We start from the raw sequence: 144,179 nt of genomic DNA, 5'->3' as shown, positions 1-144,179 counted from the left end.
TCATTCTTCCTGGTAAGGTACAGGTTATTAAGAATTTATATTAGTGTTAGGACCCTTGAGACGTGGTCTGCCTTGGAGGGGCTCAAGGTCTTACAACACTTTGGCCAAAGAGTTAAACTAAAAGACCATTTTATTCAAAAGATATCTATCTATCAATCTATCTATCTATCTATCTATATATATATACAGTATATATATACGAAAAGAAAGAAGCGCCAGCTCCATAGCATATAGCATAATACTGTAGAAATAGGAGGATTCTTTAATAAAACAGAGAATGGTCACCAGGACCTATACTCACAATGTGGGTAAAAACACAATCAATTGAGACAATCTTGGCCCTGGCTGTGCTCAAAGCTGTGACCATGCAGCAAGCTTGAGCCTATAGGGAACCATGTTAAAAATGGTTATTGAGGCAAAAAGTGACACTGTGTGCTCATTTGCATGTCATTTCCCAGAATCCCTTGCTGCAGTGGAAGTGCTGTATGCTGGGTGATGGTGGGGAGGGGCGAGGTTGCAGACCTGCCTAAGACATGCAGATGAGCATACAGTTATATTTGCATATTTGCTTTCCTGTGGAGGGTTTTTGTCACTTTTTTTATTCACCATAACTTAACTCAGTATTATGGTTATATATATATATATATATATATATATATATATATATATATATATATATATATATATATATATATATATTGTGACAAACGGCTTACTCCGGGGCTCCGCCGTCTGTCTGGGACTGTTAGAACACGGTCTTTTAGGGTAGGTTAAATGATGAGACGTCACGTACTGTTCCTTTAAACAGGCTATGCCTGGTTTATTCAGTCCCAGGCACTGAGACTGCCACAGTTTAAACAGAAAACAAAGCCAAACAAAAAGCTGCTCGTCTGAGCGATAACTTAAACTTAGATGTCCCTGACTCAGAGTTGGAAGTGGCTTGTCCACTTCCACCAACAAAATAAGTACCTTTGCAGTCTTTAGACAAACTAACAGAATGAATGAAGCGATTTGGGAAAGAGGCTTTCTCACCCCTCTGCAGTTCAGCAGCCTTCCAGGCTCTTGGGCGGGGCTCAGAGGAAACAGGAAACAGGTCTTATATACCTGAACTCTAATCAGCATGACAGGTGACAGAAAACAGGCAGCAGACAAACTGTGGAATGGAGTGCCTGTACCACGAGGCTGCCCTGTTCAGCTTAGACAGGACAGAAACTGTTCAGTATCCTGGGAGCCCTGTATATGGAGTTTATTACCAACCCCTGGTTTCTGTCACATATCCTCCCCCCCAGCTCAGACCTCGAGGGGTGAGCGACCATGGATATTAGGGAGTGCATCCTTGACAACCCGTCGGCATTGCCATGTTTGTGCCCCGACCTGTGTTCCACAGAAAATTTAAAGGGCTGTAGGCTTAGGAACCACCTGGTCACCCTAGCGTTCTTCTCCCTATTTTGACACATCCAGGTAAGGGGTGCATGATCTGTGACCAATCGGAACTTTCTCCCCAACAGATAATACTTGAGTGTCTCTACAGCCCACTTTATTGCGAGACACTCTTTCTCGACTATGGAGTAATTTTTCTCCTGGGGATTTAGTTTCCTACTTAAATAAAGGATGGGGTGCTCCTCCCCTTGAGACTCCTGGGAGAGTACCGCCCCCAGCCCTACCTCAGATGCGTCGGTTTGGACTACGAACTCTTTGGAGAAGTCAGGTGTGACCAACACTGGTTGGGCACAGAGAGCTTCTTTCAGGCTTCTAAAGGCCTGTTCGGCTTCGGGGGACCACTTTACCATTAGCGGTCCTCTTGCTTTTGTGAGGTCGGTTAGTGGGGTTGCCTTAGTTGCAAAATTGGGAATAAACTTCCTATAGTAGCCAATTAACCCCAAAAAGGTCCTTACTTGTTTTTTTGTGACTGGCCTTGGCCAATTTTGTATCGCCTCTACTTTGAGTGTTTGTGGTTTGAGTAACCCTCTACCAATAGAATACCCCAGATACTTGGCCTCCTCCAGACCAATAGTGCATTTAGCGGGGTTAGCAGTTAGTCCAGCAGACCGAACTGCGTCGAGCACAGCTTGGACCTTTGGAAGGTGGGACTGCCAATCTTCACTATGGATTACCACATCATCCAGGTAGGCGGCAGCGTACCGAACATGTGGTTTTAAAATTTTATCCATCATTCTTTGGAATGTGGCGGGAGCTCCATGTAAGCCAAAAGGCAGCACCTTATATTGAAAGAGGCCGTCTGGGGTTGAGAAGGCTGTTTTTTCTTTTGCCCTTTCTGTGAGGGGAACCTGCCAGTACCCTTTTGTTAGGTCTAGGGTTGTGAGATATCGGGCTTTGCCCAGTCTCTCTACAAGTTCATCCACCCTGGGCATAGGATAAGTATCAAATTTTGACACCGCGTTTAGTTTCCGGTAGTCATTACAAAACCTTGTTGTACCGTCTGGCTTTGGGACTAAAACTATAGGGCTGTTCCACCCACTTTGGGATTCCTCAATTACGCCTAGTTTTAGCATTTTTTTAACCTCTAAACTTATAGCCTCTCTCTTGGCCTCTGGGATTCGGTACGGTTTAAGGTTAACTCGGACCCCCGGTTCAGAGACTATGTCATGTTTAATTACGTTAGTTTTACCTGGCTGTGTAGAGAAGATTTCTTTGTTCCTTCTCACTAAACTCTGGACCTCTCGTTTCTGATGCACGGACAGTGTTTCAGCTATGCTAACCTCTGGGTCAGTTTCTTGATTCTCTGACGGACCTGGGGGTACTAGGGTTAACAAGACCTCTCTATCTTTCCAGGGCTTGAGTAGGTTTATATGGTAAATTTGCTCAGGTTTCCTCCTACCTGGCTGCCTTACCCTATAATTTACTTCTCCCACTCTTTCCAAGACCTCATATGGCCCATGCCATTTAGCAAGGAATTTACTCTCCACGGTGGGAACCAGAACTAGTACCCTATCACCTGGAAAAAAAATTCTGACCCTAGCACCCTTATTATACGTATTCCTTTGTGCTTCTTGAGCTTTCTCCATGTGTTCCCTCACTATGGGTAGGACTGCAGCAATGCGGTCCTGCATTTGGGCAACATGCTCTATTACACTTCTGTAAGGGGTAACCTCGTGTTCCCAAGTTTCTTTGGCTATATCCAGTAAGCCCCTTGGATGTCGGCCATACAATAGTTCGAACGGGGAGAAGCCTGTGGATGACTGGGGAACTTCCCTAATGGCAAATAACAGGTATGGTAACAAACAGTCCCAGTTTTTCCCATCCTTATCGACCGCCCGGCGTAACATGCTCTTTAAGGTTTTATTGAACCTTTCCACTAAACCATCTGTTTGTGGATGATAGACTGAGGTTCTGAGATGCTTGATTTTTAGGAGTTTACATAGCTCTTTTGTTACTTGGGACATAAATGGTGTTCCCTGGTCAGATAAGATCTCTTTAGGAATTCCGACCCGGGAAAACAGAAGTACTAACTCTTTTGCTATGTTTTTAGCAGAGGTGCTACGTAGGGGAACTGCCTCCGGATATCGGGTAGCATAATCTAATATTACCAATATATGCTGATGTCCCCTAGCAGACTTTATTAGGGGTCCTACTAGATCCATAGCAATCCGGTCAAATGGTACCTCTATTATGGGAAGGGGTACCAATGGGCTGCGGTATGCTTTGAACGGGGCGGTGATCTGACATTCTGGGCATGAGGAACAATAGTTTGTAATTTCTGCCAGAACCCCAGGCCAATAAAAGCTTCGGAGAACCTTTTCTTTTGTCTTTTCCACCCCTAGGTGTCCCCCCAATGGATGACTATGTGCGAGGTGTAATACTACGTTACGGAATGTCCGTGGTACCAACAATTGTTTAGTTGTAACTGATTTTCTTTTATCAACCCGATATACTAGGTCGTTCTCTACCTCGAAGTAGGGGTAAGCAAGTGACCTATCTGGTTGGCCATGAGTACTATTCTGGTCCCGTATATTTCCCCTTGCTACCGCTAATGTGGTGTCCTCCCACTGGGCCTTCTTAAAACTCCCAGGACTGACCTCTAGGTCAGCGAGGGTCTTATCCTGTACTGGGGTGGTAAGTGCCTGATCAACATCTTGATTTGGGGTATTCCCTACCAAAGTAGTGATGGGGAAGGGAATTTCACAGCACTCCTCCTTTTCCCCCTTCTTATTTGGGCCCTCGTCAACCTCCATTTCTGAAAAAGGGAAAGGATTTGTTTCTTCTAACACTTCGTTATGGTCTGCTATTGAACTCTGGGCGCTATTCTGAGCTGGGGACCACATTTTTAGAAAATGGGGAAAGTCGGTCCCTATTAACACATCATGTGCCAGTTTGGGTACAACACCCACCTTGAAATCTAAAGAACCAAATTCTGTTTCAAAAAAAACATCAACAGTGGAATATTCATGATTATCCCCATGTATACAACAAATTGCCACTCTTTGTGTACTGTTTACCTGTTTCTTCTTAATGGGCAATAGGTATTCGGACACTAGTGTGACCATACTCCCAGAGTCAAGAAGTGCCCGAACCCTCTTACCATTAACCTTTACAAATGCCCACAGATGGTTATTCAAGGGGTCCTCTGGGCTAGGGCCCATACATTGGGACAACAGCGAATAAGGTTCCACGCTGTTGCATTGCATGGGCTCATCATTTAGTGGGCAGATTTTTGCTGTGTGGCCCCTCTCATGACAATTTACACATTTAGGTACATAGTCTGTGTCCCACTTAGAGCCTTTTCCCGGCTCCCCATGTTGGCTATTGCCCTTAGTGTGCGAACCACTGTTGCTGGAGCGGCGTGAAGGTGGTCGCCGCTCTTCAGCGCCCCTTAACCCCGGTACCCTTTTACCGTCTCTGGAAGAGTCCTGGAACCTCGGATAGTGGGGTTGCTCCACGACTGTGGGTTGCGGGTGCTCTTCTGCTGCACTGTACCTTTCTACAAGGGCCACAAGCTCATCCGCATTGTGGGGGTCACTCCGACTGACCCAACGGCGTAAGGCAGAGGGAAGTTTCCTCAAGAACTGGTCCATGACCAACCGTTCCACGATGTGGCTTGCTGAGTTGATCTCGGGTTGTAGCCACTTCCGGGCGAGGTGGATGAGGTCATACATCTGGCTTCGGGTGGCTTTATCCATCGTGAAGGACCATGCGTGAAACCTTTGGGCACGAACAGCCGTGGTTACGCCGAGGCGGGCGAGGATCTCGAACTTCAATTTTGCATAGACGTTAGCTTCGGCTGGCTCTAGATCAAAGTAAGCCTTCTGGGGTTCGCCGCTTAGGAAGGGTGCGATTAGACCAGCCCACTCAGCTTCTGGCCATCCCTCTCTCTGTGCCGTGCGTTCAAACGTGAGAAGATAGGCTTCCACATCATCCGAGGGTCCCATCTTCTGAAGGTAGTGGCTTGCCCTGGTCATTTTCGGAACTGGGGCTGCCTCTGCCAGTGGAAGGTTACTGATAGTCCCCCTCAGGATCTCGAGTTCCTGCTGTAAGCCCTGAGCGAACCGCTTTTGCTCCTCTCTCAGCAGGCGGTTTGTCTCTTGCTGGTTTGCATTAGTCTCTTGCTGGGCTATTAACAGCTGTCGCTGGGTTTCACTCGCCTGTTGCTGGGCTTCATTCGCGTCTTTCTGGACAGCGACATTGCGTACCAGCGCACTCACCACGTCTTCCATCTTGTTTGGAGAGAGAGAAAAAAAAACCTTTTTTTTTTTTTTTTTTTAAAGTTCTTTAACCCCCAGACCTTTCAGTGTTCTGCCCGCATTCTCCACCATATGTGACAAACGGCTTACTCCGGGGCTCCGCCGTCTGTCCGGGACTGTTAGAACACGGTCTTTTAGGGTAGGTTAAATGATGAGACGTCACGTACTGTTCCTTTAAACAGGCTATGCCTGGTTTATTCAGTCCCAGGCACTGAGACTGCCACAGTTTAAACAGAAAACAAAGCCAAACAAAAAGCTGCTCGTCTGAGCGATAACTTAAACTTAGATGTCCCTGACTCAGAGTTGGAAGTGGCTTGTCCACTTCCACCAACAAAATAAGTACCTTTGCAGTCTTTAGACAAACTAACAGAATGAATGAAGCGATTTGGGAAAGAGGCTTTCTCACCCCTCTGCAGTTCAGCAGCCTTCCAGGCTCTTGGGCGGGGCTCAGAGGAAACAGGAAACAGGTCTTATATACCTGAACTCTAATCAGCATGACAGGTGACAGAAAACAGGCAGCAGACAAACTGTGGAATGGAGTGCCTGTACCACGAGGCTGCCCTGTTCAGCTTAGACAGGACAGAAACTGTTCAGTATCCTGGGAGCCCTGTATATGGAGTTTATTACCAACCCCTGGTTTCTGTCACAATATATATATATATATATATATATGCACTGTACTGTGTATTTGTGTCATTGGATGTAGCACTGGGCTCTGTCTGTGTTCCATGTTCTGTCTCTGGTTTTAAATACCCACTGTCACTTGGTCATTACAGGAGATAGCATTACTTGTATCCATCCACTAACTGGCCTCGCTGCTCTCAGCTTTCTCCCTTGCAGTCTGGTATATGCTGCTGCTACAGTGGTATCACTATATCCTTCCTCAGTCGGTGCCTCAACCATTAGCTTCACAATGAATACGGCATCAAATACACAACGCTCCTCCCCTGAAAAGCTCTTCATTCTTATGTCCCATCTTGTATTACATCTGTATTCTTACTATAGTCGTGCTCACCTCTTGTTCTTAGCTCAAATATGTCTTTTTTTTTATTTTGCCTGCATTTTTTTTCTCTCTCTGAAACGCAGCATATTTATTAAGCATTTTAATAAGTTCTACTGTTATAGAATTTGGAGCATGCTACTCCAGTGTTCTGTGCTAAAGAGACAACAACACTTACTCCACCTTTTAAGGTGATGGAGAAAAAGAATGCAGAAAAAAAAGTCAAGAAAAGTTACGCAGGCTGCATATTTCTTTATACATAGACCTGTGCTAATATGCAAATATAACTCTGGCCTAATTTTTCCCACTTCATCTATAAATCCCTCATCTCATCGCAGACATACCCAAAAATTATGCAACTAAGATTACTATATAGACACAGACTGGCACAGGTATTTTTCAGAGTGATTTACATTTAAATATAGATTTTGCGCTTATATCTTTTCTTTTATACAGTCTATGTGTTTAGATGGCTCTTTCACTTACTAACTCCTATCAGGGACTGTGACGGCAGGGGCAGGCTGGCTCAGTATATTAAAGGTTAAGACTGCTGCCTGTTAAGATGGCGGCCCATGTATAGGTTCACCGTGGGTATCTCAGTGCAGACAAAATGGCTGCCATCGCTGTTTCTGTGTGTACACCAGTCAGTTAGGAGGTATGAAGCTGAAACCAGGGAGCGGTGCATGAGTCCTAGCCCTATCGCCTCATTCCCTATTGGCTAGTTCATATTTCCCTCTCCCTGAGGCCCCACCCGTTGAGGCCATCCTACAGCACTGTACCAGCTCCAATCCTGATTGGTCGATCTCGGTGAGCCCGGTTTTCAATGCTTTCAGATGGAGGCTGAGGTTCTAAGTAAGCCGATGCCGATCAGAGTTCCACCAAGAGTGGTCTTGGTGTTAAGAGACCAGCTGGAAATACGAATTAGGACTCAAGAGATGGTGAACCTGAGCAACTGAGATATCCTGAGATGGATGGATCGTGGCGGCAACCTCGGTAAGCTGCTCAGGCAGGGCCAAGCACCTAGTAAGCTTGTGCATCCCCCTAGTGGGTTTACTATAGTTTAGATAAGGGAGTAAGGGGTTAAAGTATAGGAAAGGCCCAATTAAAATGTAGCTTATTCTAAGTAACTTATTTCAGGTAACCAGTGTATGTTGCCAGAGTAGTTCCTGTCAGGTGACTGGCCCCTCCTTAGTTCCAGAACTTACTGGAACTGTCCCCTGACATAGGTAGTATTCTGGAACCAAAGGGAATACGCTGGGTAATGTATGGTCAGACAGCTTAACTAGTTTCCTTTTACAAGCACCACACGTTCTTATCTTTTCTTCACTTTATTAAAAGGCAGCAGATAAAGTTACTTGTAGATGGTGTAGTGAGAGAGAGCTTCTACAATAATAGTGCTTGATAGTAGGGACAAAAAGTAAAAACGATACTCTTACCAAGAGCTGTGGCAAAATGAAGGGTGTCTCACAGGAACAGAGCCTGCGCTAAGGAAACTGTGAATACAGGCAGGGGGTAATGGGACAGTCCACTATGCCAGGGGAATAACAGGGGTTGTCATAGCAACCACTTGCAGGAGGCTAGGAGATAGAGAAGAAACTAATGTATCTTTTTCACCTGCACTGGGAATAATACTGCAGGGAAAGTGCTACTACTTAAAGGGCCAGCAGGCATAGCTGCAAAAAGGGGAAATAGGAACAGAACTATGATTCTTGTTCCATGACAGGTAGATTCTGATTGGTCAAGGATGACTGTATCATGCCCAGTTACAAGGACAGGGTAGTGACATCACAAAGGGGTATAAAAGGAGCTGTAGAAGCTTCCAGACCCCAGGTTTCTGGATGACACCAAGGAGTCTCAATGTCTTAAATGTATGGTGTTACTAGTGTGCAGGGGCATAGCTATAGCACGGGCAGCACGGGAATATCAGCATTTTTTTTATTTCAGGTCAGATTGGCATGGTGAATGTCTGTGGAAAATTGGAGCACAAATAGTGTGAGCACAATCTATAATCTCATTTATCCACCCCACTGTTTCCGCTTTCTGTGCAAAATCAGATACAAGGGCATGAACAGCTGACCCACACTGCTTGAACGCAGAGGCAGAGACGTCAACATCTGTGGGCTCCATCGCAGCCTAAACAGCTGATCTACACCACTACAACACCAAAGCAAAGATAGCGGCATCTGTGGCTTCCATCACTGCTTACAGTTGATTTACACCGCTTCAAAACCGTGACAGATACACCGTTTCCTTTGGTTTTATTTTCATCACAGGCAACAGCTGATTCATCTCAGCATCAAGACGTTGACATCCGTGTCTTCCATTTCAGCTCTTGTATTTTTATCCAACATGACTATAACTTCTGCTACATTGCGAGTAGCATTTCACCATTGCGTGACACTAATAACCAACATTACTTCACTAAAGTGGTCTCTTTCCTTTATTTCAGAAGTCCATCAAGATTGCCAACATATTTCACATTAATATACTGGGACTATCTATTTGTTATATCGTCTAGTTTTGCGCCCAATGTTATCTTTTCTCTGTATGCAATTGTGGATTTATGTGTAAACCCTATACATAGTGGCAGCATATACCAGACATAACTATACATTAACTGTTTATTGCGCATCCTATTACTTTTTTCTGATATATATATATATATATATACAGTGTTCGACAAATCACCCAAAAATCTACTCGCCCAACCAAAAAATCTACTCGCCACCTAGCCCCACCCCAACCCCGCCCCCAGTCCCGCCCCCAACCCTAGTCCCGCCCCCAACCCCACTTTAAAATAAAATATATTAATAAAATACATTTAATAAATTCCTAGTCAGAACATTCGTTTTTGACATAAATGTATTTATTGTATTACATTATACTACAATTAGTCCTTGTTACGTGTGTGTGTAAATGTCGGATCTAGAAATAAAAGCCAAGTGTGAATGACTAGTTTCCTGAACCCCTTAACCAGTGTCTGGACGTCCCCGCTTCACAATATCTAAAGCAGCAATCCCGCCTGGGATCTTACCTGATCCGCAGTCCCTCAATGTCCAGGTACCCTCATTCCCGCAATGTTATACATTGGAGGGGATGTGTTCCCTACCTGTCTTCTGGGTTACGGAGGATTCCTATGTCTTCCGTGTGAAGCTTGAGTCAGATCTGGAAGAAAGCAGTATAGGTTATTTCGGTGTAGTATAGGGCCGTTAAGATATATTGGGTAAATAAGATATCCAGATCGAGAGTGTGAGAGAGAGTGTGTAAGGATGTGCTCACCACAAACGAGACGGGACCGCGGTGCTGAGGTGGGAAAGGTTAGAACGCCACCCACAGCCACGTGGGCACGTCTTGAGAGTAGATTGGTCTGGGGTTCCGGATCGGGGTAGGAGAGGTACGGTTGGTAGGAAGGCCGTTTGCCAAGTCCGGGGTTGGAGAGAGGGACGTTGTAGTTTACCGTAAGCCAGGATCGGGAAGCCAGAGGTGCGGAGAGTCGTGTAGCCGTATGCCGAGTTCAGGTTGCCAGAGGTACAGGAAGACGTAGCGGAAGCCGGTTCGGTTCACGAGGAAGTCTGCAAAGAGAACTAGGGAGGCAGAGAATGGTGAGAACAACTGGTTCTATGCTCAGCCAACGAGTCAGTGATTCTGCCAGGTATATATAGGAGAGAGGGTCCAATAGCAGTGCAGCAAGGTGGAGGTGTGTAGAAGGGCCAGGATACCGCAGGGATAGGTCCAGAATGAGTCCCATGGGAGGAGCCATAAAGCCCAGTAGTCTGAGTGCATTTGATTGCAGCAATGTTTTGATGCGCTGTACCTTTAAGGGGTTGAGGCGACGCCGTGTGGCCATGCCTCCGTATAGCGGGGTTTGCGTGCGCGTGACTGGGTGAAGCCGCCAGCCCGAGATTAGAAGTGCAGTCCTGGCGTGCGCGCGCGCGCCCACGTGAAGCAGTGACCGGCGCTCCGGTGAGGGAATGAGAGTGTGCTGCGGGGATCTCCGTCGGAGCTGTAGGTGAGTGAGGAGCACGCCGAGGGCGGCGTGACTCCCAAACCCTCACAGTACCCCCCCCTTCAGGGGCGACCTCCGGGCGTCCATGACATGGCTTGGAGGGATGCTTGCGATGGAAAGCCTGAACAAGGCGAGGCGCGTGGAGATCCCGGTGGGGAATCCAGGAACGTTCCTCAGGTCCAAAGCCCTTCCAGTGAACCAAATATTGTAACCCTCCTCTGGAGATCCTAGAATCCAGGATAAACTGAACCTCGTACTCCTCTTGACCTTGGACCAGAAGAGGAAGTGGAGATACCGTGGACTTAGAAAAGCGAGAACTCCGGAATGCAGGTTTAAGTAAGGAAACATGAAAGACTGAAGGAATCTTCAACGAGGGTGGAAGACGCAAACGATAAGCCACAGGATTAATCCTCTTGACCACAGGAAAAGGACCGAGAAACTTAGGTGCTAACTTCATGGTAGGAACCTTTAAACGAATGTTCCTGGAGGAAAGCCAAACACTGTCTCCTGGGACGAATTCTGGAACCGGGCGTCGAAGACGATCTGCCTGAAGTTTCTGTCTCCCAGTAGCCACCCTTAAGTTCTCCTGAGTCTTTGTCCATAAGTCCTTTAAGCGGGAGATGCGTTTATCAACTGCTGGTACTCCTGAGGTTATAGGAGAGAAGGGTAGGCGGGAAGGGTGAAAGCCACAATTTATGAAGAAGGGCGATTCTTGAGTGGAGTCATTGCGAAGGGAGTTAAGAGCAAACTCAGCCCAAGGAAGTAGATCTACCCAATCATCCTGAGTCTCGGCTATGAAACACCGAAGGTATTGTTCCAGGTTTTGGTTGGCCCTCTCCGTCTGCCCATTGGTCTGTGGGTGGTAACCCGAGGAAAAATGAAGTGAAATACCCATCCTCCGAGAAAAGGCTCTCCAAAATCTTGACACAAACTGGGGCCCACGATCAGAGACGATGGTTGCAGGTACTCCGTGAAGACGAAAAATCTCCTGGATAAAAATGTCCGCCAGCCTGGAGGAATTTGGAAGACCCCTTAAGGGAACAAGGTGAGTTTGTTTGGAAAAACGATCAATTACCACAAGGATGGTATTCTTTCCTTTGGAGTCTGGGAGCTCCACAATGAAATCCATAGAGATATGGTTCCAAGGACGGTCTGGAATAGGTAAGGGAAGAAGAAGGCCTGCAGGTCTAACCCGGGGTACTTTATTGCGAGCACAAGTACCACATGCTTTGACGAACTCCTCCACATCCTTAGCCCTCTCAGGCCACCAGAAGGTACGTTGAACAAGGTCGTTGGTTTTCCGTATCCCTGGATGTCCTGCAGACTTAGAGGAATGGCACCACTCGAGAACCCTTTTGCGGTGTTGAGGCGCCGTGTAGAGTCTTCCCTCCGGAACCTTGAGCCCCATAGGAATCTGTGATTGCTCGGATTGAATCTTGCCCATAATATCAAACGAGTTGGCGAACAGGATACATCTAGAGGGAATAATTGTCTCTAGCTGCTCTTCAGACTTGTCTTCAGCAAGGAATTGTCGAGACAGAGCATCCGCCTTTAGATTCTTGGAGCCAGGGATGAAGGAGATGAGAAAATTAAATCGAGAAAAAAATAATGCCCAGCGGGCTTGTCGAGAGTTCAAACGACGTGCCCCTTCTAAGTAAAGAAGGTTCTTATGGTCTGTAAGAATGGTTATGGGTGTCTCAGTACCTTCTAAGAAGTGTCTCCACTCTTCTAGTGCCAATTTGATCGCCAAAAGCTCCCGGTTCCCGACATCGTAATTCCGTTCTGCGGCCGAAAATTTCTTCGAAAAGAAGGCACATGGATGCAGTTTAGCTAAGGGAGATGTCCTCTGTGACAAGACGGCTCCAGCCCCGATGTCCGATGCATCTACCTCCAAGGTAAATGGAAGTTTAGGATCCGGGTGGTTGAGGATGGGAGCTGACACAAAAGCCTTTTTTAGCAGATCAAATGCCCGTATGGCGGTTTCAGACCATGATGAAGGATCTACACCTTTCTTAGTGAGAGCCGTTATGGGAGATACTGTAGAGGAAAAATTGCGGATGAAACGTCGGTAATAGTTTGCAAAACCCAGAAAGCGTTGCACGGCTTTGAGAGTGGTAGGACGAGGCCAGTCCAAAATAGCCTTAAGTTTCTCTGGATCCATGTTGAAACCGGAGTCAGAGATAACGTATCCCAAAAACGCCACCGATTTGAGGTGGAACTGACATTTCTCCAATTTCGCAAAGAGATGGTTCTCCCGAAGGCGTAACAGCACTTGTTGAACATGGTTGATGTGTTCTTCAACGGATCTAGAAAAGATGAGGATGTCATCTAAGTAAACAATAAGAAATGTATTAAGGATGTCCCGAAAGATCTCGTTGACAAAATCCTGGAAAACTGTTGGTGCGTTGCACAAACCGAATGGCATAACCAGGTACTCGTAGTGGCCGTCATGGGTGTTAAAAGCAGTCTTCCACTCGTCCCCCTCTCGTATCCTTACTAAATTGTAAGCACCTCTCAGGTCCAGTTTAGAAAAGATAGTTGCTCCCTGGAGACGGTCGAAGAGTTCCGGAATCAAAGGCAGAGGGTAACGATTTTTGCGTGTGATATTATTCAAACCCCGGTAGTCGATGCATGGACGGAGAGAACCGTCCTTCTTCTTGACGAAGAAGAATCCTGCTCCGACCGGGGAGGAAGATTTTCTGATGAAACCCCTTTCTAAGTTCTCGGCAATATAAATGTTCATGGCTTTTGTCTCTGGAAGAGAGAGAGGGTAGGATCTTCCCCTGGGAAGAGGTGCTCCAGGAAGTAGGTCAATGGGACAATCAAAAGACCGGTGCGGCGGTAGTACCTCGGAACGTGCTTTATCGAATACGTCACGGAATTCCCAGTACACAGAAGGTAAGGAGTTAATCTTCTCAGATATGGTAGATACTCCACCGATCTTCTGGAAAACCCTGGTACATGTCTTGGCACAAGAAGGAGACCACTGCACAGGTTCCCGATCCGTCCAGTCGATGCGAGGATTATGAAGTTGGAGCCAAGGAAGACCCAAAATCAACTCAGCAGAGGGAGTGTGGATTACATCGAGAGTAATGATCTCCGTATGGACGTCGACGAACTGCAGTAGAAGAGGTACCGTCTGTAGTGTGATAAATGCCGGATTTAGAGGTCGACCGTCAATGGCCTCCAGACCTACAGGTGTCCTCCTGTTGATAAATGGAATATTGTTCTGTCTAGCAAAAGTCTCATCAATGAAATTACCTGCAGAACCGGAATCAATGAACGCCCGTGCCCGGGTGTGAAACCCCTCTCCAGACAGTATTATAGGCAAGACTATCCTGGTAGGAAGGATGTTTTGGACGATGGGAGAAAGGGTCAGTATTCCCAACGAAACTCTCCGGGATCTCATTGAGAGCTGGCGTTTTCCTGGTCTGTGGGGACACTGGGGTAAAACGTGAGTGGAATTGCCACAATACATACAAAGTCCGGCCGTGCGCCGACGTTGCTTCTCAGCAGAAGACAGCCTGTTGCCCCCCAACTGCATTGGTTCAGGAATGTCCCCGGAAGAAGGTGACGGAGCCACGAAGGTGGGAGCAAGACCTCTTGGAACCCGTTGACGGTAATGAGAACGTTCGTATCTCCGCTCCAGTAGGCGCTGATCCACACGGATAGCCAGAGCGATTAACTCCTCCAGGTTAGTAGGGCGATCTCGTGCGGCGAGCTCATCCTTTAGAGTTTCAGCCAGACCTTGCCAGAACGCAGAAGATAGAGCCTCGTTGTTCCAACCCGTCTCAGCAGCAAGAGTGCGGAACTCCACAGCATACAGGGCAACCGAACGATCTCCTTGAGTTATGTGGTGTAGAGCAGAAGCTGCCGTTAACTTCCGTGCTGGAGTATCGAAAACTCTTCGGAATTCCTCGACGAAAAGATCGATGTCCTGTGTGAGAGACCCCTGTTGTTCCCAGATGGGAGAGGCCCATGCCAGTGCCTGGTCGGTGAGAAGGGAGTAGATGTAGCCAACCCTGGAGACAGAAGACACAAAGCGAGAGGGGGAGAGACGAAATTGAACGAGACATTGGTTAATGAAACCCCGGCATCCTTGGGGATCCCCCGCGTAGTGTTTGGGAGGAGGAATACGTGGTTCTGGATTGAACGGAGGTATCGGGAAAGGATTCGCCGGTGCCACGGGTGGAGATTGGCGCGTGAGGACTCGAACTTGAAGAGTAAGGGCGTGGACGCTTTGCTGTAAAACATCCATTCGTTTATCAGATTGGTCCAGATAAGACTCTAATCTTGTAAAAAGAGCAGTATGGGCATTTAAAGTCCGCTCCACCTCAGCGGGGTCCATTTTTGGTGGGCTGAGCATAATGTAAGGATGTGCTCACCACAAACGAGACGGGACCGCGGTGCTGAGGTGGGAAAGGTTAGAACGCCACCCACAGCCACGTGGGCACGTCTTGAGAGTAGATTGGTCTGGGGTTCCGGATCGGGGTAGGAGAGGTACGGTTGGTAGGAAGGCCGTTTGCCAAGTCCGGGGTTGGAGAGAGGGACGTTGTAGTTTACCGTAAGCCAGGATCGGGAAGCCAGAGGTGCGGAGAGTCGTGTAGCCGTATGCCGAGTTCAGGTTGCCAGAGGTACAGGAAGACGTAGCGGAAGCCGGTTCGGTTCACGAGGAAGTCTGCAAAGAGAACTAGGGAGGCAGAGAATGGTGAGAACAACTGGTTCTATGCTCAGCCAACGAGTCAGTGATTCTGCCAGGTATATATAGGAGAGAGGGTCCAATAGCAGTGCAGCAAGGTGGAGGTGTGTAGAAGGGCCAGGATACCGCAGGGATAGGTCCAGAATGAGTCCCATGGAAGGAGCCATAAAGCCCAGTAGTCTGAGTGCATTTGATTGCAGCAATGTTTTGATGCGCTGTACCTTTAAGGGGTTGAGGCGACGCCGTGTGGCCATGCCTCCGTATAGCGGGGTTTGCATGCGCGTGACCGGGTGAAGCCGCCAGCCCGAGATTAGAAGTGCAGTCCTGGCGTGCGCGCGCGCGCCCACGTGAAGCAGTGACCGGCGCTCCGGTGAGGGAATGAGAGTGTGCTGCGGGGATCTCCGTCGGAGCTGTAGGTGAGTGAGGAGCACGCCGAGGGCGGCGTGACTCCCAAACCCTCACAGAGTGTGGAAGAGAGAGAGAGTGTGGGAGAGAGAGAGAGTGTGTGGGAGAGAGAGAGAGAGTATGGGAGAGAGAGAGAGTGTGTGGGGGAGAGAGTGTGGGGGAGAGAGAGAGAGAGTGTGGGAGAGAGAGAGAGAGTGTGGGAGAGAGAGAGTGGGAGAAAGAGTGTGGGAGAGAGAGAGTGTGGGAGAGAGAGAGAGAGTGGGAGAGAGAGAGTGTGGGAGAGAGAGAGTGTGGGAGAGAGAGAGAGTGTGGGAGAGAGAGAGAGAGTGGGAGAGAGAGGGAGTGTGGGAGAGAGAGAGGGGAGAGACAGAGGGGAGAGACACAGAGGGGAGAGACACAGAGGGGAGAGACACAGAGGGGAGAGAGGGTGGGTGACACACACACACAGAGGGTGGGTGATACACAGAGAGAGAGAGAGGGTGGGTGACTGACTGGGTGGGTGACTGACTGACAGGGTGCCTGGGTGGGTTGACTGACTGGGTGGGTGACTGACTGACTGGGTGGGTGACTGACTGACTGGGTGGGTGACTGACTGGGTGGGTGACAGGTTGAGTGAGTGACTGACTGGGTTACTGACTGACTGGGTGAGTGGGTTACTGAGTGACTGGGTGTGTGAGTGACTGGGTGACTGGCTGACTGGGTGAGTGACTGACAGGGTGAGTGGGTGACTGACTGGGTTACTGACTGACTGGGTTACTGACTGAGTGAGTGACTGACTGGGTGGGTGACTGACTAGGTGACTGACTGGGTGAGTGAGTGACTGGGTGACTGACTGAGTGACAGGGTCGGTGAGTGACTGACTGGGTTACTGACTGACTGGGTGAGTGACTGACTGACTGACTGACTGGGTGAGTGACTGACTGACTGAGTGACTGACTGGGTGAGTGACTGACTGGGTGAGTGACTGACTGGGTGAGTGACAGGGTGAGTGGGTGACTGACTGGGTTACTGACTGACTGGGTTACTGACTGAGTGAGTGACTGACTGGGTGGGTGACTGACTAGGTGACTGACTGGGTGAGTGAATGACTGGGTGACTGACTGAGTGACAGGGTGAGTGACTGACTGGGTGAGTGACTGACTGGGTTACTGACTGACTGGGTGAGTGACTGACTGGGTTACTGACTGACTGACTGGGTGAGTGGCTGACTGACTGACTGACTGAGTGACTGACTGGGTGAGTGAGTGACTGACTGGGTGAGTGACTGACTGGGTGAGTGACAGGGTGAGTGAGTGACTGGCTGGGTTACTGACTGACTGGGTGAGTGGGTTACTGAGAAACTGGGTGTGTGAGTGACTGGCTGACTGGGTGAGTGACTGACTGGGTGAGTGACAGGGTGAGTGGGTGACTGACTGGGTGAGTGACTGACTGAGTGGGTGAGAGACTGACTGGGTGAGTGGGTGACTGACTGGGTTACTGAGTGACTGACGGGGTGGGTGACTAACTGGGGTGGGTGACTGACTGGGGTGGGTGACTGACTGGGGTGGGTGACTGACTGGGTGTAGAATGGGACAAATACATTAGGAATAACTGTAGACAGCATAATTTTTTTTTACAATCAACCAAACAAAGTTTTATTTAACAGTGTATGCGGCCGGGAGCACCACCCCTTTGGCACCTCCCGTCCGGCGGGCCCCCCTTCCTCGCGCCACCCCCCCACCCCCAAAAGACCCTCTTTATATTTTTAATTATAACCTGCCTTTTTATTTTTTATTCCTTGGGATTAAAAAAAAGGGGGGGGGGGGAAGAATTCAAGGACAAAGCAATGAGGTTCTCTTATAAGTCACCCCCCCCTCTTATCCTAATAAATTATTGGGGAATGGATGGGCTAAAATCCTAACTGAGAAAGGCTGGGAAGGCCGGCATTCCCCCCTCCCCCCCCCCCCCCCACCACCATACCTCACTCGGGCGTATTGGAAGCTTTGGGGAGGTGGCAGGGTGGGTGGGAGGCACGTGGCGAGGTGTCCCCCAGCGGGCGCCCCAGGGGACAGTCAGCCCCGCCGTGGCCGCCACTGACCTGCTCCCCTCGCCGGCATGTCCCGCACGGCATGAAGCTAGTGGTCGGGCGGGCAGACCGGCATCCCCCCCCCCCCCACACCTCATGCGATGGCTGCGCCGTCATGAAGATTGCTGGGCTTAGTGTAATCTTTGGGGAGGCGGCAGGGTGGGGAGGCGGCAGGGTGGGGGGGAGGCACACTCTCCCATGCACACACACCCATGCACACACACACACACACACCCATGCACACACACACACACACACCCATGCATACACATACACACACACCCATGCATACACACACACACCCATGCATACACACACACACACACCAATGCATACACATACACACACACCCATGCACACCCATGCACACACACACACACACACACACCCATGCACACACACACACCCATGCACACACACACACACACACACCCATGCACACACGCACACACACACACACCCATGCACACACACACCCATACACACACACACACACACACACCCATGCATACACACACACACCCATGCATACACATACACACCCATGAAAACACATACATACACATGCATACACATACACACACGCATACACACACATACACACACATACACACACACACACACCCATGCATACACACACACCCATGCATACACATACACACAACAGGGGGAAGAAGAGGAATGGCCGCGCGACCGAGCACCACCACTGCTCCGCTCGCCCCCCCCCCCCCCCCCGTGACCATCTCCAGTCCCGGGCGGGGATCGGCGGGAAGCCGGGGTAAGCGGGGACAGGGAGAGAAGGGGGGAACACCCCCACTACCATCTCCTGCCCGGCGCAGGGATCGGCGGGGACAGGGAGAGAAGGGGGGAACACCCCCACTACCATCTCCTGCCCCGCGCGGGGATCGGCGGGAGCCGGGGCAGGGAGAGAAGGGGGGAACACCCCCACTACCATCTCCTGCCCTGTGCGGGAAGCCGGGACAGGGAGAGAAGGGGGGAACACCCCCACTACCATCTCCTGCCCCGCGCGGGGATCGGCGGGAGCCGGGGCAGGGAGAGAAGGGGGGAACACCCCCACTACCATCTCCTGCCCCGTGCGGGAAGCCGGGACAGGGAGAGAAGGGGGGAACACCCCCACTACCATCTCCTGCCCCGCGCGGGAAGCGGGGAGTAAGGGGGCTTGCAGGGAAGGAGCAGAGGGGCCGCAAGACGGAGGATTGGAGAGTACTTACGGTCGTTTCGGTCCTCGTTGGCCGCCCTGTGTTCACAATACACATTTTTTGGACTACTATTGCGGTGTGCTGTCTTCTGTTATCAGGATTTCCCTGGTTACTACATGTCTATATATATATATATATATATATATATATATATATATATATATGTAGCAGGGTTCCCCCGGTACCCCTTTACCTCCACTACACTGTTGAGGGGAGCCCCGCGCTGTGCCAGGAAGCTGCAGGGGCGAGTGCATCACCGGGGGTTCCCGGTGGCGATGGAGGCAGAGTGCCGCCATCTTCGTTGTGTCCGAGCAGGCTCAGTGGAGAGTAGCGGCGGCCATTACACATCGCGCACGTGGCCCCAATGCTAAAGAGGCTCCAAGTGGACTACAATTCCCAGCAGCCTCTGGGGACTGCATTTTCACCCAGGTCACATGCAGCCAGATAGCCAATAGGGCTTACAGCTCCTCATGCTCCAATTGGATACATTGTTGTGTGCTGAGTCAGGAAGCTGACAGTGGAGCACGAGTCAGTTGTGCTGGGATAAGGTAGAGGGAGGTAGTGTGTGCAGGGAGCAATAGCTCCTGCCACTAGGCCAGGATACCCCCTAGGCCCCAGCTAGGCCCAACTCACCTTCAGTTTGTGCTGCAGTAGGGAAGGCCTCTTGGGTAGCAGTTAGCTTAGTTCAGGGACACAGCTGCAGTGCTGCGAACTCCTGACAAGTGTGGTCTGGAATCAGACCTGCAATACTCAAGATAGAGACTATCTGTGTGGGTGAGACTATCCGGATTGGAAGCGGACGCCATTGGTGCGGATTCAGCGCTGGACGCAGACGGGTCCTTTCCTATTGTTTACTGTACCCGGGTGCAGGAGCCCCGGGCAGGTATAGTCACCAAGTGCACCAACTTTAACCATTCTAGCGGTTCTTTTCAGGCGCTGATCACACCTAGTGGGTGGGTTGCTGGACTCTTGGGACACTTGGGTACATGCTGTGGAGTTGAGGTCCAGTGAGGCCAGGTTAAAGTGTGACACAGCTGTGTTGCTGTTGTTGATGTGATGTGATTATTCTGCATATAGTAAACAGTTTATATATATATACTTCAGTGTATGTGTTTCCTATTTGTGGGTCATGTGTCAGGGGTCATTCTATATGCCTGTAATCCCTGCACAGGTGGAGGTGCTGTAAGCATATGTTCCAGAATACACCCCAGGCTCCCAGTAGCGGAGGTTCAGGCCTCCTGTGAGCCTATCAGGTATTGCACCATACTGGTAACACAGGTATATTTCCACACCTGCACCCTATCTGCGATTGGGGGGGTGGGGGGGGAGGTGATATATGTGATATATTATTTAGCTGTTGACACATCTGACATCTGAAAAGGGGACTTGTGATAACCTTAAAACTCACATACAGACTACGCAGATGAGGAAATGTTATGTTGTGGTCCCAAAAACACCAGGAGCATCTGCAATGCATTGAAAAGCATAGGATTAGAGGTCCAGTATCACAAATTGCCTTCACTTTTCATTTATTTCACTTGTGCTGAAAAACTGTGTAATATGACAGGCATAAGCATATAGGGGTCCATGTTAAAATGGATAAAAAGTAAAGAGTGACACGCTGCTCATTTGTATGTCATTACCCAGAATCCTTGGCTGCAGTGGAAGCTCTGTTTGCTAAGCAATAACTGGGAAATACATGGTTACAGACCTATCTGAGACATGGAAATACACCTCAAGTGGTATTTTTATTTACTTTAAGGTGGAGAGTTTTTGTCACTTCATTTACCCACCATAACTTTTTTTAATGTCTGCTTACTTTACTTGGAAACTATCATATGATTTCCTATTTTGGCAGCCACTGTGCATTTTCTGCTTCATAAATGAAATAAGAAACATTAAACACGGTAATTAATCTATTACGCATTTGAGAACTCCAAAAGGTTATAAAATGGCTCTAGACTGTTAACATCTTTAAATACATGTTCTCTCTTCCTAGTGTCATTAGGAGAGAGTGATTGCACAATAAAAATGGTAAATATTAACTTGTTGGCACTACTTTAACTTTAGCATTATATGAATAAGGACTTTGAACAATTCAGAAGCTTATTCCTTACATCACTCAAATGTCGCACTGTTTCTTAAGGTGTGTATACATTGTGCAGAGGCAGGGCCGCCAACAGGGTGGGTCTGCCGGGGTTTTGGCGTCCCAGGCCCGGTTAGTCAGAAAAAAAAAATGCCGGCGATCCCTGTGCTCATACGCCGAGCAGAGGTTTCGGCACGCATGCGCAAGGAAGCAGGGTGTCCGGCCTTCTGCCTGTGGGCCCGCTCCCAACGTGGGATGGAGGGGAAGCGCCGTGGCAAGCCGGCAACCACCAACCCAGCTCCCCCCATGCCCACCAACCCAGCTCCCCCCATGCCAGCATCCTGCCCTGGGCAGCAGCCACAGGGGCCAGGGGGGGAAATGCTCCTGCGGGAATTCGCCAGCCAGTCTCACCCCCCTCATCCTACCTCCCGTGCCCCCCCCCCCTGTGCCTACCTCCCATGCCTACCTCGCACCCTGGGTAGCAGCCGCGGGATCGGGGGCACGGGGAAGCGAGGCAAAAACATTGGACGAAGCTCACCCACTCACTCACCCACTCACTCCCCCACCCACACACCCACCCAGTCAGTCACTCACCCACCCACCCAGGCAGTCATTCAGTCACCCACCCAGGCAGTCACTCCGTCACCCACCCAGGCAGTCACTCAGTCTGTCACCCACCCAGGAAGTCATCCACCAAGGCAGTAACCCACCCAGCCAGTCACCTACCCACCCACACAGTCAGTCACCTACCCACCCAGTCATCCACCCAGTCAAGTCACCCAGTCAGTCAGTCACCAACCCAGGCAGTTAGTCAACCCAGGCAGTCAGTCATCCAGTCACCCAAGGGCAGCCAGTCAGTCACCCACCCACCCAGTCAGTCACCCACCAAGGCAGTCAGTCACCCACCCACCAGGTCCCATGACGACATGAGTGACGCACCGCAGACCAGGGAAGTGACATTACATGGAAGAAGGTCCCATCCTGAGGACCGGAACGTTGTTTGGTTGCGGTGCCTATGTTTTAATACATACTACTTTTCTTATATTCAGTGTGCTATCTCTTTTTGCCAGATATTTTCTGGTGAATATGGAATATATATATATATATATATTATCACGTGTTGCACCAGGGTTATCCTTCTCTATTGAGGCGTCAAGGGTCTATTCGCTCAAGGTTCCTTCTACTCACAATATTTCTTCTGTGTTCCACTCCTCCCGTTGTAATGGTCAACGCTCTTGGCATAAGGCCACATGGGCACTACTCTAAATACTCCAGCTAGTTGGTAAACTTCCCTCAAACTGCTCCTAATTAACTTAACATAGACACTGCTTTTATAGTCAAGTGTAAGGTACAATTTACTAAGAACTCCTGCTGGGCGGGACTATTCCCAAGAACTGTGGAGTTAATCCATTCCTATCTGAATGGCTGGTTACCTATATATGTTTGTGTGCGTTCCACCCGCCCTTTAGCCACTAGATTTGTAGCACATAAGAGGAACATCCTTAATGGTGTTACTTAGCATAGTGTGCCCAAACACTGTTCTCGCTACCATAATAAAAATACAGCTGGCCTATCAGTTATGGGATTAGAATATATACCATCATCCCTTTTAGGTTGTGATAGATTTAGATCTCTCTGCAGCGGAGAGACATATTGGATTTTCAAATTGAATAGTTTAACACCTATTGGGTTAAATACATGCATTGATACCAGCACCGTTCCTTAATTCTCCTTGTGTTTCCTCCATGAGTTGGTTTAATTTTAATTGATTTTTAATTGAGTCGTTTTTTTACTCTTTTTACTATTTATAATTTTAATAGACATAGGAATATTATGGAGCTTTCTCCCTGTTTTTTGCTTTACTGTATTCTCTGTTTTATTTTTGGTAACTGTTGTCATTATATTATGATATTATTATTTCTATGTTTCTATGTTTCTAGAGTGTAACATTTCAATTGTAATTATTCTGTCCATTTGTAACCTAGTTACCTGTATGTCTAAATAGTCTCTTTGCTACTGATTCTTCACACAGTACCCCTGATGAAGTTAGGTTCAGCGGAACGAAACGCGTTTGGTCACGTGGTTTGCATGTCACTAGAGACTTTGCTACCAGCGTTCAGGACACTTTGGATCTGCATCTATCAGCTGGTGGGAGGTTTGTATTTCTCTGTGCCATGAGACGGACGGTTGGACAGCATATTGCTGATTTTTGAGGACAGTAGCTGACTTTACTTCTCCTATGGATGGTTCCAATTGCGGTGAGATGATTTTAATTAACTACTAGTCCCCTGGAAGCAACTACAGACCGTTAAACCTGTCCCGTCTACCCACTAAAGCACCACTGGCAATCAGCTGTCTGAGAGGTATTGGATTTCCTGGGCCTCCTGTCCTGCATCAGCTGGAGCCTTGTTATCCTTCTGACACACATATCTACTGTTAGTTTTGATCGTACTTGTCGTTAGTGAGCATTTGTCTGCACCTATTTGTTATGATATTTTGTAACAGTATTATGCTATGGAGCATGCACTTCTCTTTTTTTGTTGTTATAGAAATTCATCACTGATGCGGTAGATCATGGGTGAGCCAACTGGGGCGGGAGATTTTCTGGAGGTGCGTGGCCCTGCGCCTTAGAGGCCCTGCGCCTTATAGAGGCCCTGCGCTCTTCTCCAAAGCATTTAAATGAAATGCCAGTAATCGCGTGCAAGGCCTCTGTAAGTTCCCTTGCCTTGTCTCCGGCGGGTTCAAGCGACGCATCGCCATGGCAACGTGACGGCACATGACGTCGTGACGTCAGGATGATTGGAGGTCAGGAGGACTGGAGTTAAGCACCCCTGTCCTACGTCCATCAGCACCTTCCCCACCAAGCCCTTTACCTGTGACATTAGCTAAGACTAGAAGAAAGACAACGGGAGAGGGTAAGGGAATAGTTACTATTACACAGCCTGAGGAAGATGACCCCCTGTTAAAAGCCCAGCATGCAAAATTGCATGAAAAAGGCCATCTGAAGTAAAAAAAATTGTTCTGTTTCATAAAAGCCAAGCATTCATGTTGCAGCTTATTAGTGTCACGTACATACTGTAAAAGGCTGTCTTACGCTTTAAGTAAATATGGCATATGACACGGCATGTATTAAGTTAAAAGAAAGTATGTTTTTTGTTTATAGTAAGCGGAAAGATGTGTAATTCATGGTGCGTAGTACGTATTAGTGTGTATATGTTTTGTAAGCAATGTATAACACAACATAGAGATAACTGCTGGGTGTGAATCCCAGATCCCCAAAGATAGTGACAGGAAAAGGAAAAAGGTAACATTAGATGTTTGTGTTTTATAGTGATAACCGAGCGGCTGAGGTGCCACTCTTAAATAGTGCATTTCACTGACTAAACAGAGTTAAAAGTATTTAGTATTATTTAATATTGAGACTTTTTTCATTACTGTTAAATACATTGCAGGGTTCTGTTATATAACTAGATAGTACCCTTAAATATTTCAGTAGTATGGCATATTGTTAAATGCCTCAATATTTCAATATTATGCTACTGTATATTGTTAAATGCCTCAATATTGCAATATTATGCTACTGTATATTGTTAAATGCCTCAATATTGCAGTAGTATGCTATATTGTTAAATGCCTCAATATTGCAGTAGTATGCTACTGTATATTGTTAAATGCCTCAATATTGCAGTAGTATGCTACTGTATATTGTTAAATACCTCAGTATATTGCAATATTATGCTACTGTATATTGTTAAATGCCTCAATATTGCAATATTACGCTATATTGTTAAATGCCTCAATATTGCAGTAGTATGCTACTGTATATTGTTAAATGCCTCAATATTGCAGTAGTATGCTACTGTATATTGTTAAATGCCTCAGTATATTTCAATATTATGCTATATTGTTAAATGCCTCAGTATATTTCAATATTATGCTATATTGTTAAATGCCTCAGTATATTGCAATATTATGCTATATTGTTAAATGCCTCAATATTGCAGTAGTATGCTATATTGTTAAATGCCTCAGTATTGCAGTAGTATGCTATATTGTTAAATGCCTCAATGTTGCAATATTATGCCTGATAGTTAAATGCTGACATGAGAAAAGCATAGAGATAACGGCTGAATATAACTTAAACACTTACAAAGTTCAATGGAAATATTATAACAGATATGCTTATTTTTGTCTCTAAATTCAAGGCAGTATTTAATTGGTTTTACATTCTAAAGAGATATAATAATAATGGCAGTAATAAATAATAATAATAATTATTATTATTATTAAAATTATAATAATTATAATACTAATAGCAGTAGTATTGCAATAGATTTCTAAATATTCTGTAAATACTATTTTGGAAGGAAATCTACAATATAATTGGTTTACAACAGTATTTTTATGTGGGCAGAACTGTCATGGGGTTAGTAAATGACAAAGGAGAAAGGTATTTACATACGGTGATAATTTGTTTATAGATCTGCAAGTACTTTATTGCTATATTTTCTACGCCAGGACTGTAACATGTCATAATGAAACGTTATAGTTTGTATTTTAGGTTACCTGAAAACACTGCATGTCATAAGTTGTTATTTATGATCAAAAGGATATCACTGTTTTAAGATTGTGATGATCACATTGAATTGGTTGAATTTCTATAGCCTACAAATTTTGAGACCAAGGAAAATAGTTTTTTTTTTAAAAACACGTTCTATTCCAGCATGACCTCATTAACATAATTACAAAGTATTTGCAAACAATTAAATAATATCTGAATGATCAAAATGGTATCCGTGCATATTAAAAAATTACTTATTTGGGTTTTCATTTAAAAAAAATGTTGTTCTGTGTTTACCTTTTAATTTTCTTTTTTTGGATTTTCTTAAATCATATCCCAGGAATAAATGGCTGAAAGTAATTAGTGTTACTATTTAGCAGAGTGGTGCTGCAGGGGCAAGTCACCCCTCCTTTCTCTTCCTGTCTTTATCTTGTCTCACAAGAAGTTTAACATTTCAGTGTTATCAGGAGGGACTGGGCTCGGGTTGCAAGCACAAATACTCCCAGATATATGCAAAGGGTTGGGGGGGGGGGGGGATAGTGCAAATAGTGCAAATAGTGCAAATTGTATTGTATGTCTTTATTTATATAGCGCCAAAAGTGTACGCAGCGCTGCAAATAGTGCAACACAGATAGTACTCAAAAATGGAAGAGAAAAACACACACATTCTTCCACTCACATGATGGGAAGTAATGCAGGCAGTATGAGGTTGAACCTCCTCATTCCAAATAGTGTCAGAATCCCCAATGGTGTAGGTACCAGGAAAAAGGGACTACGATCAAAAATCAGGATTGAGAAGAAACAGACCATAGAACAGATATGCAGTGCACTTAAAGCTGCAGTTCAAGCAATATCCTACATGTGTTTAAAAAAAAACAAAAAAACAGTTCTGTACTATGAGAAAATACTTGTAGCATTAAAAAAAATTATACATTTTTAATGTATTCTAATGTGACAAGCATTTTTGTTTCTATAGCAATCATTTACAAAATCACACCCCCTTCCCCTTCTGAAACAGCATCACCTTTTTGAGCCCCGCCTTCTCTCTAGCAGTGAACCAATTGAATCTAGTGCCTGCCTGGTCACACGATCTTCCTCACAGAACTTTGGCTGTCAGTGCAGCAGAACAGGACCCAGGATGCATTTAATGAACCCCGAGCCGAATCTTTGCCGATCGATCACATGAGAACGGATCGATCAGCAACTTAGCTATTCACTTGTCAGTGTGTAGATTGTATTAATGCACATATTGAATTTTTTTTTTTTTTTTTAAACGACAGCTTGAAGTGCAGTTTTAAGAACACATAACAAAAAAACACAATGCACTTTCAAAGGGTGCTATATCTCAAGCATTGAGACCACCCTGGCTCCAGGAGCCAGCATGAAATATGCACAACCACAGTTGTGACTGAGCTCTTATCAACAGCGGATAATAAAGCTCCTGTTTAGTATGAATCAAAGTTCCTGGTGCCCATCACCGCATTACTAACGCCCAGCCTGCACAAATCCAACACTCTGACAAGGTAATAGAGACCAAATATGCTCATTAATGAAACACTTGATATAAACTCCTTAGGATGCCTGGCAAGGAGGGTCACATATATAAATCTTAGAATAACTGAAATCCGTTTCCCCTCCATTGGGGAAAAACAGTTCCTTACTTAAAACCTTAATTTGATTTTCTGTGAATTCTTTGCACGACAAGTTAAAGATCCCAGTATTTATTTGTATTTTTATTTTTATAATTTATTTAGATAATTAGATCACTTTACATTTTTGCCACCTCCTATTGTACCTTCTCCCATAGGAAAACATATTTTTACCCCCTGTAGAAAAACTGTTTTTCTTTTTCTTTTTGTGAACATTGTCCTCCGTCTGCTAGATCCATTCAGGTTTGCCTTCTCATGAGACTTGTGATAAACCTTCTTATTTTTTCCCCCCTGTATGTGCATTACTTACATTCTTAATTTCCCCATTTCAATATACTACACTGTGAGCTGCTTTGCGCTTCTCCGGTTTTGTTTGATTCTAATTAGGTATTTTTTAAGAACCTGCTGCCTTTAATTTTTGCAACAAAAGACAGAGAAGCCCAATGCTACATCCAATTTGACAAGATATATAGTAATTCGTATATAGTTAAATACTTCAATAATAATATTCTCATAAGCAAGGGTCATTTGGTGAAATCCTCTGGCCAAAGCGTTATAAGCCTGCAAGCCAACATCAAGGCATAACAAAACTTTGCAGGTCCTAACACTAACCTGTTGAAACTTCTCTTTTACCTCTGTGGAGGGAGAATGACTACAGTGAGTCTATCCTTACTGCAAAATGAAAGAACCTTCCTTGCTTTGCAAGTGAGTACTTTGGGGTTGAAATTCCCACAGCTTGAAATTTGGGAGTTTCAAGCCCCAAAGCACTCACGGATGCGTTATCCAGCCTCAGATGGAAACCCAGAGGTGACATCACGTGAGACTGTATGTGACGTGCCCGAGCTCACAGAGATACGGGTGAGGAAGTCTGCAGCCGGGAGAAGCTCCGTCGACCATCAGCATCACTAAAGGGACGGAGGCGGTGAGGTTAACACCTACCTACAAATGTCCATATTGCTGTGAGATGCTTGTATTTATCCTCTGACTCAGCGCCGCTCAGCCTCTCCTGCCGACGTCACTTCCGGATGCTTCCAGCTACAGGGTCCTTGCTGTGCCACAAACCCATAGGTTTATGCCTCAGGAACATGCTAGCCACAGCATCAGGCTAGCCTCCGGAACAGGGAAGCCACAGGGATAGGCAAGCTACGGGGACAGACAAGCCACAGGGAAGGCTCAGGAACAGGGAAGGCTCAGGAACAAGGAAGGCTCAGCAACTAGAACCCAAGGTGGCCAGGAACATAGGGAAACATATACAATGCTCAGGCAGGGGCTGGAAGTCACTGGCTGCTATTCAAGCCCTGGGACAGGTGCAGCCAATAACCAAGTTCACAGCAGCCAAGTAAGGACAGGTTCCAGCCAAAGCCTGGACTCTAATCCTTACAGAGAACGGAAATCTCACGGTACCCTTTTGACCCTCTCACGGAACTCCAGGGTGCTGTGAAACCCCGGTTGGGAAAAACTTCTCTGAGCACTAGGTGGAGAGCCCTGGGGTAGGCAATCCAGGGGTCGAGAGTCAGTGTCAACAGCGTCCATCACACTTGACAAATGACCTACTAGCCTCTCCTCTTCATACTCTAACCACTGTCAGACTCATCACTTTTGTTACTCTCACAGGTAACAGTTGGATGATTATTTTTATCCGGTCTCTTATTTAGTTGTCCACTCCACCATGTGGTAGGAGATATAGTAGGGGCTTGTTGGGCACTTTACTAAATACCCAATAGGCAACAAATGGTTCCACTAGAATGGTCTGATAGGCCCAGTCCCCTTCACAGGCTTCACCTTGTATATGAGTATTCCACTCATTTTTCTACTACTAGGTAGGGCTCTGTCTTCGCTGGTCAGAAATGTTGTGCTTACTCAGTATCCACAGATTTCTTGCAAGGATCCTGTCTCCAATACTTAGTTCCTGTTTATTGATACGCGTATCATAGCGATCTTTATTTCCCCTATTTGTGGACATAGATGCTTCCATGGAAAGTTTGTATGCTTCACTTAACTGTTCTTTATGCCGTTGAACATACTGCAAATATATATTAGACGACGTTCCATCTTGTGAAACACATTCAGAAGTCCACCTTGCTCTAAATGGTTCCGACATCTTTAAAAAGTCTTGTTAATTATTACTCTTGCTCGCCTCACACCCACGAGATGGAGTGTATCTTTTTGTGAGTTGGGTGAGTGGCGGAACTATTGTTGAGAAGTTGTTCACAAATCTTCTATAGTATGACACAATTGCTTAAAGAAGCATATGAATAGCACTGTGGATATTCTGAACACATGATACATAAAGCTTGGCCCCCTGCAGAACTCCCTCCTACTGTCTCTGTACGTTCTCCCTACCCACCAATTAGACTGTAAGCTCCTCGGAGCAGGGACTCCTCTTCCTTAATGTTACTTTTATGTCTGAAGCACTTATTCCCATGATCTGTTATTTATATTATCTGTTATTTATTTGATTACCACATGTATTACTACTGTGAAGCGCTATGTACATTAATGGCGCTATATAAATAAAGACATACAATACATACAATACAATAGTATGCACAAACACCCAGGAATTAATTTAGTTCAGATTATTGCCTTGGCTTTGGCCAAGATGCGATAGCTTCCAACTTTGAGGGGTCTGTGGCAATTCCTTTGTCAGAGATAATATGTCCCACGTAGGTAACAGAGGTTCTGCAGAACTGGCATTTATCAAGGAGCAGCTTCATTCCACATTCACTCAATCGTTCCAATATCTTCATCTGCCGGGTCTCATGTTCTTCTAAACATTTTCCGAAGATTATAATGTCATCTACATACACTAGTACCTCCAGCAGGTTCGTGTCTCTGACTACTTGTTCCATCAGACTCTGGAAAGTAGCCGTCTCTCCCAATACTCCCTGGGTCATGTGTTCGAACTGATTGAACCCCAATGGACAGGTTAAAGCAGTTTTCTGCTTATCCTGGCTGTTCATGGGGATTTAATAGTACCCACTCCTAAGGTCAAGGACTGAAAACGACTTGATTCCTTTGAGGCAGTCCAATGCCTCTTTAATTCAGGATATAGTGTACTGATCGGTTGTCGTCCTTATATTCAGGGTACGGTAATCAATAAACATCAGTACTGTGCCACTTTATTTTCCTGGCCACCATAATCGGGGATGCGTAAAGACCCTTGACGCCGAGATTATACCTACAGTCAGCAATTCTGGAAGAAAACGTCCTACGTCTTCAATGTTGGTCTGTGCAAATCTTGTCGACCTTTCTCTAAACAGCGGAGAATTGTGTAGTTGTATTTTGTGATCCACTCCATAGGCATACCCCACGTCCCACTCGTGGTAGAGAACACTTCAGGCCTTCTGGCCATTCTTTCACTCAGATGTTGTTTCCACTTTTCAGGAGCAGGGATATCTCCAAACTGAAACATATCAGGGGTCAATTCTTTTAGTCTTGTCCCCCAAATGAGCCCGGTATGTAACTTCAGTACTGTATAGGTTAGCTACCACTGTACCTTTTATTATCAGCACATTATGGGTTGTCTCGTTCCACACTTCAACGGTCACTCTATTGAATTTTGTAGTGGGTACTGCTAAAACTCCACTTTTCAATAATAATCCACCTGGGAATCCTCCTTGAGGGTGTCTGTCTATCATCACTAACAGACCTTCTACCTTTTAACAGAGCATCACATTCCCTTCTATTTGACGGATACTATTAGGAGACCATTTGGCACCATTTGGCTAGACTGTTGAAGATATTGGCGTTTGTGCCAATTATGGCTCCTGTCTCATCCTTCCTCAGAACTTCAGGGCATATTAGTGCTACTACTGTCAATGCCCTGACACTCCTGTGACTTCCTTAGGGATTTATAGTTCCACTACCACATACCGTAGGTAAGGGTAGCTGGCATCAGTTAGTCTCCACATGAGAAGCCCATCCAAAGATTGCAGTGGTAGATGTTATAGGTGTTTGTCATAACATGGCTTGAATATGATAAACACCTGTGACCCGCTATCCAAAAGAACATTGCATATCTTCCCTTCAATATAGGCCTTTACTCTTGCAAAGAGACCCAGGAGAGCATCTGGCAATTGGGACTGGTTCAGCTGTCTGGCATGGATGGTGTTGGAAGAGCCTTCTTTTGCTCTTTTGTTCGACTGCGTGCTCCTTCACTGAGTCCCTTTTGTCATTTCCCTGGTTAGGCTTATTGCAAAGTAATTTCCTAACCATTAGTCGCAAATGTTCTTTCCGGTCACAATCCTGGGAATAATATCCTTCTTCCCCACATCTTTAGCAGAATTCAGGGCTGTTGTTCCTCCTACCAGGGGCCCCCCTTGCAGTCATCATCTCTGTGGGAAAAATTCACCTGGCATCTCATCTGGGTCTCCACTGTTGCTCAAACCAAAGATCTCCCCTCAGTGTCTCCTCTACTTGTATCAAAGCAATGTAGTTTTCCACTCCTTCTAGTGGCTCCCCTCTGAATTTCGAGGCCAACTCGGGTCCCACTTTCCCATCCTAGTATTTCTGGTCGATGGGACTAGTCTTCAACAGGCCTTACTTCAGCACTGTTTACTGTCGGTACCCATTTACCTCCCGTCGGTGTACTGTTTGTAGGCTTCATACATTGAGGTCATAGTGCAACTTGTTCCTCCTCATCCCATATGTCTTTGAAGTTCCAAAAATTGGGGGGGCTTCTTTTTGCTCTTGCAACCATAGATACAGTGTCATCATGTCATTCAATAGGACCCCTTGAATTAGCTGCTCTATTCGTGCCTTGTCGACGTTTTCCGCCAAAACTCCACCTTAGCACATAATCCTATGTATGGTTACTTCCAGCCACCATATATATTCAGATAATCTCTCTGCCGGAAGTAAAAATCTTCCCTGCTCTCTGCAGCCCAAACTGTATACTCTAGGGCCTTCAGATAATTGTCAGGGTGACAGTCTTTCCCCTCCTCTCAAACTGCTTTTATAATAGCCAGTGCTGCTCCCTTGTTACACCGATGCTCGCCACAAACCGGGGCCGGACCGCGGGGCTGAGGTGGGGTTATATAATCACCGACCTTAGTCCACGCAGACTGATCTGGAGTGCACAGTTCGTAGTCGTACATCGCAGGGTCAGGATTGGAGAAGGCAGCATCGTCGTTAATGAAGCAGGAGTTCGGCAACAGGAAGTCAGGAGTTCCCCGCTTCAGCTTAGGAGCGTGAGCGCGGGGGTGGCTTCTGCGCGAGGAGCGGCCTCGGCCCATGACGCCGATCTCAGCAGGAGGAGACAGCAGGCTGGCCGAAGTTCACCGCAGGGCAGCGTCGGGAAGAACCAACGCTTCAGCGCAGAAGTCCAAGGCAGGCCACTGCAAGAGGACAGCAGCAGGCCGCAGGCAAAGAAGGTAACCACTGCCAGGAGGGAATGCAGCAGGTACCAGTGCTGGCAAAAACGCTTCAGCACAGACGTTCAGGACAGGCCACTGCAGGCGGATAGCAGCAGGCCGCAGGAACAGAAAGGGTAGCCACTGCTAGGAGGGAATGCAGCAGGTACCAGTGCTGGCAACAAAGCTTCAGCACGGGCGTCCAGGAACAGGCCTCTGGATACTCAGGAACTTGGAAGGCAAGTACGCTAGGAGAGAGGCCTGGGGTGATTTGTGGCAGAGACAGTAACATAGAGGTAGGAATGGTTATGCTCGGCGCTGGTTCAGTGCCAACGCCTAGAATATAAAGGGCGGAGATCCAATCACAGGAGGAGGGTGTGTGTGTATTCCTCCAATGATGTAGCACAGGGCAGAAGCTGCAATGAGAGGCAGCACATGTGCCTTTGATTGCCAGGGAAAGCTTGCAACTGCATGATTCTGCAAGGCTATAGTCAAAGCCAGTAGTGGATTCCTTACATCCCTTAAGGCTCTTGGTGACGCAGACCTTTTCATCTTGATCAGATCCCCCCATTCTTGTATTATTTGGGTGGCCTGGTCCATCCAGCTCTCGGAGTAATTTTCTCCAATTGGGGTGGGCACTATCCCTGAGAAAATCCATAATCATCTATTAAAGGTATCTCCTCTGCAGGACTGCATAGACTTTTCTACTAACTGTTCCATGGCCATCATAATAGTTTCAGGGGTTGTGAGGGGCATTTCTACTGGAGATATGGGAGCCACAGAACATAGTTAGTTTTGAAATTCTTCAAGGGTTTTCGCTTCTTTTGCTAGGAATTCCTTTCCCCTATCTACTAGCGGAGCGTGATCGAGAACACTAGAGCAAATAGGAGAGCTATGTTGAGTGATGACACTCCATCTCCCATTTTCTCTTGGGCCAAGTATATCTTTGGGTACCCGTGCAGGATCAATAACTTCAGAACACACAAAATACTTATACATCTTTTACTTCATATTGCATCATCTTTCCTTTTATCTGTACTCTTCCCCACATTTCCACTGTAGCCAACAACCCCTTGATCGCTGTATCATCTACTCCTTCTGTGATTCCTGTTATTAAAAACACGTTATCTTTATCTAGGCCTTTCTGGGTACACCAATCTTGCAAAATGGCCGCACTCATCTGGATTACAATTCTACCCATAGCCACCAGGGGGTGCTGTTGGATATTTGTCTCCACGTGGCTTATCAAGTGCCTTCTCTAATACAAAAGGGTGGCATGGAATAATGCCAAAATTATGTCTTGTGGTCTGGTCATTTACTAAGAAGTTAAGGGAGAGTTAGCGTTTTATCATAAATATGAAAAAACATCCCACCGTTGCCTCCATTGTACCTACCAGACATCAAACACCAGACAAGTTTTGCATATATACTGTCACGGCCCCTTTTATTCTCCAACATCTCCGATTTTGTTTGGGTATTTTTTTCGAATGCCACACACTTCACCGCGTTCATGCCGCATTCATGCCGAGATAGCGCTAATACAATGCACGCGGCCGCGGCTTTAAATACCGGAACATGCCGCATCAAACACTGCATCTGCCCGCGGTTTTCAGAGTTGCTCTGAAAGGCGGCCGCCACTGTATATATATATATATTTATATATATATATATATATATGCAGTCGCCCGGTCGCCACGCATATTACCCCCTGGCGATGTATTTCGGCGGGATGCTGTGCTGCGGCGGCATTTTCCTCCTTCTCCGACTACATTAATAATGGCTGTGCGGGAATTGACCCAAAATGGTCGCTGGAGTGAGATGGCCGCCCGAATCATAGCCGGGAGGTGTAGCTGGAGGCGGGCTTGGGTCTGCAAGGCTACACGGAGTCACGCTTGTGTGTAATCCGGGTCATGTGAGCCCCGAGGAGGCGCGCCGACTGGCGGGACCTGATCCAGAGGAGGGGGAGGCTATTGGAGAGCGCTGCTGGTGCACCCGAAGGAAAGTAAGTGCAGCCATTCTCATAAAGGAGCCATCTGACCCCCGTGCACCCCCTCTCCCTCTCGGGGAGCTGTAAGGCAGCAGACGCATACCTCTCACTCCCCCGAATTCCCCCACCCAGTCACCCACCCACCCAGTCAAGTCACCCACCGTCAAGTTACCCACCCAGTCAAGTCACCCACCCAAGTCACCCACTCAGTCACCCACCCAGTCACCCACCCAGTCAGTCACCCATCCACCCAGTCACCCACCCAGTCAGTCACCCATCCACCCAGTCACCCACCAGTCAGTCAGTCACCCACCCACCCAGTCATTCAGCCACCCAGTCAGTCAAGGTCACTCACCCAGTCACCCACCCAGTCACCCACCCACTCACTCACCCACTCACCCAGTCAGACAAACAATTCGTATTAGGAATTTGTTAAATTTTTAAGAGGGGCGAGGCTATGTGGCAAGGGGCAGGGCTATGTGGCGAGGGGCGGGGCTATGTGGCGAGTAGATTTTTTGGTTCGGCGAGTAGATTTTTGAGTGATTTGTCGACCACTGTGTATATACATATATATATATATATATATATATATATATATATATATATATATATATATATATATATATATATATATAACATACACAGAAAACGAATACCGCATACACTACCAATAAATATTGCAATGTCAAAACCTACCTAAATCAGAAAAATATATCTGAAAAAGTTGTAACAGAAAAAATAAAAACTGTAGGTGGTGCTAGAGGAAAAAATGAATATGGAAACACAAAAAAAGAAAACCTCTAAAGGAGCACTCAGACAAATGTTTGCAAAAATAGAAAAGGTACTTTAATTAAATTTTAAAAAAAATAACAGACATACAAACAACTAACTGAAGAGCCTGCCTGACTAAAAATAAGATAAATAAGTGGACAAAAAAACAAAGAAATATACTAAGACACAATATAATAGACCCAAAAATATGGAAGATGATATCCTCAAAATACTAGCTCACTGAGGGAACCAAAATTCCCGCAATGAAGCAAAACAGACCGGCCTATTATACATATGGTGACCGGCCGGTCTGTTTTGCTTCATTGCGGGAATTTTGGTTCCCTCAGTGAGCTAGTATTTTGAGGATATCATCTTCCATATTTTTGGGTCTATTATATTGTGTCTTAGTATATTTCTTTGTTTTTTTGTCCACTTATTTATCTTATTTTTAGTCAGGCAGGCTCTTCAGTTAGTTGTTTGTATGTCTGTTATTTTTTTTTGATTTAATTAAAGTACCTTTTCTATTTTTGCAAACATTTGTCTGAGTGCTCCTTTAGAGGTTTTCTTTTTTTGTGTTTCCATATATATATATATATATATATATGCAAATACAACTGTATGCTCATCTGCATGTCTTAGGCAGGTCTGCAACCCCGCCATTCCCCATCATCACCCAGCATACAGCACTTCCACTGCAGCAAGGGATTCTGGGAAATGACATGCAAATGAGCACACAGTGTCACTTTTTGCCTCAAAAACCATTTTTAACATGGTTCCCTATAGGCTTAAGCTTGCTGCATGGTCACAGCTTTGAGCACAGCCAGGGTTAAGGAGCATACCCAGAAAACCACCCACAGACAGCTGTTTCGACCTTGATGGGTCTCATCAGTGTGGGGTTGATTTTAACTGGGTATGCATGAGAGGCTATGGGATAGGCTATACCATAATACTGAGTTAAGTTATGGTGAGTAAAAAAAGTGACAAAAACCCTCCACAGGAAAGCAAATATGCAAATACAACTGTATGCTCATCTGCATGTCTTAGGCAGGTCTGCAACCCCGCCTTTCCCCATCATCACCCAGCATACAGCACCCAGCATACAGCAAGGGATTCTGGGAAATGACATGCAAATGAGCACACATTGTCACTTTTTGCCTCAAAAACCATTTTTAACATGGTTCCCTATAGGCTTAAGCTTGCTTACTAACACAAACAAAGAGTAGCGCTAATAAGTGTCACTTTTTGCCACAAAAACCATTTTTAACATGGTTCCCTATAGGCTTAAGCTTGCTTACTAACACAAACAAAGAGTAGCGCTAATAAGGGTGAGTATAAGTGTGATGTGACTGATAGGTGATGTGAGTGCAGTGCAGACACAACAAATATAATGTAAAACCAATCACGTGGATAAAACTGATGGAAAGTCCAGTTCAGAGAACAGTCTGTATGGAGGAGGACAAGCTTCTTTCTGTGATCTAGCCTGATCCCGAACACCTCCAAAAAACAAAAGAAGGGAAGCGCCAGCTCCATAGCATAATACTGCAAAATAAAAATCTTTATTTAAACATGGAGTAGTCAACAGGACCTATACTCACATGGTGGGTAAAAAATACATTCAGTTGAGACAATCTGTGACAGCAGATGGACGCTGGTATATGGACAGTCAGGCAAGTAGCCGGGAACATGGGGGTCACATCCACCAGATGAAAATGATGGTAACTGATGAATGGTAGGTCTCACACAATCCCCAGAGTAATCTTGCAATGGAAATAGTCCAAGCTGCACCACAACACTGATCCCACGGGCTATGAATAACACAAAGTGCTGTGCCCCTAAAAAACAAAGTTACCTCCTCACAAATGTGCCACAGAACGTCCAGGTGACGAGAACAATGTTCACCTGGCCGCGAGTGATGGCGGCGCCACGAGGAGTGGAGAGGAGTAGAAAGGGGTAGCCGGGATGTGTGGTGCTTCCTGGAGTGTGTTCCAAGCCTCAGTCCTGAGCGAAAGCCCCGCCTGTCGTCTGTGCGTCACTGCGTGACGACGTCACACGTCCTACGCGTTTCGTCACTGTTAGTGACTTTCTCAAGGCATACATATATATATATCCTACTTTGGTGTTGCGCTAGTAAAGCAGGGTCAGGCGCGTGGTTGTCTGTGGCAGCGGTGACTGACATGTCACTCAGCTCTGCAAAACACACGCCACGGACAGAATTTTAGGTGCCAGGGAAATATATATACACACACACACACAAATATATATACACACACAAAATTATGAAAATTGTGCCAGTGTCCAATTATTTCCAGACCTATCTGTATATATATATATACAGATAGGTCTGGAAATAATTGGACACTGGCACAATTTTCATAATTTTGGCTTTGTACGGCACCACAATGGATTTGAAATGAAACAACCAAGATGCAATAGAAGTGCAGACTTTCAGCTTTAATTCAAGGGGTTGAACAAAAATATTGTATGAAACATTTAGGAATTGCAGCCATTGTCATACACAGTCCCCTTATTTCAGGGGCTCAAATGTAATTGGACAAATTAACACAATCATAAATAAAATGTTCATTTTTAATACTTTGTCGAGAATCCTTTGCAGGCAATGACTGCTTGAAGTCTGGAACGCATGGACATCACCAAACGCTGGGTTTCCTCCTTTGTGATGCTTTGCCAGGCCTTTACTGCAGCTGTCTTCAGTTGTTGTTTGTTCGTGGGTCTTTCTGCCTTAAGTTTTGTCTTCAGCAAGTGAAATGCATGCTCGATAGGGTTGAGATCAGGTGATTGACTTGGCCATTGCAGAATATTCCACTTCTTTGCCTTAAAAAACTCCTGGGTTGCTTTCTCAGTATGTTTTGGGTCATAGTCCATCTGTAAAGTGACACGCCGTCCAATCAACTTCGTTGAATCTGAGCAGACAATATATCCCTATACACTTCAGAATTCATCCGGCTGCTTCTGTCTTCTGTCACAACATCAATAAACACTGGTGACCCAGTGCCATTGTAAGCCATGCATGCCCATGCCATTACACTGCCTCCACGTGTTTTACAGATGATGTGGTATGCTTCGGATCATGAGCCGTTCCAAGCCTTTTCCATACTTTTTTCTTCCCATCATTCTGGTACAGGTTGATCTTAGTTCCATCTGTCCAAAGAATGCTGTTCCAGAACTGGCCTGGCTTTTTTAGATATTGTTTGGCAAAGTCTAATCTGGCCTTTCTATTCTTGAGGCTTATGAATGGTTTGCACCTTGTGGTGAACCCTCTGTATTTGCTCTCGTGAAGTCTTCTCTTTATGGTAGACTTGGATAATGATATGCCTACCTCCTGGAGAGTGTTCTTCTCTTGGCTGGGTGGTGTGAAGGGGTTTTTCTTTACCATGGAAAGGATCCTACGATCATCAACCACTGTTGTCTTCCATGGACGTCCAGGCCTTTTTGTGGTGCAGAGCTCACCAGTGAGTTCTTTTTTTCTCAGAATATACCAAATTGTTGATTTGGTCACTCCTAATGTTCCTGCTATCTCTCTGATGGATTTTCATTCTTTTTTTTAGAAGCCTAAGGATGCCCTGTTTCACTTGCATTGAGAGCTCCTTTGACCGCATGTTGTGGCTTCACAGCAACAGCTTCCAAATGCGAATGCCGCACCTGGAATCAACTCCAGACCTTTTATCTGCTTAATTGATGATGAAATAACAAAGGAATAGCCCACACCTGTCCATGAAACAGCTTTTGAGTCAATTGTCCAATTACTTTTGGTCCCTTGAAAAAGAGGGGGCTACATATTAAAGAGATGTAATTCCTAAACTCTTCCTCCAATTTGGATGTGAATACCCTCAAATTAAAGCTGATAGACTGCACTTTAAGCCCATATTCATTATTTAACTGTAACTTTAATTTATTTTGGTACACAGCCGAAATAACAAAACTTGTATCAGTGTCCAATTATTTCCAGACCTAACGGTATATCACTTTTATCTTAGTTACGATCATGCTGTTTTGTTTCCTCGGTATGAGGCCCTGCCCCTATATATGCAGATTCAGGGGACAGAATGATGCTGAAATTCCAGACAGCAGAGACCTCCATGAATGCCTTTGAAGTACAGCTGTAAAATGTCCTATAAAGCTGATCTATAAATATTATCAAGGCTGTCAGACTAAGCAAACATGCAGCATAGTAATCAGTTATGTAAAGCTTAGTGTTTATTGGATGTTTATATTTTTTGCAATCCTATGCAAAAATGGTGAAACAAAGTAGATATATAATGACATAGGTAAGCAACATAAGAGATTCATTACTGCAATAGGGGTGTGACTGTCATATGAGAGATTGGGATAAAAGAGAAGCATGAAGCCGGGATATACAGTAAAAATAGTGCTACAGGAGCAAATTAGGCAGTGTCAGAGGAGAGTAGCCTAAATCAGTGATTCCCAAAAAAACAGTTCAGGAACCCTTACGGATTCGTGAGGTGTCTCCATGTGTTCTGTGCATTTAGTAAAGCCCCAAACTGGTCATTCTTCTGTAGTTTGTTTCTAGTTATTCCCCAGTTTTGATAACCCTTATATTTAGCAATGAAGAAAATTCCCCTGGAAAGAGTAGGATTAAGTATTTGTGTAACGAGTGCTCACCACAAACAGGACGGACCGCAAGGCTGAGGTGGGGATGTTAGTAGCCACCGACCTACAACTGCGTAACTGCGTCCGGAGTGCAGAGTAATGGTCGTGTGGCCGGGTCAGGGTAGAAGAGGTCTGGATGGTAGTATTTACTCGCCATGGTCAGGGATTGGAGCGAGTAGAGTCGTCGTTATCCGTAGCCGTGGTCAAGGAGGAGTGGAAGTCCAGAAGTGAGTTGAGGTCAAGGTGTCAGAGAAGGCAGAGGTCCAGGTACGAGCTGTGGTCAAAACGGGTAGCAAAACAAGACAGGGCAAGACAGTAGGCTGCTTGAGGCAAGCATACGAAATACAAACCTAAGTTTATGCTCAGCCAGTTTGCAGGAGGGCTGGCTGAGCATTTAAAGGGCAGCCAGCGAATGGAAAGGCAGCACACAGGTGCAAGTTAACGTATGCAGGACAGCCCACAGCTGCAGGATAATGAGTAGTTAGACGTATGCTGTCCGCTGATAGGCCAGGGCAGAATGCACTACAGGTGTGGAGCAGCTGATGAGTGTTAACCCCTTGTTTGCCTGTGTCCTCGTGGCGCCTGTGTGTAGGTAGCATGCGACGTGCTGTGTGTCGTCACAGGACACATCACGGGGGCGGAGCCTGGGACCGGTCCTTGGTGCATTTTCTTTCCAAGTGGTGCGGTGGTGCAAGGAAAGTAAGCGCAAACCTTAACAATATATATAATATTAAAAAAACTAAATTAATATCACCAAGAGGAGATGCAGCTGGTGTGAGTGATTTCACAATCACCCAAAGTAACGTCTGGGGGAGGACACAAAGCGCAATATTCCTCTCCAAGGTGGAAAGTCACTGGGAATCTCAATTCGAAATTAGCAGCATATGTAAAGAAAAAAGAAAACATATAGTGCAACACAATTTAATTAATAAAAACACTCGAGCAAGGAGTGTATAAATCCTCCCGAAGGGGGTATAGACGCCGCACAGCCGCAATAAATCAATGAAGGCTGATTTGTGGCAGTAGAAAAAGCTTTATTTGCACAAGGTGCAAGCGGATCCTCTGACGCGTTTCAGCCTGTCAGGCCTTTGTCAAAGAGTGATCCGCTTGCATAAAAGACATCTAGTTATAGCGTGTGTAAATTACCACACCTGTTCGTGTTGCCCAATAGAATGAGCAACAGGTGTATATTATCACACATCCCCAACATGAACATCAAATAAAATAAGACGCAATGTAGTAAAAGAAATGACCAAATTATCATCGCCCACAACATATACATATCATTGTGTCTAAACAATGCACATAATAAGAAAATAAAACGATGTATTAATAATTGGGTCATAGTTAAAAACAAGAAGCTATTGAAGAATATACGTATATGCACACAACATGCCTTTTTAAAGCAATAAATCCATAATATTGGTATAATCATGTACCTAACTATATGGATTAGGTTTGTTTCAAGAGACAGTGAGATATATTATAAATCAATGATACCCTAAAGGGGTTTGAAAACTTGTGACAGTTTGAAACACAATGAATCACAATGTTGCAATCAACAATAACAATTCCACATAATGAATACATCAGGAAAGAGTTAATATGTACAAAATAAAGAAAACCTGAAATAGATAAAGGGGAGAAAGAAAAAGAGAGAGGGGGGGGGGAGGGAGGGAAGGGGGGAAAGAGGGGAAAAGGGGGGGAGGGGGGGATGGGAGGGGGGGGGGAAGACCACCTAGGTCTCAATGTATGAATCAGAGTAGTATATAATATTAACAAAAAAACAAAGAGATCTTAACTGAACAATTAATAAACACAAATAAATTAATCATGAAGAAAGTGTTTCAGTTCCCATCCCACATTTAAACCATAAGGTTGCAAGGTGTTAAGAGAAAAAATCCATGACATTTCTTTTTTGTTTAAACGATTAATCCTATCACCTCCTCGTGCATGAACGGAAATGTGTTCAGCGCCAAAAAATGTAAAATTCTTTAATCCACCGAGCGGACATTGAGAAAAATGTTTAGCTACCGGGTGGAATAAATCATGTTTGTTGATTAATCTGATATGCTCAGAGATTCTAACATATAATGATCTGACAGTTCTACCAACATATCTATATTTACATCCACATATAATCACATAAATAACATGAGTAGTTTGACAATTGATGAACGTGTTAATCCTGTATTTGCTGTTAGGGAACAATGTGCGTATTCTCTTAGTAGGAGATGCGTATTTACAATACTTGCAGAAGCCACATCTATAGAATCCCTTCGGTATATTTCCTATACCTGATTGTTTTGATTGAAACATACTCCTAGATATGGACGTAGCTAATGTGTTGGCCTTTCTGAATGCAAACTTAGGACTTGATCTAGTATACAATTCCAAATCTGTATCCAATTTGAGTGTATTCCAGTGTTTTGAAATTATTTGTCTAATTTGTGATGCCTGCTTGCTGTATTTCGTAATGAATAGTGGACTATCATTAAACACTGCTCTTTTGAGTCTGTCACTTTTTTGTGTGTTAACAATTTAGCTCGATCCATAGAGTCAGCATTCATAAAAGCCATATCCACATTCTCTTGAGTGTATCCTCTGGACAAAAACTTGGAGCCCAATATTTTGGAGTATTGTAAAAATGTTTCTTGGTTTGAACAGAGACGCTTATATCTCATAAATTGCCCTTTAGGTATTCCACGGATCAGTGCTTTTGGGTGACTACTATCTGCATGTAGATATGAATTCCTGGCATGTGGTTTTGTAAAAATATCTGTTTGTATACCAGTTATTGGATCACCATGGATAGTCACATCAAGATAGTTGATTTTCTAAGTGTTAGTTTCAAATGTAAAATGAAGATTCAGATTATTAGACTTAATATTGTGAATAAAAGAGTGAATACTATCAAGATCACCATCCCATATGAAAATCAAATCATCAATGAAACGTTTGTAATAAATGATATTAGAACGAAACTTGTTAGTGCTACCATAAATGTGAACAGATTCCCATAAACCCATAAAAAGATTAGCATATGAGGGTGCAAAAGAAGTCCCCATAGCTGTGCCTTGTTTTTGTAGAAAAAATTGTGAGTCAAAAAGAAAATAATTGTGTGTTAATAGAAAAAAAGAATAGCATCGTTAATAAAAGTGATCTGTGCAGTGGAAAGTGACGAAAGTTGAAGATAGTGATAAATGGCCGAAGGCCGTGTTGGTGTTCAATGATAGTATACAGTGCTGTGACATCCATGGTGACCCATCGGTATCCCTACTTCCAAACAATGTCCCCTAGAGATATCAACAATTCTGTGGTATCTTCTATAAATGACGGTAAAGTTTTTACAATAGGCTGAAGAAATTTATCCACATAACGTGAAACACCATCTCCCAAAGATCCAATACTGGATACAATAGGTCGCCCCGGAGGGTTCTCCAATGATTTATGAATCTTTGGGAGATGGTGAAACACAGGGACAATGGGAAATTCACATGCCAGGAATTGTCTTTCTTTATGAGTTACTGTATAACATATAGTGTGTCACCCAATTCAAGAAGTTTACCGAGCTCCCCAAGAAACATTTTGGTGGGATCTGTTTTTAATTTAGCATAGAAGTCAGAATTACTCAATAGTCTAAGAGCTTCATCCCTGTATCTATTAGACGACTGTACAACTATGGCTCCCCCCTTGTCGGCATTTTTGATAGTGATATCTTTATTTTTCTTTAGTTCCTCCAGATCCAATCTCTCCTGTGGGGTAAGATTATCAGGTATGTAGAATGAATTAGAAAAAGAATAACCCTTTGCTAATATCCTTAAATCCCTATCAACCAGCCTTTCAAAAGTTGATAAACAGGGTCATTTAGTATTATTGGGAATAAAGGATGAACGTTTCCTAAGATTGGAATCTGTATGGCCGAAAAAAGGGGGTTCCACACTTGCCTCGGTACGTCTGAGCGCCTAGTGGGTTAATCACTGATTCACCCGTTATATACATCTATACTCGAGCAAGGAGGCTCCAATACATTCACATGCTCCAGGAATAAGGGGTGACACCCCTTGAAGAAGTGCGCCCTATCAGACGAAACGCGTAGGGTTTTTTTCCTGTGTGCTCAGACTTTGTGAAGCAGTCAGCTCCCCTTCGCCGTGAGATCAGCTGTGCTGGTGTTTTGCATCTTCCTGCTTGTGCGTCCTGCATTGCCTTGACTACCACGGAGCCCGATGATCCTCCTCTATTGCTGGAACGCTGAGAGAGCTGGGCCGTGACGTCAGACGCGGTCTGCATGCGGAAGCGGTGGATGTGTAGCAGCTGACCGGAGCATTCTACTGCGTCTGAACCCAGAGTGGTTAAATTGCCTTTATTATTCCTGGAGCATGTGAGTGTATTGGAGCCTCCTTGCTCGAGTGTTTTTATTAATTAAATTGTGTTGCACTATATGTTTTCTTTTTTCTTTACATATGCTGCTCATTTCGAATTGAGATTCCCAGTGACTTTCCACCTTGGAGAGGAATATTGCGCTTTGTGTCCTCCCCAAGTGGTGCGGTGCCTGCGCGTAGGTTGTAGCTGACGCGCGCCACCCGTGACGTCGCGGGGTGCCTCACGGAGGCGGAGCCTGAGCCCGATCCTGACAATTTGATACATCCTTTGTGATTCATGTTTGTCCCAGTATTGCATCTGAAATGCATATTTAAAAATACTAGACCAGATTATCAAAAAAATAATCTTATTGAAATTAAAAGGATTTGTATTTCTTGCTTAAATGTGTCTATGTATGTTTTAAATGTGTCTATTGCATTTTTTTCTTTACCCGGGAATTGCATGATATTTGTCATGATAGGCCAGGTCCCCGGTAGCCACTGTGGCGCGCTCTACGGCATGCACGCCGCGCACCAGATACACACCTCTATCAGGGAGGCCCCAGTATCGCGATGGCGCGTGCGGTCATGTGGTCGGCGGGCAGCCAACGCAAGGGCAGATATGCCCCTCCCCCCATCATGGCCGCGCCACCAGCGCATCCCATCGCTCCCCTACAGACCGCAGATCGCGGCTTTGATCTGTGCATTCGCCGCCAGGCGCGCGTGCAGTAGGAAACACGGGGGCCTTACATAGAAACTCATAGACCGGTTTTTGTTTCTATCACGTTTCGTGAGACATACAGTAGCACGCCATAACCATGTCTCCTTTTTTTTATTCAGGTTTAGACATGGCCCTTTTCTGGCTTTTCCTGGTCAGGACAGGGCAGAATATAGCATTCTTTTTTGCATGTTGTTAGTTTACAAAGTGTTGCATTCAACGCGCAGAACTGGTTGAGCCAGTCTGAAGCATTGCCGAGGGCATCTGTTGGTGTGTTGACTACTGGCTACAGTGCAACTCTTAAAAACAGAGTGGATTGTGTCAAAGTCTTCCAGCTGTAAAGGTGATGCAAAACAGTACTAGAAAATATTCTCATTGCATGATGTTTTTGCATCATATTTTTGGCACTAGTTTACCTGGTGGCTTCTCGCTTCTAGTCAGTACTGTGCTATCTCCAAATGTTTGTACATGGTTGGTACCACAATTTTGTTGCTGCTTTCATAACTAACCCCCAAAAAATTATGGGGGAGATGTAACAATGCAAAGAAAAGTGTGTTTTGGTGCATTTGTGTCATATGTTGAGCTTCTTACATCTGGTGCAGATTGCTATGGAGAGTGGCTTAAAACACTTCACGCCTTGTATATTTTCTGATGCCATAAATGGGGGGGATGTGGAAGAAGACAGATGCAGAACTTCATACATACCTTTATAATATGTACTCTCCAAATCACAAACTAGCGCACATGGAGAAAAATGGATACATTGCCAGAAATAAATGTCAAGTTCTCTCTTTACCCCACGTGTTCTAAACTTACCTTGATACATCTCCTGTAACACTCTGGGGTTTAAATATCCCAGTTTCCCAGCTGAAAAATAGCTGGAGAATTTTGACGCTCAGAAAATGTTCAAAATTACAGGCCCTGATACACACTGTTCTGTATCTCGTCAGGCCTGCCGGGCCATTGGCTGTGAGCCAGGACTCTGACCATGACCTGGCCAGTCTGTTCAGGGTGAGGGAGGTACGTTGCAGCAGCAGAGCATTCATTGAGCAGAGGCTGGGGGCTTTCTCCTCTGGGCACGGGATAACTGTCCCAGCACCCAGGACGCCCCCTCCACCCCCAGCCCCTGTCACATCTCACATCTCACGTATGCAACAGCTAACACTTATCGTCACCCTCTCAAATCACTAGCTGATGCACATTGGGGAAAATAAGTGAAAACGATGAGTTGCATGAATGAAAAACTTCTCTAAAACATCAGTTTTACAACATAAAAAGTCGGTTGTTTTCTTTTATACAAAGGCCCCATAGTATCAAAATTAAATTGTAGGATCTTTGTTGTTTTCCTGCTTCTATGAAATCCAGAAGAACGCCAGAGGATTCATTTCCACTACAGTAAAGATGAAATAAGAAAGAGGTTTAAAGGGCAAGGAACGTCCACATCTATGGCTCCTAGCTGCAACACCAGAGTGAAACACTCCAGTTTGAAAGCAGATTATTTCTATTATTGTGATCTTAGTATGATTCCTACTTCATGAGTTTAGGATCTCTTGCAACCAAGCACAGTGACCTTTCAGTGACCTTGCTAGAAAGTACATGGTGCTTGTGCTGCCATGATATTTTGTAGTATTACAGAAACCCTTTACTACCATGACTCTCATACATACCAGCGATGTCAACTGTGTGGCTCACAGTAGATCTGAGTCTCCCGCATGGTGGTAGGGGATGTCAGAACAGGCTTCTGGGGTGATAACTGATTCATACTCACAGTGACAGCGCCTCCATCTCTTACAGGCCCCAGGGATGTGGAGAGCAATCCCTTGTAGGAGAGTTTCTTTATCCTTCCCCTGATAGATTGCAGTCTCAGGCAAGAAGGTATAGTAAAACAGGAACACTTTATTGCACACTGCAGATGGCATAGCATACACAACAACAGGAACTTCTTAGGGCCTTCACCCTCAGGATGTATCCCTGGACATTCACTCCAGGCCTAGGGCACCTGAAGCAGTCCTAGCTCTTCTCTTACTCCCTGGTGGAGTAAAAGTAACAGTCTCCCACTTCATTCCCCAAAGGGAGGGAGTACAAACAAGCAGAGCCCTGCACAGTTATTTGGGGAGACCAGCCCCTCTCAAGGGTAAAGGCACAACTGAATAACTTTGGTAATGCAGCCCCTTAAAGCTGCAGTTCAGTCAATATCCTGCATGTTTGTTTTTTTTAATAAATCAGTTCTGTAGTAAGAAAAAATACTTTTAGCATTTTCTGTTTTTAAAAAAACAACTTTGAAAGACCAATTTTCTTGTATTCTATTTTAACAGCCATTTGCTAAGGCACTGCCCCTTCATGTCCTGTCACAAGCTCTGGCACACCCCTTTGTCAGCCCTGCCCTCCCTCTAGCACTTGTCAGTGCAGGAATGCTCATGAATATTCATGAGCTTCCACTGCCAGTCAAGCAGATTATAAACAAATGCCAGCTTTTAATATGTCACCAAATTTCGACCTATCAATACATGGAAAACGAATTGAGCTGCAGCTATACTGTTCTTTAGGTAATTAGAGATTGCACACATGAAACTATTGAAGTAAAAAAATAAATGTAAAAAAAAAAAAAAAGACTGAACTGCAGCTTTAAGTACAGGAAAAGCAGGAAGTAAGTCTGAGTCCCTGATTGGACACCAGGCCTAGTTGCACCGCCTTCCCTGTGACTCACTGAAGCTGCAGGGGGTGGGGAAAACCTATGATTAGTCCTGGCACCCCGATGTGAATATTATAGTACAGCTGATATACACCACAATGTGAATATTATAGTACTGCTGATATACCTATTTCTACCTATTTCTCTCAATATGTATAAACAAGAGTTCTCTTGTACCTATTGATAAAGCACAGAAACGTCCGCTAATTACAGCAGCTTACAACTGATTACCTATATACTGCATGTAAAACACAAATTAGATGCAATAAAGTTTTTTTTTATATGGGTTGTATCACTATTACTATTGTGTGTAGAAGGATATACATATTAATATTATACAGCAGTTGTGTTTTAAAATACCTCCATAAAAGGTTTTCACTTTTTTGGAAGCTCTTCTATCCTGTGCAAATAGAGGAACTTAAAATGCACCTTTGTTTTAGATTCTGTATGTCAGGCGGGTCCTGGAGGACTCCTTTTTTTTTGGGCAGAGGAGGGTGTGACCCATGGGAATATGATCGCTGTTTTTCACTTCGTACTATTGGATTATTTTGACACTGAATGGGTTAACATCCGATTCCTCAGCATTCTACAATCTATAGTCCCATTCCAGATTGCTTCTGGACAGGCGGTCAAAACCAGGACTGGACTACACTGATCTGTGAGTTATTTGACAGATATAGTCAGGCTAATTGTGCTAAACTCGTGTGAAACCTGTGGGCTACAAATGCTTTTCTTGGAGTATTTTTTAGTGCACCCCAGCGATGCTGACTTAGAAGCTAGACTAATAAGCTGCGGAAAGAATGATCTGCACATGCTCAGCAGAATTCCCCTAAAACATGTTCTAACTGATCCAAAGTACACGCAATCTGAACAGAAGCGTGTACTTTGGATCTCACTCGGTGACCGTGCAAAAAGCAAAACAAAAAACTGTTCAGCTGGTTTTTGACCTATACCACCAGTCAAAAAAATTGTGAAATCCCACCAAATAACAAGGTTTTAATGTAATGTCCTTGCAAACTACAATTAGGGTAAGTGCTAATGCTCGATTTTATTTTCAAATATACAATTCTTCATTCATTTTTAAGAAAATGGGATTTATTTTAGCAAGTAAAAATATCAGAACATTCACATATCTGCAACCCTGCTTTTCACCAGTATCTCCTAGCATACAGTGCTTCCCCTGCAGCCAGGGATTCTGGGAAATGCCATGCAAATGAGCACACAGTGTCACTTTTTACTTCATGAAGACCCCTATAAGCTTATGCCTTCCGTATTACACAGCTTTTCAGCACAGCCTGAGGTTAAGAAGTGGAAAGCTAGTTAACCTACTCACAGACAGCTGTTTCGACCTTTTGGGTCTCATCAGTGTGAGGCTGGTTATCCCGGCTTTGCAATGTGAAGCTGGGATAGGTTTTAACCACACATCAAGTAAGTTATGGTGGGTAAAAAAGTGACAAAAACCCTCCCCTGTACAGTGCACAGCGAATAAAAATATCACTTGTGAGCACATTCACATGTCTCGGACAAGTCTACAACCCTGCCTTTTAGAAACCCTCTCCATCTTCCCATTGTAAAGCACCTTGATTGAGTACTGTACATCTAGCTAAAATACAGTCTGAAGTGCTTTGCCCCAATATTTAATAAACGCACATTACAAAAAACAACTTTTCATTCAATGTTAAAGATTAGATGAGAAAGGGGTAGGGCATTCACAAAATAAGGAGTTCATGTAAGAAAAGTGAATAAGGCATTTTTTACAGGCACCTGAATTCTCAAAGGATATGTACAGGGTAGCTTATACCAGGGGGGTGCAAAATGGGGGGCGCACTGCCCTGATTCTCTGTGTGGACGCTTCCCAAAGGGGGAGCGGCAAAGGCCTTTGTAAACTTCACTTACCTTGGCTCAGATGGCTTCTAGAGACAGGTTGCCATGGAAACGTGGTGTCAGGACGCCGGAGCCAAGGTAAGGAGAGGGGGAGAGCCGGCAGGGGGGGCGGAGGGGAAAAAGATTGCGCACCCCAGACTTATACCATTCACTTCAGTTGCATTATGTTATTCAGTTATTGTCATATTTTACCATTGAAGATATAAAAAAAAAAAATGATTTGTGATCCTCACTTTCATCAACCTATTATAGATCCTGTGCTATGGGTCCTTAAGCACACTGCAAAGGGTTAAACAACTCAATCATTGCTGTCAAAACCCAAGGGCTCAACCAAAGAATGAGATTTGAATGGAAAAAGCATGATATCAAACACTGAGGCACCACTGAAGTCTTTGTAGCCTTTGATGCCTACACTGAATGCATATGTGGACCCATATGCTAGATGAATTCAGAGGGGGTTATTAATCAGGGGTTCCCAAAAAAGAGCTTGCTGGGATTCTGTGTGTTGTTTAACTTATTTTCAGGGGTTATTAACCACCCTGCATTATTGCCGACTGGGGCAGTGTCGCACCTCCTCCCAGAGCTCACCCCTCCCCACCTTTTTAATTTGGGAGGTTTTTACATTTTGCTGTATGAACAGGACCCACTATGGTTGTTCCCCCTCATACCGAGGTATAAAGAAAGGTTCATAGTGTAGTGTTAGGACCTGCAAATTTGGTTATACCTTGACGTTGGTATGCAGGCTTATGACGCTTTGGCCAAAGGGTTTCACTAAATAACAAAGAAAATATTATTATTGAAGTATTTACACGTTATGCTTATTACCATATATGTTTTGTCAATTGGATGTAGCATTGGGCTCCCCTGTCTCTTGTTGTCAGCACTATAGCAGTTTAATAAATAATCCTCAAAGTCAGTGAGTGGTGGTATAAGGGGACACAGATAAGAGTTGCCAGGTGTCCGGTATTGAACCAGCCTGTCCTGAATTTGGACACTGTAACACAATAACAAATAAGAGGTAGTACAGGATGTGTTTGTGTCTGGTATAACTGCTCTGGACTTAATTACCTGACTGGCTTGAGGGCATGGGTTTGGCTGAGCAGGGCTGTTGCTTGGGGGGCTGGGCAGTTGCCTCCATCCTGATTGGCTGCTACTTGGTAATGCCTGATTGGCTGCATTACCAAGCAGCAGCCAATCATAAAGTAAGTGTGTGTTGTTCTGTGTGTGGGGGGGGGGGGGTGAGAGAAAATGAGAGTGATGGGCGGGGAGAGAAAATGAGAGTGATGTGGGGGGGGGGGGTGAGAAAATGAGAGTGATGGGGGGGAGAGAAAATGAGAGTGATGGGGGGGGGAGAGAAAATGAGAGTGATGGGGGGGGAGAGAAAATGAGAGTGATGGGGGGAGAGAAAATGAGAGTGATGTGGGGGAGAGAAAATGAGAGTGATGGGGGGGAGAGAAAATGAGAGTGATGGGGGGAGAGAAAATGAGACTGATGGGGGGGGAGAGAAAATGAGAGTGATGGGGGGGGAGAGAAAATGAGAGTGATGGGGGGGGGGGGAGAAAATGAGAGTGATGGGGGGGGAGAGAAAATGAGAGTGATATGGGGGAGAGAAAATGAGAGTGATGGGGGGGAGAGAAAATGAGAGTGATGGGGGGGAGAGAAAATGAGAGTGATGGGGGGGAGAGAAAATGAGAGTGATGTGGGGGGGAGAGAAAATGAGAGTTATGGGGGGGAGAGAAAATGAGAGTGATTGGGGGGGGAGAGAAAATGAGAGTGATGGGGGGAGAGAAAATGAGAGTGATGGGGGGAGAGAAAATGAGAGTGATGGGGGGAGAGAAAATGAGAGTGATGGGGGGGAGAGAAAATGAGAGTGATGGGGGGGAGAGAAAATGAGAGTGATGGGGGGGAGAGAAAATGAGAGTTATGGGGGGGGAGAGAAAATGAGAGTGATGGGGGGAGAGAAAATGAGAGTGATGGGGGAGAGAAAATGAGAGTGATGGGGGGGGAGAGAAAATAAGAGTGATGTGGGGGGGGGAGAGAAAATGAGAGTGATGGGGGGAGAGAAAATGAGAGTGATGGGGGGAGAGAAAATGAGAGTGATGGGGGGGAGAGAAAATGAGAGTGATGGGGGGGGGGAGAGAAAATGAGAGTGATGGGGGGGGGAGAAAATGAGAGTGATGGGGGGAGAGAAAATGAGAGTGATGGGGGGGAGAGAAAATGAGAGTGATGGGGGGGGAGAGAAAATGAGAGTGATGGGGGGGGAGAAAATGAGAGTGATGGGGGGAGAGAAAATGAGAGTGATGGGGGAGAGACAATGAGAGTGATGGGGGGGGAGAGAAAATGAGAGTGATGGGGGGGGGGAGAGAAAATGAGACTGATGGGTGGGGGGAGAGAAAATTAGAGTGATGGGGGGAGAGAAAATGAGAGTGATGGGGGGGGAGAGAAAATGAGAGTGATGGGGGGGGGAAGAAAATGAGAGTGATGGGGAGGAGAGAAAATGAGAGTGATGGGGGGGGAGAGAAAATGAGAGTGATGGGGGGAGAGAAAATGAGAGTGATGCGGGGGAGAGAAAATGAGAGTGATGGGGGAGAGAAAATGAGAGTGATGGGGGGAGAGAAAATGAGAGTTATGGGGGGGGAGAAAATGAGAGTTATGGGGGGGGGAAGAAAATGAGAGTGATGGGGGGAGAGAAAATGAGAGTGATGGGGGGGGAGAGAAAATGAGAGTGATGGGGGAGAGAAAATGAGAGTTATGGGGGGGAGAGAAAATGAGAGTGATGCGGGGGAGAGAAAATGAGAGTGATGGGGGAGAGACAATGAGAGTGATGGGGGGAGAGAAAATGAGAGTGATGGGGGGGGAGAGAAAATGAGAGTGATGGGTGGGGGGAGAGAAAATTAGAGTGATGGGGGGAGAGAAAATGAGAGTGATGGGGGGGGAGAGAAAATGAGAGTGATGGGGGGGGGGAAGAAAATGAGAGTGATGGGGAGGAGAGAAAATGAGAGTGATGGGGGGGGGGAAGAAAATGAGAGTGATGGGGAGGAGAGAAAATGAGAGTGATGGGGGGGGGGAAGAAAATGAGAGTGATGCGGGGGAGAGAAAATGAGAGTGATGGGGGAGAGAAAATGAGAGTGATGGGGGGAGAGAAAATGAGAGTGATGCGGGGGAGAGAAAATGAGAGTGATGGGGGAGAGAAAATGAGAGTGATGGGGGGAGAGAAAATGAGAGTGATGCGGGGGAGAGAAAATGAGAGTGATGGGGGGAGAGAAAATGAGAGTTATGGGGGGGAGAGAAAATGAGAGTGATGGGGGGGGGAAGAAAATGAGAGTGATGGGGAGGAGAGAAAATGAGAGTGATGGGGGGAGAGAAAATGAGAGTGATGGGGGGGGAGAGAAAATGAGAGTGATGCGGGGAGAGAAAATGAGAGTGATGGGGGAGAGACAATGAGAGTGATGGGGGGAGAGAAAATGAGAGTGATGGGGGGGGAGAGAAAATGAGAGTGATGGGGGGGAGAGAAAATGAGAGTTATGGGGGGAGAGAAAATGAGAGTGATGGAGGGGAGAGAAAATGAGAGTGATGGGGGGGGGGAGAGAAAATGAGAGTGATGGGGGGGAGAAAATGAGAGTGATGGGGGGAGAGAAAATGAGAGTGATGGGGGGGAGAAAATGAGAGTGATGGGGGGAGAGAAAATGAGAGTGATGGGGGAGAGACAATGAGAGTGATGGGGGGGGAGAGAAAATGAGAGTGATGGGGGGGAAGAAAATGAGAGTGATGGGGGGAGAGAAAATGAGAGTGATGGGGGGGAGAGAAAATGAGAGTGATGGGGGGAGAGAAAATGAGAGTGATGGGGGGGGAGAAAATGAGAGTGATGGGGGGAGAGAAAATGAGAGTGATGGGGGAGAGACAATGAGAGTGATGGGGGGGGAGAGAAAATGAGAGTGATGGGGGGGAAGAAAATGAGAGTGATGGGGGGAGAGAAAATGAGAGTGATGGGGGGGAGAGAAAATGAGAGTGATGGGGGGAGAGAAAATGAGAGTGATGGGGGGGAGAGAAAATGAGAGTGATGGGGGGGGGGAGAAAATGAGAGTGATGGGGAGGAGAGAAAATGAGAGTGATGGGGGGAGAGAAAATGAGAGTGATGGGGGGGAGAGAAAATGAGAGTTATGGGGGGGAGAGAAAATGAGAGTGATGCGGGGGAGAGAAAATGAGAGTGATGGGGGGGAGAGAAAATGAGAGTGATGGGGGGAGAGAAAATGAGAGTGATGGGGGGGAGAGAAAATGAGAGTGATGGGGGGGAGAGAAAATGAGAGTGATGGGGGGGAGAGAAAATGAGAGTTATGGGGTGGGGGGAGAGAAAATGAGAGTGATGGGGGGGGGGGAAGAAAATGAGAGTGATGGGGGGAGAGAAAATGAGAGTGATGGGGGAGAGAAAATGAAAGTGATGGGGGAGAGAAAATGAAAGTGATGGGGGGAGAGAAAATGAGAGTGATGGGGGGGAGAGAAAATGAGAGTGATGGGGGGGAGAGAAAATGAGAGTTATGGGGGGGAGAGAAAATGAGAGTGATGCGGGGGAGAGAAAATGAGAGTGATGGGGGAGAGACAATGAGAGTGATGGGGGGAGAGAAAATGAGAGTGATGGGGGGGAGAGAAAATGAGAGTGATGGGGGGGAGAGAAAATGAGAGTGATGGGGGGGGAGAGAAAATGAGAGTGATGGGGGGGAGAGAAAATGAGAGTTATGGGGTGGGGGGAGAGAAAATGAGAGTGATGGGGGGGGGAAAGAAAATGAGAGTGATGGGGAGGAGAGAAAATGAGAGTGATGGGGGGAGAGAAAATGAGAGTGATGGGGGAGAGAAAATGAGAGTGATGGAGGGGGAGAGAAAATGAGAGTGATGGGGGGGGAGAGAAAATGAGAGTGATGGGGGAGAGAAAATGAGAGTGATGGGGGGAGAGAAAATGAGAGTGATGGGGGGAGAGAAAATGAGAGTGATGGGGGGGAGAAAATGAGAGTGATGGGGGGAGAGAAAATGAGAGTGATGGGGGGGGAGAGAAAATGAGAGTGATGGGGGGGAGAGAAAATGAGAGTGATGGGGGGAGAGAAAATGAGAGTAATGGGGGGGAGAGAAAATGAGAGTGAAAATGAGAGTGATGGGGGGAGAGAAAATGAGAGTGATGGGGGAGAGAAAATTAGAGTGCTGGGGGGGAGAGAAAATGAGAGTGAAAATGAGAGTGATGGGGGGGAGAGAAAATGAGAGTGAAAATGAGAGTGATGGGGGGGAGAGAAAATGAGAGTGATGGGGGAGAGAAAATGAGAGTGAAAATGAGAGTGATGGGGGGAGAGAAAATGAGAGTGAAAATGAGAGTTATGGGGGGAGAGAAAATGAGAGTGATGGGGGGAGAGAAAATGAGAGTGATGGGGGGGAGAGAAAATGAGAGTGAAAATGAGAGTGATGGGGGGGAGAGAAAATGAGAGTGAAAATGAGAGTGATGGGGGGGAGAGAAAATGAGAGTGATGGGGGGAGAGAAAATGAGAGTGATGGGGGGGAGAGAAAATGAGAGTGATGGGGGGGAGAAAGTGAGAGTGATGGGGGGGAGAAAGTGAGAGTGATGGGGGGGAGCAAGTGAAAGTGATGGGGGGGAGAAAGTGAAAGTGATGGGGGGGAGAGAAAATGAGATGGATGGGGGGGAGAAAATGAGATGGATGGGGGGGAGAGAAAATGAGATGGCTGGTGGAGAGAAAATGAGAGGGATGGGGGTGGAGAAAATGAGAGGGATGGGGGGGGAGAAAATGAGAGGGATGGGGGGAGGGGAGAAAATGAGAGGGATGGGGGGAGGGGAGGGAGAAAATTACATAACAGCAATTTCTCCCCTGGTATGCACCAATTTGCACCATTTTATATTCTATGTTTTAAAAAAAAATCTGGGGAGGGTGCTCCATCCCAAATTTGTTTTTTACGAAATAGAATATGAAATGGTGCACACTTTGAGTGAAATTTAGAAAAAATGACATAACGATCAGATCATTTATAATTAGCACACCTCCCCACCGACTTTTCTCCAGCGCGTCGCACCTTCCAGCATTAATTCTAGTAATTTTGGTGAAGCCACCTGGCAACCCTAGGCCCAGAGTACCACTGCTTTTTATTTGCATATCGGGAGAGGGAGTGGCTCAGTGAGTAAAGACACTGGCTGGCACTGAGAGTTTGAAGCAGGGGAACCTGGTTCAATTCCTGGTGTCGGCTCCTTGTGACCTTGGGCAAGTCACTTTATCTCCCTGTGCCTCAGGCACCAAAAAATAAATATATATATATATATATATAGATTGTAAGCTCCACGGGGCAGGGACTGTGCCTGCAAAATGTCTCTGTAAAGCGCTACATACAACTTGCAGCGCTATACAAGAACATGCTATTATTATTATTATACCTGAATTCAGCTTTAAAAAAAGAATAGATTTCCATTTCTATTGTTATAATACAAACCAGCCACAAACCCTTTTTATGGGGTGTCAATGGGGGTCAAATATGAAAGTGTCCCGGCTGCAACAGTGAAGCCAAATCTGCCGCCCCCGCCATCGAACGGTAAAAACCAGGACATTTCCACGGGTTTCGTGAACTTTTACGGACACCGGGACATTTCATGAAAAATCCAGGACTGTCCCGGCTAAACCGTGTCGTATGGTCGCCCGATCAATCGGTGGTGTTTTCCAGTTAAAACCTAAGGCTGCGCTTATAGTGCCGGCGAAAGCGACGTCGCAGCTAAACAAATGTATTGCCGCCATCGCGTGCGCTTACAGTAGAAGCGACGAAGCAAACAGCAGTTTGAGAAACGCGTAGGGCGGAGCTACACATGCGCAGCGTGGACCGGAGCCGATCGCAGTTCCCAGTGAGCAGAGGAGAGTGAGGAGTGTGGAGGAAAGTGTTCTGTTCCGCTTTGTGCCATACACAAGAGGTGTTTTTTCCCTAGAAGGCTCCCATACATTGGGGGAGTGCCGTGGAGACCGCTGACGTCAAAGGAAGATGAATGCGGAAGCGGCGGACACAGGGAGAGCTCAAGGCAAGACAGATACAACTTTCATCTACCGGGAACACCAACTCAGCATGAGGAGCCGCAGCCAAGGGGCTGTGACGGCCTGAACGGTCACACTGCGCGATTTTAAGAGGGAATTCGTGAGTGTGATTCCAATTGCTTTTATTTTAAGTTTTTAGTAAAGCATTTTTTGTAACATTATTGCACTATGTTTGGTATCCATTTTATTTTTTACTAGCTGAGAGACCCGGAGTTGCCCGGGAGTAAAATTTCCCGCTCCCTCCTCTCTCTCCACTCCCCGCTCCCTCCTCCCTGTTTGTGCGTCCCCCCCCCCCTTGCGCAGCTCCTTTCCCCCCCCTACAGTGTTACACACACACGCACGCACGCACGCACACACACACACACACACACACGGTCCCCCCCCACACCCAGTGTCCCCCCCCCCACACCCAGTGTCCCCCCCCCACACACAGTGTCCCCCCCACACACTCACACAGTGTCCCCCCCCCCACACACACAGGGTTCCCCCCCCCACACACACACACAGGGTTCCCCCCACACACACAGTGTCCCCCCCCACACAGTGTTCCCCCCCACACACAGTGTTCTCCCCCCCACACACACACACACACTGTCCCCCCCCCACACACAGTGTTCTCCCCCCCCCACACACACACACACACTGCCCCCCCACACACACACACTGTCCCCCCACACACAGTGTCCCCCCCACACACACGGTGTCACACACACACGCACGCACGCACGCACACACACACACACACACACACACACACGACCCCCTCCCCTGTTACAGGACCACAAAGCCCCCTCCCCTCTATTCTTGAGAAGGTACGGACCACAAAGCCCCCTCCCCTCTAACAGGACTCACAGCACCGCTCCTCTCTCCCACGCTCCTCCGATTGTCCAGTCTGAATGTCGTGCACCTAGCCCTTCTCTGCTCTCCCTCCTCCCGTCCGGGTAGCGCTGCGCCCCCGCCCCCTCTCTCCACCTGTGAGCGCGAGCCGCCGGGAACCTTGCAGCAGGGAAGGGGCCGGGCCTGTCCGGCTGACTGGGGAGAGTGACGGACACCGGGATGGGGGAAGGCGCGCCGAGTGGGAAGGTGAGCTGCGGTCCGGCTGACGGGGGAGAGTGACGGCCACCGGGAAGGGGGAAGGCGCGCCAAGGGGGAAGGTGAGCTGCGGGTGGGGAGCCGGCGGGGAGGTGAGCTGCGGGTGAGGAGGAGAACAGGAGAGTGGCAGTTGAGTGATGTCATAGAGCCACGCAGGCCAATGAGAGGGGGGCGGGCCACAGAGCAATCTGATTTGCCAGAGGCTGAGTGACAGACTGACGGACCAATCAGATTGCCCATAAGAACAGCAAACATACAACGTTTTATATATTTATATAGAAGAAGATAGATAGATAGATAGATAGATAGATAGATAGATAGATAGATAGATAGATAGATAGATATATAGAAGATATATAGATAGATAGATAGATAGATAGATAGATAGATAGATAGATAGATAGATATATAGAAGATATATATATAGATAGATAGATAGATAGATAGATAGATAGATAGATAGATAGATAGATAGATAGACAGATGAGGAACACAAGCTATGATCTCTACATGCAGTGTGAATTGCACTGAAGACAGCAATTAGCTATAAGTTAAGTTTCATCATTCAGGTCCAATTTGTTTCACCAGCACCAGGGTGCTATTCTACTGTGTAAATAGGCACTCAATACAAAAAGGGTTTAAGGTCTATTAAAGAGTGAATCATCTGCTTTCAAACACACTTTTTATTTATTATTTTAAGGTATCCCAGGGATCACAAGTTGTGGGGATCCAGTTAAGTCATTGCACTGAGTGGGTTTTCACAATAAGGTGACAATAGGAATACAGTATTGTACTAGGTATTGAAGCATATTCTATTGTTACATTTTTTCCAACATATTCAAAGGAGAGATAAGAAGATCAAGTACCAGGACTCCAGCGCCACAGAGGACCATCTTTGGGTAAAAACCAGGACATTTCCACGGGTTTTCATGAACTTTTACGGACACCGGGACATTTCATGAAAAAGCCAGGACTGTCCCAGCTAAAACATGACGTATGGTCGCCCGATCAATCAGTGGTGTTTTCCGGTTAAAACCTAAGGCTGTGCTTATAGCGCAGGCGACAGCGACGTAACGGCAAAACAAATGTATTACCGCCGTCGCGTGCGCTTATAGTAGGAGCGGAGCGACGGCTTGGTCGCAATCGCTGGAAGTCAAGTCAATTCGATTTTTCCAGCGACCGCAGCGTGACGTCAGCATCACCGGCGCTGTAAGCGCAGCCTTGCACCGGAATGCCTATTTATAAATCTGCCACAAAGTGGCTTGCCTCACTTTCGCAGCTCAGAGTCTTTAATAAATAGCCCGCACGGCTCTGCCCTGTTAAACGATTGCCCTCTCCTGCATTCAAACACCGCACAACTACTTTTTTATTTTATGTACTGACGCCTCAAGCAGCACTGGGCTGCACAATGCATAAGCCGATTAAATAGAAGCGCGGTTTATATGACAATAGAGATGGGTTGAACAGCCCCACTCACTACACATACATCTGACTCATTCTTCTCCCAGCCCATCTCTTCCCTGGAAACGCTTAGATCTTGGGATGTGCCTATTATTACTTCAATGTGCACGCCTGTGACTTTAAGGCGTTGTGTGACTCAGCAGGCTGCTAGGAGGTTTGTCCCTCGGCGTCTGCCGTCAGCGGATTCTCCCCTGGAAGGTCGGGTGGCAGAGGTTACAGCTGCACCACGTGTGTGTCTCTGTATGTGACCGGCGGGCTCTCTACTTCCAGCGCCTGCAGATAACAGTGTGATCCGGGGAGCAGCCTGCCAGCAGCAGCAGCACAGAGGACATGGTCAGCAAGGCGGAGGAGCCCGGTGTGCACAGCGCTGCCCCTGCAGAGACCCCCCACAGGAGCCCGGGACCCTGCTGCGGTAATACAGGCGGCTAACATGCTGGTGACAGAGCACTATGTGCCCAGCTCTCCCCTAAACCCTTTACCTGCCGGGGTGGGTTGTTGGGATCCTCCTGATCCTGTTGCAATGTACATGAGCTATGGGTATGACCGGCACACAATCGGCTGTGGGGTGAGGTCAGATAGCTATGTGTTATTGGGGTTCTCCCTATTCCTCCTCATCATGTTGTAGTGCTGGGTGTGATACAGCGGATGAAGAGCAGGTTATGCCGGGCGTTATTTACTCACTTCCTCTGTGATAATGGGCATGTTTCAAAAAAACAGTGCTGAGTATGGCCGGGATCACTCCTAGTTGCATGTGGCAGCAAAGGGGTTATCAGATGATGCACATTATCATATCATGGTCTCTCTGGCAGGGAAGGAGTTGATGCCGGTTGTGCAGGATGAGAACACTTGGCATGTTGCATTATAAAGTAGTACTGAGATTGGTAACACCGCTGCAAAGCAAGGGGGAAAGCTACAGTTCATCTGCAGGCCCCTAATAAAGGGTAGGGAAATGTTTTTACCATCATGATAGTATTCACCTAGTCTAGTGGCAGAATACTCGGGTCTCTTATACAGTAGGTAGGTATGAGAGTGGAACTCTGCACTGCTTGAAGAAAGTACTTAAAACAGTCTACAGACCCCCGAGGCAAAGGAGCGATTGTTAGTGTGTATGTGGATTAGTGAACATTTATTATATATGTTTTACATATTATGATGTGTATTAAACACATTCTGTTCTATAGAGACACTATTTGCCATGAATTGGCAATTTATTGGCATAAACCACTTAGCAACTTCAAATCACTGTGATTCTGCCACTGGTTGTGAAATGTTTACTTAATGCCCTTGGGAAGAAGTAGGTGTTTTTAAAAAAAATTTTTTATGGTACTCCCTCCTTCTCTTCCACTTATAATGCCATTGTCATTAACTTTAATACATTGTGTTCTCAGAGATTTCCTGTGACTTTCCACAAATCCATTCATGTTTATTAATGCACTTTAATATGTTGACAGTCTGGTTGCTGTGATCACATTGCTTTACACTGGGCTATTTAATTGAACTTGGTAGTTTCAGCATTTGATCTTACAGTTGGGAAGAATTGGCTTGTGTTTTTTTTTTTTTTTTTTTGGTCTATTGGAAGGTTGATTTTAAACTGGAAACCAATTTTTACAAGTGATGCAACAACAGTGTCTAGACATTTTATGCAATGGGCATTAACAAAAAAACAAAGTTTATATTATATCAATCCACATTTGATATTGTAATCATTGTGATTCATTGCATTTTTTTTTACTGCAGTCCTAACTGTTGTGCTTTATGATGTCAGATCTGAAGACTTGTAACATATATGAAAGCGAGTTAATGATTTATTGTTGAGCCTTACCTTGTGAATCTGTGCTGCATTGTTTTTATTACCAATACGTTGCAGTTTTGTGTCAAAGGCAAACTTATTGTACCTCGGTTTTTGAAGTAATTTGCGTATTGCATTGTGATACCCCCAAGGCCCTAAAAGAATTATAGCCATACAAGTTTTAGTCTCTTATAATTTGTATTGCTACCTATAACCTTGGCTATTGACTTAATAAATGTAATCACTCCAGCATCTGCGACTCATCTATCTTCCAGAAGGGCCTACAGTGCTCTAACTAGCTCCATTGACCGTGAATGTGGTGAAAAGGTATTACATTTCTTATTGAGCAATATGATTCGGAAGGGAGTTTTTTTTGCTCTTGATGGCACTGAGTGGTTTATATAGTTTGGTGGGGGATTCGGTGCTCTCAAGGCTGTGCTGCTAGAAGTTCATACACAACTCCCTGCCCTGCATGTGAGGGCTGTGTTCCTTACACACTTGTGCGGAATAGGTAAGGTTATCCAAGTATCCCAACATCAGACACTACATGCGTTGCAATTCCGTTTCCTACTATGCCTTAGAGAAAATAAATACATTGGTCACAGGGAAACGTGTACCAAATAATAGCAGTGGCTGAACAAAGGTTTTTTCACGGCTCCCAAACAAGTCCCTTCGGGTTTGTAAATTAAAAGAAAAATAACCTTTCTCTGTTAAGCTTCCAAATAGAAGAGATTTCAAGCACAGCCGGTTAGGGCTCTTAAATGTTCCATTACATTTTAGAAAGCTGGAACTGTTTGGATGATCAAATGTAACCTTGTGCTAGAGATCCCCAGGTGTCATCTGGTCACTTTACATGCAAGTGTCTTTATTAATTTTTTTGCATGTCTGTGTAGCAAATAAAGGCTGTAGTTTTGAGATGATTAATTCCTAGAACTGCAGTACTTTGTAACACTGCAGTGACAATGCATCCAGCACTGAATGGGTTGCACTGTGGTGTTTTGTTTAGAGCAGGAGCTGTGCACTTGCAGCTCCTCATGTGCACTCTACTTCCTGAGCCTCACTGCCCTTCAAGGTCACCTTCACCCGACCTCACCATTCCGCCAGATTTAGAGGGGTGTATGGTTTAGGGAGAAGCTCCACTGAGCTGTATGTGCATGCACTGCTGTAACACACAAAGGGGAGTTTTTCTTGTGGTTTTTTTTTTCTTTCTTGAATGTAACTCGTATGTCAGTAGCAGAAAGGCTTTGCTGCAGCAGTACTCCCCTCCCTTTTTTGGTGCACATTGGTACGCTCCTCCTGACCTGGGAAAGGGTTTTACTTTTAAGTCATGCTGTGGTTGGCAGCTTTGTGGGGGAGGATACATGAACACACTGCAGGGTTAAAGATCAGTGCTGGCTAATCCTTAACCCTGTCTGCATGTCTCTTCCGTGTCCAGTTTTCCAGGACTATTTTGTAATACTTAATGTATCATTCTCTAAACATTTTGTCAAATTTTTTTTTTCTTCATAAGTGGGAAAGGCAGTGCTGCAAACCCCAGATATGCTTTGTATTGCCCTGAAATAAACTGAATATTATAGGCTGCCCTGCTGGAGTTGTTTGTAGCACAATGCTCTGTATTGGTTGTAAACCTCTTTAGGTGTTTACTCTTAGGCCGTGCTTTATAGATGTGGCGACTGCGATGGTGTGCGGCGCCAAAACACATACCTTTGTTGTGCATCATGCTGCAGATAGCACGGCTGAGCGGCAGGATCCAGGAGAGACAAATGAATTTGTTTCTCTTATGCGGCCGCCGCGTGACGTCGGTGTCTCACGTGAAGCGGTTCAGCCAATAATGACAAACCACTCGCATGACGTCATGTGCCACGCCTCCGCCACGCCCCCTGTCGCCTGCATAAAATGCAGGCTTAGCGGGAATGACGTCGCGCGGGCACTGCTTTGCACACTATAAGCGCGGCCTTCAAGTGTAGGGGGAACAAAAAGATGAGGTTGTGATGCCTTTTAGTGGATCAACATTAGAGTTCCTTATAGTTGAAACTAGTGTACAGAACTTTTCATAGGTTTCTCATTCAAAGGGGAAAACAATAATAATTCATTAATTGATATTTTTTAGGACTCAAATAATATTATTTTTTTATTATAGGGGTGCGTGTGTGTAGATATAGATATCTAAAGCTATAGGGAAGCTGACACATTGAGCTAGTAAAGACACAATTATTGTACCATTTGGGGTGCCTGCTTTTTTTTACCCTTCTACATAGTACAGTTTAGTACGTTGGCAGCAGCAATCGCTCCAATTTTTGGAATTTACTGTTGTGTGCCATGACTCCTTCAAAAAATAATAATAACAATAAAAAAGTGTACTTATGTGGTCCTTGGTATCAGATGGTCCACTTTACATCGAACGGATTATCAGACGCCGTATAATGCAGTCTGCTGGATGCATTATCCAACGTCGGAACCGCTTATCCGACGCTCCCCGCCGCAGATTAACATGGACCCGCAATCTGATGGCGGTTTGTGGGACGCGCGCTGGCAGATAAGCGAGGATCGGATATGTAAGTGTGTATGTAGCTTAGCCTCCCGACGCTACTTCTTTTTCCGGGCCCTACCAGTGTAAGTCCTGTTAGGTGCAGGCAGTGGATGGGCTAGTTCCTTCAGAAAAGCCCTGTGTGCTTTTGCAGCCTTAGGCCTTGGCCATGTTTGGCGCTTGCTCGCTCTCGCTTGCTGCCGCTCGCTCTACCAGGAGCTTTTTGCTGTCCTTACAGAGGAGACAGCAAGCGCTTGGGAGGCGGGTATCACTGTGTGTGTGTGTGTGTGTGTGTCACTTGGTAGCTGTCAGTGTGTGTGTGTCACTGGGGAACGTGTGTGTGTGTGTGTGTGTGTGTATATTATATAATATTTTAAAAATTAAAAAAAAAGACATGTTGTGAGAATAAATTATTTATTAACATTGTGCAACTTTGATAAATATATTCACGCACGCACACACACACACACAAAGGCACACACACACACACAAAGGCACACACAAAGGCACACACACACACACACACACACACACACACACACACATGCATACACTCACACGCATGCATACACTCACACATGCATGCATACACACACATGCATACACATGCACACACACACATGCATACACACACATGCACACACATGCATACACACACACACGCATGCACACGCACACGCACATGCACACACACACACACACACACACACACACACACACAATGCACAAACACACACATACACACACAGGAGACATGGATCGGGGCAGAAGGGGGACAGGGATCGGGCAGAAGGGGGACAGGGATCGGGCAGAAGGGGGACAGGGATCGGGCAGAAGGGGGGCAGGGATCGGGCAGAAGGGGGACATGGATCGGGCAGAAGGGGGGCAGGGATCGGGCAGAAGGGGGGCAGGGATCGGGCAGAAGGGGGGCAGGGATCGGGCAGAAGGGGGACATGGATCGGGCAGAAGGGGGACAGGGATCGGGCAGAAGGGGGGCAGGAATCGGGCAGAAGGGGGACAGACCGTCAGGGGGCGGGCCGGGAGCGGGCGCGTCACTGGCCGGGGGCGGGCCAGTGACGTCACGGAGCTGGTTCGCCCTCATTGGGCGAACCGCTCACGTGACCGGCCTGTTTCGCCGGCAAGCGGGGGAATTTTAAATTCCCTTAAGACCTGCGCTTCCGCAAGCGCGCGGAAGCGCAGGTGAGCCCCTACTAAAGCCGCTCTAATTGCGGCTGTAGGGGCTCAGTGCTGAGCGGGAGCGCGCGTCAGCACGCTTCCGCAAGCACGCTTCCGCAAGCACGCAGGGAACATGTCTGGGGCCTTAGTGACATTGATTTGATGTCTCTAAGGGAGGGACTAGCAACAGCCAGAGAGAGACAGCCTGAAGGGTGGATACTGATTGGGCTACCTACTGGATGTGATGGCCTATCAGTATCCAGATTTGTCTTGTTATGAGACAGAGTTACAGTCACACCCAAAGGGTATAAATACTGGCACTCTCACAAAAGTAGTTGTCTCTATCCTCCCCCTGTGAGTGAGTACCATCTACCCTGGGTCTCACTAGGAGGCCTCAGGAGGAGTACCAGTACTATCACCAGGCCACCAAGGAAAGATATGCAATGCTGTGAGACCTGTACCTGCAAATAAACACCATTGTACCATCATCAGTGTGACTCACTGTCTGAGGATCTAGAAAGGTGTTAGTATGGACCATCCTTCCATCCAGAGGATCCATGCTGACTGGCGGCGCTGCAGCCAAGAATAAGGTACCCTGTAAAACCTGTCCTGTTCTCCCCACAACACAGCGGATCACTCAGCCCTCTTGTTGCCACACAGGTACGCACCACCACAAATATGGAGTAGCAATAGAAGTAGACCCCCCAATCTCACTTGAGGGGGGGGCAACCAGGGCTACATATACATACATTATTTGCTGCTCGGATTGTGTATACTGGGCTGCAAATTGGTTTTACAAGCTTTAGAGATATTAATGTAGTAATAAGGATCATTCATGTGACGATAATAAATGACCAGGAAATGACAACTAGATGCTTTATTAAAATGCCAAGTATTAAAATAAAATCACACCTTTTTAAAAAAAAAAAAATAATAATTTTTTATTATTCCAGAAAAAATAAGGGAGAAGAGCAACGAGTGGGGAAAACACCCCCAAAACATGCAGTACGTTTTAAGAATGACCAATGTACATTATTAATCTTGACAGATGACTGGGCAATGAAAAAGTATTGCGGTATGTTTAATGTTGGTGTCTTGTGGAATGAGGCTCAAAGGTAGAATCTTCTCTTAGATTCCGATGCCCTATTTCTTTTGCCAGTGTCGGCACTGTGAGATTGCCCTGTGCTTAAAGTTCATAAATCGCGGTTGGAATCAGAAAAGTAACATCTGTATACTCTACATAGTCAACTCACTCTTAACCTGGTTGTTCTTTTTATTGTTTTTTTTGGCCCATACACACAAAACCAGGTGACCTCACAGGAGACATAGGAAAAAAAATAGGTATTTTAAAATGCAAGTTAACCCCTTGGTTACTGTATTAACACTGAACAGAAAGGTATTAAAATTACGTAAAGTAATCTTGGTCTGATTTGTAAATTTCGCTGTTACTGTGTCAATTATTGGTCTCGTTCCTTAACAGAGCTTTTTTTTTTTTTTTAATGGAGTAGGTCTGCAATCAGGGTTGCCACCACTCCGAGTTTAACAGCGTCCTGTTGTCATGGTAACGTGACACCACAGGGTGACGTAACTTCCTTCTCCTTTTCTCTTCCTGTGTTGTTTTTACGATGAATCCACAACTAAGCATTGTGGGGGGAAATACATTGGTCAGTTTGTCTTGTGTTTTTGATGAGCGAATTGTGGTGTAGTTTGGCATTTGCTGGCATAGTAGTCTAGTGGCAGTGTAACTGCTCCTCTGCCATTTCACATAAATTGTCGGAGACCTCTATGTACACAGCAGCTCTATATAAGAAAGTATCATCTGTAATCTATACATCTACCATGTCCCTTTTTGAAGACGCACTTACCATAATACCCTTACTGTCTGTAAAATCTCCCTACTTACCACTTGGATTGTAAGCTCTTCGAGCAAGGACTCCTTTTCCTGTCTACTTTTTATGTACGGAGCACTTATTCCTATTATATCACGCGTGGTTCTGCTGTAAAGCGCTATGTACGTGGATGGAGCTATATAAATAAAGACAGTGATGCATACACATACATGTCATGGCAGCTTTGTCATGGAGCAAGGGCCTCGCATGTAAGCACAATCAGACCCATATGAGGGAAGGAGCAGCTCAGTGGTAATGTCGCTGCCTTTTGAAGCAGGTGTACCCTGTTCTGCTCCCAGTGTCGGCTCTGCTTGTGACTTTGGACAAGTCTGATCTAAAATGAGATTGTAAACTCTACCGGGCAGGGACTGATGGCGCCTGCAACATTCTATGGTAGGAAACAATGGAGCTTGTGGGTCGTCGACTTTGATCTTAATAGGTGATAAGTGCTCTGGTGCTTTTGCCGACCAGGGGCGGGAATCCGGATGGACGCCAGGGCAGTCCGTAGTTGGGCCACACAGAGAATCGGTGTCTCCAGGAGTTTTTAATGATGCTTTTATGTGCACAATGAAAATACAGCACTGCGCAAAGTTTCGGGGCATACCCCTGCGTTAATCTGTGTGTTTAACGGAAATGCAGGCTGGCTGGGACTTGTCATAGCCGGTTATTGTTTGTCATCCAAATTCTGTGGCACACAAATGTTTTCTAAATCCGGCGTACCAGGGTTAGAGAATGAAAACGTGCAGCTCTCTTTTAAGATACATGACATGAAGCTGTCAGTTTAGTGGTAGATAAGTCTGGAAAAATATGTCAAAGGCCTTGTGTACTGGTTGCTTGTTTGCAGCTTCTCATCCAAGGTTAGAGCAGAATAAGTGAAGCTTTTCAACAATTACAGACTGTTGCAGAAGATACGTTATTTTGTTACAGAGCTGTGAAAAAGTATGCAACACTTTGCATTTCTCTTTAAAAGAAGGGGGGGGGAAGTATTTCCCCCTTTAGAAGCAAGGGGTCTTCTGAAATGAACGCGGTTCAGCCCCGATCAGGGGAAACCTTGCTCCCAGAGATTCATACCTCTTAAAGGTGATGCTCTCTAATGCAGGTTTAAAGGTCACGCGTGCCAATAGAAAGCCGTAAGGGACGACATTGGGTGTCCACCTGGGACCACAGCTGGCAGTCCCTTCAGAGGGGGTTAGTAAAAATGCTTGTATGTGCCACATCCATATCTTTGAATGGAAATATGCATAGGCCTAGCAAATTGAAAATTGTGGCCTTCAAGATATATTTACCATGTCCTATTACTCACATTATAAGTTCATAGAAGAGAAAGTGTGTGGGTTGAGTATAGTGTAGATATTTTTTCCTGATCGAACAATGGGTTTTTACCAGAGATGGGGCAGGGGGATCCTGTAGATAGGGACAGGGTGCCAGAGTTTGGGAGCAGATTTATAAAAACTTCATGTTTTTAGAAGTAGATCATTTTACGTCCCCATTAAGCTTTATAATGGGATAAACCAGTTGTCCACGCATACGTTCCCTATCCTTAACTGTGCATTACTCTACGCACCTCTGCCTAGAATATGTAGGGGGCTATTGAGAGGGAAGGAGCTATCGGCGTTTGAGTGGGCAATGAAGCCCGTGATGCAGTAAAACATTAGAGCTATACTGTAGGGAAGGTAAAAGTAATCGTGAGCCCTGAAGTTTTTCACCTGCGTTTCTTGGAACCCTGGGGATTAACGCAGGCGCTCCCCTCCCACCCCTCACACACACATTTTTATTCACATTTCTCTTTATGGTATCAGAATTCAGCAATGTTAAAGATCTCATGAGCGCGTTCACATGACCAGTCCCCAAACCTACCCATAATCACACACCGTACTTTGCTTCCACTATAAGATATAGAAAACCGAATATGAGCTCAAGGAAAGCAATGTTCGAGAGATAACAGGTAAATATAAAGCAAGCGGAGCAAAAGTCGGGTTGATAGGAGGCTAATGTCTAGCCCTGTGGAGGTATAAATGTATATGAGGATAGGAAGTAGGGATGATTCTCCGGGAAGCGCAGGGATATGTGGAATAAAAAATATATATATTGTGCAATATTGATGTGACAAATTTAAAGTAAATTGGCTGATCTATTGTAGATGTACTCACAAGTGTGAGAGGATTAAAGGCACGTAAAGGTATCTTTCCATAGTATGGATATCACACGATAGTCAGGAAATCAGTCTTAACCTCATATAGACTCCAAGAGACCTTAAAGAAGATGTCCAGTCCTCTTCTTTAAGGTCTCTTGGAGTCTATATGAGGTTAAGACTGATTTCCTGACTATCGTGTGATATCCATACTATGGAAAGATACCTTTACGTGCCTTTAATCCTCTCACACTTGTGAGTACATCTACAATAGATCAGCCAATTTACTTTAAATTTGTCACATCAATATTGCACAATATATATATTTTTTATTCCACATATCCCTGCGCTTCCCGAAAAATCATCCCTACTTCCTACCAAGAGGACTGACAGAGCAATCCTCACCGGGTCATAGCAGCACCTGTTTATGTGTTTGTATAAGTATCACCTTTTGATTATTTCAATCACTACTATATCACCATGTTTAGCTAATTGATTTATGTAGAGCGCCACTTTTTAGATAAGTTTCTTTTTTTCATATGAGGATAGGAGGAGACACGTGTGAGGTATTTAAAATAAAACAAGTAGAGCGCTCACAAGAGGACCGAGTATGGTCCTCCGTGAAAGTCCAACGCTTGTGTCCTAACTCTGTGTCCTCTGGTATGCCCAGTGTGGAGTACTCCGTTACTCACAAGATTTCACCGTCCTGCTCATCCAGCTGTTCAATAAATTATTTTTTCAATTGCTGGTGAGGCTTCAATTTAAGGAGCCGCAGTCTCATCAACCCACCCATTACCTTTGCTTCCACTATAGCCAGGCGTCCTGGGTAATGGCTTGCAAATGAGAATTAATAGTGTCCCCCATATTTTTGAACTCCTCTCCGATTCCGGATGCCCCATTTAATATTGTGAGGGTGCAAAATGCATCAACATTCATTCATGTTACACCCCCCCCCCCTTTTTTTTTACTATATTGATTTGGTGTGGTACATTTCCCATTGCTAGGGACAAATGCTTTGCATTGAAATTCACTTTGTCCCAAAACAGTCTCCGCTCATCTTCCTCTTAAATCCATCTCCTGGCTTCCCATCAAATTTTCGGATCACCTACAAAATTCTCCTCCTTACCTTCAAGGCTCCCCACTCATCTGCTCCTACCTAAATATCCGCTCTGGTCTCTCACTCGGCCCATGCTTGTCTCCTGCGCTCTACCCCGAACTGTCCTTTCCACCCCTTTCACCTCTACTGCTCTCTTGCCTTAAACCCTTTCCCCCTCACTGCCCCTTACCTGTGGAGCACCCTCACTCTATATAATCCAAGCACCTTCTCTCCCCACCTTCAAGACAAACCTTAAAACCAACTCTTAAATAATGCATCCCAGTACCCTAGACTCACGACTACTGTCCCACACCCACAGTCGCTCCTACCAACCGTTGTGGCCAAGCACTGCCATCTACTGCACTTACTCCCTGACCTGCTGTCTCTGTAAGTCTCCCAACATACCACTTAGATTGTAAGCTCTCCGGGTCAGGTTTTTTCTTTCCTATTGTTGCACTTATTGTATTATAATTCCCTGTACTGAATTGTTTTAGCATTCGCAGTGTACTCAGCACTTTACTAACAAACATACGTGTCTGTGTGTGTCTGTGTGTGTGTGTGTGTGTGTGTGTGTGTGTGTGTGTACATAGATACACGAGAAAAAGTTTGTGAACCCCAATGATGATTGCGGAAATTTTATAGTTTTTCCTTGATGACCTTCTTGACTCAAAACCAGTTTTATTAAATATCCAATAGGGTTTATATGAACTAATTCCATGTCTTTTGAAACAAAATGATGTATCAATTTGACAAACAATGAGTAATTAAGAGTCAGGGTATATGCAAAAGTAAGCGAAACCCTGGCTTTATCCGTTAAATTAAAGGGGATAATTAGAATCGGGTGTTTTACATAATTGTGTAGATCTTAAGGGGTGCGTTTTGGAGGCCCCACCCTATATAAAGATCAGAAACTTTGAGTTTGCACACACCTGTATGATGGTGAAGAACTAACACGTCATGCCACGATCAAAAGACATTTCTGAGGACCTCGGAAAATAAGTTATTGATGCTCATCAGTCTGGAAAGGGTTACAAAACTATTCCTAAGGATTTGGGTCTCCACCAATCCACTGTCAGACAGTCTACAAATGGAGAAAGTTCAAGACCTACTCTACTTTATTCTACAAGGGAGCGGTCGTCCTACCAAAATCTCTCCAAGAACAAACCGGCAAATCATCCAGGAAGTCACAAAGAACCCCAGAATAACATCCAATGATCTGCAGGCCACTCTCGCCTTGGCTAATGTGAGTGTTCATGACTCAACTATTAAAAAAAGACTGAACGAGAATGGTGTTTATGGAAGGATAGCCAGGAGGAAACTACTGCTCTCCAACTAGAACATTGCTGCCTAGAGCACATACAGTAGCTGATCCACAAGACTTCTTGAAAAATGTTCTCTGGACGGACGAGTCAAAGGTACAACTTTTTGGCCTCAATGCGAAACGTTATGTTTGGCGAAAACCAAACACTGCGTTCGAACAGAAGAACCTGATCTCAACCGTCAAGCATGGTGCTGGGAGTGTGATGGTTTTGGGGCTGCTTTGCTTCCTCAGGACCTGGACGGCTTGGCAACATTGACTCAACCATGTATTATACATTGTATCAGAAGATTCTGGAGGAGAATGTCAGGCCATCCGTCCGTAAGCTGAAGCGAAAGTGGGTCATACAGCAAAACAATGATCCTAAACCTACAAGCGGATCTACAAAAGAATGGTGGCAGAAGAAATTTCCGTGTGTTAGAATGGCCTAGTCAAAATCCGGTCCGAAACCCCATCTAAATGTTATGGCAGGACCTGAAGTGAGCTGTCCATGCAAGGAAGCCCTCAAATGTCACTCCGTTGAAGCAATTCTTCTGTAAGGAGGAATAGGACAAAATTCCTCAAAACCGATGAGACAAACCAGCAGTTACAGGCAACGCTTAGTAGAAATCATTGCTGCTCAAGGGGGTGCCACCTGGTACAGAATATAAAGGTTCACATTTTCACACATGGATATGGAATGTTGAATCATTTGTGGATGAATGTTGAAAAAGTTCCCCGTTTTTGTGTTTACAGGCATACCCCGGTTTAAGGACACTCACTTTAAATACACTCGTGAGTAAGGACATATCGCCCAATAGTCAAGCGGCAGCTTGCGCATGCGCCTGTCAGCACGCCCTGAAAAGCAATTATTGGCTCCCTACCTGTGCCGAAGCTGTGCGAAAGCGGGGAGACTATAGAGCCTGTTACAAATTTATTTATTTTATTTATTTATAAAATGTTTTACCAGGAAGTAATACATTGAGAGTTACCTCTCGTTTTCAAGTATGTCCTGGGCATAGCAAATAACAATAACAAAACAAATGCGTTATTTACATCAGTTATGCACGTATATATGACAATTACAGTACATGCATCGATAAGTGGGGAAAAAAGGTAGAGCTTCACTTTAAGTACATTTTCGCTTTGCATACATGCTCTGGCCCCATTGCGTACGTTAATGCGGAGTATGCCTGTATTTGAATAAGATCTAATAACATTTTAGGTTTTAAATCTGTGAAAATCCTAAGGGGTTCTCAAACTTTTTCTCGCCACTGTACATTGTCATGCAGCACTAAAAACACATTTTCTGTGATTCCCCTGGATCCTTTTATTTCCAATTAGAATAAATATCTGAACATAATTGAAACAGGGGAGAGAGGGACACACGGTGCATGTGTATTCTGCCTGCCTTTACTTGACCAGTTGCTATGATTAAAAAGTTCAGTCTCGCCTAGTCCAGTTGTGGATTTTTTTGGGGGTATTTTAATGGGGGGTGTAGGGAGGGTTATGAATTGGTGGGTCCTGGTGGCTCACATTTGTCTTGTAGTTGAACATCAGTTCTCAGGTTGAAATTTAAAGCCCACAAACATAACTCTGAACATATAAAAGACCAAAAAGTTCTGTATTTTAGGCATTGGGAGACTTGAGGGTTTCTTTAATGAGAATTAAGTTGTGCTGCCTGTTAGTTAAATGGGTGTTTAAGAACCAATGTTACGGATATTCTCAGGTGCTTTGATTACATATTTGTTGTTGAGAAGGGTGAGCGTGATTTGACGCTTCAGTTGCTGGGGGTGTTTCACATGCCCATATAGTGTTTGCCCTCTGTGGTATGCCAGAGACAGCACTTCTACTGTGTTGTCGTCCTCTGTGTTCAGCATTTGTCGTTTTGCTTAATTCCAGGCATTCCATGACCATTCTTGTGCTGTGATTTAGTACTGACCCCTGTGAGCGACCCCAGACTGAGTTGGGAGCCACTGAGATTTTGTAGCCCGTACACTGTTTTCCAACTTCAGCTGTAGGGAGGTGTAACAGTCTTGTTATAAATAGCAACAGACAAGTTCAGAATAATTTCTCCGCAAAGGCTGACTGATATCTGGGAACCTCCTTGCATGTGATATCAATGTGTTCAGTCGTAGTTCCCCTCTACTACTCTTCCTTGCCTTTCTGTCAGTGAGGATGGGTAACGTAATGGGCTGCAGACGCTGCCTTGAACTCCTTCTACAAAAGCAAGATGTGGATTCGGTGGGCGAGAGAGTTTCTCTTTTATCACCATTGCACAAAAGTTCAGGCACCCTCCAAGGAATGTCTGGTAGTGATTACGGGATGGTTGGCGGTGACCAGAATGAAATGTTATACCAGGATAAGTTTGCAAGCAACTTACCAGCCTGCCCGCAGGATACACCGGAAGAGCCGGATGAGGAATTGAATGGCGTTCTGGATGAGGAGGATGAAGGCATTTGTGGCTGTGAACACTTTCACACAAACTCCGTCCAGTCAGGAAATGGTACAAAGGCCTTGGATGTTGTTGAGGCCCTGGATTTTGTTGGTGCCTTTCACAATAACCTTCAAGGGGGTCCCGGACATATGCCAAACCCTCCTCCCTCACTCCTAACATGCCTCAGTGTTAAACCTGAAGACGGTGGCCTGAGCGTTACTGCACAACAGCAAGAGAAAACTGTGGCAGCAGCTGACCTGACAGCTGCGTGTTCAAAGGCAAAGAGAGGGACATTACAAAGGCAAAGCTGCATGGGGTTTCCGGACGTTGGTAAATATCCGGAAGCTTCGGATGATCGCAATGAGCTGATTTTGCCCAATGTAGTGTATCCAAGTGTGTTTGAAAGACGGAAAGCTGAGCTTCCGGTATTTGAAGACAGAGACACAAACTCTTGTTCAACATTGGGTGCAAAGACTTGTGAAATACCAGAGAAAAGTCATGTTGCAGTTGAGAAAGAACAGAGTATAGGTGAGCATCAGAACCTCTTTTTTTTCTGGTGTTAGAACAGATATAAAACAACTGGGGAGACACATAGAAGGAATACACGTTCCTATTTACTGCAACATCTCACCTGTTTATGCAGTCTTAGAAATGTCCGGATTGTATGCTCACAACACTATTTTCATTATTTTATTTTTCTCTCTCCAGCATGTGGTATGGAAACTGGGTGATCCTGAACAGTGTTTGGAAACGTGTGGTATCCTAGGTAATGGGTGTGTACAAGAAATGCAGCAAACCAGTCGATACAAAAATCTTCTTTATTCCAATCCCACTGTTTCAGTGTAAATTTCACACCATCACGTGTTCAGTTTGGAATAAAGAAGATTTAGTTATTAACTACACGACAAATTTGCTACATCAAATGTACACACGTTATGGTAGCAGCTACAGCATCTATGGATGACGGTACCCATGTTTTTTGGCGTAAAAATGTAGTCTGCAATCCCTGCATTTGGATAATTGAGCTGAAATGTTAATTCTACTTTAGACAGTAGGGTTCCATTGGTCATTTAAGGAGGGAATTCGCTCGTGTGTTTGTAATACTGAGGAATGTCCAGTTTGGCCAAATGGAAGATGTCAAATAGGTGAACTGCTAATCCAATTCCGTTTTAATTCTTGATGCACAAAAAACTAGGGGATGAGCTTTACTGTGAAAAACAGGCAAAAGAAATTAATTACCCAACTCCTGTTCTGTTGGTTGCTCTTGAGGACAAGTTTTCATGATATCCCTGCTTCAGCACGGGTGGCGCAATCAGTGGTTGTCAATTACTGAGCCACCTGTGCTAAAGTAGGGATAGCCTTAAAATCTGACCTGTTGCTGGCCCTTGAGGACTGGAATTGGCCACCCATGCCCACGAAGTGATGTCCATGCCTCCAAAAGACATGAGTAAGGCCGTGCGTATAGTGCCCGCGACGGATGACGTTGTATTTCGCTTTGCAGCATCGTCGCAAGCGACCTGGCCATTGATTGGTTCAGAGGCTGTCACATGTGGTGACAGCCTCTGAAAAATCAAATTTAACCAGCTACCAAATTTTTGGCCGCGACGTTGCTCCCGTCGCTCCGTCGTGTCGTGCTTACTATAAGCGCTTCCAACGGCGACAATGTTTTGGAGCGACGTCGCCAGCACTATAAGCGTAGCCTAGGGCTTCAAGCTCACATGTGTACGTTTGCAATTTCATAGCAAAGACGATGGAGAGCTAGGGATCCATAATGTGAGTCTTCTGAGCTAGTGTTGTTACTTAGACGGGCCTTGTATTCCCCCCCCCCCCCTCCTTAAAATTGCAGAGGAATTAAAGAAAAATGAGGTGAATGATGAGAACATTTTCCTTTAATTTCAATCAACGTCTATATAGTGCCAGAAGAGCAACCAACCCCTGTGAGAATGTTGCCCTCCCCTGTGGCACTGAAGGTGATGTCATAATCAGTGTGATTTTGAATACGTTGGAATGTTTGTTCTGTTTTCATGCTAAGGCCGCGATTATAGCGGTGGCGTGCGCGATGTCACGCGTAACCTGCATTGAGGTCTGAGGCGACTGTGAGGTCACGTGAGCGGTTCGCCCTCATCGGCTGAACCGCGCAAGTGACCAGGGCCGTCGTGTGGCAAAGATAAAATTCTTGTCTCCAGAATCGCACTGTCGCGCTTCATCGCTCGATCTATGAACGGCATCATTAGGTTACATACATTTGTTCCGGGAGCACGTGCACTCCGCCACTAACCGCGGCCTAATGCTGTAATTAAATGCCAGTGGAGGCATGAGGCCTCTGCAACTTCTCTTTGCCTACTCTCCGCTGGCTCTTCGGCGACGCCATGATGCCGCAGGGTCAAATGGCAAAGCGTTGGCATGGCATGTGACGTCCATGCCGCCAGAGCAGGTAAGGACAGGAGGCGCGAGCGGGGGGGAGGAGCAGACAGGGGGACGTGAACAGAACAGTTTGCGCACCCCTGACATACACTATCAGTGCTGTCACGGTATAAGCAGGCATAGGACACACCGTATCTAAATATATACAAGCTGCAACGTTGAAGCTCAGTAACCAGTATAGTTTTAAATAAAACATGAAATAAAGAAACGATTGTATCCCGATGCCTGAGAGCTGGAACAGTACCAGCACAGGAATGGGTTGACTGGGTCCATACAGACAAACGGCGGTGCTTACCAATGCAGAGACTGGGAAAATGCAGTCTGCACAATATGGGGAAGCAATGTTCATAAAGGTACTAGTACATAATATGGAATAACAGTAGCACATCACAGCATAATGGGCTCTACTGGTAACGTTCATGAATATCTAAGTTCAACACAATAAAAAGTTGATCAAATAAAATCCTGTGCTGTCCAACTTGCTCGTACATAGTAGAGTGCAGTAACCCTGCATAATGATGCAATCTATGCTGGCATAGTTCATGAATGTCCAAAAACAACCAAATTGTGTTCAAAGTCCAGCAATGCACAATAAAAAGTGGATCACATTAAATCCTGTAGTTATTCAAGTTCCATCTGTACAGGGCAGGGTCCATAACAATCTTATGTGTGCTCCTTACCCAACCTGGGCGTAAGTGGGGTTTATAGCAAGAAGAGTAAGGTACAGGAAGAAGTATCAAGGTGGCACTAGTCGTTGTGAACCCTGATGAAGGTCCCCCTGGGGACTGTCATGTCGGGTCTGGGTGTGACTTGCATATCTATTATTAAAGTAATATCTTTATTATTCTATAATCTTCTTGTGCTGGTATTCATTTACGTGTGTGTGTGTGTGTGTTTACACATACACACGACCTCCTTTTATTTGAGGGCCATCAACTTCAAATATTAGAACAATACCAATGGAATAATGAATATCTGTGGGTTTCTTGTCACGTTTATCTCTGTTTACATGCATACCACGTGGTGTAGGTATAGGGGCAGTAAAGGTTTTGTTTTTGTGGTTCTTTTTCTTTTACTCGCCTACGAGCATTACGCAATGGGACAGAGGGTTTTAATTTTTTTAAATTCTATTTCTTGTATCCTCACACAACTATTTTTGTATTTTGAGAGGATATATTTTATCCAGACGTGTAACTGCTATGGGGACAATTCTCTCTCCCTATTATTTATGGGATTTTAGCAAGCTCAAAAAATGTGTGATACCTGCTCTTAAATAATAATGTAATATGGAAGAGGTTCATTGATATTGATTTTATTTATTGATTTTATTTATTATTTTTTTTGGAAAGGGGATCAAAATGACCTAGAACAATTTATTGAAATATATCAATCTCGATGACCTCAACTTGCGTTTTTACCTGTAACATCAACCCCCACGAAATAGACTTTCTAGATTTCAGTTTCATACTTGTGATAATGTACAAGTTAAACTTTACCGGAAAAGCATTGACTTTGTAACTGGCATCTCCATGTGAGAAGCGGTCATCCCCGTGGGTGAATAAGGAATATATATACCCGTTGGACAATTTCAAAAGATTTGAAAAAATTTGTATTCGAGGCATGGATTTAAGTAATTCAGAAGTACAGAAAGAGCGACTTTTTTTTTAGAAACAAATTATGCTCTAATGTTGCTTTCTGCAATAAGGTAGAAATTATCTAAACTTAATAGAGATCTGTTAAAGCCAAAAAAAACAAAAAACGTGGGGATGGGACAATTCGATTTCTAACGAGATGAGAATGGCGCAGAATTAATCAAATATCTAAAATGCTGGCACACTTGGATATTAACTAAACTCTTATCGCAACGTTTACCAGTACTCCCAATTATCACATACAGGAAAAATAAGATTTCATTGGGGTTTATTTATTAAATTGTTAGGCCATGTCCAGAGGGAAGCTGAGCGTGCGCTCGTGCTCAGCGCGATCAAGCACATTGCAACAATGTGTGTCCTGAATGGCCATGAGCGCCCAGCTGCTTGCTGACACAAATTCTTTTGAATTTGTCACACTTGCCCTGGTCACGTGCGCAGTTCAGCCAATGAGGGTGAACCGCTAACGTGACGTCACGGGCTCCGCTCCCCCCTCCCCCCCCCCCGTGCGCAACTACACTGGACACTAATCACCCCTGCTCTAACGGTGTGTGAGCAAGCTCGCTCTCAGCCTGGACGAGGCCTTATAGTGCTGGTCGAGGCACTAACACACAGACTGCATCGGCTTAAATTGTAGCGCCAGTGCAAAATTGCACCGAGTGGCACTTTTGCAGTTTTCATGAATAACCCCAATGGTGCATACTCTGCTCTTGGGTGCTGCACTCAAGACTCCCCTACAGGTCAGGTTTTCAGGATATCAAAGCTTCATCACAGATAGTGCTGTCTCTGATTGAGCACCTGTGCTGAAGCTGGGATATCCTTAAAACCTGACCCTGTTTGACGGTCTTGAGGACTGGAGTTGAACACCGCTGTTCTACAACAATCTTGTGCATAATATGATACTTGACTAGACCAGTTCAGCATTAAATCTTCATGCTGTTCAAAGTGGCTGCCTACCGTTTACAGCCACAAATTTGTACAAGGGATTAAGCATTTAATATAATAAACACAGATTAAGCCATGTTTTTGTTTTTCAGTTAACATAATATATCCGTGAGAAGAAATGTCTGTGGCCATAGCCAAATGTAAGCTGCGAGGGAACCTTTTTGAGACCCTACTTCTTTTACAGCATGTTACAGCTTATTGTGAACCCAATAACGCTCCCTTGCGCCGTGAAACACGTAGAGGGAGAACATGGACCTTGCTGTCTGCACGAATAAAGCCTTTCACCTGTGACCGATTTGGGGTTTTTAATTCATATTTGCAGCCTTTTTTGCTGCCGCTCTGGAAGCTCCCCGTCTCTTCCTTTGCCTATTGTGAACCCAAGTGAGAGACTTACAGCAGTTTTTCCACCTTATTTGTATACGTAAAGCACGTGAGAATGTGTATTTCTACATTCTTGCCTAAACTGGAAATAGTTTGGTGCTCCTGTTTATAAGTCTGTAAAAACTCCTTATGGTGTGACTAACATAATGGCTGCTTCAGTGTAACTCAGCAGCTACAATGTATCCCTTATATTACTACGGTAGCATTACCTATTGTTACAGTTTGCAGTCCAAACTGCTGGGGAGATTATTTCTAATTATCCCAAACAGGAAAGTGTTGCAGAGTATAGAAATCAAAGGATGCTTTAAAACTCATTTAGAAGAATAATTAAAAAATGCAGTAAGTATTATCTAATACTGCAAAACTGATTTTATCTCAAAATAAAATAAAACCCCCATATAAGATTTCACATGTTTTGCTGCTTTAAGTATTTAGTATCAGAAGTATTTCGCTCCTCAACCAGCATATTTTGTTAGGTAACTTATTTTCACATAGTCATTCTTAATGTGAATAATTCTAGTCTCTGGTGAGATGAAGCAATGCCTAGGAAATTTATAGACTGTGTAGTCAAAGAAACTTAATCCAGTATTAAAAAAAAAAAAAAAAAAACACATAAGCAATGTCAGACCAGTAAATGGAAACTATTGAATACTGACCTAAAAAGAAATTCAACTTAGCAGGGAAAAAAACATAATTGTTACTTTTAAAGCTGCAGACCAATCAATATCCTACATGTATTTATTTAATTAAAAAAAAATAATAAATCCGTTCTGTACTATAAGAAAATACTAGTAGATTTTTTTTTTAGAACCACTCAATGACCATTTTCACGTATTGTAATATAACAAGCCCTTTTTATGTTCGTTTCTATAGCAACCATTTACAAAGTCAGATACTGAGTCAATACTCCCCTGCAGTCATTTAGTGAACCCGCAAGCCGAATCTTTGCCGATAGATCACAATAACGGATCGATTTGGCAACTTGGCTAATTACTTATTGTGTGGATTGTATTGATGCAAATACATAGTATTACAGGAGGTGGGTGGGGGTGGGAAGGCAGCTTGGAGAGCTGTTTTAAAACAGATGTTGCCCACTATCAAATAGGAATCTAATCCACGATATTAGACCTGTTTTATTGTCACGGCCCTGTGACAATGTTGTAGAACGGCGTAGTCCAATTGTAATTCTAAGAACACCTCAAGCATATTTCTGTGTATAATTGTGCTCACTATGAAAAGGCAATTCTTGCTACTTGTCTTTAATTGGAGGTGATGTGGGCTTTGGTTTGGAGGTGTGCCAACCTTGCCCCGTTGTGGTCCACGAGGAACTGAATTGGCCAACTCCATCTAAGAATTTTTGTAACTCCGGCCCAAACCAGCACTGTTTCTCACTCCCTGGAAACATACCCAGGGAGTCTTCACCAAGGGGGGGAGGTGCATGTTTTAAACTTCTCACTGTAGATTTGGAGCAAATGCTTGTTTACATAAGATCTGCATTTCTTTGTATGCAGTGTATTGGGCACTGTTACTCTGACACCAGCAGTCTAAAAAGTTAAAGGATATATTCCTGTATTGTGTCGGTCTTTATCTCCCCAAACGTTGTTGTTTTGGGGGAGGGGGGCTGATTGAAGCATTGGGATTGCTTTAGTACAGCAACGCTCTGCATTCAGTTTGGCAGCATGAAAATGATATCCTTTTGTTTGTATCATATGACACTCCCGGGTTGTTAGAGCCCGGCTATGTACATTCCCACTGAAGTGCAGGAACACCATATTCAGCAGTGAAGGCAACCTAATAAAACTCAACCAAAAAAAAACCTACAGAGCCGGTTTCTGCCTTGGGTTGCAGCCACACCCTCCTTAACGCATTTTTTAAACTTTTGTGTCAAACTTGATTACCATCAGCTTTTTATCCCCCCTCTCCTTCTGCAATTGGAGGGCTAAGGAGCGATTTTCTTTATCGTTCTGCATCAAGTCACAGTGTAAACTGTTCTCTGCCGACATCAGTATTTGTCCTGGGGGACACAGACCGTTTTGCAGGTAATTTATTTGTTTTCTTGAATGGGCGATACTGTTTTTTTTGTACATCAGGCCGGACTCTTTCAGATTACAATCCTACGTTCTTCCTTTGATCTTAAAATGACTGTGTGAGCCTGGGTACGTTGTGTACAATTCTCAGATGTGGGAGGGACACACTTCTGTATGTGGCTAACCAGATGTGCTGCTGCAAGCAAGCCACTCGTCTCAATGCACAGACTCACTCGTTATACTTCTAATGATTTTATTGTTGCGTATTGCTTTGGGTCCTCACTGGGATCTTTATCTTAAGATCAGACTTTGTGCTTGCCGGGAGAAACACAGATTTTCTTGAGGCCAGCAAACGAAGGACGTATTTGGCAGCTTCTAAAGTAGCTATGGAGGCCCGGAGCAGGAAATTCACACTTAATAACATTGTTTAGCACCTTTACTGCCAGAGCAGTGTTTCAGGTGTCTCTGTGGGACCCTTCGACATAGAAGGGGTTAATGTTGCAGGAACCGGGTGGTCTGTTATGCTACATTAGTAGGTAGAAAGGAGGCAGGTCTTAATCAGCAAAGAAATGTAATGTGCCTAAGAAAGCGACGTTTCGGCAGTGCAATACTGCCCGTCTCAAGGTACTACCCTGTACCTTGTAGCCCACACCTTGAGACAGGCAGTATTGCACTGCCGAAACGTCGCTTTCTTAGGCACATTACATTTCTTTGCTGATAAAGACTGTGTGCCTGCCTCCTTTCTACCTACTGGACTACTTCGGGACATCAGGATTTCCCCGGGTCCAGCGCACCGGCAGCTAAGTACCCCCCTTATTTACCAGTGTGACTGAGTGCATGCACTACCTTCTTTCTATGCTATATTAGCAGCCACTGTCATTTTTGCATTGAAAGCTGATGTTAACTCTGTTTTTTGTTTGTGAACACATTTTGTAGCAGGCAAGTTAGTTACCAGGCCTGCACAACTCCAGTCCTCGAGGGCCGCAAACAGGCCAGGTTTTCAGGATATCCCTACTTCAGCACAGCTGGATCAATTATTGGCTCAGTATGACTGAGCCACTAATTGAGCCAGTTGTGCTGAAGTAGGGATATCCTGAAAACCTGGCCTGTTTGCGGCCCTCGAGGACTGGAGTTGTGCAGGCCTGGTACTCTATGCAGATCTATGCCCTCCCTTCCCCCCCTGCATCATGTTGTTCATGGTGTGCTTTTCATTCATTGTAAGTTGTAGGCATGGTTCCATCACGATGCTGCCACGGTATACGGAGAGGGCTGGGGATGGTGGGAATATCAAGTGCAGGGTACAGAAGTAAGAATAAGTGTTGCCTTTTTCAATGGACCACTGAATACTTGGCAATGACCCATGCAAAAAGCGACAGCCCCTGCACCATTTAAAAAAGAAATTCAAAAGGTTATCTACAGCCATTCCAGGCTTTTATGCAGCGTTTAGTAGAGATTTGTTTTCAATGGAACAAAGTAAACTATGGTGAATTGTAGGCTTTGCACAGTATGTTACAAAAATGTATAAAGGCACAGTTATTAACAATTACCAGCATTTTTGTTTGCATTGTTACCCAGTAAGGGTGTTGAGCGTGCATTCGATTGTGTTTTCTGTTGCTTTTTTACATGTTGGGTCACATCCCATGTTTAAGTACTAGAGCAATTACGACGTTTATAATGACTGTTGGGTGAGCTGACTAAGCTCTGAACATGCTGTTTTACAGCAGAATGCTACTGGAGAGTTGCCATTATTAGATTGTTTGGAGAAATACTGATGTCAAATATTTTTGGTGGATGAATTTTGCAAATAGCCACCACTGTCCGATTTTCAATCATCTTGTGGCTGGGCCCTGAAACGTGCTGCTTGTTGGATGCCTTGTTGGAGCGAAGCTTTCAGGTCTGTATTTGCAATGTTGTTGTAAAACACTTCCCATTTATACACCTTCTGTCTAGAGAAAAGTATAACTTAAAGTGAAAATGCATAACATCACCATGCTGCAAATGTTGTTTTTGTGTTGTACAGTACCTGTTATTACTGTACATTAGTGGGCAGTAATAACTATTGTGACAATCACTGTACATTTCTATTATTGGTTGGACTTGGGAAGTGGGCAGCAGTCATAATTAGCAACAGAAGGAAGCCAAATATGATTCTCTGTCTAAACAAAAAATATAGCTTCAATGGACATAATCATACTCCCTAATGCTTTGTTGCTCATTCAGCACAAGGGAGTTTTCAACTGCTGCTTTCAGGGGCGGATAACAATATAAATTACTTAGGAGGCAGACGTATATTTAGGAGCCAGCGTCAAGTGGCAGCAGAGACGCGTTCCACCCCTGGCTGCTTTATTATTTGACACAGACAGTAGAAGGGTGTGTATTTGGTAGATAACTTTGGAATGCACCAAGACCTTTTATTTATATTGGGCTATAGATCTGTAGTGATGCTCCTTAAACATACGACATGCAGCCTTGCTTCACAAACTACATGACTCCCCTAAGTGCCAGAAACTTGCAAAGCATTCCTGTTACCTTGAGGTTAACATGTAAGGCTGCAAAAGTCATACAGGCATACCCCGCTTTAAGGACACTCACTTTAAGTACACTCGCGAGTAAGGACATATTGCCCAATAGGCAAACGGCAGCTCGCGCATGCGCCTGTCAGCACGTCCTGAACAGCAATACCGGCTCCCTACCGGTACCGAAGCTGTGCGCAAGCGGGGAGACTATAGAGCCTGTTACACATGTGTTATTTACATCAGTTATGCACGTATATGACGATAGCAGTACAGTACATGCATCGATAAGTGGGAAAAAAGGGAGTGCTTCACTTTAAGTACATTTTCACTTTACATACATGCTCTGGTCCCATTGTGTACGTTAATGCGGGGTATTCCTGTATACAATCCAGAATCTATGAAGAACTTTCATGTTGGGTTGAACAGTCGTATCCGATGTCTAAGGCCGTGCCTATAGTGCCGTCGACGGCGACACGGCGGGTGACGTCGCCGTCGCCACCGGCGAAAGTTAAGGGTCGCGGGATTCCGGCAATTTGATTTGTTCAAGGGCCGTCACATGACGCGACAGCCCTTGAAAAATCACATTTGCCGGCTTCCAGTTTCCGCAGCGGTGACGTCGCATTGTCACCGTCGCGCGCACTATAAGCGTACGCGGCGGCGGCAATGTATTTGTTTTTGGGCGCCGGCACTATAAGCGCAGCCTAAGGAAGGCTTTCTATTGGAAGCAAGATGCTGGACTTGCACTCATCGTACTGGGAAAGTTTTTATTGTTACTGCAAACCAAATGCAAGGCAGTCCTCTATGGCACGCTAAGGGTTAAAGTAAATACACTCGACCGTGAAATGTCTCAGAAAACATTTAATTGCATAACTAGAAAACAGGAAAATAAAGTCGCACCGAAGTGTGTGTGATCACCGTGAAAAAGCCAGTTTGTGCACAAACGCGAGCATTATACTGTAATATACTGTAATATACAAGGAGTCATTGGCCTTACACTGTATTGTCTGACTTTAGGATGTCCTATCACAAATCACACATGCCCCTGATTCAGAAGGTTTTAATTTCAGACATGGTAAAATGTTGGGGAAATTAAAATGGCTGCTGACCAGAGGCTGCTGGTGATCCTAATAGTAAGCGAGTTGTGCAGTCACCAGAATAAAGTATAGCAGAGGCCATCTTATAAATAGGACAAAAGCATCATAAATACAAATTGCACTAGAAGGCCATCTTGTTCAGACACTCCAGTACCTCATAGCAGCGGAGTCAGCGACGTTCTTTTTCATGTTCCAAAAATGCATGGCAAACGAAACACTTTCAGTTTCATGGTTACTATTCAAGCATTGCTAACAAGATCAGTTACAAAGTTAGTACACCGTTGGGAACATTATCCCGGCCAATGGCACATTCTAAACCTGAGCAGAGGAGAACAAAACAACGCTACAGATTGATCATGGCAACAACACAGATTGTTGGTTAAAGCTGCAGACCCATCTTGCCATTACAATTGCTTTTATACAGGGCTGGCCAACTCCAGTCCTCAGACCCCCCACCCCCCCCCCCCCCACCCGCAAACAGGTCGTTTTAAAGATATCCCTGCTTCAGCACAGGTTGCTCTCGGTGGCTGAGCCACCTGTGCTGAAGCAGGCGTTCTTGCTGGGAAGTTCCCTGGCCTGTGTGGGGCCTTTGGAACTGGATGGAGTTGTCCACCCCTGTTCCTTAATGTTTTTGTGCTGGTTAGACTTCCAGGTCTAAATATACGCAGCTAGTAAACGGATCTTACATTATAAAGTGTTCTTAATGGTGAAGTGCTTTCTATGTATTGTCACGCCAGTATATGATGCTACGTGATATTGCACCTTTCAATAACTATGCAGTATATACATGCCAGTGCAGTTCATTTAATGTATGCTTCTAATACAGCAGCTTCTAATACAGAGAGAGACGCTTGCGGTTCCCATACTGTTGGTGCAGCACAGAGTGCAGCAAGCCGGATGCACACGCCCCTTTGCAAGTCTTGATGGTTATCGGGAGAGGGTTTTAAGCAGTACAAACAAAGCAATGTAATGGGGAATAAACACCAAAATACAACAAATGGAACAGAAAAGGTATAATAATAATCAAAGATAGTCTAGTATGACATGGACATCACACTGCCAAGCCTTAAAGGGCTAGGTACAAATAAGCCTCCAGTAGGATGAAGGAACATCGCAAGGCTAACCGCAATCTATCTCGTTGTGTGGCTGAACACTGGGAGTGTGGGAGCGCCAATTTTGGGAACATTTGTTTCTTGTTTGATAGAACTCAATTATAGGCAGTGAAAATCCCCTGCATCATATTAATTATATGGCGCTGTGCTGAGGCTCGGCTTCTTGTTTTGAGGCGCTGTCCTACTTTGCAACTATCTCCGTTGCACTAAACTGAAAGCACATGGGTATATTACATTTCTGCTGCTCGGTTTAAAGCTGCTGTTCAGTCAATATCCTGCATGTGTGGGTTTTTTAATAAATCAGTTCTGTAGTAGGTTTTCCCCACCCCCTGCAGCTTCAGTGAGTCACAGGGAAGGCGGTGCAACTAGGCCTGGTGTCCAATCAGGGACTCAGACTTACTTCATGCATTTCCTGTACTTAAAGCTGCAGTTCAGTCAATATCCTGCATGTGTGTTTTTTTAATAAATCAGTTCTGTAGTAAGAAAAAATACTTTTAGCATTTTCTGTTTTTAAAAAAACAACTTTGAAAGACCAATTTTCTTGTATTCTATTTTAACAAGCATTTGCTAAGGCACTGCCCCTTCATGTCCTGTCACAAGCCCTGGCACACCCCTTTGTCAGCCCTGCCCTCCCTCTAGCACATGTCAGTGCAGGATTGCTCATGTATATTCATGAGCTTCCACTGACAGACAAGCAGAATATAAACAAATCCCAGCTTTTAATATGTCACCAAATTTCGACCTATCAATACATGGAGAACGAATTGACCGGCAGCTATACAGTTCTTTAGCTAATTAGAGATTGCACACATAAAACTATTGAAGTAAACAAATAAATGTAAAAAAAAAAAAAAGACTGAACTGCAGCTTTAAGCTATGCTCCAATGTATGTTAGGAATCTGGCAGGGGTTTATTTATTTATTTATTTTTTTGCTCAAAAGCCTAACTCAAAACCAGTCCACAACATGTGTCCGCAAACGCATTGTTTGTAGGGGCTGAATAAACGGATCTCTGGCAGGGGTTTATTTATTTATTTATTTTTTTGCTCAAAAGCCTAACTCAAAACCAGTCCACAACATGTGTCCGCAAACGCATTGTTTGTAGGGGCTGAATAAACGGATCTGCAGCAATCGCAAAGTTACAGGGATTAAAGTGCCAAATGAACAAATGGTATTTACAAAGTTGTAGTGATGAGTGTTTTTAAGGGCAGTTGAAAAAAAAATGGTGTATACGAATAGTCCTGCATAAAATTAACGTTGCGTCACCATTTTACACTAAAATATCAACAGTCTGTCAGATTTCGTAATTGAGTATGTTTTCAGGGGGAAAAAAAGGAAACGCAATTGGGACAGAACCAGATTTTAAGTAATTAGAACGGTGCCTTGTTTTTAAAGATTGTGTGTACTTTGCGTTTCCATTTAGCTGTTTTGTAGAAGGAGCACTCCTTTTTATTTTGAGGTTTGAGATGCAAATGCAGTCGTCAATATTGCTTTTTCTGAGCATTCCGCTGTCATCGACTCCGAATGATAAGATGTCAATCAATAAATGTTTGTCAAATGTTGGCACTGCCCTTACTGTTTGGTGTCACTATAACTATGTACAACCCCCCCTCCCCCCCTGCCAAATCTCACAAAGGGGTCAGATTGAAGAAGTATGTGTATCTTTATATAGCGCCGACAGCTGTACCTGGCGCTTGAGACAATACAGAGAATTGTAGTTTAATAAGTGCTACAAAGTTGCAGACAATAGGAAAGGAAATCCCTGCCCCCGGAGAGCTTACAATCTAAGTGCTATGTTGGAAGAAGTGAACAGAGAGAGAGAGGGAAGGGCACAGTGTCTGTGGAATAGAGTATGTCCTCAACACAGTAACATCCCACAAAAAGCAAAATAGATGAAACTTCCCATGTTTCAGGCAACCATGTTTAGTTTATTAGCAATACTTTTTTATATATATATATATATATATATATATATATATATATATATACACACACACACACACACACACACACACACACACACACACACACACACACACACACACACACACACACACACACACACACACACACGGCGGGTTCCGTTCCAGGGGCCCGCCGTATAGTGAAAATCGGCGTAAAGCTGATCCGGCGATTTTCAGTTCTGTGCATGCACAGAACGGCGTTTTTGCCGGTCTGCGCATGCGCGGCCGCCGGTCTGCGCATGCGCTCCTCAGAATCAAAGATGGCGGCCCCCTTCTCGGTGCCGCCGTATCAGCGGATCGCCGAGAAGCGGGGCCCTGCTGTACTCAATTATATATATTTATATACAAACACTAGTAACTATATATATTTATATACACGCACACACTAGTAACTAAGCATTATTTACTCAGATTTAACGCCTTAACCCGTGTGTAGATGGAATTGGGGCAGACAGCCTGGGGAGCACATGATGCAGTCTTGTGTTTGCTCCATTTATCAAGAAGAAGCTTTTGGATCTTGTATGTGTGGAGTCATACCCTGTTATATATCGCAACATGTTTCGTTTGATAAGTGGGGAGGAGGGGTTGCGTTCACCCAAGTAGTAATCTCTATCCCTATATCAGTAGACAACCGAGCAAAACCCTTGGGTGGGGGGGGAGGGGGGAAGACCTTGGCTTGAGCAGTGCTATCTATCTGCATCCTTGCTGATAAGCAGCTTCCTTAGGCTTGGTCCCTGCTGCCTACTGCAGTGCTCGCTATGGCGGGCGCTGCGAGGACAGGAGCCATCCCACAATGGGGCCAGGCCCGCTGCGCCGCACGTTTTTCCTGCAGACAGGAAAATTGTGATTAGTAGTAGCGACGGAGCGCTAGGCCTCGGCCCCCGGCGGTTCAGCCAATGAGGGCGAACCTGCCAGGTGACGTCATGGCCACTCCCCCGTCACGCACCCCCCCTGTCTTTCCCCCTGCAGCTCACTGCAGACCGGGGAACTCTGCTGCACGCGCCGCCAGCCTGGCAGGCGCGCGTGCAGCGCAGACAGCGGGGCCGTAGCCTTAGTGTGCGAATCCTGAAGTAGTGCCTTGTTTCAATTGTATTTTGGTAGGTTCAGGTTTTGATCTCTCTTTAATGATCCAAACAGAAGTACATGCGTTTTTGATACACAGATCAGTGTAGTCCAGTCCTGGTTTTGACCGCCTGTCCAGAAGCAACCTGGAATGGGACTATAGATTGTAGAATGCTGAGGAACCGGATGTTAACCCATTCAGTGTCAAAATAATCCAATAGAACGAAGTGAAAAACAGCGATCACATTCGGTCACACCCTCCTCTGCCCCCCCAAAAAAGGAGTCCTCCAGGACCCGCCTGACATACAGAATCTAAAACAAAGGTGCATTTTAAGTTCCTCTATTTGCACAGGATAGAAGAGCTTCCAAAAAAGTGAAAACCTTTTATGGAGGTATTTTAAAACACAACTGCTGTATAATATTAATATGTATATCCTTCTACACACAATAGTAATGGTTATACAATCCATTAAAAAAAAAACCTTTATTGCATCAAATTTGTGTTTTACATGCAGTATATAGGTAATCAGTTGTAAGCTGCTGTAATTAGCGGAAGTTTCTGTGCTTTATCAATAGGTACAAGAGAACTCTTGTTTATACATATTGAGAGTTATAGGTACAAATAGGTATATCAGCAGTACTATAATATTCACATTGTGGTGTAGATCAGCTGTACTATAATATTCACATCGGGGTGCCAGGACTAATCATAGGTTTTCCCCACCCCCTGCAGCTTCAGTGAGTCACAGGGAAGGCGGTGCAACTAGGCCTGGTGTCCAATCAGGGACTCCGACTTACTTCCTGCTTTTCCTGTACTTAAAGCTGCAGTTCAGTCAATATCCTGCATGTGTGTTTTATTTAATAAATCAGTTCTGTAGTAAGAAAAAAATACTTTTAGCATTTTCTGTTTTTAAAAAAACAACTTTGAAAGACCAATTTTCTTGTATTCTATTTTAACAGCCATTTGCTAAGGCACTGCCCCTTCATGTCCTGTCACAAGCCCTGGCACACCCCTTTGTCAGCCCTGCCCTCCCTCTAGCACATGTCAGTGCAGGAGTGCTCATGAATATTCATGAGCTTCCACTGAGAGACAGAAGCAGAAGAAAAACAGATGCCAGCTCTAATTATGTCACCAAATTTCGCCTATCAATACATGGAGAACGAATTGACCTGCAGCTATACAGTTCTTTAGGTAATTAGAGATTGCCCACAAAACTATTGAAGTAAAAAAATTAATTTAAAAAAAAAAAGACTGAACTGCAGCTTTAAGGACTTAGAAAGTGTTCCCAGCACTCAATAGAAAATATCAATGTAAATGACACTGAATGATATGCAAAAAAGTGTAAATTTTACTATTAGAGAAATTTGAACAAATCTGGCAAACAATTTGCAATAGACAATGATACTGTCCTAGTCTATCAAATATAACCACAAATGGTATCCAAACAGCACACACAGTGAAATGGGTAAAAAAAGAGGGAGGGAGAGGAGGTAAGGGAAACAAGGGGGAGAGGGGGATGAAAATAGGGGAATAAGGGACCCCACTATTCCCCTGTTTTCACCCCCCTCTCCCCCTCCCCTCCTCGTTTTCCTTTACCTCCTCTCCCTCCCTCTTTTTTTACCCATTTCACTGTGTGTGCTGTTTGGATACCATTTGTGGTTATATTTGATAGACTAGGACAGTATCATTGTCTATTGCAAATTGTTTGCCAGATTTGTTCAAATTTATCTAATCATAAAACTTACACTTTTTATCACTCAGTGTCGTTTACATTGATATTTTCTATTGAGTGCTGGGAACACTTTCTATGTTCTTTATTGCCAATTTAGAGGGAATCATTGTCCCTATTATGTTCTCGTGCACCACACCTTTATTTAATTAGCGATTTACCTCTATTGAGGTGCTGTTAATATCCTATACTTTCTACACCTTAACTATCACATTGGCCTATTCCGAGGTTATCGCTATACAGGCATACCCCGGTTTAAGGACACTCACTTTAAGTACACTCGCGAGTAAGTACATATCGCCCAATAGGCAAACGGCAGCTCGCGCATGCGCCTGTCAGCACGTCCTGAAAAGCAATATGGGCTCCCTACCTGTACCGAAGCTGTGCGCAAGCGGGGAGACTATAGAGCCTGTTACAAATGCGTTATTTACATCAGTTATGCACATATATGACTATTGCAGTACAGTACATGCATCGATAAGTGGGAAAAGGTAGTGCTTCACTTTAAGTACATTTTCGCTTTACATACATGCTCCGGTCCCATTGCGTACGTTAATGCGGGGTATGCCTGTACTTCTCTGGAATCAATGTGGCTTCAGGAATTCTGCACCATGATGCGTTTAATGACTTCTTGCCTTTTCTCATGGGTGGCCGCAGATCATTCAACCGGCATGACTCTGATGAATGGTGATGGCGTCCATGAGCATCAGCCCGAGGAGGAGTATAAGCAGAATGGACATGAACTGGAAGACCAGCTAGATGACGACGGAAACGAGCAGGAGGTCATCGTCATCCAGGACACTGGTTTCACAGTCAAGATACAAGTCCCTGGGATAGAGATGTTTTCTATTCAGGTAAGGCATGTTTCTCATCAGCCGTACGTGGAATATTGTGTATTTCTGAATCAGCCGTATTGCCAAAGAGCTTTAGTTAGACTGCAGAGGTATTTGCTCAGCCACCTCTGGGGTGGGGAGAAACGGAGAAAAAGGCAGAGCACTACATCTCAATTGAAAAAAGTGATATTACAGAGGAATCGTTCCCATAGTGAAAAATGTATTTGATCAAAAACACAGACATATAGGCCATTTAACAGCACCTACGTGTTTCAGGCAAAAAGCCCTTTATCAAGGTAGGTACCTCTTGGGTTTGATCTTGGTATTTAATCCCCAGTTAAGGGTGAGTAGGCCGAGTCACGGGGAGATAACATGATTCACGCAAGATCACACACAATGTAGATGGCTGATGCTAGAATTTAACTCACAAAGTTGTATACAGGAGACCAACACCGTGATCACTGCTACAGCCCCTCCACACAACAACCTGCAACACCTATTTTGGGGATGACTGTTCAGCGTTTTGTGTAGAGGGTGTAAAGCCTCTTGTTCAGGTATCACAAGAAATTCTGTAATGAAAAGTTTTGAGTTGCAACCATAACCTGAATAGCTTACTCCAAAAGGTACATTTTCCTGTTGTCACGTTTATTAATTATCAGGTTCTAGTGCTATAGAGTTTCAAATGAACTTGTCGAACGAGCTTAGATTGCTTTTTGGACAACCAAATTAACTGACCGTGTATGCAGCGCTGCACATTTCATTTTGCAGGCACAATGAGTGCCTGTCCCATAGAGCCTTTAATCTAGTTTTGGTGATTGAGGGACTTGCTCAGTCACAAGGAAAGGTGACATTGGGATTTGAACTTGGTTTCCTGGCTTCATTACCACTGAGCTACTCCTGGTAGATGTATACCTTTGTATATGGCCTACAGGACATCCCTGGTACAGCGACTTTTGTCTCTCTCCCCCTGGAAGAAAGCTTTGCTTCAATAGTCTTATTTAGCAGCATGGTATGCTGGGGGGTGTTTAGTAATATAGCATTAACTCAAGAACCAAAGACATTGGGACCACACATTGTGCGTACAGATGTAGCCAGACTTATTTCCCCCATTGCCGGAAATGCTGCAGGATTCAGGCTTCAGTAAACTGGCAGGGCAAATGTTCTGGGTTTTATTTATTTATTTTACGCTGCTTTTCGGTGAAGGGGAATCTGGCTACATCGGTGTGTGCTGGAAGAAGATTCTTTTGGGACCACACCAGTACTTACTACTACGACTACTATGGTAAAATCTGTGTTCAAAAACAATACAATTGCCATCAAAGGAGTGGTTGGCAAATACTGCCTAAAGAGTGTGTGTCCGTATGTCCGAGTTCCCTTAATCCCATTCAGTGCTGTAACACATTGCCATTGTACTGTACATTCTCTGCCACTATATCCTAAACCAGCCGGTGCACAAACTGGGGGACGCAAGATTTGCTAGGGGGGCGTGGGCGGTTACTGAGGCCCTGCGCCCTTCCACAAGCCATTTAAATTAAATGCTTGGGGAGGCATGAGGCCTCTCTAACGTCCCTTACCTGCTGGTAGCTGGGTCTTCGGCGACGCGGCTGTGAGGTGACGCGTTGCCATGACAACGCACATCAAATGACGCTGCGGGGTAATGTGACGTTCTAAGCCGGGGGGGTGGTGGGGGCGCGAACGCTGGGGCTCCCAGGCAGAGGGGGTGCACTCCATAATCATTCTAAATCATTCTAAAAAACAAAAATCTACATGCTATTATCTATGGCTTTGTTTTTTAAAGCCATTGCATGGCAGCATATTTGATACTTGTCCCCTATCCTTCCCCAAGTCCCGCGCCACAACACACCGCGCCAGTAGATTTCACATTCTCCGGAAACTTTATTTGCTTTGAACAAGAGTTTAAAAGTTTCTGCATTTATAGAGATGTTTGGGGGTTGGGGGGGAGAGAAAGTGAGCAGGCTGAAAAGTGTCAGATTTGTTTAAGTTTACCTAATATACAAGAATAATTTGTGCATAGACTAAAATGAGAATATAATTGATGACGCGAACACCGCAGTCTTGCCTTCATATTTTATTGTTGCCGTTCCAGACGGGCAGTCACAAAGTGGAGTGCCAGGGTAATGTGACATTGGCTCGCCATCCCTGTCCTAGGGATAGAGGAACTGTAGAAATCAAGTTCTGAGTTTCTGGGGAACCCCATAGCCTGAGTGTGGCAAGGAAACTAGACAAGATTGCATTTCCACCTCCTTCAGTATAGCAGTATATACTAACTGGAAAACATTCGTTTTAAGGCGTCAAACATACATTATTGTTTCTCAGACTTGTAGGGTTAGGGTAATGTATTGCATCGATTGAAGAGTTTGGAGAAGAGGTTCTCCGGTGGTTGTTTTTTTTTCTTCTTGATCATGGACCATTTAATTGATCTCATTCATAATAAACCATCATGCTTATTTAAAAGTGCAGTCCCTCTCCCCAAAGAAAATCAATTACTTAAATAGTCCATGCTTCTCATGTCCGTAGCGTCTGATAGTCTCCCTCCTTTTTTTTTTCTTCAGGTCTCGCCCCAGGAGATGGTGCAGGAAATTCACCAGGTTCTGATGGACAGGGAGGACACCTGCCATAGGACCTGCTTCTCCCTGCAACTAGATGGAAATGTGCTGGACAACTTTGCGGAGCTGAAAACCATTGAAAGTTTCCAGGAGGGCTCTCTCCTGAAAGTGGTTGAAGGTGAGCCCGTGTGTGTACTTTCATTCTGTAACTCGATGCTTCTTGATTTTTCTACACCTCGGACTCCCAATCCAAACATGTTTTTTGCGATAGCTGGGGGTGTCCATTTTATGTGTCTGGCCTGCCACAAATTCCATATCACAGTGTAGCCATGTTAAGCACTTCCGATTGGATAATAGAGACAGTAATTATTGCGACCAAATCCCACGGACTTACTGTAATAACCTACAACCATCCTCTAACATACGGACACTTCTACTGCATTGTAGCTCTCATTTATTTTTCTCTGGAGGCTTGACCAGGTGTGGGTGGGGGTATACATATCATAAACATGGTAGGTGTAGCAGATGTCTTTGTTTAAACTACTTAAAAAAAAATAAACGCATTGGGCAACTGGAAGCATGGAGTCACATTCAGTATCATTGTGTAGGTCACACAAATGTTGCTCTGACCCCTTTTGTGCTAGAAAGGCACGTGTCTTTCTGATGCACAACTGGTATAAAATACGACCATGCTTCGTGTCTATATGAGCCCATAGGTGTCTCTCTTCCACTTGACTACAAAGTTGTGACTTTGTTTTACCTTATAGAGCCCTACACGGTGCGGGAAGCCAGAATTCACGTGCGTCATATACGAGACCTCCTGAAGAGTTTGGACCCATCGGATGCTTTCAATGGCGTCGACTGCAACTCCCTTTCATTCTTGAGTGTCTTCAGTGAGGATGACTTTGGAGGTATGTGAATGGAACCCTGTGCTCTGGGCATCATGTGTAACTGTTGAAAGAGAGGCTACCGTTCTAGTAATCCGAGTGGTGGTCGGCTTTCACCTCACCTTCTCTGTGACCCCTTCTAAATCTTGGTTGTAATGTTCAGTTGTGCTGTGCAGACTCCTTTGCTGTCCACAGAAGCTTCTTCGTGCTCCGCTGTCACAGGGAAAATAACTCTTGGTAATACATAGGTACAGTATACAGAGGCACTCCCAATGCCAATATGAGTACAAGGAAATAACCTTGGTGCAAGCTAACCCATCAATGCCCCTATGTTCCAAATAGAGGACTATAGTAGTCTAATGGAGAGAAAAGATAGCGGCACACAAGTAGTTATGGGAAAATGCTATGGTTCACTTCCAGTGGCTTTTTTGCCTGAGGAATGGGCTGTGTCTTCGAAACGTTACTTTAGTTCTGCCCACTACTATGCCGTAAACAATAGCATTTTTGCATAACTACTTTTGTGCCATCTTTTCTCTACGTTATGGAAAATAATTGTTAGTTTAAACGTTAATCGTAGAGCATCAAAAACTGTGGCCACCATGTTTAAAAACTTTAGTGGATATTCCGTCAATACGCAGCTCATGGAAAGGTTCTTATATAACAGCTATACAATGGGTTGCTATTTTTAATTACATCTTATATGGTGTAGAGGCACCTCCATAAGTTTCCTGGTAATAATTTATTTATTTATTTTTTTCCTCCAATCAAAGGATCATCTCCTTAAAGACATTGGTGCCAATAACTCAACCTTTAACTAGTGACGAGTCTATAAGAACCTTTTTTTGTATATTCTACAGTGTATTAAATCCTTCAGTGACCTGTAATGTGCTGCAGGTCCCTCCAACACCGCAGGTCCCTCCAACACCGCAGGTCCCTCCAACACCGCAGGTCCCTCCAACACCGCAGGTCCCTCCAACACCGCAGGTCCCTCCAACACCGCAGGTCCCTCCAACACCGCAGGTCCCTCCAACACCGCAGGTCCTTCCAACACCGCAGGTCCCTCCAACACCGCAGGTCCCTCCAACACCGCAGGTCCCTCCAACACCGCAGGTCCCTCCAACACCGCAGGTCCCTCCAACACCGCAGGTCCCTCCAACAAGGCATTTGCAGAGTTAATACAAGTGACATCGTTTCCTCCAGTAGCCCGGGAAATATCTTTCATTGTAACATTTTTGTAGTCGAGCACTGTACATGTTCCCTTTATTATTAACTACTATTATTATTATTATTACTTATTGATTCTCATTGTTAATGATGAAAGGCCATGTGCTGTGATTTTGGTGCTGCGATTAACAATGTGGGAAATGTCTGTCTTCTAGACAATGTGAAAAGGAAAAAGAAAGGCGCCGAACTTGAGCAGATTGATTGCACTCCTCCTGAGCACATTTTGCCTGGCAGCAAAGAGCGACCCCTGTGCCCCCTTCAGCCACCGAACAAAGATTGGAAGGTAATGTCCTGCGGTCGCCTACCGTATGAATGCTCTGTGCTGTATCAAACCACAGCTAGAAATCAGCCACTTGCTACAAACCATAACTGATATCTGCTTCCTACATCGAGAAGACTTGTAGTACACATACCCTATATGGGAGAGGGCCGGCCAAGGGAATATGGCACCACAGGCGACCGCCTAATTCGCCTAGTGGTAGCACCGGCCCTGATAAGGAATGTGGGATAAGAGCCTTTTTTATTCCCACCCCCAAGCTACTAAGTTACTTTTTGCTGTTCGTTGCTCATCCCTTTCACTGCAGAATGTTAAACTTGTTCTGAAATCTGAGCCTACACATTCATATTGTAGATGGCTTTGCCGTGAGCAATTATCTGTACAAATGGTTTTTCAAGTGCAATAGCCATGATCAGTGGCTAACCGTTATTTAAGTGAATGGTCGTTTCTGAGCGGTAATGGCTATCACACTTTAATGAATATATGCCGTAGTGTCCCGGTGATTTTAATAGTCTTCCTTTATACCCAAGCGAAGAACTTCACAATGCTGCGCAAATGCCGTATGCAGTTGCCACACGCACCATTTCCCATAATCACAGCATGTTAATTGTGTGTCCAATCTAAACATTTTATGGTCTATTTCCCCGCGGCAATATTTTAGACATCATTAATTTTTCTTTTGTCGAATAGGCGTTTAACAATCAGTATGTTGGTGGATTTTGAAAAACTTTTGTTCCATGCTTTGCTTATATTTCTCCCGTTTCCCCATGACTACACACACCGGGAGTTTGGCTTCTCCCAGCTGTGGTTGGAGAGTGCTCACTGGCATAGCTATATGTTCCTTCATCCGGTCAGTTGTTCGGCCTACGCTGTGCTTGGGGGGATGTTTGTTAGAGACTCTGCTCCTACCTTATCGTTGGGCTGCAAGAGGCAATTTTTCTTGAGCTGCGCTCAGACTCATTTTTCTTGGAGGACCTCCCATGGAGCAGGAACTGTGCCGCAGTGTCTCATCCTTGGCACGCAGCCAGGAATGCTGTCTGCAAGAAGAGTATTTATCCCTGCACGTGCTCGTATATTAAGCACTCTAGGGCCGTGCATTGGCTGCTCAGGAACCAATAAGGCTGTGTCATGGATGAGAACTCCCACCAGCAGGTGATTTAAATTCTCAGTGTTTTGTTTCTCTCTATCTCCAGATCAGGCTGCAAGCGTCTGCTGATCCAGCTAATTCTCCTGCTAGGGAAAAGGAGGCTGAAATGCTGAAGCTGTTCCGCATTGGGAAGCTGTAGCTAGAACTAAACTTTAGAGATGAGTGAATGGGTCAAAATTAGATGTGCAAATTCTTCACAATATTTTTGACCAAATTTTGATTTGCAGTTGAATGTTTGACCCTGAATTTAGCATGGACATTTTTGGGCGATTGTACCTAAACCATCTGCTGTATTCACATTGCCCTCCCCTTTTGCAAATGTCAACATTCGATCGTGAATGTTTTGAAACATACGATCTGTTTTATTCGATTGAAAGCGTACACAAGACATTTTCACCTTCGTTGGGGGCACCAGATGTGCGTGTCCCGACATAGATCTGATGGCAACGGAATACAACTGCACAGTTTCAGTCTTTTGTTCACGAATACACAATGTTAGGATTGATACAATATCATTCCCTTTGAAATATCCGCTGGTTTACATTTTTCCACCTTTTCCCATGAGGGAGAGCGTATTCAAGATAAGAGAAGAAGAAGCAGCAGAGGTGATTGTATTGGCTCCATGTTGGCCAACAAGAACCTCATTTCCAGAGGCATTGACATGGCGATGTCAGTCGACAAACCATGGAGACCTCGAGTGGTATATGACCTTGCTTTTACAGGGCCCAGTCCTTCACTCGATTCCAGTGATCCTAGCATTGACAGCGTGGAAAATGAAATGGGACAATTAAGGAAGTCTTGACTTTCTCACCCAGGTTCTCCACACAATCCCCCCAACAGCCTGTTTGCCTGTTTTAATACTTCCCCTTTGAGGTAATGGGGAAAGAAGAAAATTGTCCCTTCAAGTCTCTCAGGCTCAGTTAGCAGAAGCAACTGACCAAATGTCCAACTGACCAAACGAGAATATATACCTCTGCCGATCAGCTTTGTCCTAAAATCTCCGGGAGGAGCCAAACTCCTCATATCTGTGTAGTGATAGATTGATTCGGAGAAAGAAAATACCTTCAGGAAATGTCCACCTTTTTTTCACCTGGTAATTCCTTAACCTTCTGGGTAGGATTGTGTGTCATTGATTACTGTTTGTGATTGGTAAGCTGTTTCATTGCAGCCGTTGCAGTGTCTGAAAGTCCTCACCATGAGTGGCTGGAACCCTCCTCCTGGCAACAGAAAGATGCACGGAGACCTGATGTACCTCTATGTGATAACCATGGAGGACAGGCATGTCAGCATCACCGCGTCCACCAGAGGATTCTACCTCAACCAGTGAGTCTCTTGTCTTCTACACAAACTGACAAACAGAGGTGGTATAATCTTCTGTAGCACACTGTGCAGTCCTGTTCCAAAAAAAACCCCCAGAAAAGTAAATGTTTAACATGGTAACAATTTAATTGACAGCAGATAAGCAATAGTAGACCTAAAACATCCCATTATATAGAGAGGTCTTTTGTCAACAAATATCTTTGTCCATTAAGTTCAACCTATGCTAAATTTAGACGACAGATAGTTTGCATACAATTGTATTTATAGTATTTTGATCCAGAAGGAGGCAAACAAAAACCCCAGTGAAACATTACCAGTGATGTCTCGTAAGGGGACAAATTACATTCCTAATGCCAATTAGATTTCTCCCTGGATCAACATCCTTCCCATGTTTACTTATTAGGTATATCCCTGTATACCTTTCCTTTCTAAGATGTCCAATCTTTTTTTTATTTAAATTTTTTTTTATAAAGATCTATATTGTATCTGCTACTGTCTCCATGGGTAATGAATTCCACATTTTAACTGCCCTTACTGTAAAGAGCTCTTTCCTTTGTTGCTGGTGAAATCTCCTTTCCTCCAACCTTAAGGGATGACCCTGTATCCTTTGTACTGCCCGTGGGATGTATAATTCTTTTGAAAGCTCCTTGTATTGACCCGAACATATTTGTATGTAGTTTTCATATCCCCTCCTAGATGCCTCTTTTCTAATGTAAACAAATCTAATTTAGCTAGCCCCTCCTCATAAGTTGGATTATCCATACCCCCTATCCATCCCCTTTATTAATTTGGTGGCTCTTCTCTGCAATTTCTCTAGTTCCATAATGTTTTTTTAATGGAGTGGTGCCCATATATTATTCTATAACAGTTATTTTTGAGTTTGATACATATCCTTCTGTTTAGGATCTTTTAGGAAACAGATTACAGCATTTATACGTTATCCCTATGGAGCATAAAGCTCGTACATTTACAGCTAGTCTTGCTTTAAAATAAAAAACGTAATCGTATATTTTGCTATTTCATATGGTCAGATTTTATTTGAGAGAGACTAAAAAAGCAAAAAAATAATCCTGAATTTACTATAGGCTAATATTAGTGTCTCCCACAAACCTAACAAACTTTGTCCGTGAACTTAGAAGCTGATGTTGGGAAACTTGTATGAGGGCCTGAAACGTTAACCTTTCTAAGCATAGTTCACAACACAATCTTTTCCACAATTTCAGGTTCCTCTTTTTAAAGATGCATTACGAGGAGGGCAAACGAAAATGTGATTTACATTTACCTCTGTTTTGCTTTAAAACCGTTTCTACTTGGGAAGTGGGTTTGATCGATTGCTGGCTTTAACCTGCTCCAGCAACTCGCTTCAGTGTGTTTATGTGAAGGAGAACCCTGTCCTTCTACCGGTAAAGAGTGGTGTACACCAGGGGTGGCCAACTTCAGTTCTCAAGGGCCACCAACAGGTCGGGTTTTCAGAATCTCCCTGCTTCAGTGCAGGTGGCTGTTGCACAGACCACCTGTGCTGAAGCAGGGATATCCTTGAAACCTGATCTGTTTGTAGTCCCAGAGGACTGGAGTTGACCACCCATGATGTAGACTTTTAATCTGTTTTGGATTTCACTTGACAAAATAATCAAATAGTTTATGTGCTGAGATCGACATAGTTTATGTGCTGGAATAACCTGACCATCGTGGGCCATGTTACTTTTGCAGATCTACCGCATACAACTTTACTCCCAAACCAGCCAACCCCAGCTTCCTCAGCCACTCCCTGGTGGAATTGCTGAATCAGGTCAGCCCTTTGTTCAAGAAGAATTTTGCTGCCCTCCAGAAGAAAAGGTAAAACGGCTGTGTGTTCAGCTGACGCAGTGTATCTCGGGGCGCTGTGTGTAGCTTAATTACCGGTGCAGGACGGATGTCTGACTGCTGGGCCTTCAACTCCAGGCAAATACAACCTCACGTACGCACTCTGTTGCTGACCTGGATTCACAGTGGACTTTGTGATCTCTAGCGCTTGAGTGATGAAATGCAGACATTATTTTTAATGAAACACTCTTATATAAATATCTCTAAAATGTAGTCCAAAACACATTCCTCTTGGTCAGTTTAAAAAAAAAAATGCCTTAAAATCTGGAACAGCGCTGCACATTTTCCCCCCAAGGGGACTTCAATCTTTGTCTTTTGTTCTACTTTTTTGCTCCTTATCTGAAATTTTTTCCTCTCTTGCTCTCACTGTTTGTGCCTTTTCACATATGTTGCTATCAAATGCACAATCATTTTTCAATGTATTCTTTATTTTTATAGATTGCTTCTACTGTGAAAACATAGGTTTTTGGCAAAAAGTTTAAATGATGGGGTATAACACATACAGTACAGAGGTACAGGCAATAAACAGAAAAGTAAGCACAAAGATGCAAGCTTAGTCAAATGGTGTGTGTCTGTGTGACAAAGTACACCCTCTTTAAATTCTATGGTTTTACATATCAGGACATAACAATCATCTGTCCCGTAGCAGGTCTTAAAATGAGACCACATGACATATTACACAGTGCCATGATTTATTTAACAAAAATAAAGCCAAAATGGAGAGGCCATGTGTGAAAAACTAATTATACCTTATGATTCAATAGCTTGTAGAACCACCTATAGCAGCAATAACTCGACGTAATCATTTTCTGTATGATTTTATCAGTCTCTCACATCGTTGTGGAGGAATTTTGGCCCACTCTTCTTTACAACGTTGCTTCAGATCATTGAGGTTTGTGGGCATTTGTTTATGCACAGCTCTCTTAAGTTCCAGCCACAGCATTTCAATTGGGTTGAGGTCTGGACTTTGACTGGGCCATTGCAACACCTTGATTCTTTTCTTTTTCAGCCATTCTGTTGTAGATTTGCTGGTGTGCTTGGGATCATTGTCCTGTTGCATGACCCATTTTCGGCCAAGCTTTAGCTGCCGGACAGATGAACTCACATTTACCTCTAGAATACTTTGGTATACAGAGGAGTTCATGGTCGACTGAATGACTGCAAGGTTCCCAGGTCCTGTGGCTGCAAAACAAGCCCAAATCATCACCCCTCCACCACCGTGCTTGACAGTTGATATGAGGTGTTTGTACTGATATGCTGTGTTTGGTTTTCGCCAAACGTGGCGCTGTGCATTATGGCCAAACATCTCCACTTTGGTCTCGTCTGTCCAAAGGACATTGTTCCAGAAGTCTTGTGGTTTGTTCAGATGCAACTTTGCACACCTAACCCATGCTGCCATCTTCTTTTTAGAGAGAAGAGGCTTTCTCCTGGCAACCCTTCCAAACAAACCACACTTGTTCAGTCTTTTTCTAATTGTATTATCATAAACTTTAACATGCTAATTGAGGCCTGTAGAGACTGAGATGTAACTCTTGGGGTTTTTGCAAATTCTCTGAGCATTGCACGGTCTGACCTTGGGATGAATTTGCTGGGACGTCCACTCCTGGGAAGATTGGCAACTGTCTTGAATGTTTTCCACTTTTGAATAATCTTTCTCACTGTAGAATGATGGACTTTAAATTGTTTGGAAATGGCCTTCTAACCCTTCCCAGATTGATGGGCAGCAACAATTGTTTCTCTAAGATCATTGCTGATGTCTTTCCTCCTTGGCATTGTGTTAACACACACCTGAATGCTCCAGACCAGAAAACTGCTAAAACGTCGGCTTTTATAGAGGGGGTCCCACTTGCTGGTGATCAATTAATCAAGGGCATTTGATTAGCAGCACCTGTCTGCTACTTAGCATCTTAATTCCTATGGAAGCAGTAAGGGTGTACTTAGTTTTTCACACATGGCTTCTCCACTTTGGCTTTATTTTTGTTAAATAAATCATGGCACGGTATAATATGTCATCTGTTGTTCATCTGAGGTTGTATTTACCTAATTTTTAGACCTGCTAAGGAACAGATGATTATTGTTATGTCCTGATACGTAAAACCCTAGAATTCAAAGAGGGTGTACTTTCTTTTTCACACCACTGTATATCGCTATATATAAAGAGATAGATCGATATATACACACACACACACACGGCTAACAAAATGCTTTTATTTGTGTGAGTTTTCGAGATACACTGATCTCTTCTTCGGGCGATGCTACAATGGATAAAGCAAGAAAGATTTTACTTTAAAACAGCCTGGAATGTTATCTGTGGATGTGGATGAAACATATCCCTCCCCCCTGTGCAGTATGCCAATTATGACTTTAGGTGTCACTCAAATATAAAAAATAAAAAAGTGTGTGTGTGTGTGTATATATATATATAATTTCATACACGTCTATTTATATACTGCACACATTTTGCCAATGAATGTCTGCCTTTATTTCTGGTCTACAAATGGCGCTTCTCGGCATCTTCCTTTGAGCTGTGCAGGAAACATTTTGCCCGGAATTTAACTTTCCCATTTTATAATCAAAAGAACATGGAAATGTTACTAAGAGCAACTCTGTGTGTGCTGCATTTGCCTCTAAGTGAAGACTCAGAACCGGTCTTGTGCTCGCTGCCTGGCTTCTATATCATTTGCATCACATTCTTTAGGAGGACGAGGGTAAAATCGTGTGCCTGCTTTGCAAGGGAGTTAATCTGCTGAAACTCCGCAGGACACAAATTGATGGACAAGTTCCAATGCTTAAAACCCATGATACTGTCTCCTTAGGTCTGTGATAGGGCAGCATTTGGCAGATCATTATTATACCCCCTACAAGGTCAAAGTGGCTATGGGGTTTTTTTTTCTTTTTCCCCCAGCATATTCTTTTTTCCACTGATAAAATAAATCCCGTGTGTCTTTTTCTGTGACCTATTTGAATCAGAATTGAACAGTTCTGTGTTTTACATGTCTCGATGTACAATGTAAAACAGTTGGCTAAAGATGGGGCTACACACCAAATTTTTTACCAGGAAATGGCAATAAACTGCACGTAATCGTATATTTTGCTATATATGGTCAGATTTTATTTGAGAGACTGAAAAAGCAAAAATAATAATTCAGAATTTAATAAAGGCTAATATTATTGTCTCCCACAAACCTAACCAACTTTGTCTGGCAATATCAACCCATGGCCCATTCAGACATAACTTCATATGCGGAATGAGGTCACGGTACCAATTTTGTATGCCTCTGTGAGAAGACGATGTATGCAGGGCTGTAAACAAAATGTTGCTGGTATAATCGGCCTTTGTCCCAAAGAGCTTACACTTTAATTTGCACAGTAAGATCAAGGGTCCTGCCCGTGGTCACAAGGAGAGCCTGGTTCGGACTCTCTGTTTATACCACTGATCTGCTCCTTCAGTGTGAAGATAAAATAACAGATTGTATCCCCAGATTATTATTACAGGCATACTCCGCATTAACGTACGCAATGGGACCGGAGCATGTATGTAAAGCGAAAATGTACTTAAAGTGAAGCACTACCTTTTCCCCACTTATCGATGCACGTACTGTACTGCAATCGTCATATACGTGCAGAACTGATGTAAATAACGCATGTGTAACAGGCTCTATAGTCTCCCCGCTTGCGCACAGCTTCGGTACAGGTAGGGAGCCGGTATTGCTGTTCAGGACGTGCTGACTGGCGCATGCGTGAGCTGCCGTTTGCCTATCGAGCGAGATGTACTTACTCGCGAGTGTCCTTAAAGTGAGTGTCCTTAAACCGGGGTATGCCTGTAATACTTATTCTGTACATTTTTCTTTAGCACGCCGAGTACTGTAGCAGTCAGTTCTGATTGTGTTGTATGTCTTTGTGTAGGGTTCAGAGACATCCCTTTGAGCGGATTGCTACACCATTCCAGCTATATAGCTGGACCGCGCCCCAAGTTGAACATGCTATGGACTGTGTTAGAGCTGAAGACGCTTACACGTCCCGCCTGGGCTATGAAGAGCACATCCCTGGACAGGTAACAGGATAACGCGTAAACGAAAGGTGGGAATCCCAGAGGAACGTGTCGGGGAGATACACCAGAACATTTTACGTGCAGGCTCTGACTGGTTTAATCCTTTTTTTTTTTTCCCCCTTCCATAAAAAAAAATCCAAATATGTTAATCCTGCAATCCCCCGTAATGAAAGAAGCAGAAGACCATAAAGCCCCTCTTAGTGTTCCTTTCTGGCATCACTGAAATGTAACAAATTAGATGTAATCCTGCAGTATACACACCCCTCCAAACACTGAGCTTTTCAGGCACATGCCACGGGTGTAGTGCGTGTCTGTAGTTTTTATTTTTCCCCAACACGTGTGGGGCCGGAAGCACAGGGAAGAGGTGACCCGTCCCAAGAAGCTGGTGTTGGGATTAAACCGCTACGAAGACGGTGACCGTGCCACTACACCCGGGACTCCTCGAGTATAAGAAAATGCTTACACGTCTGCTCAATGTAGTTGTCCTGTTTTTCAGACCAGAGACTGGAATGAAGAGCTGCAGACCACAAGGGAACTGTCTCGCAAAAACTTGCCAGAAAGACTTCTGCGCGAGAGAGCCATTTTCAAGGTAATGCATGTGGCTTAGGCCAGGGGTGCGGGAACGGGATTTTTCCAGGGGAATGGGGGGGGAGGTTGTAGAGGTCCCGCACTATTCTCCAAGGTATTGAAATGAAATGCTGGGGGATCGCGTGAGGCCTCTGCAACTGAATTTACCGAGGTTCGGATGGCTGGTGTGACGCGTCGCCAACCTAAGGCAGCGCGTATAGTGCCAGGGACGCCGTCACCGCTAGCAAAAGTTGTATTTCGCTTTGCGGCGGCGTCGCGAGCGACCAGGCCATCGATTGGTTTAGGGGCTGTCACATGAGGTGACAGCCCTGAAAAATCAAATATTCCCTGCTTCAAAAAATCCCGTCGCTTTGTCGCCGCCGCGCTTACTATAAGCGCACACGGCGGCGACAATGCATTTGTTTTCGGCGACATTGCCGGCACTATAGCACACCTAAGAGGTAAGGAGGGTGTGAGCAGTGAAGGGAGCAGGCAGGATGGCACAGCTTCAAAAGTTTGCGCACCCCTGGGTTAGACTAATAGTTCTGGAGAACTGTAGACTCTGTCAAGTTATAAGTAAAGCTCGCTCTGCTACGAGAGAGCTCGCTCTGCTACGAGAGATGCTACGAGAGAGCTCGCTCTGCTACGAGAGAGCTCGCTCTGCTACGAGAGAGCTCGCTCTGCTACGAGCTAGAATAGTTATTTTTTTTTATTTATGTATTTTTAAAATTGTTTTTTTTTTTTTAATGACACTTGATTGCAGATCTCATTTACACACACGCATGTAGGTCTCTGGTGTTTAGTCCTCAGATTAAACTTCGGACCTTGCTCCGGTTTCTATTAGAGCGGGCAAGAGTACCAGTGGTTGTGTTGGACTCGTTGATTTGTACTAGTGTTGAAGGTTGTGATGATATTTGTAGGCTGCATTAAAAGTATCCTTTTATTTAGGAAGCAGTTTTTATTTTATTTTTTATTTAACCAGAGAATAGAGGGAAGTATATAGTTTTAATAGGTTTACACACCATGAAGAAACTTTACATTTTACTCTGTATTTCCCTAATATTTTTTTTTTTTTAAAGAATATCCATTTGGAGGTGTCCTGTGTACTAGTAATTTGTTGAGTAACAAAGACAGAATAGGAAAAACAAATGCTGCCAGCTAAACATTTTTAAATAGTTAGAGGATGATATTGAGTGGAAGGTGATCAAAGCGTTTGTTTAAATGTATCATGCATTTAATTTGTGTGAATTTGGCTTCCTATTTGTTAATTCATCCTTCTAGTTGTGTCTACCATTAAGCATTGGGGACGACACATAGATTTGAATTAAGATGCAAATCACTTGATAAAAATGATACCGTATATTTTAAAAGCGTATCATATCTTTCTCATATGAAGCTTGAGTCCTCTGAGTGTCCTTCTCTTTGTGGGCTGGTGTTCATGGCACCATCAGTCAACACTTTACTTGTCAGTGTAAAATGAGTAGCCAACGAATGATTGACCATGGTACCGTAGCTTTGTGATAATAATAATAGCATGTTCTTGTATAGCGCTGCTAATTGTACGCAGCGCTTTACAGAGACATTTTGCAGCCACAGGTCCCTGCCCCGTAGAGCTTACAATCTATGTATTTGGTGCCTGAGGCACAGGGAGATAAAGTGACTTGCCCAAGGTCACAAGGAGCCGACACCAGGAATTGAACCAGGCTCCCCTGCAGCAATCTCGGTGTCAGTCAGTGTCTTTACTCACGGAGCCACTCCTTCTCCCAGGTTTTTAAAACATTAGCTGCAGTGGTAAGTAAGAGGCACATCTCCCTATATAAAAATATATCCCAGATTTCTGAGCAGCACTGAACTACTTCTTGTACTGTAAGTTGCATTGCACTGTGTTAAGATGCCATGACATTAATGGACTGTCACCTCCAATACTTGAGTACTTGAATTCTATGCACTTTCCATCGCAGGTTCACAGTGACTTTACAGCAGCTGCTACAAGAGGTGCTATGGCTGTCATTGATGGCAATGTCATGGCCATCAACCCCAGTGAGGAGACAAAGATGCAAATGTTTATCTGGAACAACATTTTCTTTAGCTTGGGTTTCGATGTCCGGGATCACTACAAGGATTTTGGTGGGGACAGTGCTGCCTACATATCCCCCACAAACGACCTAAATGGAGTACGGACATACAATGCAGTAGATGTGGATGGGCTGTACACACTGGGGACGGTGGTGGTGGATTACCGGGGTTACCGAGTCACTGCACAGTCCATCATCCCTGGAATCTTGGAACGGGAACAAGAGCAGAGCGTCATTTACGGGTCCATTGACTTTGGCAAGACAGTCGTCTCCCACCCCAAATACCTGGAGCTGTTGGAGAAGACAAGCCGGCCCCTCAAGATCCAGAAACACAAGGTCCTGAACGAGAAGGATGAGGAGGTGGAGCTGTGCTCTTCGGTGGAGTGCAAGGGCATCATTGGCAACGATGGGCGCCATTACATCCTAGATCTGTTGCGCACCTTCCCCCCGGACATGAACTTTTTGCCCATTGAAGGCGAGGAGATGCCAGAGGAGTGCCAGAAAATGGGCTTTCCCAAGGAACACCGGCACAAGCTGTGCTGCCTTCGTCAGGAGCTCGTGGACGCCTTTGTGGAACACAGGTAAAGTTTTAGAAAATTCTTTCATCACTTCCTAAATGCAGGCGTATGAAAATTGAAAAGGAATTTAAAAATAGAAAATAGTAGACCTTTAATTGAACCGAGAGATAATTGAGTGTAGGAGCTTTCAGACCTCGCAGGGTTTTTCGTCAGGTGGAGAAAGTCTAAGATTGTATTTATTTCGGTGCATGGTGACTTTACAGTTGAATTACAGCTAGTGTACCAATAGATAGATAGATAGTGTACCAATGTATAACAATACAGTAGATAATGGATGTATAATAAGAATTGATCCTGTGACAGTCTCTGCTTTATACGAGTGCCAACGACCGAGCATCGTAGTTGTCAATACTTGCGGTATATGGGGGTTATACGACAATGCTAAAGATCTTCCCACAAAAAAATCCGGTAATAATTGTACCGGACGGAGAGCGTAGTCCTCCAAAACTTTTGTGGTTTTTAGGTCTCTCAGACTCATGGATCCATAAGCATGAAGCAGTGAAGGAGATACTGTAGCACTTGCAGACCTTCCATAAAAACCTCTGCCCAGGGTACCACAGAATGGACTTGAACTGGATGTCCCCAGAATCCTTTGCCTAGCTCAGTGTTTCTCAATCAGGATGCGCCAGACTAACCTGACTAGTTCCCATAGTAAAAAAAATAAATCCTAGTCGGATTTTGGGGTTTATTTTTAAGGGGATATTTTGCTGTATAAATCCAGTAACAGAAAATGTGGAATTGACGGTTCCTTTTTATGAGCACAGTCACAATAATACAGTAATTCTAAATGCAGTTGCACAGTGAAAATGTAGTTGTAACTAGGCATTTCATTTTGGTATTTCAACCTGCTTTATTGACTAAGTAAATTCATTTAAATATTTAAAAACGGATGGTGGCGTGCCTCATGCGTTGCATCGTGCAAAAAGGCTGCGCGTCACAACTTCTGTTTATTTAATGCAGGTTAAATAATTCTGTAAATTTTTTTTTTTTTTTTTTTTTTAATATGAATACAATTATTAACTGGCACAAAAATACTGGCAAGCACTAGTCCCAGAAGGGCCAGTGGTCCAGTAGAACCCTATATTTTTTTATCATTATACTACTACTAAGTGTTTTTACCAATAGAGACATCGTATTATTTTTTTCACTTGAGGACGATCTGCGTTCCGTGCTTTTTCTAGTCATTACAATACATATTATTGACTTTCGTGTCATTGTGTGCTGTTATGTAGGGGGTTTCTACTGGACCACTGGCCCTTCTGGGACTAGTGCTTGCCAGTATTTTTTTGTCTGTTTTGTCCTTATCCCTACTGCACCGTTCACCTTATATACATTTTACTAACATTAGCTGGAAGTGCTGGTGTCCCATTTGTTGTTTGTCAGCGTTACTTTATTTCCAGTTAATAATTGAGTTAACTAATACTAGTAGTTGACAATAACCTTTGTACAGTCACGAGACTTCAGCCTCCCTATGCTAAAGAGTATTTATTTATTTATTTATTTATTTATTTTTGCAGGCCAGGTTATTGCTTCCTAATGTTCTTGGCTTTGCTGATGTTGCCTTATTCCCCAGTTTAGATGACACTGCAAACCTACCAACCAGTGTGTTTTTGCCTATTATTGGTTTGAGAAAAGCTTTTGTCTTACGATTAAGGACACAAAGGTTGGGGCTTTCATGGTAGCTGCTATTTTAGCTTTTGGCAAACACGATCTGTAGTTCTTTGCTATTTACTGTACTGCTATAAAGCACGTATGTTCTGTTTCATTCGTACGCTTTAACTTCTTCACTGGCAGAAATAGAAACCAAATTGCATTGGGGTCCACACCCCAGCTTTTATATGGGCTTAATACAGCCCGGCTGTCATTGGATTGACATAACATACCATGCCCCCTTCTCTCAGATACCTCCTATTCATGAAGTTAGCTGCCATGCAGCTGATGCAGCAGAAGGCCTCCAAACGCGAGGACACTAAAGCGCTGGAAAAGAGCCCGTCTGAAGATACCGCGGAGGACAATGTTGAGGGACAATCTCAGGCGAAAGAGCTGGAAGAGACCATGGCCTATAACGAAACAGGTATTCAAGTGTTCTGCCCTGCTACTGCCCCTGTACGTTCTTCCTACCTAACAATTAGATTGTAAGCTCTTCGGAGCAGGGATTCCTTTTCCTAAATGTTACTTTTATGTCTGAAGCGCTTCTTCCCATTATGTGTTGTTTGTATTATTTATATGATTGTCGTGTGTATTACTGCTGTGAAGCGCTATGTATATTAATGGCGCTATCTAAATATAGACATGCATACATACAAATAGATGGGAATGTATAGACACATTGAAATGAAGTATGGTGAAATATATGGTCTATAGTCTCGCCGATTTTGTGGGACTTCCACGGTTGTTTAATCGGCTCAAAATGCCGCGTGTTAAAATGTGAGCTTTGAAGTTTTCCTTTTGTGCTTTTAATTTATGGTGTTCTACGAATAGTTTCTCGTCAAGAAAACTCCTTTATGTTTGGAATATATATAAATGATGCCCTTTTATCTGTGTAATTCCTAAATATTTAAGTGGGTGTGTTTGGGATATTGTCTGCAGCGCCCGTGCTAACGTATGCTGTAAAAGTTGGTACACAAGCCCTGGAATGTTTTGTAAGAGACACTTGAGCATGTACAGTACAAAAACATTCTTCATTGTTGTGACCGATATCTTGTGACAGTTTTTATTGTTGCATTGTCCAGTGTGACTTTAGTACTTTGGGAGGATTTGTTTAATTCTCATAGAAATGACTTATGAGGGATGTCATTATTTCAATCTTATGAAAGACCAGCCTTTAAGACAGACAGAGATAAGCAGGCGGTTAGAAAAACTCTGATCAGTGTAAGGATTCATACAACACTGCTCAGCATGGGTCATATTTTCATGTTAGAAGGAAAAAAACTACACAACTAGAACATTTATTTTTTAAGACAGTCTCACGGAAAAACAGTTTGCTACTGTACACTTGTGATTTGTAAACCCTCAGTGCAGCAAAAGCAAACTGTTAGCAAGGACATTGTAGTTTGTCTGTGGGCTGGGAGGCTACAGTGACAGACACCCCAACATATTGGCATTTGGGGCTTGTGGATGCTCTAGTTTTCTGAGAATGGGTTAATATGTTTGTTACAATGTCACACATGTTCTGGCAGCACAGAGAGTGGCAGTAATGTTGACCCTTTCCTCTGTGTGCTCCCTTTCAGTGGATTCCAAAAGCAGAGAGGTGATTCGGAATGCGTGCAGGGCCGTGGGGTCCATCAGTGACACCTCCTTCGACATTCTCTTCAACCCAGACATCTTCTCACCAGGTACAGCAAGGTTCAGCTCACTCTAAATCTACTGTATGACCGCATCACGCTATGAACGGCAACAGGAATATAAGAATGACACATTTTCTTCGATTCTGTGCTGTACAGTACACAGTGTCGCAGGCATGACATGCTCCTGACAAACCGCTTACTCTCTACTTTGGTGTCTGAGGCACAGAGATGAAGGGACTTGCCCAATGTCAAAAACAGCTGGTACTGGCATTTGAACTGGCCCGCCCGCTTAAATGAATATTGTATTTTAATTTATTTGTAATGCGACAACTTCCTGAAAGGCAGCACAATGGGATCAAGATAGACGGTAACCGTAAAATATCAGCATTTAGACACACTAGTGCAGTGGGTACGTAGGGCCCTTGCACCAAGAAGTTCCCAATCTAGGAAGGGAGAGTGGAAACACGGTCTGGTACCTGGGGAGATGAAGGTTGATATGTTCCTTAAAGCTGCTTGCTATAAAGCAAGCAGTTGGGATGCTCATAGCAGGAATAGAAGGAATGCCATAGGTGTGATGCAGCCTGGAAGAGGTCTTGGAAGCATGAGTGGGAGTAGGTGAGATCATGGTCAGAGCGATCAGTGCTTGTGGGGGAGTATTTTGAGTACTGCGATGTTTTGAGCTGCTGCATTGTAGAAATCATTGTATGTGAGGATCAGAATCTTACATTAGATTGGAGGAGGCTTTTGGTAGACTCTGGAATAAGGCCGCGCTTATAGTGCCGGCGACGTCAGGCTGCGGTCACTGGAAAAATCAAATAGAGATGACTTCCAGCGATCGCGGCCAAGCCGTCAATCCATCGTGCCGCGCTTACTATAAGCGCACACAACGGCGGCAATGCATTTGTTTTGACGCGCTGTCGCCGGCACTTTAAGCGCAGCCTAAGGTTCGGGAAATATTGCTGTGGTGGAAGCAGCATGATTTGGTGAGTTGCTGCATGTGTGAGATGAAGAAAAGGGAGGAATTGAAGACTCCAAGGCAATGAGATTGGATTAGTGGCGTTTTGGAGACCTTAATGTGTATATTGAATGTAGGTGTTGGGATGGTATAAAAACAGAAAAAGATCAAACAAAGACATATATCAGAGTTTTTACACTTATTCACCCTGCTGTCTACAGTCAACAATACTCAGACTTCTTGTATAATAGCATATAAAGTGCGTTATACAATAGAGTATCGGATATACAGTAACACATTAACTGACAGCATTAATAATAAAAACACACAACAAACGATCAAAAAAAATTACATAAATAAAAAATTCTTGTAATTAAACAAAAGAAAATAGAAACAAGTCAATCCCATAAATAGTAGTCCAGATTATCTTTTTTATTATTATTATTCTCACTATGGCAAATGTGCCCACTTTCAGATCCTCTCACAGTGTTCTATTAGCAGTAAACTCTGACCATGGCAGCCAAAGGCGTTCAAATAGTAACCTATTCTCATTGGTTATCTTTGATAGTTGTTCCATTTTCATGACCTCCCATACTCTCGACTCCCACTGTCCCATAGTGGGCGTCTCCATCTTTTTCCAGTTGGCAGCGATGGCACATCTTGCTGCATTTAGCATGTGTATTAATAGGGATGTCCTAATTCTGTGCCCCTTGACCCCTTCTCTGTTTAGCAGTATAATACTCGAGCCTTTTGGGATTCTAATCTTGGTAATATTAAAAATCTGCTCTAATATCACATCCCAAAACCGCTCTATTATCTTACCCGCAGCTACCATTTCAACGTCTCCAATCTTTTTTTCTGCTTTGCCTGTAGGAGTGCGTTTCCCGGACTCGCTGCTGATAGAAGTGCACAGTCAGAAACAGTTGTTAAAGGATGCAGCTGCCTTTGTGTTGTCCTGTCAGATACCATGTTTGGTAAGGAATGAGCCAAACCTCATCTTTGTGCCGCATTTTATGTATGTCTTTCTGGTGCTATTCACAAGGGCAGGAGGATCAGGAGCGCAAATACATCCAGATTTTGTGGGGAAAAAAGAATAAAATATATAGTGACATATGTTGTGACTGGAAGATCAAAGGATGAGACTTAGTAAGTATTTCACTCACAATTTTGATGATGATGATGATAAAGGCAGTGCGGTTATATGGGGTAACCAACTCGGACACTTCTTCCAGTGTTCCCAGAAGACGTCCTCAGGATCAGATGGATAAAGTGGGGGGAATTCCCATGTGTAACCGACAGAGAGGACACACAATAGTGCAGACTGTGTGTTTATAAAGGAAATGTAAATAAAGTAATACACTCACAAATCAATAGATGACACATGTATCTTGTAATCGCTTGAGTTGAGTGCTTATTGCATCTTGACAGTTTATTTGAGGATATTATTATTATTTTCTTGCAGATCAAAGACTGTCTTGACCACAATGTCCTCCCCATGGACGGGGCAACCTTGGCTGAAGCGATGCACCAGCGAGGCATTAACATGCGCTACCTAGGGAAAGTCATTGATGTGGTCAAAAAGACCCCTGACCTGTCCCAGCTAGATCACATCTACGTGAGTAGCCCAGAATTTAATTTAACGGCGTGATTCGCAGTTGGGGTTTTGTTATCGCGCTCTGGTGCGCCCAGAGCTTTTAGTAAAATGGGCCACAGAAAATGTATAAAACGAGCAAGCGGATTGGGGTGAAAAAAATATATGTATTGGGTGACATACATGTTAAGTCAAAAGAAATATAAATAGATCACATTAAAGTGACAATCAAATAGCTCTGACGTAAAGGCACGGGATGTACAAGCAGTAATAACTGTGCAATAACTGGGTAGAACCGGGTTTTCCCGTCAGCTGATCCAAGTACCAGTTGCGCTAAAATGACTTGGGATAGATACGTTTTCTGCTTTAAAGGAGCAGTGCCTCGAGGTGTTTTTATTTTTATTCTTTTAATTAGGTGGGAAGCCGGGGGGTCTCCAAAGCTGAACCACATTAATTTGAGCTCCAGGGACCCCCTGCGTCCCGAGATACATACCTGAGAAGGTCCTATGGGTCCATGTGATGCAGAAACTTTAAACTTTACCTTTACGTGTAATAATCCTCTGTGGAAGCAGGGGGTCCCGGAGCTGACATAAATTCGGTTCAGCCCTGCAAACCTATGTGGAAATACATTTCTGTTTTATTAAAGGTACTGCTCCTTAAAAGCAGCAATCCATCCTACTTGTTTTTTTTATATATATATCTATTTATTATCGGGCTATTTTTGGTGCCCAAAACACTACATTGCATCAATGTTTCTTTGGCATAACGCCTGGCTGGGTCATTGGGGGGAAATTGGTGTGTAGAGGTGGACCGAAAAAGAAGAGATTTGTGGCAATGACACCATTGGTATCCTAGTAAAATAATACATCTTGAATTGCAGTTATTGGAAATAGTTTCCAAGAGTAAACTGACAATGTTTTTGTTATTTTTTTTTCCTTTAGAAAATTGGAATTAGCGAGCTGATTACCCGATCTGCAAAGCACATCTTCAAGACATACCTACAGGTGAGCGAGCACGTCCTGGATTCACTGTCACGCCGCTTCGAAAGCGTGGAGAAAAAAACACAAATTAGGCTGAGTCCATGGTCAGCGCTTATCCGCTGACCCATGCTGAGGCGCGCTGACGCTAGTCAGTGAGCCTCTGCAGCCGCAATGAGAGCGGCTTTAGCAGGGGCTCGCGCACGCTTCCGCAGGCGTGCGGAGGCGTAGCTCTTAATTATTTTTTTTCCGCCGCTCACGGGAGCGCAGGGCTGGTCACGTGAGCGGTTTGCCCAATGAGGGCGAACCAGCTCCGTGACGTCACTGGCCCGCCCCCCCGACACGCCCCCGGACGGCGCGCAAACTAAGGCCAGGGAAAGCACCCGCTTTCCCTCAGCCTCAGCATCCTCCGCACGGCTGCAGTTACCATGGACTCAGCCTTAGGGTTCAATGTAACAGAATAACGAGTGAGTTTAGTAAGCATGCAGTGTACACTTGGATGGTACACAGCATATTTATACCCTAATACTAAAGCTCACGCCCCCTTTATGGGGTGACTTGTACGTCATAGAAAATAAAATAAAATTTATATGAAAAACAAATGAATATGAAAAAAACAGCTAAAAATCCTTATGCAAGCTCCTAACTTTTCCCCCACATATGCATCTGGGTGTTTGTGTATTTTGTACGGGGGGTGAATGTGAGAAGTGATTTCTATATCTGATCCCACCACCTGACACTTGAATGTGAGAAGTGGATTCTAACCTTGATCCCACTTCTCAAGGCTGTACGCCCCCTCCCTTCTTTTGCAGCTGGGCTGTCCAGGGCTGGTATCAGTACAAAATTGCTGGGTCGGAAACATCTTTCAACCCGAGCTGTGCTTTCATGCAGACAAACGGCAAAATGGATGACACAGAGAGGGACAAGAACAGACAAAAAAAATGGCAGCTTAGATCCTAATGCTGTTTATTTGTATTCTGGACCCAGGGTCATGTCTAGGGTATGAATGAACCCAGATAGCTTCAACTCAGCCCCCTTTCCAAAGCACATCAAGTCCTGTTATATTTTCTTCACTTTATTAGGAAAGGAGCAGTATATACAGGCACTTGTGGATGTAATGGTGTTGTGAGAGTGCTTCGTAATTAAGGGCAGGTGAAAAGAATTGGCCTTGCCATGGGGTTGGAACAGAGATAGGTGCTGTATGCACGGTCTCCAAAGTGGAAAAGGAATTGAGGGGGAATGTGGGTAAAGGGAATAGTTTTGGGACAGACTATCTGTGAACAAAGACAGAGGGGAGGGCGGAATAGCCCATTCTGAGAAGAATCTCAGAGGTTGCTGTAGCAACTCACTGGTTACATGCTCAGAGGCAGAAAGGGCAACATATTGATACGTCACACAGGCACTGTGTGTGTGGAACAAATACATGCAGCTGAACTTAAGGAGCTGACAAGCAGAAGCTGCAAAGAAGGGGGGGTGATCAGAGAGAGCAGGAATGGGCTTACATGTCCCATGACAACTTGAGACGCCCTTCCCCCCTCCCCCCTAAGCCACTCTCTCACCGCCTAACAGTCTAGCAATGCACGACTGGTGATTTCAGTGCTCTCACCAGTAGTGCATAAATGCGCACTATTTGTATCTCCTCTTACGATCTTTCTTTCTTTTTGTTGGTGTCCACAGTTTTTTTTTTGTAAAGACACCAATAAACATAATAGTTTTATACCACTATTAGTGAACACTTTGTATAATATATTATCAGGCTCTGCACTGAAAGTTGCACAGCATTTTTTTTTTTTTTTTTTTTTTAATCGTGCAAATTTAAATTCATTTGATATAATAGTAGCATTTTTTAATTAAGCTGCAAATGGACAATGCAATGTATATAGAACACAGGGGTAGGGTAATACATTCCTGCATATAGCAGAGCTTCTCCAAAGCGTGTAGCTATCCGTACATGAGATCCAGGTAATACAGAAGCCACAAAGCCAAACTACCCAACACCGGCTGCATTAATAGCTGCCAGGGGTAAGAGGCACGATTATCCTCGCACCTCTATCCACAAATACGTTCCAGCTTGAACGTTGACTTTGTCTATGTTGCTAATAGTCATTAAGGCCATGGACCCACCTAAGGCCACGCGTCAAAACAAATGTATTGAATCCGTCGCGTGCGCTTATAGTTGGAGCAGCGCAGCAGCTTGGTTGCGATCGCTGGAAGTCAATTACATTTGATTTTTCAGCGACCGCAGCGTGACGTCGCCGTAGCAAGGACTATAAGCGCGGCCTAAACAAATCAACACTTGTCTCACAACATTTGTACTAACGGGTAGCTGGGCAGGAGTCGCAACCAGGATTGCAAATCAAATAAAACTGGACTTGTGAGATCATTCAGCATGCTATACCCAAGAATGCAAATGAAATATAGGCCGAGCACAGTACTCAACGTAGTAATAGTAGCCTTGTGAGTGCATACTCCAGGCAGGTGGCATTGTTGAAACCCTAATGGAATGTGTATTACTTGTTAAGAACACTTTGCAAATGTTGACTACTATCTACATTGTGTATTTTTTTAATTATTTTTTTTATTTAATTCCTTATTTTGTTTGTTTAGTTACACCCATCTCTGACACAAGGCACCGTTCTGATGTAACTTTTTTTTTTACTTTCACCTCCCCCCCAGGGCGTGGAGCTGTCTGGTTTATCTGCTGCCATCAGCCATTTCCTGAACTGCTTTCTCAGCGCGTTCCCCAACTCCGTCGCTCACCTTCCCGCTGACGAGCTGGTCTCCAAGAAAAAGAACAAGAAGCGCAAGAATCGGAACCTCGGCAACGCCGATAACACCGCCTGGGCCGGCATAACCCCCCAGGAGCTGTGGAAGAACATTTGCTCAGAAGCAAAAAACTACTTTGATTTTTCTCTTGAGTGGTGAGTGAAGCATTTCGGCAATGTTGTGCCTCGGGAACGGAATCGGTTTGTACTCTGCTATAATTTTTTTTGTCCATGCTAAATCCACCAAAGAATCAGTACTTGCATGGTACAGGAGAATCGATTTATCAGACCAGTACGTTGACTTTAAAGCACAGTCCGACACAAATGCTTGTTTATTTTCTTTGTGTGTGTGTGTGTGTGTGTACACACACACACACACACACACGACATGACAAATGCACTCGCCTGGGGCGAGTGCATTTTGCCCGCTGTCGAGTCTTACCGGCGGCGGGGTGCGCCGTCTTCCGGCATTCTCCTGCGTCTCTCCCTCACACTCCAGTGTCTTCCCCTGCAAATCGTTTCAAAATGGCCTTGATGCCGCGTTGCCATGACAATAGGACACTACGTGATGTCACGTAGCACCCCGTGATGCCGAGCAGTCATTTTCACACGAGTTACAGGGGCACACACGCACTCTTATACTAGCACTTTTTCAATTCTATTGCATGCCAGGGTATGAAAGCGTGTCTTGCTATATTTACAATATCTTTAACAACCTACTTAAAATCTGGACGGGGTGGTCAGGCAAATCCGTACCTAAAAGGTTTCATGTTGAAGTGGGCCTCTGTCAAGGGTATTTCTAACTGGATAGATCGGATCTAGGTGTATGAATGTGAGGTTGCCAAACTGAATAAGTGCAGTGCCTAGTAAATGGGTTCCCCCCTTCCCCCCTAATGTAAAGTAACAAAATATTTTTCTCTCTTTCCCAGTGAAAATGTGGACCAGGCTGTGGAGATGTACAACTTCCAGAAAACTAGCCTTCTCAGAGAAATTTGTATCAAAGTGGGAATTCAGGTAAGGAAAGGCTATGGAGCGTTTGTATGGTTAGACATTGTGTGATTTCTAATACACCCTACATCAAAGTTCCAATCTTTTTATAATCTTACTGCTTAGCCTGCACTGTTTTGCTTAATGACCTCGTGATACTTGATCAAACTGTGTAACCATCGTGTACTTTCATAGCTGAAAAAGGCTAGGCTGTTTGTATGTGCCATAAAAATACCCAGAATCCCTTGCACCCGCATTGCATTCTTGAACAGCTGCCACAGTTGCCTGTGGTAAGAAACAGAAGAAATTGAGATTTTAAAAGAACACTGTGGAGGCAGAATAGATGGTTTTAAAAAAAAAAAAGTATGTTTAAAAAGGAAAGGTATGCATTGATATGCCAAATAAGTAAACATGGAAAGGATGTTGATCCAGAGAGAAATCTATCATTGCCATCAGGAAGGAATTTATTTTTCCTTTCCTCTGGACCAAAATACTGTAAATTTAGCATAGATTTAACTTGATAGACATGTCGTGTGTTTTTATTTATTTAATTTATTTTTCTCAACCTCTCCTATGTAACAAGTTTACAAAAATAAATGTTTCCCCCCCCCCCCCTTATCAGATTCTGCTAAAAGAGTACAATTTTGATAGCCGACACAAGCCCACCTTCACTGAAGAGGACATTCTGAACATTTTCCCTGTGGTGAAACATGTCAACCCCAAAGCGTCCGATGCTTTCCATTTCTTCCAGAGTGGGCAAGCTAAAGTGCAGCAGGGTGAGTAGGCAGAGAACAAAGTACTTCTATTGATCAACACCCCAACCAAGGTGGATCCAATGTATATGCGAGAGCTGCCTGATCGCGTCAGTGGAATGCTATAGGGCTTGCTCTGGAGCTGACCTCAAAGCTGAGGTGTCAGATTAGGGGTAAAAGAACAGTCCAGCTCGGTGCATTGAAGAGGTTGATGTCCGGGCAGAAGGGTTTCTAAACCCATATTTAGTACAATACGGTAGCCGTGTGTTTGCAGGTTCATTATGGGAGAGGGAGTGGCTCAGTGAGTAAAGACACTGACTGGCACAGAGAGTTTGAAGCAGGGGAGCCTGGTGTTGGCTCCTTGTGACCTTGGGCAAGTCACTTTATCTCCCTGTGCCTCAGGCACCAAAAAACATAGATTGTAAGCTCCACGGGGCAGGGACTTGTGCCTGCAAAATGTCTCTGTAAAGCGCTGCGTACAACTAGCAGCGCTATACAAGAACGTGCTATTATTATTATTCATAAGACCTGGTCTGATTTTGGGGTTTCTGAGAATCCCTGCTATAAATAAGTTACGTCTAATACTGCCTCCAGATCTGCCTCGTATTTTTAGAAATGTTCCTTGATTCCCTAGTCTCCATCCAGCTTCTTAAAGTTTACCAATATATTTTAACTAGAGTGACACTGTCTGCCACATCATTTTGTATGTGGCACAGAATAAGAGGATACCTGGAATTTTTGCTTTTCGTCTACTAAATCAATTGGAATATTCGGCAGAACACTTTTGAGATGGGCAGAATATCGGCATTTGGACGGTCAGACATATAGGATAATTATAATGATGCCAATCTCTGCTGACCCTGGGGTATGCCCACCCTTTCTCTGCATGCCAAGACAATCTCAGAACAGAAAGTTGCACTGTGCACTTTACATAAATGTAGGAGTTGCTGTCTCCTCACTTCTAAGGCTTTACACTATTCTGCCCCTCCTTATATCTCAGTTCTAATTTCTCACTATGCACCATCCCGACTCTTGCGTTCTGCTCAAGGATGTCTTCTCTCTACCCCCTTTGTATCTAAAGACCTCTCCCGCCTTAAACCTCTCACCGACTGCCCCACACCTCTGGAATGCCCTTCCCCTCAATACCCGACTAGCACCCTCTCTATCCACCTTTAAGACCCACCTTTAAACACACCTCAGCGAAGAATTTGTGTAGCACCGTGGCTGATACTATACAGTTCATACATCGACCGTGGCTCCTTGCAGGTGCACTTACCAGAACACCGTCCTATTGTCTCTGTACGTTCTCCTTACCTACCACTTAGATTGTTAGCTCTTCGGGGTAGGGACTCTTTTCCTATTGTTACTTTCATGTCTGAAGCGCTTATTCCCACTGTTATAGTATTATGTCACATGTGTTACTGCTGTGAAGCGCTATATAAATAGATATACAATACATACATACAGTGCAAGCAGCCATAGTTGTCTCGTAATCTGGAGAAAAAAAACAGCCACGGGGCACCTTTTCGAATATAGTGTCCCATTGCATCAAAAATGCATAGAACCAAATAACTACTTTTATAATTGGGGTATTTCAGTAACCATATAGGTCGCCCACTACTGAAGCAATAACGAATGCAGCTCTGTATGGTGTTCAGTATAGATATCGTGCCTCGGTTTGACATACCCCGTGCTGCGAATGCTCTCTTGCAGAGAAGTGTAGCAATGTTCTTATTTACATGTTTGACCCCGTCCCTTTGAATAGGTTTCCTGAAGGAAGGATGCGAATTGATCAATGAAGCCTTAAATTTGTTTAACAACGTGTACGGTGCGATGCACGTGGAGATCTGCGCGTGCCTGCGACTGCTCGCCCGTCTCAACTACATCATGGGCGACTACTCTGAGGTAACCTGGCCCAACCTGGCATGAGGTTAGGCAGGGAGTCTAGGGAGGCACGTGGGATATGTTTCACTGCAACCTGTGCATTGTACTAGCCTAAGGGAAGTTTCTGTGTTCATTTTCCGTTGTCATAAGTAGACGGTAATAACTAAAATTAGATAGCATTGTGTATATAGCGGTCGCTAAAAAACAACACAAACATTGTTTTCTGTTTCTTATTAGGCCTTAAACAATCAGCAGAAAGCGGTGTTAATGAGCGAGAGGATTCTGAGCATTGAACATCCCAGCACCATCCAAGAATATGTAAGTTAAAGGGGGGGCCCGAGAGGACAGAGCAGCAATGTCTGTCCTTCTCCCCTCTCTGTCCCTCTCCCCTCTCTGTCCCTCTCCCCTCTCTGTCCCTCTCCCCTCTCTGTCCCTCTCTCCTCTCTGTCCCTCTCCCCTCTCTGTCCCTCTCCCCTCTCTGTCCCTCTCCCCTCTCTGTCCCTCTCCCCTCTCTGTCCCTCTCCCCTCTCTGTCCCTCTCCCCTCTCTGTCCCTCTCTCCTCTCTGTCCCTCTCTCCTCTCTGTCCCTCTCTCCTCTCTGTCCCTCTCCCCTCTCTGTCCCTCTCCCCTCTCTGTCCCTCTCCCCTCTCTGTCCCTCTCCCCTCTCTGTCCCTCTCCCCTCTCTGTCCCTCTCCCCTCTCTGTCCCTCTCCCCTCTCTGTCCCTCTCCCCTCTCTGTCCCTCTCTCCTCTCTGTCCCTCTCCCCTCTCTGTCCCTCTCCCCTCTCTGTCCCTCTCCCCTCTCTTTCCCTCTCCGTCCCTCTCCCCTCTCCGTCCCTCTCCCCTCTCCGTCCCTCTCCCCTCTCCGTCCCTCTCCCCTCTCCGTCCCTCTCCCCTCTCCGTCCCTCTCCCCTCTCCGTCCCTCTCCCCTCTCTGTCCCTCTCCCCTCTCTGTCCCTCTCCCCTCTCTGTCCCTCTCTGTCTCTCTCCCCTCTCTGTCTCTCTCCCCTCTCTGTCTCTCTCCCCTCTCTGTCTCTCTCCCCTCTCTCTTGTACAGCAGTCTGCAGCCCACAAGGTTTTCTTTCTGAAACCTATTGATGTTTCTTGTGTTTGTTTCAGATGCATCTAGCTCTGTACTGCTTTGCAAACAACCAGCTCTCGACTTCATTAAACCTGCTGTATAGGGCTCGTTATCTCATGCTGCTGGTGTTTGGAGAAGATCACCCAGAGATGGCTCTGTTAGATGTAAGCACAGATTTGAACCGTACATTTATAGAACCCATTTTGTTTAACCAACATTTGTAAGTGACGTTAAATGCACAATATTAACTGCACAAAATGCGTGAGGGATTTGTATTTCTAATATATTTTAATAATCACAAATGAATAGACGATACCATTCTGTGGCTAACAAAATGTTTTTATTTGTGCGAGCTATCGAGATCTCTGATCTCCTCTTCATTTTTGATTATTAAAGCTCGGCTAACATGGTACTAATATATATTATTATTATTATTAATATGTTTATCATTTCGTAACCATAGTTGATACGTGTTCATCACCTTGGACGTTGGAAGCAAAACATGCTATTTGGGAGAATATACACTCGTCTCTATAAATTCGTCCTCCAGATGTCAATGCTAATTTGTGGTATGATGGGCAAATGTAGATTACCTTGAGTTTAATAAATAAAAATACCACTGGTGGTGCATTCACATGTCTGCAACTTTGTATTTCCCCATTATCTCTTGGCAAACGGTGCTTCCACTGCAGCCAGGGATTCTGGGTAATGACATGCAAATGAGTACAGTGTGTCACTCTGCTACTTATGCGTTTTAACATGGACCCCTTTAAGCTTGTGTTTAATGGAACCATTGTAGTAGCTGATGCATCCTGATTGTCTCTACCACTCGTTATCCTGCAGAGGGAGGGTTGCTGTAGGAAGCATGTTAGTGTTCTATGTCTCCTGTCTTTGTCAATGTATAGCGATGGACATAGATCCATGGTTATAACATGTATATTATCTTTTTGCTTTTAAAATGCAAAAATCAATATACTCAAGGCTGACCTCTAAAAAGGTAAAACACGTGGGCCATATTTACTAAGTGGTGCTATTCCATAAGATTCCCCCTCCCAGCGCCAGAAAGTGTATTATGAGATAGCACCACTTAGAAAATATGGGCCTCTGCTTCCTAGGAAACTGAAACAAGTCACATGGAAGCAGATGGATGTTTTTCTTACTCGGTAAAATAGAGCACATTTGCAAGGTACAAAACGGCGTAATTATCCCATTCATAACAGAATTTAGAACCTGATTAATTTATATATCCTTGTGTCCCATTTACATAAGTTACTGAAGTAACTGAGCATCTGTGGCTGCTCTGGAATACCTTTATAAAGTGAATTGTTATATAGATTTATATATGACTTGCCATAAGTGATTTATCTGTTAAATATGTATTTATTTTTTGCATTGGTTTACATGTATTGCTACTCAAGAGCCTATTATTCAATAGCCTACTCATCTTATGTTTGCTGATTCTTGTTACCTATGTTTGTTTGTTTTTTAGGTAATTTTCCACTTCTTTGGTCAGTGTGTTCTCTCCCTAGTCTTCATGTGACCCAATGTGTATTTCATCTCTCCTTAGAGCAACATCGGCTTGGTGCTTCATGGAGTAATGGAGTATGACCTCTCTCTCCGGTTCCTGGAGAACGCACTAAACATCAACTCAAAATATCATGGAGCCAAGTCTTTGAAGGTCGCACTCAGGTGAGGACAACTTTAAAACATTAAAGTGGATGCAAGGAATGTTCCATAAATGTGGTTCTAATTTAAGGCCCCCACCATATTCATAGATAGATTGCTGCAAAAAGTATATTGCTGCAGGAATGATGAAGGGTGTGGGAGGTACGTGTGCTTTCTGTTGGAAGTGACAGAGGCTTGATGGTGGAGTGTTACAAAACCAGGCAGATATTGTAATGCTGGAGCATGGTCGTGCTATCAGAGTCTGTCTTCCAGTTGAGAGGCTGGGAATATGGTAATCTTTATAGACTAAGGCAGAGTTCAATAATAGACTGTTGGGTTTAGTTTCACAATGGATGGATTTCTTTTGCTCACTGGGATCCTGTTCTTCTGACATTGTCTGATTGGGGCTCTGCGGGGCCCAAGGCGGCACGTTGGCAGCGATGCATATAACATACACAGATGTCCAGGGCAGTCTATCCAATATTAGGAAAAAAATTCTACTTGGCTCGCGTCCGGGTGCATGCAGTGAACCCAGGACCCCATCCAGCTCCAGATAAAGTAGACCAACAACTGAAAAATCTATCGGAGCTTGATAAGACTGGGAGGTCTGAAACATCGCTCCCTTTTTTCATGTATTGGTTCTTATTTTTGAAGTGATATAATAAATAATTTTCTAGTTATTTACTTACCATGTGAGTGCTGCAGATTTTTCAGTTGTTGGGCAGATGTATGTATGTATGTATGTATAAAAAAAAAAAGTATAAGGGATTACCTTGAAGCCGTGTTGCGGCGTCATGTCACGGCGACAAGTGACGTCACATTGCCATGGCACCATGGCGTTATTTGACGTTGGTCACCATGGCAACACGACGCTACAGGAGGTGGAACGGAGAAGGTAAGAACCCTCCCTCTCAAAGAAAAAAAACACGCACTACCTAGGGATAGGTCATGCCAAATCAACCGTATTATTTTCTTTGAGGTAAGTAGGAATTTAGACCAGGGTAATGCAGTTGATGTGGTCAACTTAGATTTTGCAAAGGCTTTTGATACGGTTTCACATGAGGTTAGTGTACAAAATAAAGCAAATTGGATTGAAAACTGGTTGAAGGATAGACAACAGAGCGTTGTAATAAATGGGATTTTTTTCAGGCTGGGCTAAAGTTGTGAGTGGAGTACCTCAGGGATTGGTACTGGGAACCCTACTTTTGTAACTTTTTTATTAATGACCTTGAGGTTGGCATCGAGGGCAAAGTCTCCATCTTTGCTGATGACACTAAATTGTGTAAGGTAGTAGAATCAGAGCAGGATGTAATTTCTCTCCAGAAAGACTTGGAAAGACTGGAAACGTGGGCAGGTAAATGGCAGATGAGGTTTAATACAGATAAATGTAAGGTGATGCATTTGGGAAGCAAGAATAAACAGGCGACTTACAAGTTAAATTGGGAGAAATTAGGAGAATCCTTGATAGAGAAAGATTTACGAGTGCTTGAACACTATTGCCAAGCCTGCGGTCTACAAAGTCATGCAGTAGCTGCCAAGGTAAATAAGATCTTATCTTGCATTAAATGGGCAATGGATGGAAGGGAAGTAAACATAATTATGCCCCTTTTTAAAGCATTAGTAAGACCACACCTTGAATATGGAGTACAATTGTGGGCACCACACCTTAGAAAAGACATGGAACTAGAAAAAATGCAAAGAGGAGCCACCAAATTAATAAAGGGGATGTATAACCTAACTTATGAGGAGATTCTAGCTAAATTAGATTTATTTACATTAGAAAAGAGGCATCTAAGAGGGGAACGGTATACAGGGATATACCAAATAAGTAAACATGGGAAGGATATTGATCCAGGGAGTAATCTGATTGCCAATATTTGGAGTCGGAAAAATAATCTCTTCCTGTTTATGAGATCTCATTAGATGATATTTCACTGGGGCTTTTTGTTTGCCTTCCTCTAGTCTAGACCAATATACTGTAAATAGAAATCTAGCATAAAGTATCTGTCTAAATTTAGCATAGGTTGAACTTGATGGACAATACAGCTGGTCCTCGCTATTGCGGGCCGCAAACCGCTGCCGAATAACGGGCCGTCAGATTGCGTGTCCATGTTAATTCGCGTCGGATAATGCGTCCAGCTGACTGCATTATGCGGTGTCGGATAAGGCATCCGACGGAAAGCGGACCGTCTGATACCGAGGACCTGTATGTCTTTTTTTTTTCAATCTCATCTACTATGTATCTATGCAACCTCTCTGTGAGAAGCGGTCCTGCTGGTCCGGGATCCAACTTCAGCCCGATCGGAGGTGGGAGCTGGAGGATGGAGGTCCACACACTCGCTCCTCCCTCTGGTCAGGTGGAAGTTGAAGCCCGGCGCCAACACGGAGATGGAGCGGGGCCCGAGGCGGCCGTCTCGTCCCAAGGCTGGCCCATTCCCAGCCAATACTCCCATTTTACTAAGGGAGGTCGCCGAGCTTTCTTAAACAGTGTATTTATTTGATTTATTTATTTTTTACATTTATCTTGCAGCCATCATCTGGTAGCTCGAGTGTATGAAACCAAAGCAGAGTTCCGCTCCGCCTTACAGCATGAGAAAGATGGCTACTCCATATACAAAAACCAGGTCAGCTCCTCTAACTAATTGGGAACCCCAACAAATATGGTTGTACTGTAGTTTTACTTTTTATTACATTACATAAGCGTGGTTATCCCTCAAAGCATGTGGACGCGGGTCTTATCTGCAGGAGACGCCTGGTTCCCCAGCTGCTGTGCCCTGTATTGACATTACCGGGAGCAAAATGTGACGCCAAGATGTTCTTGATTTTAGGAATTGATCTTGCGAAGCGTAGAGTATTTAAAGCATGCGTTAAAAGCCAACCGTAAAATTCTTATTCACTTTGTGTCGTCGGCCACGTTTATTTATTTATAAAAATGTTTTAACAGGAAGTACAGTAGAGGCAACTCTTATTCGAACAAAAACCAGTGGCAATTCCCCAAAAAACCCAGGAAACACCCAGGTACATTCTGAATACAAGCCTTAAACTTTCCTTAAACTAGCCCCAGCATTTCTGCATTGATTAATGGCCTATCAGATTAACAGCGGGGGTCCCTGGCAGTCCCATTCAAACTGAATTGGACTGCCAGGGATCCCTGCTGTGTTAATCCTATGGGTCGTTAGTCAATGCAGAAATGCCTTAAACGTGCCACAAACTAGCCCAGAACATACCCAGCACATACCCAGCACATACCCAGAATGTAACCCGGCTAGTTTACGGCAAATGTTAGAATAAACGTTGCCTCTACTGTAAGTCATTGAGTTACCTGTCATTTTCAGGTATGTCCTGGGCACATTTGCCCTTGATCTCTCCAATTAAGGAGTATAGTATGAGTGCGCTCTCTTTGTGCTGATGCAGGGACTGATTCAGCCACCTGTGCTGAAGCAGGGATATCCTGAAAACGTGACCTGTTGGTGGCCCTTGGCGACGGGAGTTGGCCACCCTGACATACTACCTGCGTCTATAAGCACCAAAAGGGGTTCAAGTAAATATTCTAAAGATTTTATTTCCTTTTCTGTTTTCAGCTTGGTGAGTACCATGAAAAGACCAAAGAAAGCTCAGAGTATTTGAAGTACTTGACGCAGCAGGCAGTGGCCCTACAGCGCACAATGAATGAGATTTACAAGAACGGATCCAACGCCAACATAATGCCTCTTAAGGTAACTGCTCCATTCGCCTGCTGAGAGGGGGCTCCGTACACTGAGGGTCGCGTGAAGGTACTCGGTTCATAGCCAGGGGGGGCCTTCTAAACCTTTCACATTCACAAGTTGGATCGAGAGAAGAGACGGTTATAATACATTTAAAACTTACTTGGCACCCATCGACCGTCATGTTTTTTGTTGACTAGTAAAATAATTTGTTTACCATTTATAATATATTCGCAGTACTTTTGATTTACTATTGTTTATATATGTTGGTGTCTTGTCCATGTAAAAACGTGGTTGGGTATATTTTTTATAATTTATTGCAATAAATGTTTTTCTTTTATGTAGATAGCATTTTTACTATTTTTGTACACTTTTTTTTTTTTAGATTTATCTATCTCTTGAGAACACCCGTTTCTCAAGAGACTTCCCAGTGAAGTTACAAGTGTTTCTTCCTGGTTTCTTTAAATGGATTTCAATGCCCATATGGTAGGAAGCTGTAACAGATGACGTTGCGGCTTCCTATTGGCTCGCGGAAACCACTAGTTTTGAACAGACATTTTGTTTCCCCTGGTGGGGCAGAGAGGCAGTGAAAAACTCCAGTACAGGCAGTCCTCGGTTATCCAACGGAATCCGTTCTGGAAGTAGCGTTGGATAGTGAAACCGTTGTAAAGTGAGTCCTATGTTAATCAGTGGCGGTGAGCGTTGGATAACGCATTCAGGCGTCGAAAAACGGCCCATAGGGAGGCATTCATTGTAAAGTGTTGGATATGCCATTCATTGTAAAGTGAAACGTTGGATAGCGAGGACTACCTGTAGCTTTAATTACTGCCTGGAAGTTGCAGTATAAAGCAGCCAATTGCAGTTGAGATAGCAATTGCCCATTATGATGTCATCAGAAGGCTTAATACCAAAGCCAGAGCCAGCCAACCAGAGCGCTTTTGTGAAAACCCATTATTATATCATGAGATCAGTGATTTAAATCAAATAATGTGGATGGGGGCTGAGCGTATCACTGCATAGGAAGGTTTGTTTCACTCTTCGTGTGTGTGTGTGTGTGTGTGTGTGCCCTCTCATCCTACAGCTCATACATGTAGAATTCTAGTTGCACGTACTCACAATACACCTATATCCTTCTGTTAAGCCATTAACCGCTTCCGGTGACCTTTATCTATCTGCCTGGGAAGGTTGTGTAGGACAGGGAATACTAGGCTTTGGAACTGCAATACACACACACGATTTAGCTGCTTTTACAGCCCCCCTTTTCTTTAGACCACAGTGATGATATGTGCAATTCATTAAAAGGGAAACAGTTTCCACTTCGGAGGCGGAGTATAGAAGGACAGATTGACATAATAACCATATCACATTTACCCTTACATTACACACACACTGCCACTACGTTGGTAAGATATTCTCTGTTCGTTTAAATCTTTGTCAGATATGATTTGATTTGCTCCGTTTGGAGAACTATACATCTAAGAGCTCATTTTCTTGCGAGTCCAACTCTCATGGTTTATTTATTTTAGATCTCCACCTGCTTTACAATATTGCCAAACCAACTGGGGTCACAATGTATGAATGTGACTAATAATGTTTCGAATAACGAAGTACATACAAATAAAAATTATATATTTTTTTATTCTAGTATGTTTACGTATTCCATTAAGGCGTTGCACCACTTGTATTAAAACAAGCCTTTTTTAATTTTTTTTTATTTTTTCAGGTGTTTTTTTTTACTGATCCCTGTAAATGTATTATTTAGTATTTTCGGGGATCCAGGGCTCTGCAGTAAATTTGAAAGTAGCATGTCGCAAATCACTCCTGCAACATCCAGTTCAGTGTTATTGTGGAAGTTGTTTTGTGGCACAAGTACTGTACATTTAAAAGGAGATTCACCAATGCCAATAATCACGTCACGATCCCGTGTTAACTGCTCTTCAGTTAGCCAGCTCTTAACGCAAGCTAGCGGTGGGATAACTTGTATCGGGGCTTGGTGAATCCCGCCGTAAATGAAAAAGTGACGGCCGCTGGGAAATTTAGAAGGGTGATCTTCATTCTGTCTCTCTTTGCACTTTCAGTTCACAGCTCCCAGCATGGCTAGTGTTTTGGATCAACTGAATATTATTAATGGAATCCTGTTCATCCCGCTCAGGTGAATATTATTGTCTTAATATTGTGTACCAAACACTCAGAGGAATGTAAAAGGCAGCACAACTCCATCAGAACGTCACGTCTTTATTTTCAGAGGCAACATTCACACAGACGGAGCGCACTGTGACATACACATACCTAGAGGGGAACTCGTGCACTCATTGTTATACATGAACATGATCATATAATTTATATATACACACCTATATACAGACATATATTCACACATTAACGCAAAATATCTGCCTTTTATTTTAATAGTTGGCTGGATTTTTTTTTTTTTTTTAAAGTGTTGTACAGGCTCAAGTAATCTAAACGTGGCCCACAGAGAACACAATATGTAAGCATCTGCTGTTGGTTTTAAAAATGCCTCGAGGGCGCCTGCTCTTGTTAGACTTATGACTATGGCTAATATTATGTCAAGCATATGGCTAATGTACAGTATGTATGTAACAAAGATGTTGATTCTGTGATAGAAACGGTTATCTGTGATCTTGAGCATGCTCGTAAAACTTAACACTGTTAGAATGTGAACTCTGAGAAACCACATTGTTTTGGTTGTGGATCACAAAGGTAGGAAGTGTGTGAAATCCTCTTCAGATTGGTGTAACACACCCAAGTATTTGCTGCCTGTAGAAGTTTCTGTAGTTTGCTTACCTGGGGCTTGTTTTTGTCACCGTAGCCAAAAGGACCTGGAGAATCTCAAAGCCGAGGTTCAGCGTCGCCAGCAACTCCAAGAAGCTATAAAGGGTGCCGAAAACCAGGAGGAGGCAGAGAACAGCGTTCCACAGGAGAAGGCAGAGAACAGCGCTCCACAGGAGAAGGCAGAGAACAGCGCTCCACAGGAGAAGGCAGAGAACAGCGTTCCACAGGAGAAGGCAGATAACAGCGTTCCACAGGAGAAGGCAGAGAACAGCGTTCCAGAGGAGAAGGCAGAGAACAGCGTTCCACAGGAGAAGGCAGAGAACAGCGTTCCAGAGGAGAAGGCAGAGAACAGCGTTCCAGAGGAGAAGGCAGAGAACAGCGTTCCACAGGAGAAGGCAGAGAACAGCGTTCCACAGGAGAAGGCAGAGAACAGCGTTCCACAGGAGAAGGCAGAGAACAGCGTTCCAGAGGAGAAGGCAGAGAACAGCGTTCCAGAGGAGAAGGCAGAGAACAGCGTTCCAGAGGAGAAGGCAGAGAACAGCGTTCCAGAGGAGAAGGCAGAGAACAGCGCTCCAGAGGAGAAGGCAGAGAACAGCGCTCCAGAGGAGAAGGCAGAGAACAGCGCTCCAGAGGAGAAGGCAGAGAACAGCGTTCCACAGGAGAAGGCAGAGAACAGCGCTCCACAGGAGAAGGCAGAGAACAACGTTCCAGAGGAGAAGGCAGAGAACAACGTTCCAGAGGAGAAGGCAGAGAACAACGTTCCAGAGGAGAAGGCAGAGAACAACGTTCCACAGGAGAAGGCAGAGAACAGCGTGCCAGAAGCAGCCGATAAAAGCACGAGTACAAATGAGGCCCCCGCGGTGCAAACCTCAGCCTAGTCCCGCGCCGCCTTTTTTCCATTGCAAAACACAATTTTTAGAACATTCTTCCTCAGTGGGTTTTCCCCAAGGCCCTCTGGGGAAAACAAACTTCTCTCTTGGCGATACTATTGCACAGGTACAATAATACACAATGCAAGGAACTAATCAATAAATCACCAGTGTAAGCTGTCCAAAACCTGTGTGTGCTGCACCGAGGCATCTCCGAACCCAAGCAGCTGCATACGCAGGAAAACCAGGGGCCTAACCCAGCCCGAAACTGGGACTTCAGTGCATGCATGTGTGTGCGTGTATGTATGTACGTGTGATGGAAAATCCACTTCTACCTTTTTTGTGTTTGTCCAGCATAGGGAAGCATCAGGCTGTGCAGTCTAGAGGTGCTTGGACATTATTTCTCAGGTCATTTGTCATGCTGACTAGGGCACTGCCCTCTGGTGGTGGAGGGTCGACGTGGCGAGCAGAAGCCAGATCCTTTCAGTTCCGAGCGCCGGCCCTGTATTCTGAGCCAAAAGATGCAGCGAGAGGCCCTAAACTAAGCCATACATAGAAGGGAATTAAACACAAAATATTAATCCCCGTCACGGGGTGAAAAGTGACATGGATCATGTATTGTTGGTGGTACATATAGATTTTATACACTAGGGGACTACAGAGAGTAAAATAGCTGTTTGCTTTTGTTGGCTTATTTCTTTATTTTTAATTTCAAACTGTGGTTCATTCGTCTCTTTGTTTTTTTTTTAATATAAATACCTTTTCTTTTTTTTTTTTTTGTATGGTGATTCCCGTGACACGTGAGATTGTGTATGTCTGTGTGCATCCATTTCCATCGTTCACGGATTTCTAGTGTGGCAGCACATCTTCCCGACACGTCCCAAAAATACCAGAGACAGAACACCCCCCCCACCCCCCAGCCTCGGTCAGTACAGTATTGTGGTGAAGAAGCCACGGTTTGCAGAAATATTTTAACGTGTTCTCCTGTGGAAGTATTTATTGTCCTCGCCCCCAGGAATTTCAGGCTTTTTGCATTGCACAAGCAAGATGGTAAACGGGCTCATGTCAAAATGCGCATTGAGATGGCGCATTGCAACACCACACCTGAGACGGGCCCTTTAGTGGCACAGCGTGTTGCAAATAGCATACTTTCCCATCCAGTGGAAGGCAAATCATAAGTGGGTTAGTGCAGGGGTGCTCCACCCCAGTCCTCAACTCCCCCACGACTGGTCAGGTTTGCAGGATATCCCAGCTTCAGCACATGTGGCTCAATCAGAGGCTCGGTCAAAGACAGCCTCTGATTGAGCCACCTGTGCTGAAGCAGGGACTGATTGCGCCACCTGTGCTGAAGCTGAGAGATCCTGAAAACATGACCTGTGGAGGGGGCTTGAGGACTGGAGTTGAGCACCCCTGGGGCTAGAGGGTGGGTGCCAAGCTTCATGCCCATCATTGCAAACCAATGCCCAACTACCTGGAGTGGGGGTGACAAGACATGTTCTGATTGTCTTTGCTGCTGACCAGATCATTGTGACGTGGTACAAAACTGCAATTAACCATAAATACAAGTAGTCGTAGTGCATGCCTCCTGTCAGGCAAATATTCCGAACATTGCATCCTTTATCAGGACGGCAATGACTAGTACGTTAATGTTTGCTGTGATTACAACGCTTGGAGTGTGCTCTTTGTCTTATAAACAGCATTTGATTGTAAAAGACCAGCATTTGTGGCTCTGATTGTCTGCCTTAACCCCTCAGACATTTCTTCGCATAGACGCGCACTACAGGAGCATGTTGTAAGCTCGCAATCATCAGCTCCTCCGTCCTTTTGAACAAATTTCTGCAAAAACAAACACGAACTAAATATAAAAAAAAATATATATAAATAGTAGTGAGCTTTAGTGCTCAAGAGGGCTAACACGATACCAGATCTTCAGTACCTTTTTTGTTTGTCATGTTGCGTTACTGGTGCCTTTGCACAGTGTTCACATTTGGAGGGGGAGAAAACTGGCTGGGTTCCAATCATGACTTTTAAGCAGCATGTACTGTAGTAAAAAGCAGATATAACTCCTTCAATGCAAGAAGATTCTGTAACACATTGGAGAACCTTCTATCAGTGAAGGAGTTAACTTGCAGACATGAGTTCATGCAGGCTTAGGTTTGTCTCTACACATGGAGCCCCCCACCTGGCACTTGGGCAGATACATTGATTTTATTTAGCAGCAGACTACTTTTTAATTGCATTTCAAAGTATTTGGGGTCGTTCATTGAGAATAAGAAGCCTGATCTTGTCTCTCTGTGCGTGTCGTTGCTTTTATATGTTTACCTGTATTCTAGGAATAAATCATTCTATGAAGGGTGATGTTCTTGGATTACACACCCTTCTTCAATTATGTTGCTTGGAATCGGGTTCTTTTCAATCTCTTGATCTGCTCAGAGTCCCAAAAATAAAGTTTGTGTTCTTGACGTTTAATCCAATCGTGTTTAACGAATAATGAGGCTTGTGAGCCCTATTAGACCCACAATGCATTGCTTTGCAGGCCTTTCCGGTGCTGATGGGGGTCAAAATAATTTCAGTGAGGAGGCACACAGCTTGACCCATGTCCCTGGACCACTGCTCATCCCCTCTACTTTTATGATTGTTAAAAAGCTGCTGTGTACTGTTCCATGGTAAATGTCAAAACCATTGACGGTAAAAGCACTGTTGTCTGTCATCCTGAACATCTTGTTCTTTGAATATCTTAGCCTTTAATAAATTGATGACGATGCGTGTTCTCGTGTGACTGTGTTTTTACATGGGGTTGATGAAAGAAATGACCATTGGCTTGGTTACAGTATCTTACTGCACCTACATCTTGGAGTAAATTAGTAGATCTGAGGCGATGGTACAAATCGCAGTAAAAACAAAAGCACAAAACTAATCATTTGGCAAGTTACATTTTACAATGTATATCAATTACTAGGCTTATTTCTCAAACCTCCGCCCCCCCCCCCCCCCCCTTCCTTCCCATCATCTCCCCTTCTACTTCGTTGAGTAGTCTGGTCAATTGGGTGTTAAAGATATATATTTTTTTGGGGGTGCCTTTTTGGAAGACCAACATGCCTATCGGATTAACACTGATGACTAGCAGATTTTGTTCATTAATACGTAAAGATGTTAACTTTCACATTTTGTACGTGCACTGGTCCTTAAAATGCTGTGAAATGGCCAGTCCCCTTCATCAGGTCCATGTCAATCCCCTGCTGTAACGACATCTTCCCAAGCAAAGGGACAAGGACTTAACTGCTGAAAATCTTCACATGTACCCAAAAAGTGGTTTCCATCAGATAAACACAAACATCATTTCACATTAATTGGTATAAGCGGCCTACTTCTTTTGTGTAGAATGCCAACTAAAATAGACAGATTTACACCCACATATTACAAAGCAAAGGTGAACGCGCTGAGTACAAGGCATGGAAAACATAAACAAAAAACCCAGCCACATCTTTTGTCTGCACGGAGGACTGAATAAACAATTGCGGTAAGAAACTGGAGTGAATAATCCCTTGTATGCCGCCATGTAGATCCCAACATGTGTCCATCTTGGGCTCTAACTCCAACCCCCTGGATATCACCTGTGGTGTCCCACAAGGCTCTGTTCTGGGGGCCCTACTTTTCTCAGTGTTCATCAATGATCTTCCCGCAGCTTGTAAGGGAGCTTCAATACACATGTATGCAGATGACACAATGCTATATGCACACAGCCATAGCCTCTCCGACCTTCAACACATACTTCAGTCTGACTTTTTGAGACTCGAAAACTGGATTTCCCACAACAAACTGTTTTTAAACACTGACAAGACTGTAACAATGGTATTTGGGACCAAGATTAAATTTTTAAAGCTTCCAGCGACTGAGCTCCAGATTAGGACTAACACCACCTGTCACTAGTTTTAAATACCTGGGCATTTGGTTTGACTCCCACTTAACATTCGGGATGCACATTGATACCCTGACAACAAAGACCTATGCCAAACTAGGGGTACTTTACAGGAACAAATCCTCCCTAAGTCTCCTGGTCAGAAAGCGTATCGCTCAGCAGATGCTAATGCCAATTATTGACTATGGAGACATAGTATATGGCTCGGCACCTCAAACCCACCTTGGCAAACTTGACACCCTCTACAATTGAATTTGTCGTTTTGTTCTCCAATGCAACTACAACACACATCACTGCGAAATGCTAAAAGAACTAGATTGGTCATCACTCGAGTCTAGGCGCAAAGTTCACCTTTCCTGTCTTGCCTTGAAATTCTTTATGGGCAAGCTACCCAGCTATCTGAACAAGCTCCTCACCCCTACCACATGCAGCACTTATCACCTGAGATCAGACTCCAAAAGATTGTTCATGGTCCCAAGGCTCAACAAAGTATCTGGCCGTTCCTCCTCTTACCGTGCACCCCAAAACTGGAACAACCGGAGACTCACATCCACCACCAGTTTAAGTTCTTTCAAATCTAAAGGTTCCAAGCGTGATGAAGGACGGACAGGCTCCAAAGCGAGCAGAAGATAGAAATGCTCAAAAGCTTTATCCCCTGAGGAAGTCGCATATCGCGACGAAACACGTAGGGAAGTAGCTAGCACTGGACTTTTATTGTTATTACTCATATTTTGAGCATTTCTATCTTTTGCTCGCTTTGGAGCCTGTCCGTCCTTCATCACGCTTGGAACCTTGATGCAGGAAGTCTGACTACCGTGTCAGCATCCTACAGTATCGGTGGACACATACTCGCGGGATTTACAACCAGGAGATCGGGTGTGCGCGCACCCTCCTGGCATCCACGACAGGAGTGTGTTGGACACCACACACGGCATACATCCACGGAGGCTCCATCGGGTGATAGTAAAGACTACATTTATTGTCTGATTTTATTTTGCACAATGTAAGTGTCCGTGATGCATCTGCATGTTTATTTCATTATTAAATTACAGTATTATGCTATGGGAGCCGCGCTGTCTTCTTTTCTTTATATATATATATATATATATATATATATATATATATATATATATATATATATATAATGTCTGCCCTTTTGTTAACAGACTTATTGCCTATTTCCCCACGCAAAAGCTGTGCTATGCTTAATTAGACAGCTGTGCAATGTGGGGGATTCCTTATGCAAAGCCAGTACCCCTATTAATATTAGGCTATAATAAATAGATCAATAAACGATTGGTAATTAGTACCAAATTGTACATTCTTACAAAGGCTAGCTATTCTGTAACCAGCACATAGGTGATCACTACATGTGATCTAGTTTCAGCAGGTTGCAATTCGTTTTGAATGCTCTTGCTAGACTCTCAAAATAGAGTAGCTGTAGGCACACAATAGCATGTTTTTAGCCTAGAGGTACGGATCTAAATCCATATCAAGTTACAGCCTCTTATTTGCTATGCTTGCAATGTTTATAACAGTGTAGCACAGACCTTTGGCTGCTTTGTATCAGCCTGCTCGTGAGAACCACCTCATCTCCATCTGTTTGCTGTGAGTGTCGTGATGTCAGTATACATGTACCACCACGTTGGTAAGTGTATACTGACGTCATGACGCTCTGTGCGCTTTTTCACCTCCATTGTGATCAATAAAAGTTTATTGAATATAGCTATCTGGAGTTGCCCTGGAATATCTTATTTTTGTCTTCAACCTGGATCCTGGCTGTGCTCCTGCTTCTTGCTGAACCTTCTCTACCTACCTTTGAGGACTACACGCCCTGGAGTGATTGCACTGTTCTGTTACAATACTGGAAGGTAATGGGCAATAGCCCTGATTACATTACCTTTGCTGGTGTTCCATTATACATGCATCTATTCCCTGGGAATAAATCATCAAGGGTCATTTATTGTGGTTGTCATGTGGACACCATTAGGTCTCTCTCTCCCATAGGTTATTTTGTATCTGGATGTATTCATTATGGACATTCGTACAGCACCCTGGACAATTATGGAATTATTTTCACATAAAGCATACATGTGGTTGTGAGCAACATTTGCCATTTATCTTTACTGTATCATTATAGACATGGTGCCAACAACTACACATTACCGTAGACGAGGGCTAATTGACGATCCTATTATACTCCATTTTCCCTGTTGCAAAAAATGGAACGGACACAATCCATGACTGTTTCATTAAACTTTGTCACTAGGGTCTCCATATGTGAATTCATTTTGTGCCTGGTCACTGCTTCTACATGGTGAGGCTGGTAATGGTTGCAAACCAGACAACACTAGATACTGTTAAAGTGAAAAAGAAAAAACACTTTACCAAAACCTGCATGACACATACGGGCCTCAATAGTAAGATCCAAATTATACCTCACCGCATTCATTAAGAAATGTAAGATCCTTTGTTCAGGAGCAAGAAGCATTTTAAATAGTAAGTATCCAAGAGCCCATTGCATTATATAGGTTACCATGTTCTTATATAAAAAGTATTTTTTTTTTTTTTTAAATTAAAAGTGCAGAATATGCTCACGGTGCAAGAGATTAACATTACATGAGTTGTCCTTTATATATCGGCATGGGGTGGAATTAGAGCTGTAAACGTAGCAGATTCTTTTGACGCAGAAATCACACCCTGAGGAACACAGTTTAATACATATCATCATCTGTGCATCATGTAACGTCTTGACACTGTCCAAGTCACAAGCTGATGCGTCTGTGTCTGTACCTAGCACTTCGATCCAGTACAAGATATAAATAATGCGATTTGCCTTAATTTTGATCCAAAATTGCTTTTAGTACGTAGGTACATTGGTATGTTTGAACTCCATGGTCGCTTAAATTTGTGATGTACGAAATTGGGGTGTACTTTGCAAGACACAAAAGTGCTAACTCCCCTGAGTGGACAGATAAATATTTTACGCTTTGAAACAACAATGGCCTCAGAAAATCTCTACTCAAATCCCATGCCAGACACAGCCAGGTTTACAACGGTCTGCCAGGCCTGTCCTGGGAAATAACAGCTAGAGTTTGAGGTCATGGCGTGGGCAGGATAATAAAGGAAACACATAGGTTTGATGTTAGTCGCTGAGATACCCCTGGCATGAATAAAAAAATAATAACTTTATTAACTGGCTTCATTTATGAGTCAGACAAGTGTGTGTAACCAATAACACACGGTAGAAGAGGACAAAGATCAATGAGTGTACCCATTCCCTTATTGATCTCCAAATGGCTTCAACTATACATGAGTCTTCTCCATATACACACCCACCCCTTTCTTTATTATGACATGTTGAATGCCAAAGCAAAACCTTCCTGAAAATGGCAATGATGCAGTTTAATGAATAGACCCCCCCCCCCCCCCTAAGACACAGCAACATCACCCCCCTAAGACACAGCAACATCAGTTATTCTTGTGCGTCTGAAAATCACAAACAAGGTTTCCATTAAATGGTGTACATGTAGCTATGAGATTCCCCGTTTGTGTTAGACACAATTACTTAGAAGCTCCCAAGTGAGGCAACGGAAAAATGACTTGTCTGGAATCTAGGCAAATAGGACTCATTGAAGTTCCGAGACTCTGGAGCGCAGCTACACAATAGAGGCAGAGTTTGCGAAGGACAATGTGACAATAGCCCTGACCACATCAAATCCTCTGATATGCAATGCTTGGCATTCTCTGGCTGCATATGGTGTGGGAATCAATATTCAATTTACAGAACCTATGCTGTACTATCAACACGATTAACATTTATTCCACGAGTGCTGTTGCCTTCATAGAATTTAAACGCAGCATTTCCCTGGTTTTCTACAGGATGGGAACTGGGTGTTCAGAGACCTGCACCACGTGATTTGCAGCCCCAGGGAACCCCAGTTCCCAAGATATTTATCAGTGAAGTACTGGCATAACAAGTCCCCCTCCTAGGAGAAACAAAATGGCCAGCTAATAGGAAGCCCCCGTTGGTGGCATGCTCCCTGTCACTGGGGATTGACCGTTCCCTTCCTGTTTTAATAGGGGGCAAGGTGGCATAAAGAAGGCCTAGAGACGGCGAACCCGCAGGTCCTGTGGTGGCCACCATCCTCTTCCATCCATAAAAGCAGCTGTAAGGCTAAGGCCCCGCTGCACGCGCCCACACGGCCACCTTGCTTGCCGGCGACACATGCAAGTCACTGCACCGCGATTTGCGGTCTGCAGCGAAATTTTTGCGGCACGGGGGGGTGTGTCCAAAATGGGTCAGGCCAAAACACAGAGCCCTATTGATTCTGGGCACAGCAGTTGCCTGCATGCAAGTCCCCAGCACGCAGCACGGGCAGCAGTGGGCAGGGGCAGCCTGCAAAATGAGCACCAGAGGGGGGGAGAGCTATGCACGGCTGCCATCACAGACATCCCTCCAAAGCCGCCTCCCTCCTGTAGCTCCTTCCCTCCTCATTGGCTCACTCGCGTACCACGTGAAGCGTCAGCGCTTCTGATCACCAGAGGCTTGTAGCTCCGGCCGGCTGAAAAGTCACAGGACGCAGTGAGCCACGTCGGAAGGAGGCAGCGGGGACCACCAGACTGGAGCCAAGGGCTGTTGGTTCGCACGCACACAGCCGTCCACAGCGGGTCCTCAGCCTAAGAAGAATCACCAAATTAGGTGAAAGCACCAATAGTAAATACAACTGTGCACCTTTCATATCAAACAACATTTATATATTTCACATTCAAGCACACTTTGTGTGTTGGAAATTAAAGATGATTGCTGTTTATTGAAGTCCTGATTTGGGTGCCTTTATGCTATAGGGCTATGTTGGGTAAAACTGTAACAAAACCCTTGCACCGTCAAAGTACAGCAAAGATAAAAAAAATAGCCGTGTGTGGTTGGCTGTCTCCGGCAGATCCACGATTTGGAGTATTAGAACTCGTCACTAAATGGTCATGTTTGTATCATTTGCAGCTGAATCCCTCTAATCTAACCTCTGGATTACTTTCCAACCAACAATGAAGCGCATACATTATGAGGTCTATTTAATAAACGCCAATATTGACCATGCAAAATCGTTACAAAACAATACAATGTGAGGTGATGAAAATCGGCATCTCTTACTGCCTCTCTCGTCTAAAAGCCCAAATTCTCAGGGAGGAGAGATTACTGGCTGTGACTTCCCTTAATAAATGACTCCTGAATTTGTAATTTTGCAAGCTTGACTTAATTGCATATAACATGGAGTTGCACAGCCAGAAACTAATTGCGTCTTAAACCACCCCCCCAAAAAAACACGTTTGCCCACTTTGGACATGCGATAATTTCTTGATACAGTGAGGTGTAATTTGCAGTTTAATATTGAGGCCCCTGTGTCTCAGTATGGATTAGCATAGCCATACAATTAATTTTCCCGTTTGATCTCACAGCGTTCGGAACTGCTTGGACTTATGTGGAGATGTACTAATGACCATGTTTACTGTGATTCAGCTTTAGTCTAGTTAACATTTTTTGTTGAGCAGTTCTTGTATAATTGATCTAAAGGTGAACAAATATTTGACATCTAACATTGAGATATTTCAAGTTAAAAGAGTGACCGTTTCGTTAATCCAACCGAGTAAATAAAATAGAAAAAAGCCAAATTATACTGCTATGCATTATTTTTAGTGGATTAGCTATTGAGAATCTGTTTATGTACCATGGAGTACAGGCTGCTTCTCTCTGCTGGAGTGTGTGTGTGTTTAACTCCTTACCAGCCACCGTGCTGTTATAAACCAGAACAGCAGCGTACAACTCGTCAGCTGCGAAAGTGTTAGACAGAATGGGAAGTTCTGCTCCTGTGATGCTGTTAATGAAATATGTTAGGTTTTCCCAAGTGTGTTAACACCTTTCTGAAACTGCCGTACATTCAAACCCACTTTACAGGGTCCTTAAGGAATATTCAGTGTATTCCAAAAAGTAAAAGGTTTTACTTATCTAACACACAGAATAAATACAATGTATGCTGAATATTAAAAAGGTGCAGATTTTTACATTCTTTTTTTCTTCCTCTAAAAGATTGGGTTCCCTATCAGATAAATGAAAACAAGCCGATTTTTATATAAATTAAAACACATTATTGAAGTGCTTATTACCCAAATTCAGACTACACTTTTTAGAACTAGGTTGGTTTAGTAGAGCTACCTTTACAGGGGAAATGTTAGATTTCAAGTTTAAAGTGCTATATTAAACTTTAAAGTAACAAACCAAGCGGTTTAAAAAAAAAAAAAATTAAACATGATTCAAGCGAGGGAATCCTGTTTAGATCAAGTAAACTAAAAATAGGTGGGGAGATAAACAGAATTGCTGCTTTAACAATATCAAAGCCACACAAATTCTACAAATAAAATGAAGAGGCAGATAGAATTAAGGCTGTTTATAGTCCTGGCTACAGTGACTGCTCGTACCCGCAAAGCAACCCAATGTAGTCCATAGTGACAAAGCTACCAAAATCTCTGTAGCGAAAGATTCTGATATTTGCAGCTACAGAAGCCAGATGACTTGCAGCAAGCCAATTACACCGCCCCTCTGCCTTCCCCCTACCTGATGTCGCCGCCCCTTGCAGCCAGCTACATCGCACACCAGGGTGCAACAGCGACAAGTGACGTCACCGGTAGTGTCGCCGTCGCAAAGACTATAAACTTAACCTAAAACAGCAGAGATCCTCGGCAAGTTTTGTGAGCAGCTTTCTACGTGTATGAAAGCTTCCAAAGCTCTCTCAATAAATGCCAGGAAAACAAAAATGCATGTTTTGTTGAGAACATTTACAATGTATGCCATGTGCTCCTAACCAGCCGCAAAAAAAAAATAATAACAATAAAAAAATTTTTAAAAAATAAATAAAAATACACACAGAAATGCTTGAAGAGCAGCTTAGTTAGAGCTAAATCTAACATGCAACCCTTTCATCTCCCCGTACTTTCAGTTCGATGCTTGGAGCTCTGCAAACAGTGTATTATTTTGTTTACATTGTTACTTTGCTCTATCCTCATTACGTAAAAAAAAAAAAAATTCAGCCGACATACAGGTTTCACACACACACAGCCCCTCTAAACTCAGAACCCAAATCCACCACATCATATATAATTTGTGTAAAAAAGTGTAATAAATAGGATTGTGACCTCATGCATAGCACACATGACAAAAAAGGCCTAGTGTTCCATCCAATTAGACAACTTGTATAGTTAAATACTGATCTGTTTATCTTCTCATAAGCAAGGGTTATTTTGTTCAATTCTTTGGCCAAAGTATTTTGTGTGTCCAACCACGTCATGGTATGGCCCATCTGTAGGTCCTAACACTGCTGCACCTACAACAGTGATGTCAAAAACGTCCACGGTGTAATCAAACTAAGGCTGCACTTGTAGTGCCTGGCGACGCAACGTCGCTCCAAAACAAATCCATTGAATCCGTCGCATGCGCTTATAGTAAGCGTGACGGCAACGGAGCGACGTCGCAACTGAAAATTTGGAAGCCAGTGAAACTTGATTATTTTTTTTTGGAGACAGTCACGTGACTGCCCCCCTCCTTGGTGACGTCACTGGCCTTGTCGCCAGCGACGTCACTTAAAACTAAAGTTTAACTTTCGCCACTGGCGACGGCTGACGTCATCGGTTGCGTCGCCGGCACTATAAACATGGCCCAACCTAACATTTCAATGCGTCCTCATGTTTCAACCTGGCCCCCCTGCCTGATTCACTTCCAATTCTAGACATGCAAATAGCGTCACTAAATATAAACACTTTTAGAATCCAAACTACACAACTATTATATTCTTTAATCTTCTACTGCTGGCATTAGTAACCCTACAACCTGGAGGAAGGAATCACAGAAACAACTAGAAGACATCTTTTTAGACTAGCGAGTTTGGTTGCTGATCTTCAGTTGTAAAACGAGTGGTAGGCTACAAACCAGACACAATCAAGTTAGGGTGAATAAAATATGGCAAAGACAGCCACAGTACAGTGCCCTGTCACAAGTACACAATCGACATGTTTACACATGAAAAACTATTTCTGCCGTACAAACACTGCGATATTTCAGAGACTGGAGCATGTTAGGGCAAGCCGTTGAGACACCCGTCATTGTTGTCAGAGTTAACAATTTTAAAGCTACTAAACATATCTTGTACAATAAAAAAAAAAATATTTAAAAAAATGATGTACCCATCACTCAATGCATTGAATTAAATATGTATTTTGTTTAAGTTGTGTGAGAACCAAACACTTGTTTATTTCCTGTTGATTTGTGGGTTGTTATTCAGTATTATCCCCAACCCTTTGGGATTTTCTATTCTGAGAACAGTGAGACTCGGGATAACTAATGTACAATCTTTGTTGCATCACTTGCACTGAGGTATCCTGGGTATTGTAGTCCTCAGAGAAACCAACCAAACAAAAAAATTATGGAGACCACTTGGATGACCTCAAGGGAATGGGTGTAGTACACATGTATAGAAATTCATTAGGATCCCTCCAAATGCCCCTGCGAGTTGTTTGTTTTAATCTTTGCCATTCCATTGAAGATCAATTGAGAGCTCATCTTTTGTGGCGACTACCATTTTCTAAGTAATTACTGGAATTTAGAAAGGTTAAGAAAAAGATGCATTGATCTGGGAGGTACAAGATAGAGGCCTGCAATGCACCCCTTACATTAGGGTTTTCTGGGAGTTCGAGCAGGCTCACAAGACAATGGTTTCTTTATTTAGTGTGTGTTAAAGGGCATATGTTGACCTTTCCTACTTAAACAAAAACACAGAAATAAATGTTTCAACTTAAAGCTTTTATATTTGACTTAATAGTTCTTCTCAGATCTTGTTCTTTTCCCCCCAACAAGCTTTATTGAAGA

General features: G+C 44.3%; 1 protein-coding gene across 4 annotated transcripts; it reads left to right on the top strand.

Moving 5' to 3' along the window:
• Nucleotides 1-59,579: 59,579 nt before the first annotated feature.
• CLUH (CLUH binding protein of NUMT mRNA) lies at nucleotides 59,580-134,110 on the top strand. Of its 4 annotated transcripts, none has more exons than XM_075594371.1 (26): nucleotides 59,580-59,815; nucleotides 91,306-91,502; nucleotides 94,055-94,226; nucleotides 94,816-94,959; nucleotides 96,315-96,442; nucleotides 98,752-98,906; nucleotides 100,614-100,739; nucleotides 104,673-104,820; nucleotides 105,314-105,406; nucleotides 107,346-108,040; nucleotides 109,939-110,111; nucleotides 111,268-111,372; nucleotides 113,153-113,253; nucleotides 113,742-113,894; nucleotides 114,812-114,874; nucleotides 117,524-117,768; nucleotides 118,542-118,626; nucleotides 119,222-119,375; nucleotides 121,117-121,256; nucleotides 121,473-121,553; nucleotides 122,351-122,476; nucleotides 123,880-124,001; nucleotides 126,508-126,601; nucleotides 127,559-127,693; nucleotides 129,760-129,833; nucleotides 130,515-134,110. In XM_075594371.1, exons 1-26 carry the CDS (start codon nucleotides 59,734-59,736, stop codon nucleotides 131,353-131,355), a joined length of 4,632 nt encoding a protein of 1,543 aa, XP_075450486.1. In that variant the 5' UTR covers nucleotides 59,580-59,733; the 3' UTR covers nucleotides 131,356-134,110. The 4 variants fall into 4 exon arrangements, with proteins under 4 accessions (XP_075450486.1, XP_075450485.1, XP_075450487.1 ...); XM_075594370.1 differs by lacking the exon at nucleotides 59,580-59,815 and adding an exon at nucleotides 73,484-74,273; XM_075594372.1 differs by lacking the exon at nucleotides 59,580-59,815 and adding an exon at nucleotides 81,028-81,183.
• The last annotated feature ends 10,069 nt before the right edge of the window (nucleotides 134,111-144,179 follow it).

This window comes from Ascaphus truei, chromosome 3 (genome assembly GCF_040206685.1).
Source record: "Ascaphus truei isolate aAscTru1 chromosome 3, aAscTru1.hap1, whole genome shotgun sequence".
Lineage (NCBI taxonomy): Eukaryota > Metazoa > Chordata > Amphibia > Anura > Ascaphidae > Ascaphus > Ascaphus truei.
Note: the sequence above shows the minus strand (reverse complement) of the source record. Positions and strands in the feature narration are given on the sequence as shown.

Coding starts and splice junctions, on each gene's coding strand:
- CLUH (XM_075594370.1), top strand. CDS start 73,487: ATGGGTAACGTAATGGGCTGCAGACGCTGCCTTGAACTCCTTCTACAA. Junction 108,041..109,938: donor GACGCCTTTGTGGAACACAG/GTAAAGTTTTAG, acceptor CCCTTCTCTCAG/ATACCTCCTATTCATGAAGT. Junction 127,694..129,759: donor CCAACATAATGCCTCTTAAG/GTAACTGCTCCA, acceptor TTGCACTTTCAG/TTCACAGCTCCCAGCATGGC.